The 144,179-nt window shown below is 34.5% G+C and overlaps 13 protein-coding genes across 20 annotated transcripts in view; 7 read left to right on the top strand and 6 right to left on the bottom strand.

Moving 5' to 3' along the window:
* LOC125844999 (uncharacterized) overlaps positions 1 to 4,655 on the bottom strand; it is a 19,095-nt gene extending 14,440 nt beyond the window's left edge. Inside the window, exons 1-2 of one of the 2 annotated variants that reach the window (XM_049524368.1) lie at positions 4,451 to 4,655; positions 2,877 to 2,982 (exon numbers count right to left, since the gene is read on the bottom strand). In XM_049524368.1, the coding sequence (XP_049380325.1) occupies positions 2,877 to 2,982; positions 4,451 to 4,639 (295 nt within the window). In that variant the 5' untranslated portion in view covers positions 4,640 to 4,655. The remainder of the gene's footprint in view (positions 1 to 2,876; positions 2,983 to 4,450) is intronic. The other variant, XM_049524369.1, reaches the window with a different exon arrangement.
* A 1,852-nt stretch (positions 4,656 to 6,507) lies between these two features.
* Positions 6,508 to 13,504, bottom strand: LOC125844997 (mitogen-activated protein kinase kinase kinase 3). Its single transcript, XM_049524367.1, has 11 exons — positions 12,911 to 13,504; positions 11,579 to 11,893; positions 11,303 to 11,390; positions 11,080 to 11,142; positions 10,740 to 10,900; positions 10,580 to 10,655; positions 10,109 to 10,168; positions 9,908 to 10,015; positions 9,566 to 9,802; positions 7,119 to 7,240; positions 6,508 to 7,018 (listed from the first exon to the last, which is right to left on the bottom strand). Exons 1-11 carry the CDS (start codon positions 13,258 to 13,260, stop codon positions 6,754 to 6,756), a joined length of 1,845 nt encoding a protein of 614 aa, XP_049380324.1. The 5' UTR covers positions 13,261 to 13,504; the 3' UTR covers positions 6,508 to 6,753.
* Positions 13,505 to 24,271: 10,767 nt separating this feature from the next.
* LOC125844996 (transcriptional corepressor SEUSS-like) lies at positions 24,272 to 29,499 on the top strand. Its single transcript, XM_049524366.1, has 9 exons — positions 24,272 to 25,201; positions 25,306 to 25,425; positions 25,819 to 25,867; positions 26,503 to 26,717; positions 26,828 to 26,896; positions 27,373 to 27,467; positions 27,733 to 27,826; positions 28,032 to 28,101; positions 28,539 to 29,499. Exons 1-9 carry the CDS (start codon positions 24,272 to 24,274, stop codon positions 29,312 to 29,314), a joined length of 2,418 nt encoding a protein of 805 aa, XP_049380323.1. The 3' UTR covers positions 29,315 to 29,499.
* Positions 29,500 to 30,037: 538 nt separating this feature from the next.
* Positions 30,038 to 45,226, bottom strand: LOC125844992 (callose synthase 5). The gene is made up of 44 exons (XM_049524364.1): positions 45,156 to 45,226; positions 44,970 to 45,014; positions 43,808 to 44,168; positions 43,601 to 43,701; positions 43,019 to 43,140; positions 42,822 to 42,918; positions 42,589 to 42,699; positions 42,357 to 42,485; positions 42,163 to 42,255; positions 41,764 to 41,855; positions 41,510 to 41,636; positions 41,237 to 41,374; positions 41,077 to 41,153; positions 40,895 to 40,973; positions 40,693 to 40,818; positions 40,476 to 40,590; positions 40,009 to 40,346; positions 39,312 to 39,364; positions 39,167 to 39,227; positions 38,996 to 39,077; positions 38,865 to 38,914; positions 38,697 to 38,783; positions 37,778 to 37,900; positions 37,559 to 37,650; positions 37,390 to 37,477; positions 37,156 to 37,316; positions 36,346 to 36,469; positions 36,178 to 36,272; positions 35,945 to 36,062; positions 35,707 to 35,858; positions 35,262 to 35,371; positions 35,043 to 35,168; positions 34,886 to 34,954; positions 34,061 to 34,250; positions 33,836 to 33,947; positions 33,628 to 33,747; positions 33,439 to 33,554; positions 33,264 to 33,347; positions 32,314 to 32,426; positions 32,011 to 32,240; positions 31,021 to 31,818; positions 30,874 to 30,924; positions 30,562 to 30,747; positions 30,038 to 30,488 (listed from the first exon to the last, which is right to left on the bottom strand). The coding sequence occupies exons 3-44, from the start codon at positions 44,034 to 44,036 to the stop codon at positions 30,258 to 30,260; spliced, it is 5,796 nt and encodes a 1,931-aa protein (XP_049380321.1). The 5' UTR covers positions 44,037 to 44,168; positions 44,970 to 45,014; positions 45,156 to 45,226; the 3' UTR covers positions 30,038 to 30,257.
* A 3,480-nt stretch (positions 45,227 to 48,706) lies between these two features.
* LOC125845456 (pentatricopeptide repeat-containing protein At3g24000, mitochondrial) lies at positions 48,707 to 52,682 on the top strand. Its single transcript, XM_049524970.1, has 3 exons — positions 48,707 to 51,192; positions 51,695 to 52,073; positions 52,294 to 52,682. Exon 1 carries the CDS (start codon positions 48,764 to 48,766, stop codon positions 50,735 to 50,737), a length of 1,974 nt encoding a protein of 657 aa, XP_049380927.1. The 5' UTR covers positions 48,707 to 48,763; the 3' UTR covers positions 50,738 to 51,192; positions 51,695 to 52,073; positions 52,294 to 52,682.
* A 288-nt stretch (positions 52,683 to 52,970) lies between these two features.
* On the top strand, positions 52,971 to 55,509 carry LOC125845514 (pentatricopeptide repeat-containing protein At1g20230). Its single transcript, XM_049525030.1, has one exon. The coding sequence runs from the start codon at positions 53,001 to 53,003 to the stop codon at positions 55,278 to 55,280; it is 2,280 nt and encodes a 759-aa protein (XP_049380987.1). The 5' UTR covers positions 52,971 to 53,000; the 3' UTR covers positions 55,281 to 55,509.
* Positions 55,510 to 57,022: 1,513 nt separating this feature from the next.
* Positions 57,023 to 61,842, bottom strand: LOC125844302 (BTB/POZ domain-containing protein At2g13690). The gene is made up of 2 exons (XM_049523590.1): positions 60,878 to 61,842; positions 57,023 to 58,075 (listed from the first exon to the last, which is right to left on the bottom strand). Exons 1-2 carry the CDS (start codon positions 61,580 to 61,582, stop codon positions 57,140 to 57,142), a joined length of 1,641 nt encoding a protein of 546 aa, XP_049379547.1. The 5' UTR covers positions 61,583 to 61,842; the 3' UTR covers positions 57,023 to 57,139.
* An 8,971-nt stretch (positions 61,843 to 70,813) lies between these two features.
* On the top strand, positions 70,814 to 77,933 carry LOC125844176 (pentatricopeptide repeat-containing protein At4g19440, chloroplastic). 2 transcript variants are annotated; one of them, XM_049523441.1, is made up of 4 exons: positions 70,814 to 73,670; positions 74,441 to 74,543; positions 76,968 to 77,326; positions 77,516 to 77,933. In XM_049523441.1, the coding sequence occupies exon 1, from the start codon at positions 70,982 to 70,984 to the stop codon at positions 73,499 to 73,501; it is 2,520 nt and encodes an 839-aa protein (XP_049379398.1). In that variant the 5' UTR covers positions 70,814 to 70,981; the 3' UTR covers positions 73,502 to 73,670; positions 74,441 to 74,543; positions 76,968 to 77,326; positions 77,516 to 77,933. The 2 variants fall into 2 exon arrangements, with proteins under 2 accessions (XP_049379398.1, XP_049379399.1); XM_049523442.1 differs by having other exon boundaries at positions 76,913 to 77,326.
* A 6,616-nt stretch (positions 77,934 to 84,549) lies between these two features.
* LOC125843990 (NAC domain-containing protein 82-like) lies at positions 84,550 to 90,972 on the bottom strand. Of its 6 annotated transcripts, none has more exons than XM_049523204.1 (8): positions 90,822 to 90,964; positions 89,005 to 89,438; positions 88,475 to 88,752; positions 86,824 to 87,405; positions 85,850 to 86,275; positions 85,648 to 85,762; positions 85,060 to 85,256; positions 84,550 to 84,936 (listed from the first exon to the last, which is right to left on the bottom strand). In XM_049523204.1, exons 2-8 carry the CDS (start codon positions 89,153 to 89,155, stop codon positions 84,565 to 84,567), a joined length of 2,121 nt encoding a protein of 706 aa, XP_049379161.1. In that variant the 5' UTR covers positions 89,156 to 89,438; positions 90,822 to 90,964; the 3' UTR covers positions 84,550 to 84,564. The 6 variants fall into 6 exon arrangements, with proteins under 6 accessions (XP_049379161.1, XP_049379160.1, XP_049379162.1 ...); XM_049523203.1 differs by having other exon boundaries at positions 84,550 to 85,059; positions 85,183 to 85,256; XM_049523205.1 differs by having other exon boundaries at positions 85,183 to 85,256.
* A 1,758-nt stretch (positions 90,973 to 92,730) lies between these two features.
* On the bottom strand, positions 92,731 to 116,057 carry LOC125843536 (phosphatidylinositol 4-kinase beta 1-like). The gene is made up of 16 exons (XM_049522646.1): positions 113,946 to 116,057; positions 110,462 to 110,650; positions 110,318 to 110,366; positions 107,025 to 107,157; positions 106,451 to 106,913; positions 105,429 to 105,509; positions 105,227 to 105,349; positions 103,143 to 103,212; positions 101,147 to 101,244; positions 100,955 to 101,059; positions 99,502 to 99,555; positions 97,483 to 97,626; positions 97,317 to 97,370; positions 97,157 to 97,231; positions 93,593 to 93,676; positions 92,731 to 93,511 (listed from the first exon to the last, which is right to left on the bottom strand). The coding sequence occupies exons 1-16, from the start codon at positions 115,524 to 115,526 to the stop codon at positions 93,410 to 93,412; spliced, it is 3,405 nt and encodes a 1,134-aa protein (XP_049378603.1). The 5' UTR covers positions 115,527 to 116,057; the 3' UTR covers positions 92,731 to 93,409.
* Positions 116,058 to 119,059: 3,002 nt separating this feature from the next.
* LOC125845166 (guanylate kinase 2, chloroplastic/mitochondrial) lies at positions 119,060 to 120,391 on the top strand. The gene has a single exon (XM_049524610.1). It carries the CDS (start codon positions 119,289 to 119,291, stop codon positions 120,201 to 120,203), a length of 915 nt encoding a protein of 304 aa, XP_049380567.1. The 5' UTR covers positions 119,060 to 119,288; the 3' UTR covers positions 120,204 to 120,391.
* Positions 120,392 to 123,971: 3,580 nt separating this feature from the next.
* Positions 123,972 to 125,048, top strand: LOC125846013 (chitinase 2-like). Its single transcript, XM_049525480.1, has 2 exons — positions 123,972 to 124,240; positions 124,499 to 125,048. Exons 1-2 carry the CDS (start codon positions 123,981 to 123,983, stop codon positions 125,046 to 125,048), a joined length of 810 nt encoding a protein of 269 aa, XP_049381437.1. The 5' UTR covers positions 123,972 to 123,980.
* A 2,254-nt stretch (positions 125,049 to 127,302) lies between these two features.
* LOC125845490 (NADH dehydrogenase [ubiquinone] iron-sulfur protein 5-B) lies at positions 127,303 to 132,570 on the top strand. Its single transcript, XM_049525003.1, has 2 exons — positions 127,303 to 127,553; positions 132,318 to 132,570. Exons 1-2 carry the CDS (start codon positions 127,404 to 127,406, stop codon positions 132,420 to 132,422), a joined length of 255 nt encoding a protein of 84 aa, XP_049380960.1. The 5' UTR covers positions 127,303 to 127,403; the 3' UTR covers positions 132,423 to 132,570.
* The last annotated feature ends 11,609 nt before the right edge of the window (positions 132,571 to 144,179 follow it).

The raw sequence follows: 144,179 nt of genomic DNA, 5'->3' as shown, positions 1-144,179 counted from the left end.
TTCAACTTCAATATGATATTGTCTAGACGTTTCTATTGCTCCATCCTTACCATTCAGCAAATAGATATAGTCGTTTCTAATGCAATTGTCAATAAAAGTTACGAAATACTTTTTTCCACCACGAGATGGTGTTGACTTCATATCGCAAATGTCAGTGTAAATCAATTCTAAGGGATTAGAATTCCTTTCAACAGATTTATAAGAATGCTCAGCATACTTAGATTTCACACAAACTTGACATTTTGTATTTATTGCACTCAAAGTTAGACAAAACTTCTAAGTTGATCAATTTTCCTTACAAGGTTTTGTAATTGACATGTCCCAAGTGTTCATGTCACAAACAGTTTGACTCAAACAAGTTAGAACAAATAAAAATATTGAGTTTGAAAAGCTCTCCGCGAGGTAGCTTTTTCTCACAGATATTTGTTCCTATTTCTTACAATTTTGTATGACACAAACATTGTTTAGAGTCATCACCTTGTCAAATTCCCTTTTCAGCAGGACCTTTCCATAACTTTCAATTTGATTGTTATAGAACTACCCATGAACAAAGTTTCATTAAGTCCAATAAAGGCAATATAGTCCAAATGTTTCTTTTACAAAACATAACGAATAACTATTCACCAATATTCATGTCTATGCAAATACTTTTATTATAATAGACATATCTTTTCATAAAAAATCACAATATTTTAAGTGACACTTTTTCATAAAAGAACACAATTATTTTGAACAAGTATATATATAATTTGGCAGTTTCATACTAGTTACATCATATCATATACTAGTAATAGAGAAACTAAACAACCACAATACCGAATATACTCCAAGAATTTTGTGGGTCTAACATAATACAAAAGTATCATTGAGTTTCATATCTTTTGCTCCAAAATTAAATTAGACACCAAGTCTAATTTTATCTTTATCATAAGCAAAGAACCCCCACATTTTAAATGTGATCTCAAAAATATTTTCAAGTATTTGAAAATAGTTTTTCCACATATTTTCCCAAACTATCAAAATGTCATTGGCAGTATGAAACCTCTTTTGGAAATATTATTCTACAAAAGAATTATATTGCTTCAATTCTTTTTGACAATCTTTACATAGTGCCAAAGTTCATTCCATAGAGGCACGAAATCACAAACTCTAAGTCACTGATATTTTTCCCTCTATCACAAATAGACATACCACTTCGTATTTAGAATACTAACAATAAAGACAAATTTTTCTTGTACAATTTGTTTCTATATAACAGTGAAGTTTATAGAAAGTCAAAAGTACAACATTGACTTATTATGTGAAGTTTTCATATTTTTCAAACCAATTGCATAGTCTGATTTATCCAGAGTAGAAACTACAAAAGTTTTTAATCTACAAAAATCAGACACAATCAAATTTCACATAACAACAAAAGTTTTTTTTTCGTCTCCAAGCAGAAATAAACATATTCTTTATCACATAGAAATGTTTTTATTTTCAATAGCCTTCCAACTATAACATTTTGACATACTATTTTATCAAATAAAAATATGCATCTCTCATTTTGCAAACTAAAGAATTTTAAAGGCAACACTATTTGCCAAGCAAAATTCATTCCACAATATATGGTTTGCATATCATTTTCCAAAGATACACATGATAAAAAATCAAAGTTGTTAACTCTTAGAAACTATTTTCCTCCTTAGACAAAATAATAAGAAGGTTACTTGGTGTAATCTTTAACCGGAATACCACTACTTTTTCTGTACATTCTCACTTCGACCTTGCTAAACAAAGCACCGAATTCTGGAGTAGTAATGCATTAATCTTCTACTTCCATGATCTATTATTCTCAATCAGTAGATTACAAGAAATACCAACAGTATAGTAATTTTCTTAAGATTGTTGTTCATCCTGTATTCCTAAGATACTTAGAACAAAACTTTGAAGAACTTGGTAAGACACAATAAAATTTTAAGAACATTTTCACAACTAGAAAATTAAAACTAGTAGAGAAACTAGAATCAGAAACAGATTAGAAAAAATATACGAAATATTTTTTCTTAAAGAAGAATTGTTGCCAATCTGTATTTAAAGAATCTTACTGATTCCAACAAACTTTGCAGAAACACAAAGTTACCAAAGTTTAATGAACCAGTGAAGAACAGAAGAACATAAATTAATTCACAAATCTAAAATCTGTAACACATACCAGAATCTGGAAAAACAAAAAGAAGATCAAGCCCACTGAATGCACAGTGTCCCCTTAAGGAAATTATTCCCCTCTAGTAACCGAGGTTTGATTTGGAATATGTCCTCCCAGGATAGAATGATCTCAATCACCAGTGTATTGATACCCAAAACGCTGGTGTCAGTGAGCCACTCAACGGCAGTAAAGTACACTTAGAATACTAGATTTAATAGTAGAAGAAGAAGTCCATAAATTGGTTATATTAAAATGAGAGGAAATTCCTCAATTTATAGAAAACAGAGGGTAGTGTGAAACGGTTCTTATTTTGCCTTACCGAAAAGGTCACAAACCTTTAAAAAGTCACAATCTTTCGAAAAGGTCACCACCTTTCATAAAAGTCACAACTTTTCATAAAAGTCGCAACTTTTGATAAAAGTCGCAACTTTTGATAAAAGTCACAACTCTTCATAATAGTCGCAACTTTTCATCAAAGTCACAACTCTTCATAAAAGTCGCAACTCTTCATTTTCCATTCACACCTTTTAAAACCCAACAAATATGAATAGAACAGAACTTCCGAGAAAAAAATATAACTAGAAAGAATTGTCTGAGCTCAAAAAGATACTGGAAAACAGAAATAAGAAAAACGGAAAAAGGTGAAAAAGGAAAGATTTAAGTCCTCACTGCAAATTCATAAACACACCTGGGCAATGATTGGCATCAAGGGCAGTAACCGTGAAATCACCATCAGGGTCCTTGATCACTATACATTGCCCAACCTCAATACCCACAAAAAATGATCCATCAAGCTGTCCAAAACAAGTGACATTTCAACATTTCCAAACCACATTGAGAAAACAAAAAATAACAAGTAACAGACAAAAGAACCAAACTCAAATTCCATCAACAACATACAGGTCATCTCCAATACTCCCTCTAATACAAGATTACAAGCTATTGAGTCATCACAGGTATGCAAATGATAAGGAACATTTGTATTCTAAAATCGTGTAAATTTATGTTTTGAACTACTAGTTTTATACGTCGCACGTCTTGTAGAAAATGCATGTGGCTCGTAAGAGCTTCCATATTCTTCCTTCAATTTGGCTTGATTCAAGTCTCACCACTAGGTAGTACAATTATTACTACTCCCTCCGTGACCTAAATTTATGTGGTACTTTTAGCTTTTCGAGAGTCAAGTTGATTAATCTTTAAAACTAAATTGGATTAGATGAACTTGATATTTTAAAATTAAAATTTAGATATTCAAACACTATACGAAAGGTAATGTAATTGTAATTCTTCTCATGTCAATATTGTTAAATGAACCTTGAGCCTAACTCAACCGCAAAAGTTAGTTCAAGAGGGAGGATTTTCCAAACCATATAAGGAGTCCCAGGATTTATCCCTACTCATCAAACCCACATGACCGAACATGGTCCGGTCCCAGGGCACGGCGTGCCCGCCAGGCAGGGCGTGAACAATCTATCCGGGGGCCAAATCAGATGCCTGGCTTTAATACCATGTTAAATGGACCTTGAGCGTAACTCACCCAAAAGATTGTCCAAGTCATATAAGTAGTTCAAGGATTATCACTTTTCATGAATCTAACGGCTAACTCAACTCCAAAAGCTAATTTAAGGGAAGGATATTAAGAATTCATCACCAACTTAATTAATATTTAAGATATTTCAAAAAGAATCAACAATATTTAAGAGTTATAGAGAATTAAAGGAATATCTCCGGAATGAGTGTTCTACATAGAAAAGTCTGAAAGAGTAGTTCTAAAAATAAGTAGTTTGAGGAACATTCTAGAATAGAGAAGTAATTAATCTTATAGTCAGATTCTTCCATCACCACCTATAAATAGAAGTGGTCATTTGAGTTATAAGCAAGCAACTAAGAAAACAAAAAGTGACTGATCAAGTGAGAACTAAGAGATAGCAAAAAATTGTGTGTAAGAATTGTAAGACCGAAGCAGATTTTACTTTGTAATAATAAAATTCAAGTTGCGAACAAGCAATTGTGCCAACAAATATCCAACAAATGATTGCCAAAGCCATATTACGAGTCCAGTGATTTTATCCTATCTCATCAAATATGATGAAAATTTACATTTTAAAATATTGATCAAAATTCACATAGTTCCAATCTCGAAAAAACTAAAAGCACCACATTAAATTGAGATAGAAATAGTAACAAATAGTACTTATTACTTTTCAGGCGATTGATTGCAGAAATCTGATCGAAAATCCAAAAAAAAAAAAAAAAGAGTACCTGAGGAAAATGCTGTAAAACAAGAGTTCTGGTAAGACGGGAACAATAAATTGGATATGAACCATAAATACAAATCCCTTGAGTGTGATCCTTATGAGCATGTGTTAAGAAATGATGCCTCTTGGTGCTCGACTTCGAACTCCATGTATCTACTGAAAATGGCAGCCCTTTTAGCATCTCAATCGGCATTTTCGCTCAAGGTTGAAGATGGAGATTTGAGAGGGAAATTGTTCAATTCAACATCTAAAATAGAGGTCGAAATGGGTGGGAAAATTGCGAAACACGATTCGTACGGAGGAATGATCCTGTGTGGTGAGGTTTATTTTATGGTATTGTAGACCGCCAATTTGATTTGATGCAACCGTCTCTTTTGACGGAGTCGTTTAAATAATATGAAATTTTAATTCAGTCCTCAAAGTTTGAGATAATTACAAAATTTCCCTCAAAACTTTTAAAATTAACGAGTTTGATCTCTTCCTTGTGCAGTAAGATGAAGGTTAATATTAATTATGAATCGTTAAACAAGGTCTAAAAATAGCAAAATAAAGGGGCAATGTAATGTGTGAATTTTTTAATGAATAAAAGGTCACATGAAGAAAATTTGCTTATATGAAAAGATACATTCAAGAAAGTGAAGTTTATTCTCCCAGCAAATTTAAGTCATATAGCTTAGGAAAGAAATTAAATTTTTTTAAAAAAAAATTATTTTGGTATACCCAAAAAGGGAAAAAAAGGAGATGATAACTTCGAGGCGAGTTCTTTTGAAAAAAGTAGAAGAGAGACTCACAGTTTAGATTTAGATAAATATTATGGAAGGTGGAAGTGAGAGTAGGGGTGTGATGGGAGCAACGATGATGAGGTGAAAATGATGTGTATTAGAGGATAAAGAGGAAAGGACATATCAGTGTAAAGAGTTCACGAGATCCAATTGAGCCAAGAATAAGTGTATCTACTTAGTCACTAAATAATTTAAGTATCAATTTGAAATTAAGATTAAATTTGAGTATCGGTCTGTGTATATACACACATTATTGTGTATCAATTGATTCACCAAGGGTTACCCCACTATCACCAGCTCTTTAATATGACATAATAAAATTTAAACACAACACATGCATTTATAAATTAGAAAAGCATAATTTGTAAAGGAATATAATTACATACACAAACAAATTAACACCTAATCCATGAACAATATATAACGTTTAATCTCAACTAGATCTTTAATTTTTTTTAAATACAAATTAAAGAATTGATGTACAGTTTAGCCATGATTGGAACAACTATACAAAAAAAATATATAAAAAAAATATATATACACACTTAAAAATGATATACAACCAAACAGAGACAACTATACAAAAAGTATATTAATCAACTAGTAGGCCAATTGGGGAATGGGATTATTACATATATAAAAAAAAAATAGTAAGACAGGAACCACAATGTGGCCCCCTTAATTTTCTTATCATTAATAATTCCATCTAGAAATAGTTTTCAAAATTCAAGAACAAAATTTGAAGAAAAAAAATGGCAATTAAAGATGGAGCTAATGAAGGGTCAACCCCACCGCCAACAACCTTATACTTTAATGAGAAAAACTAATCCGTAGTTCGTTTCGAATATGAATCATAAAAAATTTCTAATAGAAAATACTTACCCCTTGAAGAGTCTTACGTGTCACAAGTTCAAATTAATCGAAAATTTAATGTGAATATCAGATAGAGGATAAGAAACCAAAAAGGAAAAGGAAACACATTATTTTCCTTTCTTTCATGTTCCCTTAAATCCAAAAAAGTCGAGCTTTTTCCCAAGTCTTACCAAATAGAAGACGATAGAAGGCCAACTATGGTTGCCTTGCACAAGACGGTGCCAATACACTTCGATTTCCTTCCTTTTAAGTCAATTCCAATGATATGCTTTGGCAATTTTACCTACCAAATGGAAGGCTTGCTAGGTGATTGATAATGCAAGAGAAACCCAGTATTCATTTCTTCGTGAATATTCATAGCTAAGTCTACTATAAGAGCGCTATGAAATGACTTAATCAAGTGATCATCTTGCATTTACATTGAGAATGAAATACATTTTACAGATCTTATATTCAAGAAAATGCAATTCCCTCCATCATGCAACCAAACCCCTGGTCACCTAAAATTTCTCTTGATGATGATGCACCCATCAAACAGAAACGAATCGCTTAGAAGGAGACATAGTTTCTGCAATTCTTTTCCTAGAAGGGGACCGACCACGCGTGGTGCAATGCAAGAAAAGAAAACTTTCACCTCATACATCACATGTTACTAAAGAATGGGTCTTGTTCTGGGGGATCTAGATGGTGTCTGAGCTCTAAACTGAGGGATTTCAAGCCATGGCTCAAGTGTGGTTCTTGTGCTGGGCCTTGCTTGAAACATTGAGTAATCATTTGCCTCGTATCCACTCTGGCCCCCGATGCCATAAGATGGGTGAGGAGGAGAAAGATAACAGCTTTTACGGGCAGGTTCATACTGTCTTAATGGGCTAGACGTAGGGGATACTGGTAAAGATGTTATGGCTTTTACACTTTCCCTGTGGATGTCAAGAAAAGAACAGTTAGATACATCTGTCCTCCGGCATGAGTAGAAAACAGACTAAAAAGTAGATACATTAAGGTACAAATGGTTATCACCTTGTGCAGATCAATGGTCTAGAGACTGTGATCACCGGATGGGATGCATAGTTTCCTTCAGCAGGGGAAATATTCCTTCCAGGAGAAATATTTCTTCCACCGGGATGCAGCTCCAACACTGGCTGTAAAAAAGCAAATTGAAAAGACACTTTCAGAGGGATATATACCAAAACCACCTAAAGGCAAATGGAAAGCATAAATGATCAGTTTCAAAAATCTTTATCCCAAGTGCCTCCACGTCCTTCGTGGTGTTACAACATGGATGCGTGAACTACCCAAGTATTGTTGCCAAGTTTTTCTACCCGTCCCATTCTCATAAAAGTTGTTTTTAATAATTTTTGCTGATGTTGGATTTGATTGGGCAAAGGTTCAGATGAGTATTTGGTTTGATCAGCTAATTTGCACATTTTCGTGTTTGTCCATGTTAAGTCAAGTAAACAAAACCATGTGCTGTTGCATTAAACATCTTCAAGAGCTATTTCTGTATAATGGGGGCGTGATTCTATTACCTAGGCGAGTTCCTTTGCACAAAATGTTGCTCAGGAGAACTACTCCTTCATGAACTGTGGCTATAAGCCTATAACGTCTGAAGATATTCAGTTGGCAATACTAGGGGTCAGCAAGTGGTTAGACAAGCTGCGAACTGGAATAGAAAATGGCCTACCAGCATCCGGTAGGGTGTATGTTAACCCAATAGTGATTAGGCTGGTAGTTGATTTAACATTGAAGAGTGAAACACACAAACTAGAGCACACGGTCCAAGGGTAGAAGGCTAGATTGATTGGATAAACCGTCAATTAGCTCATACTAATATTTAAGACATACTCCCTCTGTCCCTAATTACTCGTCTATTTTTTAATTGGCACACCTATTAAGAAAACAATAATTGATATAGTAAGTTTACCATTTTACCCCTATTAATTATGAAGTGGAAGAATTAAAAACTTAAAATTTTCAAAAAGTTCTACCTTTTCAAGTAATTAATTGAGGGTATAATGGGTAAAAAAATTGTCCTTTCTTGATTTGTCAAAATGGACAAGTAATTAGGGACAACTAAAAAGGAAATGTGGACAAGTAATTAGGGACAGAGGGAGTATTACACATAATTATTGGGTAAAAGTTGTAAACATAGCTCACAAGGTTATATTCCATCTCTTCTTATAATTGCTCTAAGTTAGAAACTTACAAGGAACATGTAATACGGTTTTGATTACCAAGTAACATCAGTTAGTCATATATTAGGACTTGTGTTTGTAAAACCATTGTTTCATGTATATACGGTTTTGATTCCTTACGGTTCTCCTTATCAAGGGTGGATAAGGTTTAAAATTTTGGGAATTAATGTGACAGGGTATGAAATAGGGTACAACAACAACATACCCAGGGTAATCCCACAAGTGGGATCTAGGGAGGGTGGAGTGTAAGGTAGTAGAGAGGTCGTTTCCGATAAACCCTCGGCTCAAGGAAAAATAGATCGAAAAATAAATAATCGGAAGTGAAGAAATCATGACAAAATACTACAAACGCATGGCAAAACATTCCCAAAAAAGAACAATAACTACAACAAAATCGTGTGATAATCGATGTACAAGAGACAGTAGATAGTAACAAAAATCTAAGGATAAGAAACTACAGAAAAAATTCTACAACGGCTAGTATGGATACGGCACGGAATAGAGTAAGATTGCGAAAAGGCCATATACCCCATTAAGACTCAGCTGGTATCTTCTACTAGGAGATCATTTCTGTTATAATTTCTACAACTTTTTAATTGCTAATCATGATCTAGCTTAATTTACAAAATTCACTGAGAAAGTCCTCCTTGATGTCAGTTGACTATTTAACTACGACAACACCAACTACATCTCAGTCCCGAACACGTTGGGGTCAGTTATATGAATCCTCATTGACCATGTTACATGAACCACCAGATCGTAATTTCAGAGAGCTACATTCTCTAAACACAAAAGCTACAAACTAATGGTCCTTTGGAAGGCCCACTTTGAACTTTTACAAGATGGATCTGATTTGACTTGCGCATTCGGGATGGACACAAGTATGCAGCTTTATTAAGATCAAATTGCAGATACTGATCCACAAAAATGACTTGAAATCAGAAAGCAATTAGCTATAGTTTAATGAATTCCTAATCAACATTTAATCCGATTTCACGGTTATTAATAAGAATTGGTAGGTCCCTAGTGACAGACAAGTGGAAGAAAGGTGCCACATCTCTCTAGAAAGGATAACTTCCACTTAAGCACTTCTCCATCTCTTGCTATTTATTAAGTTCCTTTCTTGAAGTTTACTCAAATTTCGAACTCAGTGATTTTTAGTTTGTTCAGAGAGTAATTTCACTTTTTCCAAGACTATTCATTATAAATTTTGCCAAAGGAAAAAGAAGTAAAAGACTCCACCAGACAAATGAAAAATCTCAAAATCTTTACCGGTGTCCGGCTTCCATCAAAGGAACGAGGATATGATTCTTTGGTTACACCGACATGAGCAACTTTTGCTGTACTTTGGTTTTTAACAAAAGGGTGCTCTAGTAGTTGAGAAGCTGTAGGTCGTGTGGACGGCTCCCGCTGCAAGCATGACCTTATAAAGCTTTTTGCATCATTAGAAAGGTGTTCTGGAATTTCAGGAAAGTCTTTGCTGTTTCCAATTTTAAATATGGCGGCAACCTGTTGCATAGAGGGCAATCAAAGACACTTAGGTTTGAGTTCTTTGATGATGGCCTCAGTAGAGATGATCGGTAAATCCATTTATCAAATATTCCAACATCTTACCCCTTCATACTGGCTCCAAGGTGGCTTTGAAGTTGCCATTTCAAGAATTGTACATCCCAAACTCCAAATATCCACTGCAAGGCCATAGCTGCTTGTATTCATCACCACCTGATAATATCAGAGATATGGAATACCGATAAGTCTTTGCTAAAAGTGTCGGACAGTGACGAGAGGGTATGCAGAAACGGGAGGGAGGCATACCTCAGGAGCCATCCAATAAGGACTTCCTTTGAAAGAGAGCACTGACGCGGACGAAGTTATCTGCTCCAAGGTAATATAAATGTTAATGCATGGATCAATTGCTGAAAGAAACTGTTCTAAAGAATTCATACGCCTTTTCTTTTAACAGCATTTTAAGAGAAACAAAACACAAAAACAAAAACAGAAATGAGAACTTCATCTTTTGCTTGGCTACCACATCTGTTGGTTCTATAAGAAGGCTAAATTCATTCATCCAAATAACTAAAATAGAATCCACAAACAAAAGTACCAAATGATAAGTTTAGAGTTTTTCAACTTTATTAGCAAGTATAACGTACAACAACAGTCAATCAGATTCTCGCTATTCTTGTGTGCAAATAAAGTCAAAGGCAAAGTTTTGGAATTAGTTCTATGACACCTTTCATTAAAAAGTGGTAAATAAATAACTTTAATGATTGTGCTGCTACTTACATGTTTTGCCATGCCAAAATCAGCTAGCTTGATTTCACCATTAGGATCTACTAGTATATTGGCTCCTTTTATATCCCTGAAAAGAAATAATTGGCATTTGAATCTAGCAGTGTCAACAGAATAGCTGAGTCACAAGTACTCGAATCATAAAGACACACACCTGTGAACTGTATTCCTAGCATGTAAAAAGGAAAGGCCAGAAAGGATCTGTCTTGTGTAGTTTTGTATAACTGGCTCCCTAAAAGGCCCATACTCCTGCAACAGTTTATGTATAGAACCCCCAGAAACGTACTCCAAGTAAACTGATAGAGTTTCTTCATCCTGAGGAATAATTAAAAGGCAACAGTTGTGAACCAAATGGGAAGATTATATTTCTGTTCTACAAAGCAACTAGGTTACAGAAGAACAAATTAATATAATCAACATATTTGCCTAAGTTGTGTAAATATCAGAATGAATATATATAATTATGCACATCCAACTAAAGCATCTAGTCATACCAGTTCACTTCCATGATATCGAACAATATTTGGATGTGTCAAGTTACTGAGTAAAATGATTTCCTGTACATGAGATGAAATCAGTCAGGTATCGAATGCAAAATTGAAAAGGGGAGATATCAAACGAAAGACCCAAGATTACAGAACGAAGTTTATCACAGACTTTGAAAGGAGATAAATTAATAATGAACAGAAATGTACTGAAAGAGTAAATAAAAGAGACCTGATTCAGTTGCTTAAGACACTCTTTGGATGTTTGATCATCTGAAACCACCTTGACTTCTTTTATCGCACACATTTGTCCATTCTCCCTGTTCATATTGAAAACCACCACCTAATCAATATGTAACTATGTCCACCGTGAACTATTAGCCGCACGGTCTTCCATAAACCAATTCAAAATGAGCATATGATGTCCTATACTAAAGACATGATGCTCCTGAACCTAGTTAGAACCCAAATGTCATTGATTGAAAAAAGAGCTGGAAGGCTCACAAACCTGTTGAATCCAAGATACACATGACCAAACGTGCCTCTTCCTAGGAGCCTGCCTTTCTTCCATTTTGACATATTAATGGTTGCGCCTTCAGCCACAACACAAGGTCTTGGGTTTGGCAAAGTAGAAGGACTGGGTGGAGAACCGGGTGGAAGGGGCAGCTGATGACATTCACTCCTTACATCATCCAACTTGCCTGTTGGAGAGTCCAGATTTAAACTCGAAAACCGAGGATGTAAAGGTGATGACGTGGTAGTTGTCCCTCTGGAACGAACTGGGCTTCGTGACAGTGGGCTCAACCTATTATCTCCAAGTCCTCTGGCAACAAGCAGAAGTGTCCCCACAGTTAGGATAGTACAATGGATGAATTACATTTAAAAGAAGTACTTGTAACTCATGCATCTTGTGTATTCCGTGAAGAAAAAAAAAGGAAGGTAACACTATGTACCGTGCAATTCTACCATGTATAAAGAATTTTCTCTGAGTTTCCTAATTGAGCCTCCTGAAAGATCAGTAATTGAACTAGAGCACACAGAACAATAGAAACAAGTTCAAAATCAAGAAATTAACATAAATCTTTCAGGTTTAGCATTTCGGGTAAACCGAAATGCGAAGTAAAAAGAAACAGAACAGGTGATTCACAGACTCATTAATCAGATGTTCGATTCAATATGTATAATCCACCAAGAGCTACTTGGAGAAACAAAACTATAAACTAATTGAAGGAATAAAACAAAAGTTGGAACTTCTTCTTCTTTTTTTATAACCATGATGTACCGACCAGCTTGTGCGCACAAACCCTAATTCCACGGGATACCAGCCACCTTCCACCGGCAACAAGTGCCATGTAACAACTTTTTAACACAAAAAAAAAACCCTTTAATCCAGGTGCAATAGCTGCACCAATAAAGCCTCTCTAGCTTATCAATACACATTCAATTTGTGGATCACAATCCAATCCAATCAACAAAAAATATAATTTTGAATAACAACCCACAACAAGTGTGGTGTCCGGGGCTCACAAATTCCACGAGATACCTGCCGCCTTCCACCTGTAAAAACTTTTTTTAACCCAAAAAAGTTCCTTTTATCCAGGTGCAACAACTGAACCATATAGCCTTTCTAGCTAATCAACATACATTCAACTTATGGATCACAATCCAATCCAATCAACAAAAGATCTAATTTTTACAACAACCCAAAACAAGTCAATTCAAAGTCAACCAACACCAATAACCATAACAAAACCTCACAAATCCCAAAAAAATGAACAAAATCAAACATCAAATCCTACAAACAAAGAAACTTTATAATCAGAAATCAAACAACACCAACCTGAAAGTATCCAACTGAGCTTGATCAGTATTCACAGCACCACCACCATCAGATGACCCAGATGAGCTAGTACTCGAAACTGAAACCGACCCACATCCCAAAACAACCCCATGATCATTTCCCAGTGAAGAAACAGAAGGCATAGGTAAAGGATGAGCTTTCTCCAAAGAAGAACCTGAATCAAACCCAGAAAACCCAGAACCAGAACCACTAAAATCTTTACTGGTTCTTGGTGAATTTCTACTAAGTAACTCATCAAAACTTCTGGGTTTCACATACTTTTCCCTTTCTTTCTCTTTAACTTGTGGGTCTTTGTTCTTGGTGGATTTTTTCCCCCACCAAGCAGGCATTTTTTTTTCTCTGAGCTAATTCAGTGATCAACCCAACTAAGTCAATAATGAGTGAAATCTGTAGATTCTTGGTATGCTGCAGTCACAAAAAAGAGAATTAATTTGGGTTTTTCAAGATTATTTTTTTCTTTTAGGTGAAAGGGGAGATGTATCGATGTAGCTGACGAAGAAAACTTTGAGAAGGAAATAGGAAGGTAGATAGATAGAAGGGAGCAGGGGCCTGCCAAGTTGGTTGTACGTGTTTTGCGCTTTGCACCCCCTAATGTATCTACTATATCTCTTTTGTTCCTTTCTCTACAAATTTGTTTTTTGCTATGCTTCGATGAACAAAGTATCTCATGTTTATACATAAGAAGATTACCTTTTACGAAGAATTTTGTATTATGGATATATCAGTTATTCTTTCTTGAATTATAGTATAAGTTTTGGCATTCGAATGATATGAAAGATGATATAGGATGGTGCAGAGAATTTGATCTAATGAACGATTTTGTTCTGCTAATGTTAAATGAGGAAGATACTCGTTATAAATAGTCCTTACTTATTTGAAAATTTGATAGATATTTACTAGATTACTGGTATTAACTTGATTACCAAAGTATATTCCCAATTTGATATTTAAAATTATGGAAATAATCACTTAATCTTGTTATTCACCGATAAAAACGAACATTGAATATGACTATTACGTAATCTGATATAAAGTATCTAACAAAAAAGATAAAAGTTCATAAGAGGATCACATTTCAAGTGATGAAGATATAATTTTGCTTGAACAAATACTTTAGTGTGATATAATAATGAAAGAAAGTGAAAATTCTGTAAATTTTACATTGCTACAATGAATATATCAACTACCCGTTCTCAAATTATGGTATAGGTTTCAACATTAGAATGATATGAAAGATAATACCTACTTAACATATGATAGTGCAAAGAATTCAATTTGATCTAATAAACAGTTTTGTTTTGATAACGTTAATATTGACTTATTTGTTAAATGAGGAAGGTACTTGTTATTAATATTTCTTACTTCTTTGAAATTTTGATATTTATTTATAGATTACTAGAATTAACTTGATTACCAAATTACTCTATTCCTAATTTAGTATTAAAAGTGATGGAAATAATCTCTTAATCCTGTTTAAATTGATAAATGTATTCACCCACAAAAACGTACATTGGATATGACTATCATGTAATCTAACGTAAAGTATCGAACAATGTAAAAAATAAAAGTTCAGAAGAGGATCACACTTCAAGTGATGAAGCTATAATTTTGCTTAAACAAATACTACTTAGTGTGATATAATAATGAAAGAAAGTAAGAATTCTGTAAGTTTTGCATTAATACAATGAATATATCAACTATTCGTTCTCAAATTATGATATAGGTTCTAACATTAGAATGATATGGAAGATAATACATACTTAATATATGATAGTGCATAAAATTTGATCTAATGAACAATTTTGTTTTGATAATGTTAATATTGACTTATTTGTTAAATGAGGAAGGTACTTGTTATAAATATCTCTTACTTATTTACTAGAACTAACTTGATTACCAAAGTACTCTATTCCTAATTTGGCATTAAAAGTGATGAAAATAATGTTTTAATCCTGTTAAAATCAACAAATTTATTCACAGACAAAAACGAACACTGAATATGACTATCACGTAATTTGACGTAAAGTATCGAACAACGTAAAAGATAAAGTTCAGAAGAGAAACACACTTTAAGTGGTGAAGATAGAATTTTGCTTAAACAAATACTACTTAGTGTGATATAATAATGAAAGAAAGTAAGAATTATGTAATTTTTGCATTGATACAATGAATATATCAGCTATCCGTTCTCAAATTACAGCGAAAGATAATACATACTTAATATATGATAGTTCAAAGAATTTGATCTAATGAACAATTTTGTTTTGATGACGTTAATATTGATTTATTTGTTAACTGAGGAAGGTACTTGTTATAAACTCTTTACTTATTTGAAATCTGGTAGTTATTTATTAGATTACTAGAACTAACTTGATTACCAAAGTATTTTATTCCTAATTGATATTAAAAGTGATGGAAGTAATCTCTTAATTCAACTGAAATTGATAAATTTATTCACCGACAAAAACGAACACTGGATTAGACTCTCACGTATCTGACGTAAAGTGTCGAACAACGTAAACGATAAAAGAACAAAACTCACTAAAAATATGATTCAGATACGTAAACAAAAGTATAACGACGACTTTAAAGGCAGTTGTTTCTTTCTGCATTGCCACAACAAACATCTAATCGCTCTTCATTTACAACTGTCTGTATTTGTTTTCTTACAGGATCAATCAAAGAGTGATGAACTCTTCTTCGTCTTCACGGATGAACTACATTTTTCGCCTCTTAAATGATCACATCTTGTCAACACGAAAAAATCAGAGACCACCGAGATGTGTGACTTGATGAATAACGACACTTATAACTCATCCTTTACCTTTATTTCTGGATTCAAACTCTAAAAATGGAGAAATCCATTATACGCAATGTGAAATCTGAGTTCAAAATACAAAGTCTTATGTATTAGAAAGTGATTTACTCTAAACTTAATCAGATTATAATATGAATACGTAACGAACTGTATGGATGTAAAGTGAAAAGAAAGAAGGTAAATGAGGGAGCAAAATGGAAAGAAAAGAGAAAGTAGGGAAATATGGTCCCAAAACAAATAGAAAAAGCAAACAGTGAGTGACAGCTCAGGAATTTTGGAGACGGCAGTCAGTGGTTGGATTAAAACGAGTGGATGACGTGGCTTTTTATATTTTTTATTTTATTTTATTTTATTTTTAAATATTTAATTTTGTTTTATTATATTTTATTTTTTAATTTATTTTTGTGTTTACAATAAAGACGGCTTTTTGGAAGTATAATTGACTCATCACTCACGTCTTAAATGTGAGCGCGTTTGATTTTAAGAGGAAAATATAATTAGAATAAAAGCATATTATCTTAAATATTATTTATTAAGGAAAATGTTTTCGAGAAAATAACTAAGTTTTTGGTTATATATTTTATTGTGTTCGATATATAAGTAAAACAATATTAGTGTATAATTTAAATAAATGTCTTGGGCGGAGCTAGGTAGAGCGAATTCTCTAAGGAAAATTATATTATTTATACATGAAAGAAAATAAGTTATCTAAATCGTTGTGTGTATATATATATATAGATAGTGAATCGTCTTTTTACTTCTTTATGTGTTTACTATTTCATATTTTAAACTTTTTTAGTGAAAATCATACTCTATCACTCGTATAGGTAGGAGTAGGAGTGTGTGTTTGTGGGCGAAGGGGAGGCGGGGGGGGGGGGGGGGGNGGACTACGGAGATGGAAGTGAAGAAGAGTGTATTGAAAGATGAAAGTACATAATTAATGTGGATAGTCATTTTCTTATTATTATTTTTTGTTTTTTTTCATAAAATATTTTTCCAAATTTTTAATTAATCAAATATAAGAAAATTGAAAAGTGAACTTGTGGGGATTAGAAGTTATCATATACTACTTTTTAAGATCAAATTAAAATAATCAAATAACATTTTTTAAGATAAAAATAAAAGTTAGGATAATAGAGTTGATCAAATTAATTGATAATTACTGTTAAAATAAATAAATATATGAGACTTTTTATTTATTTTTTCAATATATGAGACTCAATATACCAATTTCCCTTTTTAAAAGTTATTTTTCTTATTACCATCAATTATAAAGAAAGAAAATAAGAATTTGTTTACCCTACATATTTTAACGTTCTTTTTTCAACAAAAAAGAATTGAGCCATAAAATTACACTAATAAAAATTTGTAGGCCTCCATATTTATGGGACCTAAAGCCAAAGATTTATTTGCCTTGCCTTTAAGACGGCCCTGAATTTGATCCAAAAAATCAATCGTCAACTTTTTTTAATTCTTTATAATAATATTGATAAAGTATTGTCAATTTTTAGTGCCAAAATTGGAAAAGTGTAAAACTAAATTTTACGTAGCTCATTATCACAATTCACATGTTAATTTTTGAAATTCTTTGTATGATAATCATATGATCAGATATTTATGACCATTGAAATTATGAGATGAAATCAGTGTTTTGGACATGCAATTTCTTCTCATGATTTCAAATCATGAGATGACATTTCAAATTCTCCAAAAAACTTGATTTGAAAAATTCATATTATATTTCTAAATTTTTTAAATATAAAAATTGACTCACAAATTTATATTTATAAAAAACAAACAACCAACTATTTTATATATACAAACCATTTGTTTCATATGCAAGCAAAATTTATAGTTGATAGTATTATTCTTACTAATCTTTAAATTATTTATATAGAATATAACCATTATTCTCACCAATTAAATTTATTATTACTTCAAACCAACACCTACTTTATTTATTACTTACCAACCAAATTTATTTATGAACGTGATGATATAGTTACTAATGATGTTGACCAACAAACGGTTCTAAGTAACAATGTTGGTTTATTTTATCGATCATCTGATCGAAAGATGCACTCAACGCGAGGAGATTGATCGTACTATGTAAGAGAATTATATTAAAGAGTAGTACACTACAACTCATGTTCAATTTTATTTTTTTATTGAACTAAAGTTTAGTTATATAATAAATGTTGTATTATTTTTAGAATAGCTTTGTGATAGTGTATTACACTTTTGTTATTAATTTTTGCTTATTTAGTAATATTGTAGAAAGAATTGAGTCAATTTTGATAGTTTTCATTAGTTATGAGAATTTTATGTTGATTAGCAAAAAAATACAACTAAAAAATCCAAATTGCATGTCCAAACAAAACCTCAAGTTTATCTCATATTATTTATAACGTAATTTCAATGGATAGTTTCAAATATATACAATAAAGTAATTATTTTACAATAAATATAACGTGTTTCTTTTTGCATTAAAAATAGCCAAAAGTCATAGCAAGTATACACTAACTATACAATATAGCTTGCCAAAAGTTGTAGTAATTAGTATACATTGACTATTTAATATAACTTACTTATACACTGACTATTATGATACACTCAAAAAGCTGAATATAACTTAACTAAACATGAAGTATACACTGATTATACGTGAAGTACATACTGACTATTCAACCTCGATCAACTCAAAATCACCTCTAAATAGTCCCAAATTTTAGAATATTTTGAGTCTTTTGATTTATAATTCACGAAATGATTCACATTTGCGATATGTCATATTCTTAAATCAAGCAAGCGTTGAAACTTTAATGGTTGATTGATCGTGGAAGAAGAAGGAAGGAAGTCTGAAAGCAACAAAGAGAAAAGGAAGAAGGAGGAGGAGGAAGAGGAGGAAGAGGAAGAGGAAGGAAGGAAGAAAAAGCCATTAATGGTGAAAGTGGAAGGAAGAAGAAAAAGCAGATTCGGCCAATCTCAATAATTTTTAAATTGGGCTAATTTTCACGTAAAGCAAATGGTCTAATGACCACTTTGTCTAATTTCTCCTAATTTCAAATCATGATTTCATTTCATCACATGGCAAAACGGTTCCTTAAAAAAGTGTGATATTATCCACTTAGGATAAAACTTTTAAGTTTTTTTTTTCTTATACCTCACATCATTAAGAGTATTCATATATACCTTATATGTATTCTTAATCTTTTCAAATTTCAACTATCAATTGAGACTTTTTTTATTTTGTATACCTAACCATCTCCCCATATAATTAAGTTCCACGAGCCCATCATGGTGATTCACATATCTCCCCTCAAACTAAATTTCATGTAGCCCGTTACCACGATTCACATGTCAATTTTTTGAGATTCTTAGTATGCTACTCATATGATCAAATTTTTATGGCCATCGAAGCCTAGAACTAGCTTCTTCTAATTGTGCCCATGGTTTCTAAGCTACCTTTAATATGATAAATCATTTTTATTACCCCAAAGGAAACTAAAATAATGAGGTAAGTGAAATATCTCAAACAAAAAAGGGGAGGAACCTTTTTTTCACCATTAAAAAAATGATTGTTTTATTTCGAATCGATTCAAATAGCAAACACGATAACTGAATTTTGGAGTGTTGAGGAACACTTTTGCCCTTTGTTAGAAATTGGGGATTTAATAAGATTTATAAATTTGGGGTTTGAATATGTTTGCGCCGCAAACTAATAGGATTGGACTCATGTGTTTAAGAGGGACTAATGTAAAATATTGGCCCTTTCCTATATTTCAAATCACAAAAATAATAAGTGTTATGAAACGCACAATAATTTCTCAAAATATGTGACTATATACATAATATATACATTAGTTAGAGATATCAAATACATATACGGAGGAAAGGTTCATATAAATTATAATCTTGTATTGGACTTTGATATTGTGTTAAATTTGTCTATTGTTTGCAATATTCTCTCTCTCTATATAAAAATTGTAATCACAAAAATAAAATAAACAGTAATTTTATTGATAAATACTTATGAGCATGATTTTTTTTGTTTTATTGATTTTTTTCTCCTAAGATTTTTCGTGATTCGAGTGCCTTCAGTAGCACATTTTTCAAATGTAGGATAATTTGGACCTCCCTGAAATGTGTGTGATCTCTAGAAACGTCATGCAACACTTTGTTGATTCACATTATTCTATGGGAAGAACTCGGTTGACCAATCCTTCAAAAGAACTATATATGTAGTTGATGTTGGATCTCTCCGCTTGTGGATGCTATGCTTCTCCAATTCTATTTGACTATCCTCCTTTCAGAAAGTTATGTACTCCTCCATTTATAGTTGTACAGAGTACTCCATTCAAGTATAAATTAAATAAACTCTCTTATACTTAACTATATATTTCACGTTGGAGATTAAATACAAGACAATTTATTAACGACAAATATATATATATATATATATATATATATATATTGTGCTAATCATAAAATATAATTATGAAACATTTTCAAAGTAGATTAAGACTAAATATAAATTTGTGAATAAATCCACCAAGGATTATAAATGCCACAACTGAATCAATAAAGCAAACACTTTGCTTTTGGCTTTACTCTCCAAAAAAGTCAAAATTGCAAGTGTGAAACGTAACGCTCTAATATATGGATGTCCACGTTGCAAACAAAAAAAATATTACTAGTAAAAAATACAAAAAAAAAACTCTATATATAGTCTAATTTTTCTCTACTTCAATTGTATAAATCCTAGTAACCAAAGAGTTGTTACATGCAAAGTCATTGTTATTTTTATTAGAGAGTTCAATTTTATTTTCTGGTAAAGTTTTCTTTCTCTTTATTTTGTTACGAATTCATGTTTGAAAAACATAATAATCTTATATATGCATGATTTTTATTGTTACTTGAAATTGGTGAAGTATATGTATCTATTTTTATATACATTTTTATGTTAATCTTGTTTATAAGTTCCTTTTTGTTTAATAGCTTCGTTTGAAAAGAAGAGACTGGAGTTTTTGGTCAGAAAGTCACTTTCTTTCGTTGAAGAAAATTGGAATCAACAAGAATGATGAATCAATCCGAGGTACATCATTTTGGTGTTACTTGAAAATGGTGGTATATATATATATATATATATGTTTATATAAATTTTTGTTTCCTCTCAAAATTTGCTGAAATTAATCTTGTTTATAAGTGTTCCACTTTTGTATAATAGCTTTGTTTGAAAGGAAGAGAATGTAGTTGATTACTCAGAAAGTCACTTTCTTTCGTTGAAGAAAATTGGAATCAGAAAGAAAGACAAATCGATCTGAGGTACATGATTTTGGTGTTACTTGAAATTGGTGAAGTATATATAAATCTATGTTTATATACATTTTTTCCTCTCAAAATTTGGTGAAATTAATCTTGTTTATAGGTGTTTCGTTTTGTTTAATAGCTTTGGTTGAAAAGAAGAGATGGAGTTGATTACTCGGAAAGTCACTTTCGTTCATTGAAGAAAATTGGAATCAGAAAGAAAGACAAATCAATCTGAGGTATATGATTTTGGTGTTACTTGAAATTGGTGAAGTGTATATATATATGTATATGTTCATATACATTTTTGTTTCCTCTCAAAATTTGCTGAAATCAATCTTGTTTATAAGTCTTCCTTTTTGCCTTTGTTTGAAAAGAAGAGATTGAAGTTGATTACTCATAAAATCACTTTTTTTTTTGAAGAAAATTGGAATCAAGAAGAAAGACGACTTTCTGAGACAATAACTATTTGTAGAGTGATCAGCTTAGAAATCAATCTGAGGTACATGATCTTGGTGTTACTTGAAATTGGTGAAGTATATATATCTATGTTCATATACATTTTTGTTTTCCTCTCAATTTTATTTTGTTTGAAATTAATCTAGTTTAGAAGTTCCTTTCTGTCTAATAGCTTTGTTTGAAAATAAGAGATTGAAGTCGATTTCTCTCACTTTCTTTATTGAAGAAATTTGGAATCAAGAAGAAAGATGATTTCATGAGATAATAACTATTAGTCAAGTGACCGTCCAAGAAATCAATCCGAAGAGATTGAGTTTTTGGTACATGATTTTGATGTTCATTACTTGAAATTTGCAGCATTTGAAGGCGGTGAATTCTGTGTTTAAATACATTATTTTTTCTTTTCACACTTTTTAGTCGGTTCGATCAAATCTAGACCCTTTGTATTTTCCTTTTTTAAAACTTAGCTTTTGCTTTAACTTTTGGCGTTGAAAATAGAAAATAAGAGTTAATCTTTGTTGTCGTTATTGACTAACCGACGTTTTATCATCGAGGAGTGTGGTGAGATAGTTGGGACCTATCAATTCATAACTAGTGGTCTCGGGTTCTTGCACATTGAGAATGGAGAACCTTCAACTATGAAGGATTTACCTCCTTAATGGGCCGCCCTACAAGGTGCGAGTCTGAATTAGTCTGACTAGTAGGTTTTGGATAACGTAAGTCAAAGAAAAAATAGATGAGGAGTTAGTCCCCCTTTTCTCTTTCTTTTGTCCTTTGGTTTTTGTTTCTTCCCCTGCGGTGAAAATGACTCACCCTATCATTTATGGGAATAAAAATCGATATCTGAAATTTACACGCCTACAATTTAGTTCGATTCAATCCAAGTTTGATCATTTGTTTGGTAACCTATACTACCTTTAGGGATTCAACATCCTTGCTAAGGTTTGTCCCACCACCATATCGAGGGAGGGTTCAGCTCTGATACCGTATTGCATTTGGAGTTAATTATGATTTTGTTGAATTCATGTTTGGAAATGTGGTAAAATCTTATCCGCACCAGATGTTTACACAGGCCTATATCAACATTCATCCTTAGAAGTAGACTTTGAACTTAGGATTACCAATTTGGATTAAGGGTTTGTTTGGCTTAGCTTAAAAATAGTTTTTAAAAAGTCAAACTTCAGTAACCTGTAGGTTAAAAATGAAAAGTAGGGGGGGGGGGTACTTACTTCTAACTCTTAACTTTTTTAAGTCGTTTTAAAAATATCCACACTCTTAAGGGCTGAAAACTACTTAAAAGTTGGTCAAACAAACGCCCTCTAAGTTTGTTCGCATTAAATTCTATCCAAATTCACAAATAGGTATTTTGACTCTGCGGTTATATCAAAGTTGACTTCTTATTTTAAGGCGTTGATGCCTAAACTTCATTTAACAAAGGTAAATAATCTTATAAATTCTAATGGTAGTAAATTTTTTTCACACCACCTTTTACTTTGAATTTGCTTACAAAGTTCCCCAAATCATATTTGTCTTTAATAGTATCTAGGACTTTTATATAACTCATATTGGCTACTTTGAAGGTTAAGAGCCTATTTGGACGGACTTTTATCTTATAAGTTATGTTATTTTGGCTTAAAAATAAGTGCTTAACAATACTTCTTTAATTTATCCAAACACTACAAAACTGCTTAAAACCTATTTTGACTTAAAAACACCTAAAATTAGTCAATCCAAACAAGCTCTAAATGTATTGAATGTGATATATAAAGACCATACAAAGAATAGATCAATAAACATTGACTGAAAATCACAAAAATACCTAAAACATTTAACAATTGAAGTAGGGCATAATACAAGTATAAGCACCTTAACTTGGACTCTAAACACGTCAACTTGTTTTCACCGTTTCAAATGAACACTCCAGCTTACAAAATGATCTTCTAGACACCTCCAAAATTTGTGTCACATCAGCGTCAAACGAGACACAATAGGAATGAGTTGAGGTGTCTAGATGCATTCTCAAAGTTAGAGTGTTTAGTTTTCAGTTGAGGGCAAGTTAATGTGTCTATCTATGTATTATGCCATTGAAATGTGGTGAAAGATGTTAGAAATGTAAACTTCTTTCTGTTGTAGTTTAAATGCTTTCTATCTTGAGAGATCATTGCTAGATAAATGACTTTGTTATTTGAACTTTGTTAGATGAAGTAGGGATGGTTCATTGAAGAAGGTTGTTAATACTAGTAATCGACGTACATGAAAAATTCTTATGATGATTCTAAAAAACGCCTCTCACCATTAAGAGTATTCAACACCTTATAAATAACATCTTTTTTCTTTCCTACTTTCCACGTGAGACTTTGTTCATAGACATCCAATATAAGTTTCATAAAATCAGTGCATGATTATGGAGCTCAAGTTTAGCTAATACTAAAATCGATGAGTATAAACGTTGAATTCGGGTTACAAAGTGTTGGGCTAAGTCTGCCTAAAGAAACTCTTAACATGATGTGATACTGTCCGCTTTGGGCCAAGCCTACAACATTTTTCCTGGAAGGCCTCACACCACCTTATACATTAGATTAGTTTCCTTATCAAGTTTCAATATGAGATTTCTGTTTAAGCTCAACATTTTTTTTCCATATATTGCTTGTTACTTAATACTCTAACCATAACATTTATGGTAAAACTATTATTTGCCAATGATTTACTAAATACTACTTTTCTAGCATCCTCAGTGGTAATTGGAAGGAATCAAAATGGCAAATGATAACATCTTACTTTCTCCTTCGGCCCCGTTGCCCGAGGATCAGAACGTTGTAGCTCAGCCGCAGCACGTGCCAAGGCTGCGGCACAGACCGCTGAAATTCAAACAGATTCAGGACAGCTCTGTGAGTGAAAAGCCATTTCATTCTGGCAATATAATTAGCTTTGGTCATAGTGATCCACAAGGATTGTTTGGTTCATCTGGAGTCAGACTTCAAGATAATCCAAAATCATTGGAAAACTTGGATAAGGAGACAACCATGTCTCGTCCGGCCCCCAATCATCATATCACAACGAATAAGGAAGCCAGTGCTGTAATAATAAAACAGGAATCTTTCGTTGCACCTTTGATTCCGGAGTATACCTTTAGAAATGAGAAAAAGAAGCTACTCGAAGATGCATTTGCACCGACTTTTTCCCTGATGAAGTTAGCATATCAGCAAGGTATGCTCAGTTCATCCAGACTCCGCTTTCAGGAGAATGCAAAAATATTGGAGGCTTTGGACAAGGAGAGGAGCATGTATCGTCCTGGACAGACTGTGCTTCAGTCACTTGAGCATCATATTGCAAAGAACAAGGAAGATGGTGCGGTCGAAACTAACTGTGAATGTTTAGTTCCACCTACGATTTTGGAAGAGTCATTGAGGAAGGGGAAACAGAAGCTAATCGAAGAGTCTTTTCCACCGACTTTTCCTCAAATGAATGTAGCATCTCAGCTTCCAAGTGCATCGTTGACGAATGGACCGTGTCTATCAAGAGCTTCTCAGCTTAACTTGCTGTGGCTGTTACAGAAGCAAATGCAACTATCGAGGACTTATGAGAAACTTCCAGCAGCTGTACCTGATGTAAGATCAATCTATACACCAGAAATGTGCGCTCAACGTTTGAAGCTGTACATGTATCGTAAGCAACAAAGACCAAAAGTAAGATATTACTAGTAAAAGAAACACTATGAGTTTTTTATTTAATACGTAAGATGTATTTTTGACAATTCATATGGACAATCTTATGGTACTTGATAATACAGGACAACAATATCGAGTTTTGGATGAATTTAGTTGCAGAATTCTTTGCTCCTAATGCCAAGAAGAGATTGTGCCTCTCATCGAATGAACGTAGACAACTGATAGGTTGTATTTTCCCTAAGGTATGTAGCCTTATATTTCGTCCTCCGTGAGAAATTCTTCTTCAAGATGGAAGAAAATACTTTTGCCAACATGTTTTTCCTTAAGTATGTTTTTTGATGTGATGGAATTCAAATTTTTTCAGTTTAACATATTTGACATTTAGTTTTTTTCATTAGTTGGAAAAAATTGGTTATGTAAGATTGATCATCTTGTTATCTACAATTGTTCAACTTGCCTTTCTAAAACCAAAAAAATGGATAAATGTTTTTACACTGAGTTTTGTGATCTCAACATATGACATTATTTCGATACGTTTTATTTTCTGCCCGGTGTGAAAGACATCTAGCATGAGTAGCCTCTCTGCAATGCTGGTTTTCCTTTAGGATTTTAATTTTAATTTAAATTAACTGCAGGATGCATGGTGCTGTGAGATCTGCAATGTGAGGCCTACTGCTGGTTTTGGTATGTCCTCGACGTCACATATTTTGGTTTATGATTGTATTGATGTGGTAATACTCCCATACACAAGCTGTATACGATGATTAAAGAACCTATATATACACTAACATAGTTCTCTACAAACGACATCCAATCTTCTATACAGGTCCTTTTTGTCACTTATTAAATTGGTGATGATTGGATAATTTTGAGTCCTACAAGTTGTTAGCTAACATAGACTCCTTTAGTTTTCTTGCTCTGGTATCTTTATATTTACTTTTAGAATATACTATGTTTAAGGCGGCAAAAACTAGTTTTGTTGAATTATTTTGATTTGGAGGTATACATTATGTCATAGTACTAAATAGTGAGAACGAAGGGGAGCCTCGGAACAATGGTAAAATTGTCTTATAGGTTATCAGTTCGAGCTGTGGAATTAAGCCACTCATGCTTGCGAGTTGCGTCAAGGTAGGTTTTCTACATCACACCCCCTTGAGTGAACGCAAGATTCTTCTTGCACCGGAGCTGCCCTTTTATTTAATAGTGAGAACTGTCACAAAGTATATAGAAAAACTATATAGAAAGGACAGTGTTGTTACTTTGAAAATTTACTGCTTAATTTCTGAATTACTGACTTGTCACTTTTTTGTGAATTTTAGAGATAAGTGCAGAAGTTTTACCTAGGCTATGCAAACTTAAGTACGAGACGGGTATGTTGGACGAGCTTCTTTATATGGATATACCAGAAGAAAGTTATACACCATCCGGTCACATTGTTCTGAACTACCCAAAAGTAACAGAACAAACTGTATATGAGGCAGGACGAGTGGTCCGTGAAGGCCGGCTGAGAATTGTGTTCTCTGCAGATCTAAAGGTTAAATGTTGTTAAGTTAATCCTTAGGTCCTCTTTTTTCTAAAGTTCTTGAACTTGCCCAAAATTCTTGATGACTGAACATCCTTTTTTCGCCTTTTTTAATGTGATAGATTCGTGTGTGGGAATTCTGCTGTTCATTTCACGAGGTTTATATTGGTCGAAAATCAGTTATTCCCCAGGTATATAAACATTACACCAGCTTTCCTTCGTATTGATCAGCTTGTGATTTCGACTACTTTCTGACCTTAATCTTAATGTCTTGTCACTTTGAAGTTGATAGTGAAAACTGATTATTAGACGGAGGATTTTTTAAGTAGGTGTTTGGATATAGATTTGGTTGAGACTCAGAAAAAAAAGAGTTTTTGAAGTTGAAGCTGAAAAATGGCATTTGTAAGTTGAAGTTGTGTTTGGACATGCATTTCACTTAAAAGTTGAAGTCGCAGTCGCGTTTAGACCAGTTTTGAAAACTCATCTTCAAAAACTAACCAAAAATCAGTCCAATTACAAATGTATAACCAAACAATGTTTTGAAAAAAGGAAAAAACCTCCATGTCCAAACGGTTTGTTAAATCTCTTATAGGGAAAATAAGTTCTTTCTGTGAGTTTGAAAAGAAGCACAAACTTCTCATTGAGGTGTAAAACATTGTTTATCCAGGTTAATCAACTCAAGGAAGCAATCCAAAAATACCAAGTTTTTGCTGAAAGTAGTTCAAGGATTTCTCCCGAAGAGTTTCAAAGAACCTCCAACAAGTAAGTTATTTATCCAACTGTTTTACGTTCACATCGACTAGTACAGTTCATGACATGTTAATTCCATTTTGAACATGTATATGTTTAATGGTCAATAATTTTTGCCTGTAATAAACTGGTCCTGTATGAATATTTAACATTTTGCCTGTAATATTTCATATTTGTGATCTTTTGCTATATGAGGTTATTGTCCTTGTCATTTTAGTGAAACCATGTTATAATAGTTTTGACATTTCATGAACTGTATCTTCATGAATTGCTGCAGGTTTGCCCCAACAATACGTGAATTAGCAAGAACTTTGGACAAGTCATTGATCAATGACCTTGGTTATCCCAAACGCTATGTCCGATGTCTCCAGGTATTTGGCATTTTTTTCAGTCTAATCATCCTTTCAGTGGATTATGTGTACATTAGAATGCCTTGTGTTATCTAATTTGAGGGACTGCACTCGTTTGTGCATGTCTGCTATCAAAGCATGAGTTAGAGATACATTAAACATCCTATATTCTATGAACTTCTTGACAGTTTTGAATTGAAAAATTACTCTTTTTGATGAATTATAGATATCAGAAATAGTCAGCAGCATGAAAGATCTAATGGACTACAGCAAGAAATACGGGATCGGACCTAGAGGTATACTGAAATAACTCAAACATATTGTTTCAATGAAATCCTATCTATTCATTTCTACCCTTAAAAAGTCACAATGACAATCTTTTTGTTGTTGATATCCTTCATTAATTCCACGTGACACTGATATGGTTTGTTTGATACTCATTCTACTCCTAAAATTAGTCTCCGTATCTGTCTGCAACTATGGTGTATAGCTTACCGAAGCGAGTCTTGATCTTAATGGACTGTTGTTGTGTGTTTAGTGAGTAGAAAATTTCTGCATAAAGATAAGGCCAACCTTTTAAACATTTTCGTGAAGAGTGCAAAAATGAGCCTAAACTAAAAAAAAAATCATGTCTTTGACATCGGACAGCATCCTGTTTGTTTTTGTACCATGTTATGATGCAAAATGCAAACTGTTAAGATATGATTGTAGCTAACTCTTTCTAATTTTTCAGAGGCCATGGCCATGATTCATCGTGAATCAGCTGCAGTACGTGTGACACAGAATTCAGTTGCAGAGAGAGTGCCTCAACAACATATTGATGATGTAATAAGTCAGCACTCTTCAGTAATAAGTTTTGCTCCTTATCCATCTACTGATGAAGGCACAAGAAGTTTGAATTGTAGTTCCCCTCATGCTACATCGCCAACTTCCTCTACTGCATCGTCCAAAAGGCTAGTAGTTCACCAAGCAGACCTCGTCGAACCTAAAAGAATGAAACAAATGACAAACTCAGGGGAGAAATCTGTTCTTCGTGCTCCTACCGAGCCTGTGTTGAATCAGTCAATCTCCACAACTCATCCTTCTTCTTTCATTAGGCCACCGATAGTTCAACCATCTGTTATTGTTCCCTCTAGTACAACGTCCATTGAACCTAACGAGTATCTTAGCTCAACGGTGAAGGTTGAACAAGATCTTGTCACTTCCCAAAGCTTTGCCGTTGTTGCAGCTGATGCTACGATTGATACTAAGTTAGTTCTGGACCAGAATGAGAACATTGGTAAGTACTTATATGGTTTTGAAACAGACGGGAGGGTTGGCAAAGGCTATTACATGGATCAGTTGGAGAATTTGAATGGGGCAAGTCTTTTCCCTGGCATTCACATTGAACCTCCTTTATCTGGGACGTTAATGGTGAATGATACTCGTAGCAACAACCAGCAAATCAATGATCAATTGCCTTACTTGAACGGCAAAATGGATCCTATCGATGACATTCAGTTCGAGTGAAAACTTCATGGCTTCCTTTGGGATCAATATCAGTTGTTGCATGTTTAGAAACTTTAGTAATGCAAGTTCTCCTTTCTTGCTAGTATAGCTTTTAATAGTGGTTTTATATGAAATGAAGATGTTTTCTTCTTTCATTGTTGTAATAGCTATCAACTAATAACTTAATAGTTTTCCCTTTTGCACTGAGTGCATCAACTTTCTTCAAAGCTTAGGTCTTTTGGTTTTCCAGTTCTCTATTATTATAGTACTTAGTATTTCAAGTCCAAAATGTGGATATTATTAGGTCTATGATTATCACAATGTATAAATTACTATAATTACATAATTATCATATTTAACTCAAGTTGGAGCATGAGGAATACGAATGCTAACTTCAACATCTAGGAGGGTAAAGACTATCAAATAACAAGTTCAAGGGGTAATCAACACTGTTGATAGTTTTGAGGGATCTGAATGAGACACACCAAACATAAGATGATCATTAGGTATTTTACCTTAAATTTATACTTGTTTGGTTGAAGGTATATTTTATGTTACTATTTCCATTGTGCAAAAAAAAATGAATGTAAGAAATTCTGCACATTTTTCTTTCAGAAACTAATTGTGTCATGATCATATACAGAAGGAGACTTTGTTCCTAATAGTGCATTTTTTCTTTATTTCTCGCATTTACTTGATTCCTTTTTTGTCTAGAATGTTGGATCTAACCCAAAAGAAATAGAGTGGCGTCCAAGCTGGTTACATGAGCAATTATAACAAAGGAGTATACATCTTGTGCTATAGTATTCTGAAACTATAAATATACAAAGAAATTTTATATTCTACTGACCAAAGAACAGAAGGCTTGATAAGGAATCTTGAACAATGGTGTGGGAGTCATTATCTTCTGCTTTGCCAAAAAAGATACAACAGATTGTTTGTTGTGTGATGATAACAACTAAGCTCACTTGTGCTTCTTCCCACCAGCAAGAATACGTTGAATTTGAAGCCCTCTGCTGAAGGCCTGGTTGAAGAGCAGCCTTGTCTGGAACTCGGAGACAAAAGGGAACCAAGCAAGAACAGCAACCGGTGTGAAGATCACAAGCCCCATTAAATAATCATATCCTCTAGCTAGAGCCTTCACAGATCCCCACATTCCTATGCCCTTCACTACTGGCCTACATGCCTGTGCAATCTGCAGACGACAAAAGTTTACACACAATTATTTGAAGTCTAGGGATAAAATTGAAGATGTGAAAAATATTTACCGAAAGAAGAGCCCATCCAGTTGGCAAGAAGGCCAATAAGCTGGCAAAAATATCTCCAACGGTAAGGCTTAGGAATTTGAACAGCATGACAAATGTGACTATGAAGCCAATGAAAAGGAACAATTTCAGCAGCCTGAACATCAGCTGGAAATCAGCACTGAACTTCTTCCTGCCCAAGGATACAATCTGCAGATAGGAAGTACAGTTTCAAAACACTATGTATGGAAAGACAACCTTCTGCAACCAGAGTTTAAATTAATCTTTTTCTAAATAATGGTATCATGATGCAAAAGAGGTTCCACCAATACTAACCTTCAAGACGACCATGACAAACACAATGACCAACCAGGACAAACCATAAACCTGTGATCATATCAAAATGAGGATTAGCATATAAATGGGATGAAAGTTACACCTTCCATATATTGTATTGAAGCTGAAAATTCAAGATGTACTAACCATGATACTTTTATCACCATTGGACACATTTAGCTGATAAACAATTCCATACTGGAAAAGTAAGAAGCGCATAGAAAGAAGAACTTCACAGAAACGGCCAATTAGACCAGAGCACTGCAGATGTTCTTGCTCTTCATCCCACCAAGACTCCCAACTCTTGGTTGCCGGAACACCAATGCCTCCATGGTTGCTTATCCACTTGCCCCAATCTTCCCAATCATCAACTATCTTTTGCCACTCAAAGCCTGAAGGATTAAAGAGGAAGGGAGCAAACAACCATGAAACCACAAGGAACCACATTGAGCCACTGAGAAGCAAGAAAGCTACATTATCAGTAACTGCCACACCGAAAATTTGATAAGCTATGAGGCAAATCATAATTTCCAGTGCTTTGGTGAAATGGCTCCTTGAGTACATCCTGTAGTTCTCAGCAAACTTCTCATGTCTCACGACAAAACCACGCCCAGTTGCTCTGTATTTCGCGCCACCATGTAAAATTGTGCGGCCAAAGTAGTGGAGTTTTGTTCCAAGAGAGAAGGTAAAGAAAACAGCAGCCAACTGCAGGTTCATTATGATAATGTCACCTAAAGCAGTCCTGAAGCCTCTTTCGAGCCCAATCTCCATAACCATGGGAAGGGCCATCAATAAACCAAGTTGAACGACAGACTGTGAGGCCATTGCAGCTTTAAGAGCATCGTCACCCTTGGATCTTGCAACTTTGACGATGGACTGTTCCAGTCCACTCAATGCAAGGTAGAGTTTACCATATAAAAATGCATAAACTGTGAGGACTACCAGCTGCAAGGAATAAATAAAATTGTATCATAGGTATATCTTCCTTTAAATCATCTCGCAAAAGCAAAGTGATTGACGCGCATGCTTTATAATTGAATTAATTGGGATACATTGTAATTCTGAAGTAATGAAAGTCCATACCATATGAATTGAAATTTTATATATTAATGTCATCAAATGTTAAACAGGAATTACCATTGAGCTGATATAAAATCCAGTAGTTGTGAAATAACAGGACAGCATACGGAAGAAATCAAATCGATGTCCTAATCTGTATAGATCTCGGCTAAGAGTCTGCTCTCCATTACCACATGCCACTTTTGCCTCAAAGAGAGAGATTTGGTTAAGACCAACATCTCGCCCTTTTCCAACTTGAATGTATTCATGGTGAGTAATATTTCCACGTCGCAATGTTGAATTGAAACCTATAGAGCCAAACGTTATAGAACAATAAAAGTGTTCTGTCTATGCATCAATAGACATATTTCTAAAAGCTACCTGCAAATATGTCCTCACTGAGATTGATACCCCTTGAAGCTTTGCTAATTCCACCACGAGTGATGTGGAAAATTCTGTCAAATACATCTGGATGTCCATAATGGAAGCGGACCCTAAAATCATCAAGGTACAATAGAAAATAAATCTCATGGTCTCGTCCGAAATGAGAATATATCATACATGTAAATCAGTTGGATATAGCAGGTGAACACTAACTGCAAGCAAACCACCAAAAGAGGAAAACGTGTGTTTGTTCAAGAAATGGTCTTGCTCAACTTCACACTAACAATCCAGTATACTAGTTTTTCTACTCTCCATTTCCATTTTGGAGAAGGAGAGCAAGTAACTAACACTATGTTTAGTTCTTAGAAGATTTAAGGCTACGGGGAAATAATGAAACTAACTGGTTTATTTGCCCTTTTGCTTTGATATTGGTGATTACTTCCAGTTGGTAGGCCGGAATTTGAGAACGGTCCATCCCACCATAATAGATCTCTCCTACCACTACCTACGAGTGGACCGGGTCGCTTCCAATGTCAGTAATTGACGATTACACAATTCGAACAATTTCGAATTTACCTCAAATAAACAATGAATAAACCATTACAATTAGGAGGGAAGTAAAACAGATATAATCGCTCTTCCTATCAAGTTTTGGATGGATTGATAAAGCTGACCTGGAATGTTATTCAATTCGTCCATTTTTACTTGACCAATTTATTACTACTTCTTTACCAAATAAGGGAAATGACTTGTACCCCTCCACTTCTCCTTCTACTCCTCCAACCCCTTCCCCCCTCTTTTGATCCAACCACAGATAGATGAATAATGCAGGAAAAATAAAATAAAAGTTGAATAGCGCTGCAATTGTTTTGCCAAAAAATGATTGATATGGAAATACAGGACTGTCTGTTCAGTAGTTTTATGCATTAAGGAAGAAAATAAAATACCTTAAAGGCCTTGCAAGAACTCTCTGACCAATGGTGACAAAACTTGTCTCTTGATTAGACATAAACCAAGCCAATGAAGACACACTGTAATTGAAAGATGTGAGGCCTTATCAGATATGTCAAACACCTGGATTAGATGAAACTAGGCAGGCTGAAAGAGAAATTATTAGGCAACCTTCCAGTGAAGATATGCTCACGAACACCCAATATTGTAGGTGGACGCACTCCGTGATCTTCATTAAATTCCTCAAGAAGGTTACGCATTTTTAAAGCTTCTTCCAAGTAATTGTCCTGCAAGAGAAAACATTAAGTTATTATTTTCTGATTACCTATCTTTATTTATTTGAACTCCGTCTCTTTTCACCTGATTCATGTCAATGGTTTGAAGAGCTTCCCCACGAGAGAAGATAATGGCATGATTCTGATTTTCAGGCTTTCCTTCTCCTATCTTTGCTGCACCAGGCAACTTTATTCGGTATATTTCCTTCAAACGTAGATCATAGAAGAAATAAGGACTTGTAGCGCAAAGAATCAATTACAGTCAATATTTAATATAAAAGAACTGTGATAACCTGATCAAGATTATCAACTGCTTTCACCAACACTGAATAATAAACCTTCTGAGTTTTTCCACCTTCCCGTTCTTCAACTTCATCAATATATGCTACACGGAGAGAGGGGTTGCTGCACGGAAAAAGGAGAAAGAATATTTCAACAGAATTCTAAATACATTCGAGTATGGGAGAATACAACTTCTTTTGGTTTTTCCTTGTTTCTTTGGAGAAACAGAAACTTACTTGACCATCAAATTCAGAATATCAGTTGCATGCCGATCTCCATTTCGCTTTTGAATTCCATAATTCTGGCAGGTGGCGACATAGGTGAATTTCATATCAGCCACAGCTTCTAATTGAGCATACAACGATCTTTGGCTTTTCTTATCCTCCTCGGATGGTACTGTAACAGCTTTGTATCCTTCGAGAATCTCTGTGTACAAATAGTCACAATGTAGTGCTTTACCAGAAAGGAATTCAACACTTGATACCCTACTTTATGCACCTTAGCTGACATATTGGTAAAGCAGACTAAGAAGCTAAAAATTGTCGTCTGTTTAACAATTTATGTGTTCTCTTCATGTTTCTCAATATAACTCGCTATAATCTTAAACATAACAGATTAGAGTGTTAGTATAAAAAATAGTTTTCTTTCCATTCATCATTGATAGCTCCCATTACCATGCAACAGATCCAACCACCATAAAAAGTTCTGGTATGACAAATTAAGTGATACTCCTGTAAACTAGTATAGAATTCAGCTCTCACACCACACATGTATCATGATCAGAAGGAAAATACATGTACATAACACTTATGTGGGGCCTTTTGTTGGTTCATATGGCTACTTGTAGTCCATAGCATGCCTTAATAAACTTCAGCTGCCAATTATGTCGAGCACATATCATATGCAAGGGAAAATACTCAGAGCAGATAGAAATTATTTCTTACTAAAGAAAGCTCAGCAGATGTCGCTCATTATTCCTTTTATTACAAGAACTGTCAAGGTTCTTAGCCCAAAGATAAAATCTCTGAACAGGATATTGGCATTAAAATATTATGGTTTACCTCCTTCTGAAGCCATGTCAAGAAATGCTTGAAGCTTCAAAGCCCTTCTGTAGTACATCATTCCTCTTACTGAAAAGAATAAACAGTAACGATGAATAGTCTATAGGAAACTGTTATGTCCAAAAGTATATTATAAGAAAAAAGTATTTTAAGGTGCCTGTTCTGCAGAGAGTCTGTCCCCTTAATGAGGCCCAATGACGTAGCTGCAAGATGTTTTCTTCATTTTCCCAGACCTCTGGCTCCTTTTTACATCCAAGACGTTCCATGAAGTTTTTCCATTCATCTAGAAGGATATAAAGTGGTGTCAATAAAATAGGGAGAGGAACATCACACTGAAAGGAAGTTCATTTTCAAGTAGTTGATAATAGAATGAAACCTGGATAAATCTTTTCGAGATAGTAAATGATTGATATGCCGTCTTCATTTTCCATCTCAAGATCACCTTTTGAGTAGACAGTTTCCTCACTGTAGTATGGGGTCATGACACTGCATATGAAAAAATATTATTGCACAACTGAATTTGGGATAATAGTACAATGGATCCATGTGACAAATGAGATAGTTTGAAAATTAATAATAAACAAAAGCATTGGTATTTCTGCCGCTATTTACATTAATAGTGTGTTCTCATGACTATAATAATGCAATGTTACTTATTAACTTCATATAATTGATTGTTGACTGACTATAAATCTTATGCTCACTCCAATATTAGCTGCATGCCATAGGTAAGTCATATTTTCAAAGGAGAAAGCTCAAACGCATCAGATAATTCATCTATAAACTTGAGGATGTATGCTGTCGTGAATTATGAGAAGCACCTGAATGAAAGCATTTTGCGCACTCGAGGTGCACGTGGCATTTCCATGAACAATGAATTTGTGAAAAAGGAAACCCTTCTCCGTGCTTCGAGGTTAGTTGGAACTTCAACTGCTGATTCTTTCACAGTCAAGAGAAGATAAAGACGCCGAAGCTGAGAAATAAATCAACATGATGATTGTTTTTCTGTTTATCGATTAATTGAAGATAAATCGTATGATCATATATATATTAAAAGACCTGTTCTTCCCACTGTGCTGTTACTGGAGGAGGGAATGCAATAGCTGTTCTTGAGTCAGTATTAGCAAAGAGCTGTTTCCCAGAATCCCTTCCACTATGACCAAGTTCTACAAGTTCCCTGAAATAATTATACAAGACCAGAACAAATATAAAATTGAATATTTTAAATAACATCAATGCTATGCATTTATTATCTGAAAAGCTCATCCAAAAATGGCACAGAATTCACTAACCCGATTTCATTGACCATCATGTCACGGGTCACTATTTCTAACATATCCTGCAGTGCTATGACAACGTTGTTCCTTTTAGATGGATCGCCATCTCTCTGCAACAAGAAAGAAAGTGAAATATCTGACATATGAAGTTCCACTGCTACAGACATCAGCTAGTGCACTTACCAGTATCTCAAGTAGGTCTACAAATTTCTTGCAAAGGTTTTGCAAAGGTCCTGTTCTGAAACTCGAAAGGAACGTGTTCTTTGAAATGCTGTTTTCAACTTCTTTTATGATGATTCCTATGATCCTAGACACACAAATTAGACAGGATCAAGAAGATATGCATGTAATGAAGAAGTATGAAGTGTTACTTGATGCAGCAATTGGAAGGACCACATTAAACAGCTGAAATGGTGCATGAAGGTTGCAACTACTGTAGGTATGTTGAATCACCACTTTATACAAGGTCGCTGATATGAGCTTCCACAGAGGTAACAAAACAATGGTTCAACAGCAAAAATTAAATTGAAGAACAGGTAGAGGAGAAGTGAAGACTAGATAGAATGCAACTTATTTTTCAAAAGACAAAGAACACAGGTTAAATCAGACAGTTTAATGAATAAAAAGAAAACTCAAAAAATGACAAGAATTAGAAATCTGATTACCCAATTTAAGGACTTAAACGAAGCAAAAAATGTAATAAAAAGACCATTCTTATGAAACCAAAACACCAGTGATATAAACCTAAGGTGATTCAACAAACAATATCACTTTATCTGAAAACCAAGCATTACGGCGTACTACAGCTAGAAGAAGTGCTGCCTGTCTAAATGAACAAAAAAGGGGGTAGCGGAGGGGAAAGAAAAAAGTTCCAAATCATCCTGATGGGTATTCAAGAATATATTTGAATTCAGATGCATGTGTTCATGAAGTTGAATGATGATGAAGTTAATATAATGATTCATAGATCTATGAATCAGCTGAATAAGCAACCTTTTCTCAGTTTCTCCAACAACCAGGGCATTAAGAACAAGTTTAAAAGACTCATAGCATTCAATAACAGCACACTTCATGTATTCATCAGCACATATGCGCTTCCAAAGGTCAGCATCTTTGGAACGAAATTGTAAAGCCATGTCCAATGCAATTGGAATCTGCAAACGGAAGACAATCAATCAGTGTAGAAGAAGAAATTAAAACAGTGGTGCATCAGCTGACAGTCTTTACCTTGCTAGCAAGTAAAAAGGGTGGCCATTGAATAACTTTCAGACTTGGATCCGAGGAATAAGGAACAAGTAATAGGTCCATCTCCCTGAAATAATGTGCACACAGTTCAATTCTTTATGTCAGATGAACCAACTAGAAAGCAAAAAGATAAGTTAAGGGACTATTCCTGTCACTTATAAGATCCTCTTCGCGAAAACTGCATATAAATTCATTCCATAACTGAGCGAACTTTGCAGCTTCACTTCTCTTGCTGGGCGAAACCTAGACATCCAAAAATAATATGTTTTATAAGATTTTCACTTTTATAAGTCTTTGGCAATCTATTTCTCTTCATGGCCTGAAGAATGAAAAGCATATACACGACGGAATAGGTGAGGACAAAATAAACCTCATTAGAACTCTTGGAGAGTGAAAATCTTTTTTTGTCAGCTTTATCATTAGGCACCAAGTAAGTGTTGAATGCACCAGGCAGAGACTGAAATCTTGACCTTAACATTCCTAAAGTTCTTATCTGTTTGAGAAGCAACAAAAAGCGCAGAGCCATATGTTAATAAAGATTGACAAACTCTACAAATTAACAATAAAAATTTAATAAGATGAAAGCATAGTTTTCAGGAAAGCATAATTTAATTGCTTCCAACCTAAAATATCTCAATCAACTCTGATCTTAGATGTAGCAGATTCCAGTAGTGACTAATTTAGTGATGGAACCACAGCTATGCTACCAGAAAAGGAACTACCACTTATAAAAAATTTATACATGGATAATTAGTTGCAACAATAATAATAGTAATGCAGCTCACTGACTTTCTAACCAATCTTTATCACTGTCCACAAACATTAAAGTTTGGTCTAAATTTTGCTTCTGTGATTAAAAGAGGACACACTTCAGATATCCATCGGCAATCTACTTATGATCACTGCTCCTAATACTCTACAACATCCTTCTTTAAATTGGAATTTTTCCAGATCAAAAAGAAACACATTGAAGAAATAAAGTTAACTAACAACACAAAGGTTGTCTCACTTTCAACTATGCTCATTTCTGTCTCCAGCTTACCTGATGTTGGATTGAAATCAGGAAATTATAATTGTTGTACAAACACCGATTTCCATTTTTTAATATTTTCCAAGGACCATCACTACTATTGTAATGATGCTCTACCCCAGACATCATAACGAGCAGCAATAATCAAGTTCTCTCTAAACTAAATTTCAGTAAGATCTATTGACAAGTGATAAGACATCAACCATATATATTGACGGCAAAGTAAATGACAATCAAGATGCATTCTGAAAGTCCTTACCTCACCCAGACGATCAAAGGCACCTATAACACCACCACACAAAGTTGAGAAAATAGCATACCATATTTGAGCATCCATAAAGTAAACCTGTATAAATTTGGAATACAATATTTACAGGTAAAAGATAACCATGAAACATCTACAAATGAAAACAAAGACAAGACATACCATGACAACTGGTGCCCACAGGGCAAGCACAGCCCCATAGTTGCTCCTAGCTGCACAGATAGGATAGATTCATTAGCATCAATTCGCAGATAGAGAATCTGATAAAAGAGAGCAAAATTTGGAATAAATACCATCGGGGAAAAACTCATGCCAAGCATACTGAACGTGATTGATGTCCATTATCATTTTTGTGGGTTTTATAAGAGGTTTTATCTGAAAACACAAATATACCATGATTAGAAGATAAATATAACTACCACGTCTCATTCCAAAGTAGAGCAATGGTATGTACATCCAATTACCTGAATAAAATAGCTGAATGCAAATTTTGCACAAAGAAGTAGCACCCAGAAGAGAGTATACCTGATACAAAAAGCGGCGCATGCGATAGAGCAAGTGTCGAACACAAATAAGAGAAAGTTGGAAGTAAAAGACTTGTAAACGTACTTTATAAGTGCAAATTGACTTTCATGCATTCCCCTCCCAACATATATTCTTGGCTGCAGAAAAACAAGTAGGCCCAGACAGTTAATAATGTTTGTTATAGAAAATAAAATATTGGCATATCAATACAAAGTAGACAGATGAATAGACAAAATGAGCTGTTGTCTTATGGAAACAGATAAATGGATGAACTCTATCCTATTTTTGCAAATGCTAAACCATATGATCAGAGTACACAAGCTTAGTTCACCTAAAATTCGAAAACTTATAAAGTTTCGCATAGATTCATCTTGATATCTAAACTATTTTACCTCTGTTCTTTTCCCAGGATTTTTGTTCTTTCAGCCATCGTTTTTTAAAAGTATGGGATACGTTAGTGTAAATCTTAAAATACTTTTTAAATACTGTGCATTATTTCATTTGTAGAAGATCTTCACAATTCGTAAAGGGACTCAAAACCCAAAAGTCTGATGTATTATCGGTGGTTATAACCCAAAAAAAAAAAACACAATTAAGTCCAGATTTGGTGAAAGAAGAAGCAGAAGCATAGAATATCAATAAAATATTTGCTTTCAGCTCAAGAGATTGATTAACTGAAGATAGCACGTAAGCCTTCTAGACTAACAACAATGGAAAATAAAATGTTTGTAAGAAACTAAGCGAATGCGTTTTCGTGGATCAGAAGGCTTATTGTTATTACCTGTGACCACCACAGAAGGAACCTTACAACAAGCCAATCCGAGTTCTCAATCCATCGACGGAGCATTGGGAAGATAAACAAAGCTGTAGTAAGTAAATTGGGTAGTAGATACACAGCCACGGCCATTAGGTACATAGGAGGAATGCCCTTCATCTTGTCTAGAAATGTCAGGGAACTTCGGATCTTCGTAAGTAGCTCTGAGTTGCTTTCTTGGAGATAAAATAATGGGAGGATGACACACCATGCAAGACTGACAACTACCTTCAGAACATTCCTCAGTACATCTGTGAACTTCCATCTATGATAACCCGGAAAGTTAAGAAAAAGGTCCAGGATACCTAATGTAAAAACAAGGGATGGTTATTTTTCTACTAAGCTGCTACTAATTAATATGTAAAATGGGAATAATAAGAGTAGAAAATCTTACGAGATATTAATACATCAAAGAAATTCATAGATTTACGTACTTTGGAGGAACCGAAGCATAGCTGCCGTTATGAAAATACTGGACAGGTTGTATAAAGAATCCTTCTTAAATATATCCAACACAGGAATCCCACTCCATGCAAATATGACCATGGCCTGCAAAAGTAAATTCCAAAAATGGCCCAAAACGGAACAAGTAAGCTATAAGGAGCAAAGAAACAATAGTATATCGTAATATTCACAGTTCGAAATTTCCACCTGCAAAGACAGGAGAAAAAAGGTCCAAAGACGGTCATAGCTTCGGAAGATATGCCAAAATGACCGTGTCTCAACAAAGTATGATTTTCCCATTTTTCCAGGCTTTTTATTAGCAGCTCCTTTTCCCTGTAATAGCAGTCATTAGGTAAACAACTCTTCTGCTGATAGAAGCAGAAACTTTCGATGAAAGTACAAGTCATACTTGTGTGGTGTCACGTGTTGATTTAAAGAAGTCACCATCATCGCGCATTGGCCAACCTAAAGAAAAGCAATCTTGCGACCTGTCAACGTATGTCAAATTCAAAGATTACATATGAAACCATTTGTTATGTTGTTATTTCTCTTATCACAGCACTGAAGTTATTGTTCTAATTAAACAAGTACCAGAAATATTCATTCAGATCATCATAATTGCACCAATTTGAGTACGGTGCTTTTCCATTTTTGCTTTTTTTGGCTTCCTGGAAGAGCAAATCATCGTTACAAACATTCATAAAAAGGAAAATTGAAGTGGAAGAAAATGCAGATATATGAGACATATTACCTTATCAATCACACGGTAAATGGGAGTAATGACCTTTCGCAGGAATGATTCGTCATCCCCACCATAAGAAGGCTTGATATTTTCTCCAGTGACAATGCTCACATTTCCTGCTAAGAGGCCATGGAGTTCATATGCCATCTGCATCAACAATGTAGAAGTTACTTTCGCATTGAAGAAAGGATTCCTCAGCAAATGTGTGTTATTGGAGGAGTACAATTTTGACATCTATAGACTAGAAGTGGTGATATAAAAGAAGATTAATGAACCACTCACATTATGGAAGATGTAACATAGACACTCTGGCATGAAGCGGAGATTAGCTGCTTCACCCCATATTAGAAGGTAAAGGCCCATGTAAAGTATCTTTCTTTGTTGTGCTTCTTGTTGGGCTTGAGGGAGCCTAAATGCAATAAGTTTGTTGCGTGAAAATGTTACTCAATATTTATGGTTTATACACTTCTAAAAGCCAAAAGAGCAAAAGCATAATGTCCGCTTGAAAGAAAGTATATGTATTGCCAATATCTTACCGCAAACTGTGTTTTTTTCCCAAGTACTTACACCATGTTTTGTAGTTTTTGAACAACTTGTTCATTAGAGCATCCACAGCTCGATCGTCAAGCTACATTGGAAACAATGGTTTATAAGAACAGATTTTTATTTTGTCACTGTCTTGTATAGCCTTGCTTTCTCGCTATTAATACATCCAGACAAATAAAAAAATGCATTTACTCAAGATTCTGGAGTAATCAATTCAGAAGAGATTGATAAGAAAATTAAGTAATACAAAGCATGCGGTAGAGGACTAAACTAAAAGGTCTATTTTAAACCAAGGTAAAATGAATAAGAAAGCCTAGGAGCATCAGATATTAGATATTGAGTATAATGGGGAATAGAGAACACATAGCCTAGCTATATGTGATACATGCCTTGTTAAGTGGCTCAGCCTTGGGGATTAGCCTTATATGAATATTCGCAAGGAGCAAACTCAGATTCTCCCGCTGGTTTCTTACGTTGTCCCTCTGCAGAGAGCACACAGAGGTTAACAAATTCTCATTCTGACCAAAGACCTGAGTAGAGTTCAAGCAATTATAATCTCATTCTTTGAAGTAGGAACTGTTACCTGAAACCCAAACATTGCCCTTAACCAATCCAGCACATCCAGTTCCCCTGTTTTCTGCCTCTGCTGTTCAAATGAAGCTGGCCAATTCAACCCACGTGTATTTGAGAGAGCAGAAACGGCTGCTTTAACCTGGTGAGGAGTTTCAAAGGAAAAGCTAAAGATCTTGACATAATGACATACTATTTCAAACTACATGTGCCTATATTTCCGTATGTATGAGTTTATGTAGTACCTCCTCAAGTTGCATAATGGACTGAGATGCTCCAGCCGAATCCAGGGGAAGAATATTATAGGGGGCATATATTTCCTTTTTGGCCTGAACATCATTTGCTGCAGCAATGATCTGTTCAATAATTCATGCCATTAAGTTCTTGCATAGAATCCTCCAGTGAATGCTAGAAAAATTGAGGACATTTAAGTGGAAGATTCGTAATTGTGAACCTAAGTTTTAATATAAGTACTGACCTCAGGAGCAACTTCTTCAACTTTTTCAGACTTATTAACGGCACAAAGAACTTCAAAAAGCACCCCAGCAGTCTGATATGCTTTACCGAGCTGAGCTCTGTTTTCAAAAGATTCAAAAACCTTGCACCAATTAGTACCAAACCACGGTAACGAATTTATAAAGAGGATATTTATGATACCACGAGAGTTACAGTTACCTGTCTGCTTGTTCTCCCTTGTTAAGAGACACGACATACTGCTCATAGTATTGCTTGTAAAAGCTCTCAATTTCCCGTGCATCAGTCTTTTTCACACGAGAAGCAAGACTCGACGCATTGTCCTAAATGAAAGCAATTCGTTTAGCTAACCCCTATATTTAACGATCGGGCACAAAGGAACTTTGTTGGGAATATTGAGGACCTCCTAAGCAATTGACTCAACCGTACTCTACCGGAAATTGATGGTTATAAAACACCCGAGAAATTCTGGAAAAATAATACCACAATGCTTTGAATCTGAAAAAATATGCTTTGTTGCATACTTTAACTGACAAAGTCCATTGAAAATTATCTGTCCTAAGTAAAAATTTCCCCATCAAACTGAGGAACTTATTAAAAACTGAACTGAACCGGTTTAATCTCTCTCTTTCCCAATAATAGTGAAGTAATCCTATTAGATTTCCCAATGTCTAACGCTTGATCTCGAGTTTAAATAATTCTAATTTAAAAACAAATACAAGTAATAAGGGGAAAACAATATATAAAGAGAAAAATAAAAAAATCAAATCAAATCATACGTACACGCTCTAAACGTTGGAAGAGATTGGTTTTGAATTGCCGAACACCACGTCCACCTGAGGTGGGGTCCAATCTATGCGCCTTCTCAAACGCATAGAACCGACCTGTAACAACGACACCAAATAGGAAAAAGAGGGGAAAATAAGAAATTGCAGAGATGAATGTGTATGTAGAGGTTGAATGTAATGGTAGGAGGAGACAAAGACATACAAAGATAAGCAACGCGAGGGCGTTCATTTTGGATCTCTCTGGCGACGCGAAGGATTGGTGCAATGGACTGGAGAGAAGAGGGAACAACCTCGTTGTCAAACACCTCCATAGAGAAGGTAGTGGTGGCGGCACTTCGTGACGGTCGCCGAGTCAGTGACGAGGGCCCTGCGCCACCGACCGGTGTTTGGGGGGGGTCCATTCCCTCCGCCGGTCTCGCCGGATTCGTCATCCTATTTTTTGTCCTCTCCTAATCAGTGCTGTCGGTAGCTTAGCTAACTAAATGTAGCTCTGGCTTCGACACCACCGCTCTCTTCCAGCTCCTCCAGCTCCTTTCCGTTTCTCCCTCTCTTCCGTTCAATTTCTGTTCAAAAATATCTCCAATTATACATCCATAAGGGCCATAATCATCATCAGAATATACTTCACGATCAAACACGCACCATATAAATCCACATACATACATAATTATCATACATTCACAATCACCATTAAACACATAACACAGGTTATGCAGATGCATACACATGTAGATTCAAGTATTACTAGTCTTAACATTTACAATTGAACCTGTATAATGAAGATCTTCTCTGGTATATAATGCTACATCTATCTATATCATGCTAATCAAACATATGCATAAAGCTTCTCCTAAATCCATAATCAAAATCACTCGAATAAACATGCTAGTTCGTTCCTCTCCAGAAAATAACATACATATACATCCAAATTCATAATTACACACATGCACACTCACTCTACCACACATTCATTATATACATTATCATGTACAAAAACTCATGCATACATTCATACAATTCCGAAAGACTAGAAAACTTACAGCCTAGCATCTTAATTAACCGATTGAAACTTCATCTTTTGTGTACGTATAGTTCTACAGCTATACACATAAATCTTCAAACAGGCTTGTTTCCGATTGACATACATATTACTATACAAGCAAAAACGGATCTATTAATTCATTCCACAATCTGAAAGCTTCTACATAAACTACAGCTATACACATAAACCTTCTCATAAATCCAAAATCATAATCAAACAACGCATAAATGAGCTCACATTTCGGAAATTAACACATCTATATACACGAATCAATTACGTAATTGATACAATATGAAAAAGTGAAAGCTAAGTACGTACTTACGGTTGAAACTTGGCAATGATGAAGAAGAGAATGAGCTTGTGCTGCCTGAAAATAACCAGCAAGTAGGCAGGGAGGAGGAAAAAAAACAAACCGATCAATTAAACTACAAGAGAAATGAAACTAGTTTTAGCTGAGAGAAGAGAAAAACTGATTGTTATGAAAAATGTAATGTAAAGGAAAACGTACCAAGCGGAGACCCAAAAAAGAAGAAAGAGAGAGGAGAAGTGAACGGATAGTGGGAGAGGAGGGAATGGAGGGAAGGATTTAAAACGGAGGGAGAAAGACAGTTGATAGGTTCAGAGCCAACGGACACGTGGAAGGTAGACCGTCATTTACGCTAATTCTGTTACAATTCTCAAACCGGTGGTCCCCATAATTTTCACCTCTCTTTCTTATTCTTCTTGTTGCATGGTTCACCAAATTCTAAAATCCGATAATACATCATATTTATACATAAATATTCCAAAATATTTATTATATTTATACGTTAAAGATCAAGTGAAACCAAAGCTTATACATTAAGAATCATTTAAATAATTATTAATAGAAGTACATAAGGAAAGTTCAATGTTTAATCTTTTTGGAAACGGTCTATCCACCTACATGCATGATGTATTGATAAAGTTTGCATACATTTTACTTTTTTCAGGTCCCTTTTAGTAGGGTTTCACTGACTATGCTGTTTGATAAATCTAATTGTTTCTAGATGTTTTGATGATCCTCACAAATGTAGGGGCCCGGTCCTCTGCAGAGTGTTCTCGTCCAAGGCAATGTGTTATACAACTAGAAAGTTGTCTTGTCAGAGGTTGGTGAGGTCGTCAACGTACTACACCAATCAGAATGGATGAGGTTGTTTGTCCAACAGTTAATAATTCTTTATGGTTGATATATTCAACAAGACAAACAACACGTCACTCATTCATTCAAAGAAAGAAAATTCAAGCTTCGAAAAACAGCAAGGGACCTCATTGACTGAAGATTGCTTCATGAACATGTTGTTATTTTGATTGCTTGTATTTGTGCTTACATTGTAGGATTCGTTTCACTTGTGTTAGAAACGTATCAAAACCTTGTGTGAATCACTGTAAGAACATAGTTGAGTGCAACTTTGTGTCTTACGTTAAAAGTCTATATAAATAAGCGAGGGTTAGTATAGTGGGCAATGCAGGCATTGCTTTGGCTCATTAAGTAATAGGTTGTATTACTTAGAATAGAGATTAGGAGGTTAATCTCGTGTGTGGTTTGTGTTTTACTTTTGCTTGAGAAGATTAGTAAAAATAGTTTGGAAATCTTGTGAGACAGATCGTGGTTTTACTCCCTTGAGCAAGGAGGTTTCCACGTAAAGTTGCGTGTGCTATCTTTACTTTCAGCATTTTCTTTTGTGTATCATAACTGTGCTAAGGACCTGGTCCTATCGTAGTTAGTGGATGCATACATTCCAACATTGTTGTTGAGGTATGTTCAATAGTTACTACTTTTATATTTAGGTCTTATTTGTTTTTATCAAGATTAAGATGTTTGAATCCTAATATTAAGATTAAGATATTTGAATTGAAATATTAAAATGTGTGTTAGGACTTAATGTTGTAATAAATTAAGATGGTTGTTTACTTGTTTTTAGTATTTGATGGTATATAATTTTTTTATTTATGAACTTCATATAAATCACTAATATTAACATAATAATTATTTTCAATAAATATGATGGGTGGTGGCTGTGATGATGGCTAACGGTGATGGAGTTGGTTGATGGTGATTGTTGAGGGTGGTAGCTAGTAGTTATGGTGGCGATAATGATGGCTAGTGTTGATGGATGATGGTGGTAATCAAGTTTGATAACTAATAATTGTGGTAGATGATAGTGATAACTAAAGTTGATAGTAACTTCATGTCAATATGCAAAAATGTTCCATTTATTTCGGAGGAGTCACTTGGCTTATTCAATAACAGATTGTTGCACATCTTGGGATGCCTATAGGAGAATTACCTATTAGATACCTAGGTGTTCCTCTTAGCACCAAAAAGTTATCTATTATGTGATGTTAGACCCTATTGGACAAAATGCTAGTCAAAGTGACCTCCTCACATCAAAGTTTATTTCTTAGGTTGGCCGGTTGCAACTTTTAAAATCAATATTATTCTTAATTTAGATTTATTGGTCGAGTTTATTTTGTTATCCGGAAAAATCATTAAGCTGATAGAATATGTATGTCAGAATTTATTGTGGATGGATGGAGTAGACATATCCATAAAGGCACTCATTGCTTGGGAGAAATTGTGTTTACCAAAAACCGCATGGGGGTTACACTTGTTGAACGTGGCAATCTGAAATAAAGCAGCATTTTATAAACTTCTTTGGAACCTATGTAGAAAAAAAATGTGTTGTGGATATAATGGGTTCAATATACTATGGGAGAAGTGAACCACTAAGGAGTGCAAGGCCAAAGCAAGAATGTTGGATAGTTCAAAAGATATTGAAGTCACAAAAATACATTGAGGAGGTAAGTATGATTGAAATTGATTTGCTACAGATACGTACACACATTCTCAATCAAAGTGATGTACCATAAGTTGATATGTGTCCATCCTAGTGTGCCATGGAGGAGAATAATGTGCAACAATCCAGGCTTACAAAAGTGGTTATTTATCTTATACGTGACTATTCATGGTAGAGCATATACTAAAGATAAGATGTTAAAATGGGGAAGACAAGTTTGTCATCTATGTCCTCTTTGTGATATCGAATCGGAAAATATAGAACACTTATTTTTTGAGTGCTCTATAGCTTCTTACATGTGGAGAAGAGTATTGCATTGGCAAGGAATCTGTCGACAAGCTATGAATTGAACTAGAGAAATACAGTGGTATGAAACTATGTGCAAAGGCAATGACACTATTGCTACTATTTTCAGAATGATATTTGCAACATATGTCTATGAATTGTGGCAGAAAAAAATGATCGAATTTTTCAAAATACACGTTGTCGCAAGGATATCAATGTGAAAAAGATTATTCAATTGGTTTATGCTTGAGCAAGCATGAATGAAGAGATAACTAGGTGTTTGAATCAGCTAAATTACTATCCAGTCCAGCAAATTGTGTTTAGGATATAGGGAAATATTACATAGTGATTTACTAGGCCTGTCCAAAGAGTTGGAGTAAAGCTTGTAGCTATTTTCCTTTTTTTTGAGTTATACATTGCCACTTTAGTAATAAAATGTGTTTAGTTACAATTTTTTTTTATATGATTAGCGATATATAAGTTGTAACCGTAGTTGGTATATCACACTGGTTGAGAATGGTAATTGGTGGTACATAATATTTGATGATAGTATGGTAATGATAATTATAGTGTGTCAAAGTTAAATTATTTTTAATTATAGTAAGTTAACATTTGTTTTAGGACAAATCATATATACCCTTTCCGTTTACTTTTACTTGTCACTTATCCCTAAATAGATTTTCATTTTTACTTTTCATTTTTGACATATCAAGAAAATACAATAATTATTTTTCATGTTTTACCATCAATATTAATTACTTATTCTTCGAATCATTTTCTAAAACATCATTTAGAAGGATAATCATTTTCTTAATGAATATATTAAGTCAAACTATGACAAGTAAAAGTGAAATGAGCGGAGTAAAATGGGACAGGGTTAGTAATTACAAATGTTCTTTTGGTACTTAAAAAAAAAATAATTTTGAAACTATTACTTCCCTAAAGCTTATAGTATGTCATTTTCCCATTTGCAACTCAGACGCACTAAAGCTAATAGCTGCAGGTGAGAGAGATGACAAAGGCTATACACGTGAAAAATTGCGCGACAAATCCATCAATTTTCAATTCAATCATCTCCATAGCTCGGCAATTTTTCTCTACAACATGTGCAGTATCAGGCTTAGAATCAGAACCAGAAGGAGTACGCAAACTATTTGGTTCACCTATTGGTGTTTTACAAGATAAAGATCTTCTCAAGAAGGCTCCAAATGGGGAGCTTTTAGTACTATATCTTATTGATAATGGGGCAATGGACGCAGATGCTAGTTTATACAATCAGCTTCTGAAGAAATGTACGGAATGGAAGCGACTGAAAGAAGGCAGAGTGGTTCATGAACACTTCTTGAGGTCGAGGTTTAGTCATTATACTGTTCCGAATAACACGTTGATTAATATGTATGCGAAGTGTGAGAGTATGGGTGATGCTCGCAAGGTGTTTGATGAAATGCCTAAAAGAGATATGGTTTCTTGGACTGCGTTGATTACTGGGTATTCGCAGAATGAGGATGCTAAGGAGGGGTTGGTTTTGTTTACTGAGATGTTGAGGTTTGGGTTTATGCCGAATCAGTTTACGTTTGGGAGTGTTCTCAAGGCTGCTGGAGCGTTGGAGAGTGGCGGTACGGGTAGGCAATTACATGGGGGATGTGTGAAGTGTGGATATGAAGAGAATGTTTATGTTGGGAGTGCTCTTGTGGATATGTATACAAGGTGTGGACTAATGGATGAAGGGAAGATTGTGTTTGACAAGTTAAGTTGCAAGAATGAGGTTTCGTGGAATGGTTTGATTGCTGGGCATGCGAGGAAAGGTGAAGGAGAAATTGCTCTGAAGCTTTTCTGTGAGATGAAAAGAGGCGGTTTTCAGCCGACCCACTTTACATTTTCTAGTGTTTATGCAGCCTGTGCAAACATTGGAGCTCTAGAGCCCGGGAAATGGGTGCATGTTCATATGATCAAATCAGGGTTGGAACTTATTGCTTTTATTGGTAATACTCTGCTTGATATGTATGCTAAGTCTGGTAGCATTGATGATGCCCGAAAGGTTTTTGATCGGTTAGTGAAAAAGGATGTGGTCTCTTGGAACTCGATGCTTACCGCCTATGCTCAGCATGGACTTGGAAAAGAAACCGTAGAGTGCTTTGAGGAAATGCGTAGAATAGGACCTGAACCTAATGAAGTGACTTTTCTTTGTGCTCTTACAGCTTGCAGTCATGCTGGGCTTCTAGACAATGGAATGCATTATTTTGAATTGATGAAGAAATTTAAAATAGAACCTAATATTTCACATTATGTGACCATTGTTGATCTACTTGGTCGATCAGGTCAACTTGACCGTGCTGAAAAGTTCATTAATGAAATGCCAATTGAACCAACTGCAGCCGTTTGGAAAGCTTTGCTTGGAGCTTGTAGGATGCATAAAAATTTGGAGTTGGGTGTTTATGCAGCTGAACGTGTGTTTGAACTTGATCCACATGATTCAGGGCCACATATTTTGCTGTCCAACATCTATGCCTCTGCTGGTAGGAGAAGTGATGCTGCAAGAGTTAGAAAAATGATGAACCAGAGTGGAGTTAAGAAAGAACCTGCTTGTAGTTGGGTGGAGATTGAGAATGCTGTTCATATGTTTGTAGCAAATGACGATGCCCATCCACAGAGAGAGGAGATCCGTAACATGTGGGAGAACATAACTGATAAAATTAAGGAAATTGGCTATGTTCCAGACACTAGCCACGTGCTTTGGTTTATGGATCAGCAGGAGAGGGAAGAGAGATTGCAATACCATAGTGAACGACTTGCTTTAGCATTTGCACTTCTCAATTCTCCACCTGGGTCCCCAATCCGCATTAAGAAGAATATCAGAGTTTGTGGTGATTGCCATACTGCATTTAAGTTTGTTTCAAAGGTGGTAGACAGGGAAATCATCTTGAGAGACACAAATCGGTTCCATCATTTTCGCAATGGTTCTTGTTCCTGTGGAGACTACTGGTAGTGCAAAAATATTTTCCCATATATGCAATGGTTAACTATCAAAGACTCGTTTAAATTATCTGTGGTAACGTGAAATCATTCTGGACTTGACTATCATGTTGGACATTGTTGCGATTGGATGATGCATGTTTTCCTACCAAAATTGGTTGTTGGCTTATACACAAGCATCTCCTATATATGCAGTCATCCATCTAATGGATTAGAAGGCTTCTTTGGTCTTAGAAGGCTGGTTTTGACTACTTTATTGCTTTCTAGCACATAGTTAGAACCAGGTTACTCACATGGTCTCTGCCTCTCTGAATAGCACAGGAATGATAGCATAATGGCAAGAGGTTCTGGAAAATACTGGTGCCAATTGCCAATGATTTTTGCACTTGTAGAGAATCAAGACCACCTTGCAGATTCTCTAGGGAAGCATCTAGGTATGAACTGAAGGGACCTTTATGCAGAAAGACAGTAAGTCTTCGATATTTTATCTACATTTCATGTTCTGAAACTGCAAATATTCATGTACTGACTGTGTGCGTAGTTCCTACCATATGAAAGAAAATTTGTATTTTGTCCCTAAATTTTAAGTACCTTGAGTTCTACCTTCTGTGTTTTAAGAGCTTGTTACATTTTCTACTCCACATTTTCTCTTCATGCTCAGGACAGCTACACCTGTCTTGTTATGTACAATCTTTTATGTTAGCGGATATGATTGCTTCATGTTCGAATTTCTAATAACATGGGTCGAACAACAGTTCTTAAAAAGCGTACATTTGCTCAGAGATCAATCAGAAACTTAAAGTGAAAAGGCCACTTCATTTTTCTGTCTTATGTATATCTGGGTTTTATGCTGAGTTGGTTCCTCATTAATGACGTAAAAGTAATGTTACTTGATGCCGCATACTGACATTTATGGTTTTACCTGTCAAAATAAACAGAAATGAGTTAATGCTTCTCTCTTGAACTTCAGGAACAATACAGTTGAAGTAGACCTTGATAATGGGGTAGCAGTGTAGCAATGCAACTCAGAAATGCTGAAAACCTTCTCAAATTCCTGTGGGATGTGTAGGTAGTCAAAGCCTTGAGAATGGTACAAGAGTATGGATCCATGAAGAAACTATGGCAAAGGCCAAAAGATTCTGGAAATAATTCCATAGCACATGGTGAAGCAGACGAAAGTTGAGAATCTTGATTGAAAATGTGAGACTGCAGTGTAATGAGGGTAAGACAATCATCTTGGACCCCGAACTTTGAATTAGGTCAAAGATTTCTGGTTCATTTAACCCTTGTTACTGGGCTGAATGTCACAGAGAACTTAAGATTCTAATGTCAGCAAGTAGAAAGCACCAGTAAGTTCTCGATTCTCTGTCTTTAATCATTGAACTTTCCAATTACTTTCCCTCAAAAGAAAACAAAAACATCGAGATCTATTCTGTGAGAACTTTTTTTATATATTCCTTCTCCTTCCACCTCTCCGTTTCCTTCACATTCAATTAGTTTACTCTGCTCGATAAGTTCCAGATCATCTTTATTAGTCATTATAATAGCATTTGTATCAAATGAAAACAGGACAGCTTGGATTCAGAGAACTATAGTTACAGGTGTAGGCTAATGCGACTATGATTTGATCATCTCAATTATGCTTTCCTGGATTATATCATATGCATTTTGAACGGGGACTGTGTTTTGTTGATCGAGATGCAGACCAGATTGAAGGATGTGGCGAAGAAGATAAGATCTTTCACCAGATCGTGTCAAAGAAGCTTTTAACTGAAGTACTTGCAGTGAGAAAGCAAGAAATGTTGTAGACTAACTCAGTCAAGGGATGTCCTTCTTCGCTCCAGCCAGAAATTGCTGAAACCTAGCATGCTCCTGTGAAGCTTTCCAATAAGAACCTTTATTGTTGCTTGAATTCGACGTGGTAGCCAGGGGCAAAGCAATCCTTACCCCAGGGGTTTCACGCGACACTCGTTCACTGGAAAATTATATTATATAGATAGGTCAATTTTTTGTTCGTAGTTCTGATAACATGATGATTTAGTATAATTTGTGGGTACAACATGACAAATTTGTTAATGTAGCATGAAGTCATACAAATCTATAATGACGTTTCTAAAATACAATTCTTCCTTTTATAGCTTTAAATAATAAAAAAAGGTTTCATTAGTGAATGAAATGAAATAAATATATTTGATATAACATAAAGTTTGATTAAACTCAAACACAACACCATTAAGGGACCTGTTCTGTTCTCTACAGAGAACTCCTAAAACTCCATGAATGCAAGACAAGCTCAAACTCTGCGTGTATTCGATAGCCTTACGCCCAACACCATTTTAAGTCTCATTTCAAGATCAACATCGCTCTCTCAAACGCAGCAAGTTCATGCTCATATCCTCAAAACTGGCCATTCCAATGATACCCATTTCACCAACAAGCTCCTTTCCCTCTACGCCAACTTCAACTGCTTTGCTAATGCAGAATCTCTTCTTCACTCGCTTCCCAACCCCAATATCTTCTCTTTCAAATCTCTCATTCACGCTTCTTCAAAATCTAATCTTTTTAGTTACACCCTTGTTTTATTTTCTCGGTTACTATCAACGTGTATTTTACCTGATGTACATGTACTTCCTAGTGCTATTAAAGCGTGTGCTGGGTTATCGGCGTCGGAAGTTGGGAAACAAGTTCATGGGTATGGTTTAACAACTGGATTGGCGTTGGATTCTTTTGTTGAAGCTTCCTTAGTTCATATGTATGTGAAATGTGATCAGTTGAAATGTGCACGTAAGGTGTTTGTTAAAATGCGTGAGCCGGATGTGGTGTCGTGGAGTGCTTTAACTGGTGGTTATGCGAAGAAAGGGGATGTTGTTAATGCTAAAATGGTGTTTGATGAAGGTGGGAAATTGGGTATTGAGCCGAATCTTGTTTCGTGGAATGGGATGATTGCGGGGTTTAATCAGAGTGGATGTTATTCGGAGGCAGTTTTGATGTTTCAGAGGATGAATTCGGACGGGTTTAGGAGTGATGGGACGAGTATATCGAGTGTTCTTCCTGCAATTAGTGATTTGGAGGATCTCAAGATGGGTGTTCAAGTTCATAGTCATGTGATTAAAATGGGTTTTGAGTCTGATAACTGTATTATCAGCGCGTTAATTGATATGTATGGGAAGTGTAGGTGTACTTCGGAGATGTCACGAGTGTTTGAAGGGGCGGAGGAAATAGATTTGGGTGGTTTTAATGCTTTGGTTGCTGGGCTATCGCGGAATGGTCTTGTTGATGAGGCTTTTAAAGTTTTCAAAAAGTTTAAGCTCAAAGTGAAGGAATTGAATGTGGTCTCGTGGACTTCGATGATTTCTTCCTGCTCACAACATGGCAAAGATCTTGAAGCGCTAGAGATTTTTAGAGAAATGCAGTTGGCTAGGGTGAGGCCTAACTCTGTAACTATTTCTTGTTTGCTTCCCGCTTGTGGCAATATTGCAGCACTAGTACATGGAAAGGCAACACATTGCTTCTCTTTGAGAAATTGGTTTTCAGATGATGTCTATGTCAGTAGTGCATTAATTGATATGTATGCCAATTGTGGAAGGATTCAGTTGGCTCGCATCATTTTTGACAGGATGCCAGTACGTAATTTGGTTTGTTGGAATGCAATGACCAGTGGATACGCGATGCATGGAAAGGCTAAGGAAGCTATTGAAATCTTTGACTTAATGCAAAGAAGTGGGCAGAAACCTGACTTCATTAGTTTCACGAGCGTTTTATCTGCTTGCAGTCAAGCAGGCCTTACAGAACAAGGGCAACATTACTTCGATTCTATGTCTAGAATTCATGGACTTGAGGCCAGAGTGGAGCACTATGCTTGTATGGTCAGCCTTCTTGGTCGCACAGGAAAGCTTAAAGAAGCCTATGATTTGATTTCCACAATGCCAATTGAACCAGATGCATGTGTCTGGGGTGCTTTACTGAGTTCTTGTAGAACACATCGTAATATGAGTTTGGGTGAGATTGCTGCTAATAAACTATTTGAACTTGAACCCAAGAATCCTGGAAACTACATTTTACTATCCAATATTTATGCTTCTAACAACAGATGGAATGAAGTAGACAACGTAAGGGACATGATGAAACATGTGGGCTTGAGTAAAAATCCTGGATGTAGTTGGATTGAAATTAAAAACAAAGTGCACATGCTATTAGCAGGAGATGATTTACATCCTCAGATGCCACAGATTATGGAAAAGTTGCGAAAATTTAGCATGGACATGAAGAATTCAGGTGTTTCACATGATACAGAATTTGTTTTGCAAGATGTTGAAGAACAGGACAAGGAGTTGATCTTGTGTGGGCATAGTGAGAAGTTGGCTGTAGTTTTAGGAATTTTGAACACTAACCCAGGGACTCCTCTAAGAGTCATTAAGAACCTTAGAATTTGTGGGGACTGCCATACCTTTATCAAATTCATCTCCAGCTTTGAAGGGAGAGAAATTTATGTTAGAGACGCAAACCGTTATCATCATTTCAATGAAGGTGTCTGCTCATGTGGAGATTATTGGTGATTGAGATTTGTAATCTTGAGAAGTTCCTCAAGCACTGAGAGTACCCGAAGCAGGTTAGTGAATCCAGTTGCGGCAGGATGCAACAGAACCAGTTGCATTTGTACAAAAATGGAACTGAGCAGCCAAGTTCAACCCTGGTATCTAAATCTAACAATCCAAGCAGTTGTAATCAACTCTACTTTCATAATCTCATCCAAATTGGCTTGGTTAATCTCTGATGCCCAGAGTCCTTTCCTTTCATAGCAATTGTCGCCTTGGTGTTGTCCCATAAAATGTGGTCTGAGAAGGGTAGCGTGACAGTAATTTGAGCATTTGACAGAACCTGGAAGCTGGATCTGTGAATCCAAAATGTGGGGTGGATACACCAGGACTGTCGCGTTTATGAGAGATTGGAACTCATCAGCCAAGTCTTATTCCAAATGCGAAAATCTAACATCCAAGCACTTGTAACCAGCCTACTTTTAATGATATTATTTGTAAGTTCTTATCAGCCATTTTTAATAACATCAAGCACTTCTAATGCCATTTTTCTTATAAAAACAAGAAATTTACTTGTTTAACCCCTGATGCATAAAGTTTAATGACCTTCATTCTTCTGAATTGTTTGTTGAGAAAGTTGACAGCTTAAATATTCTTCTTATTAATCTAGTCTTCTGTGCTTCTTAGGGATGATTTACAGGGTTGCAAGTCATTTCTCCCTCTGTGTAGATTCTTTGCAAGGTGCAACACACTCCCTCCTTTTTCTTTTTGATTTTTAACAAGGACTGGCTTTAAAAGAATACAAGTCATTAAAGATTACATAAATGGGAAGGCTTTTAAAAGCTAAACCATTCAGTTAGTAAAGTAGTCAAAAGTCTCAAAATCAAACAATGAAGGGCTTTATCTGCAAATAATCAGAAGAAAAAAAACTAACAAGTGTACTCATGAAGAATTTTAGGCATCTAAGGGTAGTGATCAATAAAGCGGGCAAGAATTATAAGATCGTTAGGCAAAAAAATACTTAGTGATTTATTCTCATAGATAGCATGTACCACATAGAATTAGTCAATGTTGGTGGGAGATAACAAAGTACTTGTAAATAAGTCGAGATGCGTGCAAGCTAGCTTGACCACTACAATTATTAAAAAAGAAGATGGTGAGCTTTTTGCACGAGTAAATGCACGGAAACTTTAACTTGATACTGTTGGTCGAATAACTTCCACTGTATGGTAGATTGGATTTGAAGTAAAGAAACAATGTGTCATGAGAATCTTTCAAAGTAAAATCGACATAACGTCTCAAATAAAACACATCACACGTGATTCACAGCAATGATAAGAGAAACAAAAACTAGCCAGTATTTCAATTTTTAGTTTTGTCTAAATTCTCAAAGATATCTACCTATCTATCCAATTCAACTTTTTAAGTTCCGGTCCCAAGCCCGCACGTGCAATTTTATCTCGTGATTGAAATCATGAGATAAAATCAGCATTTGACTATGAAATCCATTACAAAAGTACTGTTTAAATGTTAGATCAATACAAACTTAGCTAAGAAGAAACAATATAGAACAAAAGGGAACCATAGACAATACCAATATTGAGACTAAGATTTAGGCATTGGTGTTACACTTGCATTAAGTTTTGATAGATGTCCTTAAACTTGTCCATGATTATATGTATATATACAATACTCTTATGTATTTATGCTTGAAGGAAGTAGATACTCTATTATGGTAAAAACATCATATATACTGAATTGGATTCCATTTCCTCTCACAACAATTAGTAAATCTACATTATTGACTTCCCAAGTGTTTCAGATTGCCCAAGTTACAGCATTCCCACTAGAAAGAAAACAGGACTAAAAATACAAACATTCTACCTAGATTCACTAGCATGAGTTTCAGAGCCTCTCAAGAACGATCGTCGCCACCATATCTGGAATGATTTGCTAAGGTTAGGGCATTCAGTACCATGCTTTGAGAAACACTTGAACCAATCCATAAACAGAATATATTGTTCCTTCAAAGGAAGAGTAAGGAGTGCTTGACCCATCGCTTCCTCCAGTGCCTTCATGTCTAGGCCTTTTTTACATCTCTGTAACCATCCAAAGTCCAATAGCATCGGTCTAAACCATGTCTGAAGAAGCCCCGACCTTGCTTCAGAGCGGCAATGCATTTTCCCAGTGCCCATTGCTATGAATAGCATAGCTGTCACCCGGCTAAGCTCGTATCTGACCAATGGAGATGCGCATTTATGCATTGCAAGCAACTGACTTTGTTTGGTCCATATATCCACCAAGTCCTCCGCCATCTGGTGATCGAGCAAAATTTCAAGCAGCCATATGATGTTGTCAACCTGCTTAGATATGCGGTCAATCAGGGTCCGGTCTTCTTTCTTAGCCAATTTTACAGATGGACTCGTAGCAGTTGCCTCCTCAAGCAAACTAACAAGTGAACTTATACAAGATAGGCATATTGCAAATATATCCACCTTGTTCAGATCAGAGCAGTCCTTTTCATAGACTGAGCTTTTGCACAGGAGACCCTTGACTAAGGATTTTAGCTCGTTTCTTGAATTGGCATCAACGCAGGTGGTCACAGACCAAACAAGCTGCTTAGACAAAGTCTGTTGGGAATCTGTCATATCTAGAGCATAGAGTCTGGCCGAAATGTCTCTAGCTGTTTCATGATCAAACTTCATTTTATTAAACAATCTTCTCAATTTCTCTTCCTCTTCCTCAGTCCAAGGAACAGCTTCAAGGTACTTCAAACACGATAAAACACTCCGGTTGAATTTGATTCCAGCTGATACCTAAACATTAACCAGGGATAGCATGAAACCACCAAGACAAGTTGAAGATAGGGGAGAGAGAGAAGTCAAATACTAGCCAAACAACAAGGGGTGTATTTTATTGGTAGTGTGCATAAGAATTGGGCTGAATAGGCCAATAGGGTGTATTAGTAATACTAGAATTTTCTTATCCACTGTTTGGTTTCGTGTATTACGAGTAGTTCTGTCTTTACCCATGTTTATCCATGTATTAATAATAGCCCATGTATTGCTAGTACCATGGTTTGCTATGTATTAGTTATACACCCTATAATACTGAATAGTGTGTATACCTAATATATATATTAGTTATACATATGCTCAAAATCGTACCAAACAAAAGATCAAATAATACCATAACTAATACATATGGTTAGACTCTCTAATGCATCCTGCCAATTGATCCCATAGAGTTCATCACACAGTGAACATTTTTCCTTTCATGGAAGATGTAAGGTCAAATTTCTCGATTAAATAAAAGAGGATCTTCAATATATGCACAACAATTCAGTACCCTTAGAAGATGGGGACGAAAAAGCTTAAACTGGCAACCCAGCCGCCGTGTAAAACCAATGGTGGAACAAGGAAAAAGAGACCCGAAACTCCATGCAGATAAGAACAATTACAAAACAAAGACACTCAGTAGAAGTGGACCCTCTTTCACATTAAATTCAGTAACAGAAATAGCAACCTGCAGCAGTTTTTAATACTTAAAACTAATTCAGCAGAAAATTAGTAGAATGCAAAACTTGACCAGAGGACTGATTTGATAGGCATTTAGAAGACTAAAGAAACAAAAGGATGCACATGCATTCTGGGAAAACATACCAACCAAAAGTGTTTACAGGTTTTACTGGCCACAAGGCAAAGCTTTTTCCTACATGACATAACTTAGCAGTTCCATTATAACTAATACTTAGAAATTAGAGAAAATATTACAATTTTTTTCTCCAAGTTAGAGAAAAGTTGAATAAGTTTTTGCTTCCACAATTAGGAAAACGGAGATTCACTCACTTCCAATCCTTTTCTTTATTTTTCATTCCTAGATGAACAACATTACCAGATTTTGCATAACTAAAACAGAAAATAATGCTAATTTCTATTTCATTGCAGTTAATCTTTTCTGAATTTATTCGATAATTAATCTTCCTTTGTCCATTTATTCTTTATTTCCTTGTGGGGGATGGATGGGAGGTTTTGGTGTTTATCCTTTGACCAATTTGTATAATATTTGGTCTACTCCATTTCTTGGTAAATTTAAGTGAATGAACAGTACACAGACACAATTGAGACTGCATTTAACACGACATAAATCAGAATCCAATAGCATCATTCTCTTTGTACAATAATGGTCCCTATATCAGATAAATTTCACCTCTTGCAAAGATAATAGAGGTCCATTATAGCTCTCTCTAAGTTGTACCAAGAAAGTCAACAGTGCAAGTCGGTTTGAAGCAACTTGATAAAAAACTTGGAGATGGATAAGAAGATAAGGAAATATGGGTAGTAACCAAGCCACAGCAAAGAAAAAAGAGTCATCCAAGAAATGAAGTGAAACTTTTATACTTGTATACCAGGGCATAATAGAAAAGTAACATTGGGAAGAGCAGGAGGTTCTTGGAGTTCTGGGAGTAGAAAGTTAGAAAGATCCACATCAAATACAAAAGTTAAGGGTTTTTTTTGCAGGCATCAATTACGGAGAACAAACTTGTTCCACTGTTTGGTAAAGCTCTGGCCATTTCAGGCACCTTTGTATGCATCCTGAAAGCTACAGAACTATAGAGCTTCATGAGATTTTGAAAGGTTGGAGATATCAGGAAGAATTTAACTGGATGATGAAAAGAATACAGCAAAGCAGACATGTTAGACGGCAGCATTATATCACACTGAGTAACTGAGGTTGCACCACCTTAAGAGCTTTGCAACTTTCATTGGGCAATTAGAAATTTGTTCAAGAATAAAGAAGAGGAAGTTCACTATAGAACTTTCCCTATAAGAGAATGGTCCCAGCCAAACACTAGACTTAAGGAAATAGTCAGACCTCTATTAAGAACACTGAATTAGCCTTGTACCATAAATACGCCGGAAAGAACCTTTGGGGTTTCAAGGGACCAGCAGTGCAAGAATTAATCTCGGTAAACTGAACCAACCATGCAGTTTCTAATGAGTCTATGTGGTTGTTCCAACCTTAGTAGCTTATATAATAAGCTTCAAGCATGGAATATAAGATGCCAACTTCTTCAAGTTCTCTACATATTCTTCTATATTTGATAAAACATATGGGATGTTCCATATTCTTAGATGAAAAAGTAATTATTTAAGAATAACCGTGCTATTTCCAATTGTTCTGCTAAGGTCTGTGTGCCTAATTAGTGTTCAAACATGGAATATATGTCGCCAATTTCATCACGAGTTCTCTACATACTATTCACATTGCTTAAAAACATGTGAGAAGTTCCACAGTCTCAAATAAACAAGTACTAATTCATTCAGGAATCACCATCAATGCACCCCAATACCTAATAGTCAATTGACAAATTTTCAGTTTTTTAAGTAACTCAACTACCTCCTCTGTCCCAAATTAACTAACCTATATTGACTTGCCAAATTTGATAACCAAATTATCCATATTCTATTTCACCTTTTCGGAAACAAAGCTTAATTAATTCACAGCATTTTCATCTTAGTGTAATAAGTACCTATTAATGCTTTCCAAATAAAAAAAGTTGGGACACTTGAAATGATTGATGAAGTAGTAAAAATTATAGATCTTCAGAAGATTACCTCGAGAACATCAATGGCGCGATAAGCACCGACCCTGAGAAGTTTCCGAGGAATATCATCCTCAAACATAAGCTCAATTGTATCGCGAAAAACACCTAAATTCTCCACATCAGGCACCTCTATCCTACACAAACCCCTCGAATTTTTCCGATAGTCAGCAATCAAATCAGCAAAAACAGAACTATTGGTACTAAGAACCTCAGAGCTAAGCTCCAACACTAAACCACCACCATTCTTTCCCTTCAGATTCAACCTCACATCAAAGATCCCCAAACTACAATCATCCCTAACCCCAACCCCAACCCCACCACTAGCTTGCTGCTCACAATCAACCGGAGTCGGCGACTTGGGTATCTCAGGGAAACTAACCGGGCCGGTCGGGTTTAGGGTTTCGTCGATAGAATCAATCGGAGAGACCCGACCCGGTGAGAGGATCCGACGTGGGTCAATTCGGGTCAGTCTGGAGGGGTTTTGAGGAGAATTAGGGAAAGAAGATAAGGAATTGGAAGAAGACTTCGTGGGTACTTCCGGTTTTAGAAAAGATTGGGTCTTCTTGGGATTTTGAGCCGGAACTACAGCTGGGTTCTCCGGACTGTGTGGTGGCACAGTAAATGAGCAACACCAAGCCCGGCGATGATGTGACGGCGGTTCACGGCGGCGATTGTGGTGGTGAGGTTGAGATTTCAGGCGCGTTGGGTCGTGCATTTCGAGGCTAAAAAGGTTAAAAGATACAGAAGTACAGTATGTATGTTTGAAACTTTGAATGGTTCAAGAACTACACAGTCTACAGAGTACTCAGTTTGATCCGATATGTAGAAATGTGGAAACTTTACATTTCTTGGGAAATGGGCGTAACCATGTTCTTCTCTAGGGCGAAGAATTGGTGGAGAAGAGATTCTGATGCTTTGTGAAGCTGACGGCAAAAGCAACAGTATAGATACGGGCAAAGTGAGCTGTGAAATTGAATTTACTTTTTTCCTTTTTTTAATGCACTAAGCTGTCACTATGCGCAGAATTATCCGAAGAAGAATCAAATCAACAACAAATTATTGTATATCATTTTATCTTGTATTTACAAGAGCTATTTTTATATTTCAAATATCTTGATTACGTGATAATAACTTTACAGTTAAAAAATTTCCTTCCAGCTTATTCAAAATAAGTTGGAAGAGATGTTTAAGCCGTACGGAGTTCGAAAAAATCCAAATTATTAAAAAATTATTGTATACTATCTTATCTTGCATTTACGAGAGATGTTTTTATAACTTAAGTGCATGACCTCTTAATTAGATGATAATAATTTTACCGCTAAAAGTCTCCTTCCAACTTGGCAATAAAGTTTAAAAGTAAAATGAAAATTTTGATCTTAAATATTTTTTAATCATTTATGTAATTATAAATCATATTATTAAAGATATAAAAAAAAATTCATGTTAAGTCATTTGAAAAATAATATTTTTTTTAAAAATGAACTAAAAAAGAAGAAGTGCAAAAAAATTGAGATAAAAGGAAGTAAGTATTTATTTCTTTCATCTTCTAATGGAAAAAAAAGGGAAAAGAAGATTTTGAATATTTATTTAATAAAGTAATTGACAGATCCACTTGTTGCCTTTTTTATTTTAAAGCCTAGTGGGTGCATAATGAGTGGGAAGAAGACTATATTCTATTTTAGATTGGATGACAAATGAAATATTTCTAAGAAATAAATTAACAAAATACAATGAATAATATTTAAATAAATTAAAAAGAAAATTGTGTTTTCTTAATAATTATGATGTTTAAATTAATTTACGTACATCTTAATTAATTTGATAAGATATTTGTTATCTACTCCAACAAAATGTTAGCTTATATGTCTAAAGGGAAACATTCTCTTCAAAAAAGGATGGCTTGGATGAATTTTCGATAAAATAAATGTTCCATACATTTGGATTATAATAAACTTTTGGTAAGTATAACCTTCATAAATAGTGGTTTAACTTATTCACATAATCACGTTAGTATTTGGTCCTTTTGGAAGTAACTTTCATAAGTAGTGGTTTAACTTATTCACACCAGTATTTGATCCTTTTGAAGAGACATTCCATGTCTCTTCAAGGGCTTGGAGAGAACAAGCAAAATTCAACATGTATTCCTTGAAAGGATCAAGGAAGAGACTAATGATTCATGATGTTATGTCATTGTTAAATGTTATGGATTTGATTCCTTTAAAAATGTGATCGATCACTCTTTTCGATTGTGATAAGTCAATTTTGACCTATCCTATCGTTCACATATCATTTTCTGATTCGCTCATTTATCTAATTCGATTTTTAGCTCATAAAATTCATCAAACTCCTTTTTTTAGTTTTTTAGTTTTTTAGTTTTTTATTGTTTTGCTTTTGTCATTATATGTTAATTAAAGAAGAAAAAGAAGCCGTGGGATCTTTATAGTTATTCAAAGTCGATTAAATTTTTAAGGGATAATTATCTAACGAGACAAGATTATATATCATACTTATCTTTTTTTATCAAACAAAGATATTATATAGATTACATAATATTAAGGAGATATTACATTAGTAGTAGATGCACCTGATCCTACAAGGTATGGGGACATAGGATCTCCTTGACATTATACTTATCGTTATAAATATAACTTTTTAAAATTACCAAACATAATTATTTTATGGATTTTCTAGCAAATACTCAATACTCACATTTAATTCATCCTCAACTGGTCTCATATGTTCCTCTCTCTCATTTTCTTCTAACTACAACTTAAGCCCTTATTCAAACGAGTGACAACTGACAATATATTTGATGAGACTTCAAGAAGAAACTTAGGAGTCGTTTGGTAGAGTGTATAAAAATAATGCAAATATAGTGTATTAGTTATGTTGAGATTTTTCTTATGTAGTGTTTGGTCTGATGTACTAAAAATATCATACATTGCATAATTATTTCTTAAAAAATATTTGTTTACGAAAATACCCTCCACAAATATAGTGGAAAGGGCGTGAAAAAGTTTTTGAGGGACAATTGTGTCTTTAATTATGCTAATGCATAATGTCACCCCCTGAGCCTGCACCATGGACGTGGCCGGCACTCGAAGACCATTGTTGGCCTCAAGCGAACCCTTGGCCTGGCTTATTAACTCAGGGGAAGACTATATGCATATTTATAAAGATCAATAGCACACTACTCAACTTAACTAATGAAATAACTTAGAATGTTTAATAGTCAACATTCAACTTGGCCAAAATGGCAACTTAAGTCTTAACATATGAATGAAAAGTAAAGACAATTGAATTGACTGTCTGACTGTCTATGAAGCCTCTAAATAACTGAGATAGATGTCGGGACAGGCCCGCGACATCCTAATGAGCTAATACTAAAACTGAAAACAATGTGAATGAGTCATCTGGAATGCAAAGAGGCTCACCAACAAACTCTGAACTGCTCACTGGATCAACGAATGGGTCGGATGTCGATCCTAGTTACATGTGTCTGCATCATAAAACGATGCAGGTCAACTGACATCAGTACATTGAATGTACGAGTATGTGAGTTGGAATGCTAAAATAACATAGGCTCAAAAGAGATTATGAAAGAAATACCTACCTTGGCTCTTCTTAACTCTTGAATACTTAAATAAACTAATTTCATTATAAAGCAATTTAAAACAAATGCAATATAAAGAAAAACTGTTGAAAACATGTTGTCAATTCATAATCATAATATCATAAAAAGACAAACTATGCTCCCTCTTAAAGTCTACTTGTGCAATGCATGAATGAAGTCTCATACCCCCATTCACACTAAGCAGAACCCCTTGAGAAACCATGATACTATTGATGTGGGAGTTTCTTTAATCGACAACCATCACTTAAGAACTATAGTGATGATACAACGCTTTACCTCACACTGCCGAGGCCATCCTATACCTTGTCGTGATATAGGAAGCTAACTCACTAAGTGGATCCACTAGTCTATGCCAAAGGATTCATATAAAAGGTATGACCCTTTTATACCCATGATGACTACATGGTTTATGGGGGNNAATCGACAACCATCACTTAAGAACTATAGTGATGATACTGTTACGACCCGATTTCGAAAACTAAGGTTTCGGAACCAATTTCGCAACTTTGGCAATTTTTGTTGAGTTTTGAAAAATTTTATAATTTGGAAGTCGCCACTTAATTCTTTAGGAAAAATTAAGAAAACCATTTAAAAGGAAATATTTTGAAAGAAGATATTCTAAATAAAACCAGAGTCGGATAAGGGTTCGAATAATTCTCTAAGGAAGGGTTTATGCATCTTAGAGAATCCGCTAACACGCGGTTGACCGGCGGATTTAAAAGTTTGGCTAATTTTATAAAATAAAAGAATTACTTATAAAAATCTTGTTTGAAACAGATAAGAAAAAAAAAAAAATCTTCTGATTTTTGTAAAACCTCAAAATAATCCTAACTTGAAACTTTCATCCATAGTCAAGTTTTGAACCATACAATTAATTCAAACTTACCAACATGGATCGAGACACCTTGTTTAACAACTATGAAAGGATATAGAAAATCTTTAAATCATTCATACAAAGTCTTAAATTATTTTAAAAGAGAACTAATTTTAGTTTAAGAAACTTAACAACTCTATCCTAGTCAAAATTCAGACTAAAATAGTTAATTCAAAACTCATAAACATAGATTCAAAGCTAATTACTAACTATGAAAGAATATGAATAATTCTCAAGTTAGTCTAAGAGCTTAAGTTGCCTAACTTGAAAGAGTTTTAAATACTTAAAATAAACGACTAACGAAATAGAAGAGCTACTTAAAAACTTCCAAGGATTCGTCTAAGTTAGATAAAAGAAAGATCAACAACCACAAAAATAACAAGGTAAATAAATATAAACAATATATAAGATAACTAAGAACTTTCAGCCCATAAGCTATCATTTCAGGGCTGAAAGTAATGTCTTTTCCCGTTTAGATTTTGGGTTTTTGACCCCAAAATGTTTCTGTTCCTGCTGTGCTATTCTCAAACTTTGGAAATCCAAGAAATGCTGCACTTCCAGCCCTTTGAGGCTGCTGCAAATTTGCTGCGCTTTTCGATTGGATACTCAAATCCAAATTTCAATTTTTAGCTCTTTTAGGACTGTCACTGCTGCTGCCTTCTTGGGATTTTAACCCAATAACATGGATTTCTATTCACAACTCGGATGAGGTCGACTCGAAGAGGTGTATATGCAAGAGAGGGGAGTCCATTGGACTCGAACGAGAGTTCATGCGAAATAGAGAAAAGTAAGAAGAATTAGCACATGTAGCGAGAAAATGACACTAAGTTTTAAACATTCAAACACTAGTATGCAACCACAAAAATAAAAAAATAATAAAAAATAATAATAAAGCTATTGCTAAGTTCATAAATCCACAAAATGATTAATTAATCACCGGACCTTTTGATCTATACAACCAGCAAAAGGAATACTTGTAAAGGCCAAAATTGTACTAAACAATGCAAAACAATAATTAATCATTGACTAGTGACTTCTTTCACTCAATGCGCACATCTATAATAAAACTACATAAGCAGACCTTTCAAGCCGCAACTCTCGTGAAATCGAATAACACAACTTATATAATTTAGATAGGAGAAAATAAATTCCAGATTTAAACCAGTTAAAATCAAACATACTAGAGCTAATGGAGTCGAACAATATTAAGAAAGATGAGAACTGGACAGGTTTTAAAACAAAGAAAACTAATTAAATATCTCAAACTCAAACTAATCTTTAAAGCAGGGGATTTTATTTTTTTAAAAAAAAAAGATAGCTAGAGCAGAAGATTACTACAAGAAGCTTTACGAGGAGACAAACAGAGGACATTCAATACTAGATGACACGTCTCAAATGATCAGTTTAAGGCACGAAATAGAAAGAAACTGCTAAACGAGCTCACATTTAAAAATCAAAACGACACCGCTATTTAATTTGAGAAACAAAGAAACCTTGAAATAATCCACATGATACGGAGGAATTAAAAGGAGATTTAACCATCTAAACTAAAAAAAAATGCCTAACATAAGACAAACAAAATCCGTTTCCGATACAACTAAGAAAAAGAAAAAAAAACTAAAACTATTAAGAGCGGATTGCGGGTATTTAGAAGTTGTTAACACAAGCTATAAAATACTAAGACTTTAGTTTTAAATCTAATTAACCAATTTACATATTCAAGTTTTTTCAAATCAGTGAACTGTTAGCCATAACACATAGCAAAATTTAGCTTCTACAATAGAAATCAACATATAGAGTAGAAACTACACCAAGCAAGAATAAATAATATAGAACAGGAAACTTAACATAAAAATGAAGAAAATTAGGAGACTAAACCCATATAAACAACAAAGATATCATACTATCCAAATGCTCGAACCAACTTAAGGAGAGAACAAAAAATTTTACCTTTTGCCGAGCAGCGAACCAAGACTACGAGCTTGAGAATGATACCACCTTCAACTCGACAATCAAGACAAGAGAAAATTTTGAACTATGAACTAAAAGCTCCCAAAACCTTTTCGAGGGTGCTCTTCAGTCTCCAAAAACCGTCCCCTTGAACAATGAAGTGAGGGGTATTTATAGGAGAGACTCTGGGTCGAAACTGGGAGATAGAATTCGATGTGGGAATTCAGAAATTTCAAAAATAAACCCTTGAGCAGATAAGGTCGAGACTGGTAATAGTACGAATTCGTACTATTTCGCAACGGATTTGGGAAAGAGAATTTGATAAATCGAGATGAATACGAGCCGCGTGGCTCATACGAGAACTCATGCTAGGCACGTTGATAGCACGACTGATTGCGAAAGAAGGGATGAGTTCATTCTTGTTGGAGTTGTGCGCGTATGTGGGTTGTTCTTTGTCGAAGAAGAAGAATGGAAAAGAGGGGCGCGTAAAACTGAGTTGTTGCGTTCTTTTAGGCAAAAAATAAGGAGAGTGGACGCGTGGGGTAGAAATTTAGGAAAATAGGGAAATAAGTAAGGGTGTGGGCTGGTTTATTGAGAAATTAGGCTTAAAATGGACCCAAATAAATGTATTTCATCGAGAAATTGAATTCGAAGAATGCAGTTCAATGCAAATTAAAATTAGTTAATCGAGCTTCTTAATTTAACAAGATAAAATAATTATTTTGAAATAAAGATAGACTATATCAATTAACTCAAGAATTAGTTATAAATATATATATATATATATATTAAAACATACTCAATTAAAACACTGTCTTTCGGTAAACTGATTTTCTCAAATATTCAATTAAGATGAAAAAATATATAAACATACAAATATATATATTATCAATATAAAAATATATAATCTATATGAAAAATTGCAAAAAGTCTTGAAAATGATTTTTTAAAGTATTTTGATTTACGAAAATAATTATTTCAAATTATTTGAAATTGAAGAAGCTTGAAAATTAATTCAATTGTGGAGGGTCAAAATTGTGTGTCAACAGATACAACGCTTTACCTCACACTGCCGAGGCCATCCTATACCTTGCCGTGATATAGGAAGCTAACTCACTAAGTGGATCCACTAGTCTATGCCAAAGGATTCATATAAAAGGTATGACCCTTTTATACCCATGATGACTACATGGTTTATGGGGGCTGTGAGTTATCTGAACTCTCCCGTATATCGTTGCTCAATACTATTCCCAAAATATACTAGCTCTTTATGTTTTAAAAACATATTTCTTCTGTGATTTGAGATTAGTGCTCAAAAACTTAGCTCAAAGTTCATCTCGGAAATCTCAATTTCCATGCTTGCTTCATTTAGAAACCTATTTCTCTTTTCTAAAAACTAGCCCGAAGGCTCTTTGAAAATTTCAGTTTCCGTTCTTATTTAAATGCGGAAACATTTTAAATCTTTTTGGAATACTTAGTCCCCATATACTTTTGAAGAAATGAACTTCAATCTTTACTCTTTACTCATTACTCAACTTGAACTGTAAGTCTTAAAACAAAGTTAAAAGCATTTGCAAAAGACTTCTTAAAAAGACTCGAAGAACTTCCTAAACTTGGCTCTTAACTTTCCTTGAATTTGAATTTATGGATTCAAGGTTATGATTCATGTTTTTGGATGATTTCTAGATGTTTAGAAGTCATTTAGAGTAGTTAGAATCAATAAGAAGTGTTAATATACTTTAGAAGGACTTAAATAGGCTAAACGACGAAAACTGGTGAAAAACAATGATTTGGGCACATCCCGGGCGCGCCGCGCCAGCCCCAACTTACTGGGGCTCAAATTTGGCGCACTGTTGGCGCGCCGCCCCTGCCTACCTGGCGTTATGGGGGCGCGTCGCGCCAGCCTCCCTTCAGGCAAAATTCTAACGAGCTATGATCTCGTTTTCTCAAATTCACTTTAGATTCATGTATCCAAATCATATACACAAAATCTAACCCAACAACTTAAAGAAACAACACTTAATCATCAAGAAATTCCTTAATCCCAACTCATGTTCAAGAACGAAATCAATTCAAGAACAACTATCAAGAACATCAAATTCTCAATCTTTTTAGGACGAAAATACGTTGAATTAAACATGCTTGGCGCGTGGGTGAACTAACCCAACGCTATGTGATCTCACATACCTCTTAGGGATCAAACCCATGGCAAAAATCCGCTACAACACGCAAGGATCTCGACGGACACTTAATCCTCTCCTCTTTTCTCTTATTTTCTCTTCTTGAACTCTCAACTAAAACCCTAGGCTAATTTTAGGACTACAAAACTGAATCGAATAGGATTAAACCCTAAAATATTACTAAAAGCGAATTAAATTTGATTGGATAAGGAAAAGACCAAAATACCCCTCACTATTTTCGGTTAACTTTTCTTAACTTGACAGCCTAACTTCAAAAGGTCATATCTCACTCATCCGAACTTGAAACTTAGCAAACTCGGTGGCGTTGGAAAGATAATTCAAAGATCTTTCCTAAGGTACTTAGTAGCGCACGTAACACATCATGAGATAGGAGTTATGATCGTTTGAAGTTGACCCAAAACTCATACTTAGCTTAACTTGCAAAATTTCAGATTTTGCTATTTCTAATTTAGTTCTTTTTCGAACTCAAGGTGCTACATCTAGTGAACTTAACACTTAAGAAATTTTAATTCCTCGGTAAAATCCTACTCACAACAAAGGATGGTTCAAGTCTTAGCTCAAAAATTTTCTGGGGTATTACACATACATTATAACTCATTGCATTGCTAATTAATGCGTAGAAATATATGGTATTGCGTATTAATACACTCCTCAATACACAATATATATAGTGTATTACTAATGCAAACATTAGTTTAGCATAAGTTGAAGAAGTGTGCCGAACAAGGTAAGTATTAGTAATACATAAAGCTAATGTATGCATTATTTTTTTCAATACACTATACCAAATGATCTCTTAATGTCATAGGAGAATCTTTGAAGCATAAGTTCAAATAACAAATTTTCGAAATTGTTACTAGTTTTAATGAGTGATGTTTTAAAAAAAATTAGTATATCGTTGAGAAGTTCATATCTTGAATTTGAGGATATATTTGTGCCGATTTGAAGTGAATTTGATGGATTTTTCAAAAAAAATTTAAAAGCGAAAGTTGAACAATTTATTGAAACTGCCTAGTGACGGTATGTGTTGATACAATTAGGTTGAGCAAATAGATACAATTGATATAAAGTGAAAAGATACAAAACAAACAGATACAACACTATGAATCGTAATTACACAAACTATCACTATATCTGATAATTAGACCTCAAACTATCATTGTTACTAACTTTTAAATATTTTCAAGACTACAATATTTCTTGGCCCAATTTATATTCTTAGCCCAAAACAACCTCAACATTGGGCCTAGTTTGACTTTTCTTTCATCAGCCCAAAAGCTCCCCAATTGTCTGCGGTCTCCGATCAAACTACCAAGGCAAAAACCCTGTGAGTTAAACTCCCTCTTCGTGGCCTTTCTTCTTCCCTACACACATGGCTTCATCGCCACCATTTCTACTTCCATCTCTGTCATAAACCCATTTTTCTTCTCTTACACATGCGTACAATATTGATAGATGGACGTAAGAAGATTGAAAATTCCCAAAACCATTGCTATATTTTCACATATCAAACGCCCTTTAACTTGTGTGATTTATACTGCTTCTTCAGATCAAATCAGTGAACCATTACAGAAAGCGCAGTCAAATAAGCCTAACCCCAGCTCAGAAAAGAAACAGAAAAACGGATTAGATTTGAATTTGCGGAAGTGGGTTGTTTCAGTTCTTTCAAACCCACCTGTAGATTCGTTAAAGATTAAAGATTTACTGACCCTTTTGACTCCTCAGCAGTTTGATGCTATTTTCTTGGAAATTTATTCGTCTTTGAAACCATTGAATGTTTTGAAATTCTTCCACGTAGCGTCTGGTACTTGTGGTTTTAGTTTTAGTGTTAGATCTTATTGTACTCTGCTTCGTTTGCTTGTTGCTTCGAATCATGATGTTCCAGCTAGGTTGCTTTTGATTAGGTTAATTGATGGGAAACTACCTGCATTGTTTGATACTTCACAACAAAAGCATGTTGAGGTTGCTGTTTCGTTGGCGGAGTTGAGTGGTGTGTCGGATTTTGGTGTTGCTGTTAGGACTTTTGATCTTTTGCTTCATTTGTGTTGTACTCAATTCAAAAATGTTGGTTTTGATGCTGCATTGGATGTGTTCAGGTCGTTGGCAAGTAGGGGGGTGTATCCTTCTTTGAAAACTTGCAACTTTCTGTTGAGTTCTCTTGTGAAAGAGAATGAGCTTTGGAAGAGTTATGAGGTTTTTGGGATTCTGAAGGATGGTGTTGAACCAGATGTTTACTTGTTTAGCACCGCGATCAATGCTTTCTGTAAAGGGGGGAAGGTGGAGGAGGCAAAGGAGTTATTTCGGAAGATGGAAAACATGGGTATTGTGCCAAATGTTGTCACTTATAATAACCTTATTCACGGGCTTTGCAAGAATTGTAATTTAGAAGATGCATTCCTTCTGAAGGAAGAAATGATATTAAATGGTGTAAACCCAAGTATTGTCACGTATAGCATGCTTATTAATTGTCTGATGAAACTTGAGAAATTTGATGAAGCTGATTGTGTGTTGAAAGAAATGTCAAACAAGGGGATTGTTCCGAACGATGTGTTGTATAATACCATCATTAATGGTTATTGCTCAGCAGGAGATATTCAGCAAGCTCTAAAGGTAAGGAATGAAATGCTAACAAAAGGAATTTTCCCCAACTCAGTTACTTACAATTCACTGATCAAAGGTTTCTGCAAGGTAAATCAAGCTAGTCAAGCTGAAGAATTCTTAGAAGAGATGTTATTACATGGATTGGGTGTAAATCCTGGTTCATTCAGTAATGTTATCCTTGTACTGTGTATGAATTCTAGGTTTGTTGCTGCACTACGGTTTGTTAAGGAAATGATATTAAGGCGTTTGAGGCCAAATGATGGGTTGCTGACCACATTAATTAGTGGGCTTTGCAAGGAAGGAAAGCATTCAGAGGCAGTTGAGCTCTGGACTATGCTACTAATGAAAGGGCTCACTGCCAATACAGTGACCTCAAATGCTCTAATTTACGGTCTTTGTGAAGCTGGTAACATACAAGAGGCTGTTCGGCTGTTGAAAACAATGCTAGGAAGTGGTGTTCAAATAGATAGCATGACTTATAATACTCTTATATGTGCATTTTGCAAAGAGGGAAACTTGGATGGCGCCTTTATGTTGAGAGAAGAAATGGTGAAGCAAGGAATTGCACCTGATGTTTCAACTTACAATGTGCTGCTGCATGGGCTTGGTGAGAAGGGTAAAATAGATGAAGCTCTGTTGCTCTGGGATGAATGTCGAAGCAAGGAACTTGTCTGTGATATATATACCTATGGGGCCTTAATTAATGGTTTGTGCAAAGCTGACCAACTTGAAAAGGGCAGGGACCTTTTCCATGAAATGCTCAGACAAGGCTTAGCCCCAAATTTAATTATTTATAACACTCTTATTGGAGCTTTTTGTAGAAATGGAAATGTGAAAGAAGCCCTTAAACTTCGTGATGACTTTAGAAGCAGAGGCATTCTACCAAATGTTGTCACTTATTCCTCTCTTATACATGGCATGAGCAATATCGGGCTTATTGAAGATGCTGAGAACCTTATTGATGGGATGCATAAGGAGGGAGTTCTACCTGATGTTGTTTGTTATACTGCATTGATAGGTGGATATTGTAAGTTAGGTCAGATGGATAAAGTGAGGAGCATTTTGCAGGAAATGTCATCACACAATATACAACCTAATAAAATAACTTATACAGTCATTATTGATGGGTATTGTCAAGCTGGTAAAGTTAAAGAAGCTAAGGAGTATTTCACCGAGATGGTACAGACGGGAAATACTCCTGATTCGGTCACCTATAACGTTTTGACGAAGGGGCTTTTAAAGGAAGGGGAAATAGAAGAAGCCTTTTCACTTTTAGATCATATTTCCCATACAGGAGTTGGTTTAGATGAAGTTGCATATACTTCTTTAGTGAATTTACTTCCCCAGAGATCAGCAAGTGTAAACCAAGAATGAACTGACCTGGCACAAAGTTCACACTCATCTGGTTGGACCTTCGCTACCTCACGTTTTTAACGCAACACAACTATATACTTGCTTGAGCACAGTTGGACATTTGAAAAGCACGTATATCTGCCTGATTTTCTAAAGACACAATGGAGTCAAGGCAAAGTCTGCACATTGGGTTAGATTATCATCTTTGAAACTTAATGATTCTTCTCAATTATAGCCCGTTTTTGCTGATTCCTTCTTGCTTTTGGAAAATTAAGGAGTTGCGTCAAAATGCTAAAACTCTTATATGTGATTTCTAAGAGGTAGGGGCGTCATCCTAGTATTGGAGATTGAAATAATAGGTGCTTGCATTATCATCTTCAACCAGTTTCAGCATGTTGCCACAACCATCTGTTGTTACCTTTTTGAACTTCTTGTGTCATCTTCTTGCATTGCCTTCAGTATTTATCTTTGATCGTATGATTTTACTTTTTCAATATACATTAGACAACCATGTCTCCTTTTATCTTTTTCCTGTTTTCTTTCTGATCCATTTATCAGGGTAGTGATTTAGTGCTCTTGCATTGTCCTCAATATTAAGCAGTTGTCTTGGAACTTCAGTGCTGATAGATTTGTGTCACACCTCAAACCAGCATATACATATAATATCATGCCATGCAATATTTTCCTCGTCCATGGTCAGCCTTGACATGTAAAACGATGGCCAAGTTAATAATTTGTGCACCATATAGTCTTTAAAAAGTCATATGAGTTTTGACAGGACTTTACAATTTGTTTCACAGTTCCAGTACCTGTCCTAAAAAGATCCATTGTTTCATGTTTTCGTGACTTATCTGTATTATACTTTCTCTTGAAATTTCTCATTGTCTATATCACTCTCATTCCCTCTTGGTGCTAACATATACTGAATTTTCTTTTTTTGCCTTTTCTTTTGATTTCTAGGCACTGGTTCGTTATTGTGGGTTCAGATTTCTTCCTTGTGCTTTGAGTTAGTTGCAAATGCTGGGAAGATCAAGGATCCAAGCAGCTGGTGGATGGTTTTATGGTAATGTTTGTATGGTTGTCTAATACATGTAATGTATTTTTTTCTGTGGCACCTTCTTAATTTTGTGTTTGTTTCTGCCATATTTTTTAGCTTTTCCTAATTTAGCTCATTTCCTTACTGTTCTAGGAAAAGAATGACTTTCTAATTGAACCGATTTTCTAACGGTTCCTCCTCATTAATGGAGCCAGTTTAACCCATCAAGAATTAAGCTAAATAAACAGGAAACGTTCCATGTTTTATATTCTTAAATTATTTGTAGCTTGGACAAATTTCTGCTAGATTGGAAATTCCTGATAGATTATGTGCAATAGATCATGTTCCTTTTGGTTTTTTATTGGAAAGAAAGAAGATGTCCTTAAATTATTGAAATTCTGCTTCTTCACTTTGAGAAATTGACCAAAAACCAAATTGCTTAGAGAAAAGTTGGTTTTCTTAGATATGCAAACAAATTAGATGAAGGATGTGATAGGAAAGCACACCTCGACTAATTCCACAGGATACTTGCCACCTCCCACCAGCAACAAGTACCTGGTAACTCTGTCCACCAAGGCTAGGACAAATGGGAAGAATCACCTATTTATTTTTTTGTCTCCGCTGAGAATTGAACTTGAGACCACATGGTTTTCAACCACTTCATTGACCACTAGGCCACAACCTTGGGATTTGGGTGCTCTTAATTAATATAAGGAGTTTTAGGAGTTGGGAACTTATTTTGCAGCTCCATAAATGGAAGCATATAGCTTGAAACAGGGGTGAAGATGGTATATATTAGGTTTTGAAAGGAAGGTAGTGTCAGCTTATAGGTTCTGTTCCAGATGCTGTGAATACCCAAGATGGATAAGGATTCTTGAGCTCTTTTCATCTATCATTTATATACTGGTATGGAAAAGGTCAACTTATTAAGGACAAATTGAATGTGGCGGCATATAATTTTCAAAATATAGGACATTCTAAAATTGCAGCCAACTATATTTTGCTTTCAATTATTTCCATATAGTTGATTTGCAAGGGATCGCAAGTCTTTTTTCGTTTAACTGTAAATCCTTGGTTTTTTTAAAAAACATCACTAAGATTCATAAGGGGTTTAAAATTGAAAGCTACTCGTGCTGGTGGAAGGTAGCAGATACCCTGTGGAATTAGTTGAAGTGCGTGGAAGCAGATCTGAACACCACGGTTATCAAAAAAAATTGAGAGCTACAGATTCCATATAAAGAACAGCAAAGAATTTGAAAGCTACAGTATCGTCCCTTATAGATGACAACTTTTTTCAGCAGAACTCCTTTATTTTCAAATATTGAATTTTAGTTAAATTACTTGGACTAAGTAGTTCTTAAGGACCACTACTGGACATCTAGAGCACTACACAAGATAGCCGTCTTCACTTGGTGTGTTTGCAAGGGGAATTATCTTGATAACAGATAACTTAAGAAGGAGAAGATGCATTGCTGTGTGTTAGTGGTGCATGTGCAAGAAGCACGGAGAGGATGAGGACCACCTTTTATTGCATGGTAATTTTGCATTAGAACTATTTATTGATGTATGCAACATTCTGCATCTTATGGGCGCTTCCTAGAACAGTAGCCAAGATAATGGTGAGGCAGAGATTAACAGAGTGGAAGTCAGCCCCTTTCTGTTTTCTTGTCTCAGGAAGCAAGAAAGCGCAGAACCTTTATAGGGATCAAGAACCGATGTTGAGTGTCAAATGTTCTCTTTGTGATTTTCTTACCAGGATCTATATACAATACACATCAAAGGATTTCTCTCCAAAAAAGAGAAGACTGCCCCTTGCTTTCTTTTGCTTTTTGGCGTAAAATGGAAATGCCAACTTGCTGAGGGTTGGCTAGATTTTTGGGAGTCCTAGTATTATGATACCTTTATAAACTTATCATACTATCATGGTGCAGTATCAATGAATTCTCTAATTATCAGGAAAAAAAAGATATAAAGGTTATGCAATTGAATGAAAGACTTCTGTGTATCCACTTTGACTAAAAGTGATATTTGATTTTGATTTGTAGACTAATAAAAATTTAGAAGTAGTGCAACCATGATCTCATGGTCTGAAAGTAAAGATAGGTCTATTAAATTGAAACTCAATGGAGATTTGCACTCAAAATTTCATTGAAAAACATAACCCACAATTTTCTCTTGATAATTGTTTTTCGTGTGTTGTCTTCACATCCTTGTTGATTGGTATTGGAAGGAAAATAACTAGTTTTTTTTTTCTTTTTTCCATAGGTTTGTATATTCCTCAAGCACTGCTTCTGATATACTTTTGTTTGTAGTGGAAGTTATTTTTTAAAATAATTTTTCTTACTTAGACAAGCAACTACCTAAATCTCTAGATGTCCTGTTGTCAATTGTCATAGGTTGAAAACACATTGTGTGATCTGATCCTAATGCCTCAAACTTCTCCTGCCACAGGATAGCAGATAAGTCCAAGATTGCGCTGGCCCCCTAACAGTCACCTTTGGTTGCTCTAACCAACTCCATGCCCTTGTATGATGGAGCAGACTGTACTTGGAACTGCACTTGAAAAGCCAAAACCTACTTCAGCCACGGGGAGTGTTCGTGCAGATAAGACAATAATGGCAGGGCCACCTTGGCCTAGGACCATCTTGTGGAGAGCATCAAATGGTACTATAAATTCGTTCAATTAAATCAAAGAAGTGTGCTGTTTTAGTCACCTAAGGGATTGCTTCGTGTATGTTCTGCACATCATCTGCTATAGATGTCTGCTTCTGTTCATTCACAATTGCTTCTCTGTTCTTCCGCAGCTATAGGTAATGCATTTCCTATGTAGGTGTCCATTAGTTCCTCGCTTTGTATTTTCGTGTTTTCTGTTGACCAACCATCCCATCTTGCTGCTCTTGTGGTTCTTTTCAATTACATTAAGAATAATTTCTTAGATATAAGCTTGAGGAAGTTTAAATATTTGTCCTGATACCATGAGAGGATGTCACTTTTTTCAGGCTCTCAACACATGATGCATCAGTAGTATAATCACTGAAGCAATTTAGTCAGGATTGCCATGTTACTTATGTGTTGAAGGGAGCATGACATGAACCGGGGTAGTCGCAGCAGGAGAAGTACCCCTAAACCCCTGAGATCACTCAACCCCGACCTGTCAATCTCTTGTCATTACTATCTGGTGCGCGAAGGGCTACTCATGCTTCCCAGACATCACACATTCGCAGATTGAGTCAACAGCTCCCTAGAAAGTGAAATAGGTTCAAGGGAGGGTTGTAAATAGGCTGAAGTGGGAGCGCAGAACAGTTTCATTGATGATCTTGATTTTCGTGGTTTTAGTTGAAGGTGTACAAAAACTGGCTCGAACACCACTAATAAAAAAAAATGTTTACATTTCAATGATAATACTTCTATTTTCTAGGAACTGTTTATCCCTTTAAAATTTTTATATGCTCAAAAAATATTTTTTTTAAAATGTATTTTTTTAATGTCACATGATTGGACATTAGATGAGTTCATCTTGGATGTTCAATGCCTATGGCTCAAACAGGTCAAAATCAGACATCATTTATACCTTATTACGCAAGTAGAATACATCTCAAGTTCGTTTATATCAAATATATATTTTATATAAATACAAGTTCAATGTCACATATAAATATATATATAACCCTCAAATTAAAATTTTATAATTATAATCCCAACATAACTAATTTCAACCAAACGACCTCTAACATATTCTGTATAAAGCATTAAATATGTACTTTGTAAAACACAAAAAAAGAGTTACAAAGAATGAAAGAACTCCCAAAGCCTCTTAAGAACAAAAAGCCCTTATTACACAACTTTCTTGTGATACATATCACAAAATCTAAAATAAAATTTTAATTTATACAATCGAACGTAGCATAACAGAAGTTTTAAAACAACGATAAAAAACACCCTATAGATTATAGTTTCAAACTTTTGAAACTAATGCTCCCGTCTTCATGTACAATTTTTTCATCCAGAATGCTTTATATACCGAACTGTTTAAACTAAAACGGAGCAGTAGCAATGTCTCTAATTTCTGGATTAATCCTTAAAGGATTTGATAAACTCTCTAATTCCTCAGCATATTCCATCATAACATCATCTTCTTTGTCATGTACACATTGAGAAACTGGTTCTAATCCCTATTAAACACAAAATTAAAATAAAAGGTTAGACAATTATACAAAAATGACATGATAATATAAAATTATTTATATTTCACCAATGCATACGAAGCTAAGCTAAACTCATACTTTCTGTCTCAGTTAATGTAACACACTTTAATTTTTAATAATATGTCCAAACACAAAATATCACCATCCTAAAATTAAAACAACCCTTAAAAAAACATTTCACACATAAATTCCAAAAAATTATTTAAGACAAAAATTTCAAGACATTTCTTCTTTCTTACGACTCTACACCTAATAAAAAAAATTCACATAAATTTACTGTTCACCAACTTTATATCAACCAATAGATACAATCAGATTTAGAATTTAAATTTTATAAATTTAATTTTTTTAAATGTTAAATTTCATTATATCTTAAAAATCTGAATTCATATCTATTATTTATCATACTTTTACTGAATTTTTAAACATAAATTATATTTAAAAAATTATGACTTTAATTAAATCCGTATTTATAATGATTGGTCCAACACAGTTACACAAAGGTGGTACAGCTAATTAATTAATTTCACCGGGGCAATTCAATTGCGCCATGCAACTATACACTACGTAAAATAAATAAAGACCCTTAATTAATTTGCATAATCGACTACCACTAATTATGGGAAAATAAAAATAGTACACGTAAACCAAAGTTAGGTATTCATGAATATTATAATTCTTTCACTTTTTTAATAAATAAATTTATTAATTACATTTTCATCACGTAACCAACTAATATACTTCTTGTTATTATTTTTTTTACACGTAGTTAGTTTTAAAAAGAGTTATTTTGAAACATCTTTTTGTGAGTAATTAAAGGCTTGAGATTTTAGAAAATAATTACCTCAGTGAAAATTCTCATAGCTTCTTCTAAACCTCTTGTATTAATTACGTAAAGTGCTGCATCCTGCAATTCAAAAAAAAAAAAAAAACCATTAATTAAGACTTAATTTAAAATAAATTATATATATATATATATAGTAGAATTTATCAATTTTGTATGAAAAGAAGAAAATGAAACTATATAAGTCGAAGGGTGATTAGTTGAACGTAAGAAAAATTAAATTCGGGGGGGGGGGACTATGTTAGGCCGATCAAAGGGTGATCGATTCAACATCCTTTCCTTTATAATATACTTATATTTGATCAAATATTACAATACATATATTAATAATTCTTTAAAAAAATTCTTAATTTGTCCGCTATTATATTAAAGAAAAACGAAAATTAACATATAATTAACACCCTTAGGCAAAAACATATTAAATTAAATATTTCTATTAAATCTTGAATATCGTTAACGAAATAAATAGAAGGAAAGAGAATAACTTACTCTAGCAAACTGAATTTGGTTGAGATTAAGAGTTCTAGGTTCATTCTCAATTGATGATGTTCTGTTTAATGGAACCATTGATGAACCTCCCATTTTGTAATATTTGCTCTATTTGATTTGTTTCCAAACAGAAATATATATAATATGGTTGAATAATATTGTTTGTCCACAAAAAATAATATTCCAAACTTTATTTTTTTTCGAAAGATTTGATATTCTTATAGCTTTTCATGGTATCCATAGACACCTTTATATAGTACTAGTAAGTTTTCATACAAGCCGCCAAAGGGGGTGGGGTGGTGGGTTGGTGAGGGGCGGTGGAATAATTATAGTTAAGAAAAAGAAAACACATTGATTCGTAAAATCTATAGAAAATGATGTTTTTATATTAATGAGGCTTCTAGTTTGTCATTGTTACATAAGTTCCCCCTATACAATCTTAAATTACAACAACTTCCAGTATTATATATATATATATATATATATATAGTATTCTTTTCATTTTAATTTTGTCTGTTTTATTTTACACAGTTTAAAAAAGTAAAAAAAGATATTTAGAATGTGTCCAAATTATCCTTTAATTTTGTGGTCTTAAGCATTTCATGTGAAAAGTTAAAACTAAAGAGCTGACAAAAAAGAAAAGAGACAGTCTTTTTAAAATGAACTGAAACAGAAAAAATATGAACTATAAAATGATAGATGCGTGAGAGTGGGGGTTGGATGGGTTGGGAGGGTGAAGAGGCAAAGGAGGGGAAGAAGATAATTAATGTGAAATGCTAACGTGAATCTTACTTAGTTACGTGCATATTGAACATCCTAATTAATATATTTTGACACAAATTTAAAATGAGACATGGAGAATCATTCTAATTGAGTTGCTTCAATTTATGTAGCATTATTTTTCATTATTTCAAAAATGAATTATTTATTATTTATTAAAAAATATTTTTTCATTCGACATACTTAAAGCCACATAAATCTCTCTATGTTTTAATTTTTATGTTCAATCAAATACCAAATTAAAATAAAAAAGTAACTTTTTAGGTAAAATCCACTTGGAAGTGGTAGTGCATATCTACGTAAAAACATGGGACGNCCTAATTAATATATTTTGCACAAATTTAAAATGAGACATGGAGAATCATTCTAATTGAGTTGCTTCAATTTATTTTTCATTATTTCAAAAATGAATTATTTATTATTTATTAAAAAATAATTTTTCATTCGACATACTTAAAGCCACATAAATCTCTCTATGTTTTAATTTTTATGTTCAATCAAATACCAAATTAAAATAAAAAAGTATCTTTTTAGGTAAAATCCACTTCGAAGTGGTAGTGCATATCTACGTAAAAACATGGGACGTTAGCATAATTTCTGAAACAAGAAGGTAAAATTTGAAGTTCTACAAACTAAGAGGGATCACCTATAAAAAAAAAATTAAAAATTTTAAAAATAAAAATAAATGAATCATATTTTTTTATTAATATTTTTATAATAAAAAAAATATGAGGCTTGGATAAATTAGAACACCACAAAGTGCAACGTGGCAAAACAAATCTTCCACATTTTAGGCTACGTGGAATTTCATGACGGATAATATTGGACACGTGTATGCTATATTTATTCACCTAATCATATGTTCAGTTATAGAAAGTTCTATAAATAAAATCAAATTGTTATTCAGGTCTCAGTTTATATTACTTATTTTTCTTTTCAGTCCGTCTCAAAAACAAAATAAAATGACTTATAATCATATAATCATAAAAATATCTAACACTTATTTTAAATCATAAATTTCAAAAGACTTCATTTTTTTCTTATTCTGTATAAAGTCAAACTAACTCGTATAAAACGAGACAAAAAAATATTATTTTCTAGAAAGTAGAAATATAAGAAGTGCTTACGTGTCAATTGCAATTTACAACCAATAACATAACTACACGAATGTTAAACCTTAATTGGACAACATTGACGGACAAGATCTGATAGTGGACACGTGTTAGATGTGTAATAAAGTTTGTTTTAATTTTTTTGAGATTGATTTTTATGTTTGTAAAATATTAGTACAAGGTTGGTAGATTTCATAATTATGTAGCGTCACGATTGACAATTAGGTTAGACAAAAGACTTAGAAAAATTAGTTGAATCGTTATCGATATCACACCAGCTCACATGCATTTAGATTAGATTGACTTAAGAAAGATGATTTAAATCGTTATCGATATTATATGCGACTGTTGATAAGGATGTATTTCATCTGTCTCCGTTTATGAAATATTTTTTTCTTTTTTAAATTTCGTATTAAAGTTAAACTAAGATGAGACGAAAGGAATAATAAAAGGAGAATATCGGTTAATTTGGTGGAAGGAAGAAATTTTAGTTCTATTGTTTGGTGGAATTTTAGTTTGACCCTATTCGATGTGACAATTGACAAACAATTATTGGCAGTGATTAATTTTCTTTTTTCAAAACCTATTTATTATATTATAGAATAACAAGGAAGACGTATGATTTTTCAGACCTAACATGTTTACGTGACATGTTTTAGTACTAAAACTTGTAATATTTTTATTTCATATGTTTGGTTATTTTGGGTTGTTATTAAGGTTTCATATAGATGGCTAGTGCACGCAAACAAATTCAATGTTTAAAATTTATGAATTTTAATATTTGATATTGACGAACATGTTTTTCAAAAAATATATAGTTTCCTTGATGAGCTGAGATTAACAATGAGAAGTTCAAATAAATCCAACCCTAGATCTCAAACAATCATTTTTTATGGTGGATAGTATGACAACGATGACGACAACAACATAAGTCATAATATCCACTATGATCCGGCTAGTGACCAAAGCCGAGTCAATTCATATTAAAACCAGAAGAGGGAATTCAATGTCAATTGCCATCTCCTTGGCACACGTGACATTTATCACCTCTACCACGTCCTCCTTAACGTCCCTTGTTATCTCGTGGGGTCTAGAAAAAGTGGGGTATATGCAGACCTAACCCTGCCTTGTTGTGATAGAGAAGTTCCCGATAGACCCTCATGAAATACAAATCTAGAGTTAAATGGATGCAACTAGGTGACTCAAATACTGAATATTTTTCTGTTGTGACGAAAGAAAGCAAACTGTAGAGCTTTACCTAAATGGAGTTCAGTTGACTGATCCTAGAGTTATTAGAGAAGAGATTCTACAATTCTATAAAATTTTGAAGGCCCAATATATTATATTACAACTTGTGGGGGGGTTTGGGGAGGGTGAGGTTTACGCACTAACACAGACCTTACTCCTACTTCATGTCGTAGAGAAAATATCTCCGATAAAACCTCGGCTCAAGATATGCTATGCAATGGAAACCACTTATAGAGAAAATTATAGCTAGAATATACAGACAGAATACAACTGGTGCAAAATGTATAGTTATGTATCTAGGATTATTACAACATCATACCAAGTGAGGTCTGGAGAAGGTAGAATGTACACAACCTTACCACTACCTCATGGAGGTAGAGAGGCTGTTTCTGAAAGACGCTCAGCTCAAGTGCCGGATCTAGAGCACACAAATCTAAAAATCACAGATTACAGAAACTGATTGCAGTCTGCATACACTTAATCAGCCTCTACTGATCTCAATTATTTGGCATACCTGCTAAAACCTTCCCAAGCTAAGGATGTGTAGAAGTTACATATATCCTTGAAGTGATTGTTATCAAGAAAGATATAGTGGCTTGGGATAGAATGTGTTCTCTCAAGTCCATAGGAAGATTAAACCTAAGCAATTTGAAGTTATGGATCAGGTGGACAACAATTTTGAAAAAACTTTGGTTCAATCACAGGCCAACTGGTAGGAACACACTTAGAAGTGGAAGAGTTCTGGTGCAGATACAATACATTACCAGAGTTCGGAAACATGATGATTTTCCTAGCCTTAGGCGAAATTCACAATATGGCAGCATCTTCATAGAAGTATAGACTGCAAATGAACTTATCAAGAGATGTATGAATACAGGTTAGCTCATGTCAAACTCATGACGAGTCAGAAGAGCATCCATTTGTGGAATGTGCATCTGCTAAAGGCCTAAGGACTACGATACTTACAAAGACAACTTAACACAACAAACTACCTGGGAGGCTGGCACATGGAGTGGTCTATCAAGGACTACAAAGAAAACTCAAATGGCACTCAGATGTCAGATCCTTAGAATCTTAGCATTATATGTGTCCATGTAGATCAGAGATTTCACAACCATATGACATAACCCACCCAAATATGTGGGGTGAGAATCAAGTCTATCAGAATCAAACAGAATTCAAAACCAAGAGAAAAGTTGTACCTTCGTATTCTTTCTTGTTACAAAAGATTAAAATCATGCATGGATAAATGGAGATAGAAGCACCTTAGGTTCAGGGATAGAGATTTTGTTGACGAATCAAGTTCCAACAATGTTTTTGGTTAAAAGAAAGATGACAAACTTACCTGAACACCTGAAAGGAAAATTGGATTAAACATCATGACTGTAATGCATTTTTGACCATTCAAGGAAGGTGTTAGTTACTAAACTCAGAGCACTAGTTAGCTTTATAGCTGAGATGAAATGAAGATGAAAAGGTGTTCCACTTGAATTAAATTGAAGTTGGTTTAGCAATATCTTAAAGACAATAAATTGATACAATTCCCATAATGAATTGAACCATAACATCTCCACATGTGAAAAGCAAATGAAAGCCAAACTAAACCCAGAACAGAAGGCTTCATGCGTTTTCTTAGAAAAATCTAACTTATCAACATTTGACATACGGGTAAAAGAAAAAGAGGGGTTTCCCAGTATAACTGACAAGGCGTCGTTAGTGCATCCATCAACCCCAAGAGTCACCTCAGCCTTGACAAGTATGAAGGAGCCACCACAAAGAGCAAATATGCTCAAATACAGCTTTCTTTGCTCTCCCAGTATAACTGACAAGGCGTCGTTAGTGCATCCATCAACCCCAAGAGTCACCTCAGCCTTGACAAGTATGAAGGAGCCACCACAAAGAGCAAATATGCTCAAATACAACTTTCTTTGCTCTCCCAGTACAACTGACAAGGCGTCGTCAGTGCATCCATCAACCCCAAAGGTCACCTCAGCCTTGACAAGTAAGAAGGAACCATCACAAAGAGCAAATATGCTCAAATAAAACTTTCGTTGCTGCACCCCTGAAGACAAGTTAACAAAACAAACAAGAAAATGAGACACCATGTCAAACAATCAAGAACACATCAAAGACTGCAGCGAGTACCTGCAGCCCCACTGACCATAAATTAGAGGTTTATGTAACCTCGTCATAGATGCTGCACAGTGTCTACATTGTAAGAAGATCAAATCACCTAAAATAGAAAATACAGAGAAAGGGAATCTTTTCCCCTACCCTCTAACAGCCAAGACAGGCCACATGGCTACATAAGATTACATGGTCTGACGACCAGTCACAATATTTATATCCTATATCTCATTTTTGTTGTCCACAATCGCATTTGTGTAGACAATCAGATCTAACATGAATGCTTTACCACCAAGCAGAATTGTCATCAGAAAAATGAGATCTACCTCTTTCCAGGTTTTGGGTATCGAGTCGACTCTCCTCTGGTTGCTTGTAAGAGCTAACACTGAAATTAGTCGCAGCATTATAACCCTGATTTGCGTTATTCTGAAAATTGTAAGCCTGCAGTTGACATCAATTAGTAAAGATATGAGAAACCAAAGAAAAGATAAGTTCCATTCCACACAAAAAAGAAGAACAAGGTCTCACCATGTCAGGATGATTCACTTGTTGAGTGTAACTTTCAGGGAGCGTCGGGAGATGATGTTCACTAAAATCTTGAACTATGCCCAAGGAATTGCTTCCAAAACAAAGCTGCTGCGTGCCAATATTGGAGTTATATGGCGTACAGAAATGGCCCGGCACCAATTGTCCAGTACCAATGGTTTCAGCAGGGTGATTTAAAGGGATATCAAGATCATTGAGCTCCATATAGGCAGCGTCTTGTGGAGCTTCTTGTGGCAGGATCACGGGGTTAAGACTATAATTAGCTCCACTACTTGCAGTGAGATCAGGTTCCAGCTGCCCTACTCTTGCCCAGAATTCGATGTCTCCAAGGCCGTCAAATATATCATTCCCATCAGTAAAAGCAGCAGGTGGAGCATTTACATCTTGGAGAAAGTTCTCTAGCTTCTGCTAAAGGAGGAATCTTAATCAATAACCATATAATTAAACAAGTTCCAAACATACAATAAATGTCATACGATTAGCTATGGTATAATATCTTGAAGTAAAAAGCAAGCAACTGAAACAAAACAGGCAATAAAACTATAGTTCCTGAACCCTCTGATAAAGCCATTTAATAGATGAGTTTTGACTACAGGCAGAACCTTGTTGAAAACCCTTAACCTCTTGTCATTTAACTTAAAAGCAGCCATACCAAGAATAGTCCAAACAGTATCAAGCTGTTGATATTGTCACAAACCAATCATTAACAACAAGCAAACTTCCATTAACTGCACTTAGTCAAGCTCTGATTTAAAGCAAAACGGAGAGAAGAAACTAATGAAAACAGTAGAATAGACAACAAGGGAAGACTTAGCAAAATATTAGGAGGCGTATGTCCATGAAATTTTCACCTTTTTCCGGAGTTAAACTCCCACTAAAATGACATTCTATGACAAACATGCATTTGAATGTTAAAGCTCATCTCAATAGATTTATAAACACTACAGCATACGCACCTGATTAGTCTCATTACCACCAGAAAGCAAGGAAGTATCATCTGTGAATTGGGTAAATAGACCAATCATCTCGTCATCTAGCTCATCAAGAGCCATCTCATTAGTACACATCTGATCATTAGATGGACCTGGACCAGGGTTGACGAGGCTGGTATCTACTGAACAACTCTGTTTCTTAGGCAGTATAGGCAGAGCAGAAAAAATATTGGACGATATCACTTTTAGCTGATCTGAAGGCATCCAATTGATAGAAGATGCATTGGACAGCTTCGGTTCACCAGGTAACTCCTCATCATCTGGCTCATCCGAAGGCAGTTTTTGAACAGACGGCTGAATAGGAGATGGACTCCGTTCACTTGAAGGCCAGACAGATGAGCTTCCTGGGTCAACCACTCTGGTTGCATTTGAGTCGCTGGGTTTATCAGGCCTACCAGGTGGAGCTGGAAAAACATCTGAAGTACAAGGTTCAGCAGGAATCTTGTCATCTTCCCAATCTTCCTCCTTAAAAGGTGCTCCGTACTGTGCACCATTTTTTGGACCTGGCCCACTCTTCTGGAATACTTTACAAAGCACATATGAATCCTACAAAAACAGGTATTTTGATGAATGATGAGACAACACAACTAAGATTGGCTAACAATAAAACCATAGAATTTAAGGAACAAGAGATATCAATGTCTTTTTTTATGAAGGTCATTTCTGGTCCTGCTTGCATGCACCTCTACTTATTTTATGTCTCCTTTGGAATTAAAAACTGAGAAAGCAAGTTTATCCACCGATTTCATTAAACACTAGGCCACACCCTTAGGTACAATTATAGTCGGTCTTTCTTACCAGAAGTTGAAAAATTGATGACGAAAACAAAATGCTTGATGTAGGGACAATCTACAAACAAGGAACACAATATGCAATAGTTTTTCTGTTTATTAGATGTTTTCACCTGAGTTACATTAACTTTTCCCAAAGCCAAATATATTGCTCAAGCATAGGCACCATGTGACATGACAAAACTTGAGAAAGCATCAAGTAAAAAGAAACAAAAGGTTCAAAAAAAATATGAGAATGACTTGGTAATGCTGAACTACGGACCTACTACCAATTCATTGCTTTTTCTAATCCAAATCAATCCTGCAAGCACAGTACCATAGACATTGCAAGTCATGATCACCAAGAGAAGGATTAGATGCAATCTTTAGGAAGCTAAAGCTCTCTAAACAATTTAGGAGAGTTTGTCTCAGTACACTTCCATTCAAGGAAAATCAAAGATCTAGACTCACCAAGAAGAATTCAAAATTAAGAAACGCCAGAAGAGATAGTAGGGGACCACATATTAGGGAATGTCTCATCTTAATATTATCCCCACAATATTAAATTCCAAGAATGAGAAAACGACACACTTAACACGATGGTCCAGTCAAAATTCTTCACATATGGAAACTACGATAGCGCCATAAAGTTCTAATCAGGTTCTCGCGGATGGAAACTAACTAAATCCCATTTCGGTAAACCAAGTGCAAACAGAAAAAAGGGGAGAGAGAATACTCCCAAGGAACTATCATTGGCTATGTGTACCTACTATTACAAGAAAAAAGAACATAAAAAATGATAATAAGAATTAGGTAGTAATTTAGCCAAGGTAGGATAAAAGTACCTGAGCAAATCCTGCATCAATTGATTCTTTATCTTCAAACTTGTATTCGTGAATTACCCAATCAGTTCTCTGCCCTCGCGGGGGATGACCTAGGTGAAAAACAAGTGTTTTAACAGATCCAACAATCTTTTCATCATAAGTAACAGGCCTATCTTTCCCAGTAGTTTTCCAGTATCCAGTATCAGTAGCGCGATTCATTCTGCCTCCACTTGCATACTTTCTCTCCCTTGGGCAAAAGAAGTACCACTCTAGATCTTTACTTTTATAGCAACATTTGTCTGGCAGAAGATATTAAAACATTACACAAAGTTGAATAAAAACAAGTAGAATCCTCCCAACTTGAAAAGAAGGGTAAGCTTTTGGTGAAGTTTGTTAAAAAAATTGATTTTGCTAAGCTTGGTTTTCCTAACAATATAGAAATTTGAAGGAAATGTGTGCCAGAGGTAAGGGGTTCCTATATTGTTAGAAAAACCAAGCTTAGCAAAATGAAATTTTTAACAACCTTCCCCATATAAACTATAGACTGATACCTGGAAGGTCCCATGGGGAGAACTTGTAGATGTTTAGTTCTGTTATGCCTTCAAAATGAAGTTTTTTTCCCGTGATCTTTCGTTTGAGATAGTACATAATCAGCTCAACATCAGTAGGGTGAAAACGAAACCCAGGCGGAAGCCTAGCCATTGAAATGATCCAAAAAAAAAAGAAAAAAAAGAACTAAATTCAAAGCAGCCCAAAAGGGCACGTAGGCGAAATCTAGACTAAAAGAGCTATCTGCACAAAACACCAGAGCCTCCAAACCCACCCCTAAAACAATAAAAATCTCAACAGCCGTCAAGTCCAATGCCGAAACAATATCTTCCCTGAGCACCACAACCTTCTGCGGTTCATGAAAAGGAATGCGCTCCAAACAAAGAAATGATGCTTCTTGCTGGAGCCAACAGACATCTGGTGCACAATCAAAAACCTGTTATTCATGAAATCATCAGCCTCAGGTATCAAGACCTAATTATAAGAATTCAAAAGAAGCTCCACTAGATCACTGCGTGCAAAGTAGACATCTCCATAACCAACACAAATAACAAAACAATCCCAGATTGACAAACACCAAATTGACAATAAAACAAATGAACAAACTTTATCTAGGAATAACTTAAGCCCTAATCGCTAAATTTGAACACCGATTCACCTGGATGAGCACAACTAAAATCAATTATAGACACATTCTCCCCATTTAAACTTCACATGGTAAAAATAGGAAGAGCCCAAAAGGCAAAGAAAAGAATCGGTAGTGAGGGAAAAAAGCAGAAGAACTACACCACAGGAGATAAGAAAATAACCACTGTGATCAAACCCTTAAAAAGCCCCATATACAAATTTTGAAAAAAAAGAGAATAAAATTTGACAAAACAATCATCAAAAGAGAACAAAATCAAATCAAGAATTGCTGAAGAGTAACTTACCCAGATAGGAACCAAATCGGAGAAAGCAAAAAAACAGCCTAAGGGAACAGAATCGGAAGGCAGAGGAGATATATAACACAACAAAAAGGCAAAAAAGATCAAAAAATTGACTAAATTAAAATAGCAATAATCAACTTCCAATAGAATCAAATATCCTAAATATTAGACCTTGATAATAAAGCAATAGAAGTACAAAATATATCAGTTCAAGGTAACAACAAAATACACAGAAATGGGCAACACAAGAACCAACCCACCTCCCCCTATACTACCCATCAATACAAGTTCTAAAAAATACAATAAAAAGGGAAAAAAATAAAAACTTTACAAAATAACCATCAAAAGAGAACAGAATCAATTGACTAAATTACCATCACAGTAATCAACCAGTAGAATCAAAAACCCCTAAATACAGATTTCAACAATAAAAACAGTTCAAATGCAACAACAGAAACACAGAAATGCGCAAAACAATAAAGAATCGCAGTGATCAATCAAACCCTCAAACCCCACATACAAATTTCAAAAACAAAACACAATAAAAAGGAAAAAGATCATTTTTTGACTAAATAACAATCAATGGAGAACAGAATCAGTTGCCTAAATTACAATCGCAGTGATCAACAAGTAAAACCCAAAAAAAAACCTAAATACACATTCCAACAATAACGCCATATAGAGAAGAAAACTAAACCAGTTCAATATATCAACAAAAACACAGCAATGAGCAACACAATAAAGAATCGCAGTAATCAATCAAACCCTTAAACCCCAAATACAAATTCCCAAAAAAAAAAACACAATAAAAAGGAAAAAGATCAAATTTTTACTACATAATCATCAAAACAGAACTGAGGCAAATCAAGAAAAGTCGAAAAGTAGCTTACCCAGATACGGACCAAACCGGAGAAGGCGAAAAAACGATGGTGTGGTGGTGGAGGAAGTGAAGGGGAAGGCGGAGGAGAGCTACAAGTGAATCAAAATTGCAGTGTTAGTAGGGTTTATATAGGCAGAGGGTTTTTTAAGCAAAGAGCCTTCTATGGTAATCTACAGCTTTTGATTGGTTCACTACATTCATACTATATTGAGGGCATTTTGGGGAAAAAGAATAAACTTAATCAACATTAACATTTCTATAATTATTAAGTTTAATTATGTAATTTGCTCCGTTCATTTTTATTCGTTCAATATTTGATTTGACACCCTTTCTTTAAAAATTATATAATTATATCCTATTAACATTTGAATATTATAAATTTTAATATTTCGAAAAATTACTATAGTAGGTAATAATAAAAATAAATTAGAAACTAAATGATAAAGTTTTCTTAATTTTTTAAAGTGGGCATGAGTTTTTAGTTTGTTAAATAAGTACAAGTGAACAAATCGAGTAATTGTGTAGGTTGCGTTTCTTAAATATGTGTTATTATCTTTTGTTATTATGTTTCTTTATTTGCTTTGTATCTTGCAATTTTGTTATCATATTTTTTTACTATCATTCTTTAAATTATGATAAAATATACTTATGAAATTATATTATATATATTACTCCTTGTAAGTTGTTTGTATTTTGCTTAAATAATTGACCTTTCCACGAGTGAATTCTGATAAATGTAGAAATTATCTCTAGATTTTATTAAACCACTACAGCTCATTACTTTCACTANTATGTATATTTTATTCTTTTGTTACTCACTTACGAAATTATATTATATATATTACTCCTTGTAAGTTGTTTGTATTTTGCTTAAATAATTGACCTTTCCACGAGTGAATTCTGATAAATGTAGAAATTATCTCTAGATTTTATTAAACCACTACAGCTCATTACTTTCACTAGATTTTTTATATTATTTTACGAAACTATAAGTATTATTTTTATTTTTTATCGTATATACTTATTGACCTGGTCAAAGACACATAAGCAATGACATAGTTGCGATACTTCATCAACTCATCATCATCTCTCATTATGTCACCAATCCACCATACTATAATCTTTTATTTTCTCTAGTCAATTGTATGAATTATATGTATTAATTGAAAAAAGAGAGTTGCTCGAATGGTAAGCACTTTTTACTTTCAACTTTAAAGTTGTGAGTTCGAGTCACCAAGGAACTAAAAAGATGAAAGCTTTTGAAAGGAGTTAAAAGAAAAGGTTATATATACTAAGATTTGTAAAGTATTCTTAAAAAAAGGTTTTAGTCCGATAAGTAAAAGAACATGACAAAATTGTTGTAACTACATAGCCATGACAATGTATTTTCGAACTGCTTTTCAACCATAAAGATATTTTGGTACCAAAACTTGAACATATGATAAAGTCCTTCCATTTCAAATAGTTCAGAAGCAAAAATTAGCCATTTATCCTTCTTTTTTAAAAAAATATATAAAGGAATTCAAATGCCAAAATGAAAATGAAACAAATTATTCTATCATTCACATTGAAATGAAAATACATTAACAATTTTTATCATCGGTATTTGATGATATTAGTACTAGAGTGCATTAAATCAAAATTCTATATTGCTTCTTTAGTTCTCGATCATACTCCTATCCTTGTGAGACCAAAAAATTATTTTCGATAGACCCTAAGCTCAATCAGGACAATTTGAGCATTTAGTAACCTATCGTAATTCTATATTGCTTCTTTAGTTCTAGATCATACTCCTATCCTTGTGAGACCAAAAAATTATTTTCGATAAACCCTAAGCTCAATCAGGACAATTTGAGCATTTAGTAACCCACCTATCGTGAGAATTCGTCGATCAAAGATTGCAGTAAAAAAAGGTGTGGTGGACAAATTGCACTATGAAGAGGTGTGGTGGACAAAAAATATTATACATTACAACTCTGCTGTTTCAGATATCTCCTGGTGAACACAAAGAATCAAAGACTTGAAAATCAAGAAATAGCCGGCTGCAATTTTCCTACTGCTAATCTAAATAATGCTTTTGACACAATAAAAGGAAAAATGAAGAACAAAATTAAAGCAAAGAAGCTATTGTACAAACCAAATATCATGTTGCACCAGCAAACTCATGATTCAATTCAAACAGCCGTCTCTCGCATTCTGTCAGCTAGCCACCACTGTTGCATTCTCTTACACACAGCTCTGTACAGTATGTACCCACGGGTGGGTATACTCGACAAATCTCTTCACTGAATCTTGAGACAACCCATGCCTTTTGTCCAATAATCTTGAAAATTGAGTGAAACTAGAAATTAAAGCTCTTCTTGAAGAGAGCTTGCACCTGGTACATTTCAATACAACATTCGCAGGTACAACTACAAATTCCTCAGAAAGAGAAGCAAACTGCAAGGACAAGCAATCCTTTAACCTCGATTGAATCAGACGAACACATCCATATAATGAATTGCTCTTTCCCAACCAAGCCCCTCTCAGCAAACTAGTTAAAGATCGGTTCTCTTCACACGTATAGTCAGATTTCGGTGTGGATAACTCACTTTGACCTCATAATATCCCATTTAAGACCCTCTGATAATAATCATATTGACGAGTACGCCACGCATCCAAGCTACTGCTAATCAAAGAAAGTACCAAGGAAACACATTGCTGGCAAAGACAAACAGAGCATAATGATCAGGTAGATGATAAAAATAAGGAATTAATTAAGTTCAGGACCAGTAAACAAACCTCTTCTGTTAAACTAAGATGAAATCTCTTTCTTAGGTTCTGAATTGTTCGGGGACCACCCTTGAAACAAGGGTAACCAGAATCCTGATATAAAGATCAAAGTGAAACAAATTATGTGTTATTAGGAGATCAATGTATAAATTCAATAAAGACGAAACAGTGTTTGACGAAACAAGTATGCTTAGTAACTCAATCACATGATACAACAGTCCAGCTAAATAGGATTGAGAACAGGAATACAAATTGTGTAAGCCAATCCAGGGAAACAACATGGCCCATATGCCAATCAAGGGAAATAACATGACCGTGCCCAGATAGTAAACAAGAAAATAGCTCATCTCAGAAGTGCCCTTAGACTATCGCTCATCCAACCTTCACAAACAACATCCAAATTGTCATTTCCAGTACTAACCCTGAAGACAAAGATTGGGAAGAAGCTACAGATTCATTAAGACATGCAAGATCAATCATAGAGTTTCTTCTTTCATTCTATATAGCCTGTTTAACTCTAAAGTAAGCACTTCTTAAATAATAAGTTTTTGGCTTCCTAGAAGTTTGGCTAAACAAACTATTAATCTCACTTGTGGATGTATGATGTTTAAGAGGTTCTGAGATTCTCTGTGATGATTTTGCTTTCTCTTATGATGGATCATTCTGTTTAACTTTGGATTAAATTGTGTTCCTTTCTGATACTTCACAATTAAAAAAAAAAAAAAAGATAAAGAAAAGGTTAAGAAAAAGATGAGATGAAATGAACTGAAAGGGAACCTCCTCAACCCATTTGTAAGCCCAACCGAGTTACACACCCAAGAGGATTTTAAAGTATCCCCTTTTCTTTTTCTGAAATAGGTAACTTAGGATTTTAAAGTATTCCTTGTCTGTCATCGGCTGTGCAAGGTTTCTAATGAAGCTTATAATGGTCCTGAACTACTTATTACCCAAAAATTTATAATGATACTGAACAAGTTTCAAGGTTTAGATGCTCGGGTTACTTCATAGTACCGTTCCATACAACTTACCTTCCACTTCGTTTGGCATCACTTAGCCTATAATGACACTCCTCCAATTCAACCATCTTATTTTGTTTATGATACTCTTCTTCTAGAGGACTAATCTAGATATATGATTCTTCCGTGTTTTGACACCAAAATCTCCTCCAATATGACTTCGCCGTTTTCTTATAATTGCAACTACACTTGCAGTGCTTATATTGTCTTAATTAATGAAACCATCCTAAAGCCGAACATACTTTTTTCTGCAAATAGAATGCCATGAAACGTCATCCTAAATACTATTGGTTAGCTCATTCATAAACAAGCACAAGTTTAGGCAGATACTTCATCTAAAGCAACAGTTACAGGAACTGCCTCTAAATCTCCTCCCTGTGTTGTCACGCTTGTGAATAATCCCTCATGCATATCCTATACTACACTTAAATGAATTTCTTTCTTTTCAAGCACCATCAAAAGGCTTCTCTGCACTCCATCATATCCTTTCTCTTAAGTTAATGAATACTATATGGAGATCCTTCTTCCTTCCCAGTAAATTTCAATCAATTTTCCTTAGGAAAATATACATTCTTTGTTGTAAATCCTTGGTCTTCTCCAAATAGATCAACTCTACCAGTATAAAGGAATTTGAAGATTCAGAACCAAAGCCTTATGATGAAATGGCTATGGAGACTAGCATCCAGTGAACAAGCACTATGGAAAGAACTTATCAAGCAGAAGTATGAAATGGAGGATCACTGGTCTACCAAAATGGTCACTAGTACTCATGGAACTAGCATCTGGATGGCCATCAGAAACTTTTGGCCAAAATTAAGAGAAAATTGCAGCATTAGAATAGGAAATGGCATGAAGGTCTCCTTCTGGAGGACAGCTGGTTAGAACAAGGCTCCCTAAAAACCCTCTTCCCAGATATCTACATTCTGAACCAACAACAAAAAGACACTGTGGCAGAAGTTTGGTCAAATCAGGGATGGAATTTGAGTTTTAGAAGGCCCCTAAATGATTGGGAGATCCAAAGACTAGTAGATTTCTTTGGAATCCTTGAACAATTCAAAGGAACCTCTACCTCCCAAGATGGATTGTTTTGGAATCATAACTGCAACGGAAATTTTAGTGTGAAGGAAGCTTGGAAAAAGTTCAACTCTTTCACCCATCAGATTACTGGCTGGCCATGGAAACTAATCTGGAAAGTTAAAATACCTCCTAAAGTGTCCTGCTTCACTTGGCTACTAGCAAAGCAGGCTGTTTTGACTCAGGAGAACCTCATGAAAAGGGGTATCCAACTGAGTCCTAGGTGTTTCCTGTGTGGAGAAGAGGCTGAAACAGTCAAATCACCTCTTTCTTCACTGTAGGATCACTAATATTTTGTGGAGCATTTTCATCAATTCGAAGGGCCTACTTTGGGTGATGCCAAGAAATATTGTCCAGGCCCTGAAGATATGGAGTAGCTTTGCCTACATTTCTGGTCATAAAGAAAGGTGGAAGATCATCCCCACCTGTATCTGGTGGTCTGTGTAGAAAGAGAGGAACCTCAGATGCTTCCAGAACAAAAGTAACAGCATCCAGAAGATGAAGATGAATTGCTTGGTTTTATTTCATTTTTGGTGTAAACTGGAGTATATGGAAGATCTAGAATCAGTAATGAATGCTTTAGGCACCTTGTAATTTTTGTTATTTAGGATTGAAGATCTTCCTGATACTCTCCTTTTATTTGTAATTAGTAAANAGCATCCAGAAGATGAAGATGAATTGCTTGGTTTTATTTCATTTTTGGTGTAAGCAGGAGTATATGGAAGATCTAGAATCAGTAATGAATGCTTTAGGCACCTTGTAATTTTTGTTATTTAGGATTGAAGATCTTCCTGATACTCTCCTTTTATTTGTAATTAGTAAATCTGTAACAAATTGTGGCAGGCTTGATTTTTTGGAATATAATACAAGACTGTTACCTTCTCAAAAAGAAAAATTCTCTATGGGTAGAAAATACAAAATGAATATGAGGTAAATTTTTCTCCTCTACTGCCAATTTATGAGACATAAATGGTAGATTCTTGGTTCTGTTTATGACAGCTATATGATCTTTATAAATTCAGAAGAAGACAAAAGTGATGCTCCCAAATACATACCCCCTTAAATAAGAAGTAACTAACATCTTCAGATCTTCTCTTGATACCGTGACAAGTCAAAGAAGTATATTTTAATTTGGGATATCGAGGAGCAGTACCGTAATTTTGTACTGCATCTTTGACAGTTCTTTTTCTTGATAGGTGCATCTTTGATGGTATTTTAGAGATTAAAAAGATTAAAGTTGGAGAAAAGTCTTCCTTTGTAAAGGCTTAGCCTGCCAAATATGGAAGTCTAAGATACTGAAAAATGGGAAGTTTGCAGCATTAGAACTACAGGACATTTCTAATCCTTTCCCAGTTTTACAAAATTCCCCCAGTCCCCATTCCACCCTCCATGGTAAGTGAGATTCATATATCAGAAACCAAGGTTTTACATAGTATTAAATATATAATGAAATTATCAATGGGAACTGTGTATCAGGGTCTACCTGTAGCATCTCGACAAGAAGAATTATACGCTCTGCGTGCTTCCGACATGTGAGAAACCCTTGGATGCATAGAACCTGAAGACAGGAAAAAAGGCTTAAAGCACAAAAAATACAAAAAGAAGTCCAGATACAAAATACATCTCAGTAAACAATAAATTACTTTGAAATAATCAAAGAACTCGCTTGGAACTCCTTCAGCATCAGAATCCATGATCTAGCACAAATCAACCACAACATATGCTGAGAAACTGTATCAAACACCTCCAGAAGATAAAATAACGGGTAGAACTAAAAAGTTAGACACGAGATTCTTCAGCAGCACATACCTCAAGAAGTTCACGTGTCAATTTAAATGGTGCACTTTCAAAATTTACACCTCCAGGTGAATTAGATAGCATGAAACCAAAGTCAATGTGTATGATATGTCCTTCTTCATCCAATAGAAGATTTCCGTTGTGTCGATCCTTTATCTAGCAACAGAAGCAAAAAGACTGGTAATCATTGCAATACCTACTGTACTAGAAAAGTTAATTTTGCAGAGATTCATAGTAGCCACATTAAGAAAAATCAAAGAAAAAAAGGACAGATTTCAATCATGCAAAAACATTTCTGGAACCCTTGACACAACAAACATTTGACACTGAGAAGCAAGTGAACATTTGAGTGAGTGTGTCAAACGGGAGTACAAAATAACTCACTACACAAACTCATGCTGTTACATCACAAATAGCACACAGCCATTACTTTTCTTTATAGCTAAGTGAACAGCGTATTAAAACAAAAAAAGCACAACAATTGTGTTGTGACTTGTCAGTAACATTATGATATCCTTACATGTGTATCTATTTCCATATCCAGGAACCTTAGAAACAACTAGTTCCGACTAATCAAATGTGAGAGGAAACTGAGGAAGTCTAAAAGCTGGATATCCACACCATATACAGAGGTAACTGAGGAAATCTAAAAGCTGGATATCCACACCATATGCATTCTTCATGCTGCACCTGATGCTAAGAGGGATAAGACAATGGACTTCAGTTTGTGAATTCTCTCTTTTGCCTTCGAAACATCTGAGATCCCTTTCTTTTCAAATGGCTCACCAATAGCATGCAACCATTATGATTGTCATAAATCACAATTACTTGATTAATTGAATCTGTACTAGAGACGGAATCCATGAAGACTTTTCCTAAGGAAACAGGAAAACCAACTTTTGGGCGACCCACCCATGGAAAACAAACATTTAGCATTTCTCTACACATCGCGACATGTCATACTCTTTATCCTTGAATAACAACAGCACCACTTTTTCTACCATTGTGACACATACTACCATGAAACATTCTCATTTCTTAATAGAGAGTCTGGTGTAGTATAATTGTAAATGTGACAGATAAGTCTTTGTGACAAATATACAACTTGAAGAAGAAACCTAATTGTTTCTGGCTTTGCAAGGCCATATCTCCCTGCTTGTCCATTTTCTGCTATTTGATTGTGTTCTAGCTCTTCCATTCCAGCCCTTTAGAATTAAATTTTGCCCAATGCTTTTTAGCTCTATTTCTTGCATTCAGTGCAAAGTGCAAATTTTATTGTCTAATCAGCAGTTCCATTTTCATCTTTGAATTACAATGGAAGTTGCAGACAATGACAGCTGTCGTCAAAGATATGATGGACTGTACAGAACCTGTTTAGTTGAGCTACGCCTTCAAGGGAGGGAGAAGAAGCAAAGAAAGGAATGTAGCTCCTTTGCACTACTGTGGTAGTGCAGAGAGGGAAACAAGAGAGCCTTGGGGAGGAGAGCAGTAGAAATTACTATTGTATAGATGGAGGGGGTAGTCTATGTTTCTTCGTAATATTCAGTGCCACGTAATCCCTGCTAGCTTAGATGTCTGGTAAAATGTAAAAATCATAGTTTCGAATAGGTTCTCAACTTCTTGTTTACTACTTGAATACCAGGTGTTCCCATTTGATCAATACAAGTGTTACTTCATCAGAAAAATCCAATCACTTTTAAGACGAGCGCTGGCATACAGATTTAGTTGTTTTTTACCTTTCAAACACATCTTTTTCCAATTTTCTTTTTTTTTGAAACTGGTAATATAAAAATCTTTTTCCAATTTTCATCCCTTCTTTTCAATTTTATGGGTATTGGGGCGCAAGAAGAGACTAAGATGTGCAATAAATAATCAAAGGATATGGCTAGCATGTAGCCCATGTAAAATGGATATATTTTGGTGAAACATATTAGAGAAAAAAGAAACTGCTGACAACAGAAATATATGATCTGTGTTTAATGCTTCTTTATGCAATCATAAAATTATACAGAGATAAGTCATTTAATTCACCTGCAAAAGGTAGCAAACCAGAGAATATCCAGCCATGCTTTCAACGAAATTTCTCTGCATGTAGAAAAATAAAGGAGGACAAAAATGAGTTTTTTTATTTTACAAGTCCCAAGCCCAAGTGAAATTACCAAAAGGAAATTGAAATGAGAGCTAAGCAAACCATAAGAGAGAAACCCTTAACTATTCAACTAGAATTATACAATGAAACAGGTTAAAATTGTTGGAAGCATTAACTTATCATCCAAACAATCTCCCAAGAGAAAATCCCTTTGAAAATGAAAGGCTCAACAACAAAGATACAACTTAATTTAGTAAAACTAATTGCAGTCATTGACTAGAGCACATCAGTCCATAATTTTCTTCTCTACACTTATTACCCAAAAAATAAGGAACATAAATGACAACTAGTCGATAAGGAGTGCTTCCCTCATCATATACGCACTTTTATTATGTTTCAAAGTGAAGCGCACAGGAGTCCCCAAACTTCCGACATTTCTGGCATTCCAAATATATTTTAAAGCGAGAAGCAAGAAAGTAATACGCCTCCCGGAGAACAAGAAATGAGAAACAAAGCACACCCTTGTTTGAAGTAATGTGCACAATTCTCATATACAAAATTACAAATGTTAATTTTGTAATAAACATAATTAAATTCAATATTCAATATCCAATATCCCAAAATGACTACACTAGACCCAACCCAAACCAAAAGTAGGGCCGTCTGCTATTGAGTAGCAGTACCTGAATATTCCTACATGAGGGGGGTGACAATGCAAGGTAGGGGAAAGAGGAGTGGCCCAATACCAAGGTCAGCAAGAAGGCCAATATATATGGTAGAGGAAGGTGGTAGAAATTAAACAGAGAGGGTTGTAAGGACTGCCCTGGGGGGTAGGGGGTAGGTGGAGAAAGTGATGAGTTAATAAAACATAAGAGGCTAAAAGTGGAGAAGATCAAGAAAGAGGATAAGCAAGGACTATAATGGTTTCCTCCATCTCCAATATGACAAGGCACAATGTGAGAAAAGACTCATCAGAGTGGGAACTTCAACAATTGCAAAGGCTAGTGTAGGGTGAAAAAACACTTTAACCAAAACAGAGCCAACAAAATGTTCAGCCTTGGTGGCCAGGGTTACTCAGTACAAGTGCTGGTAGGAGGTAGCATGCACCTGGTGGAAGCGCAATCTGGCCCAAACACTACCATCACTACAAAAATATTTTTTTCCCTTTTTCCTTGGTTCAGTAAGGCTTCCATTCCAACAAGCTCTATCATGCTTCAACTAGACACAGAAGATAATTATCTAAAAGATCAACACAGAACATAAGCACTTAGTGGGTTGCTTTACTACAATTACCTCCAATAGAAACAGGGGAAGTATAAAACAAAGGCACCCTTGAGAAATTCAAGACAGTAGTAAATCACAAAGGCTACAAACTTTTCTCATTACGACGTTTACCTGAGCAAGCTTAAAGGTAGGAGAATTCTCCTGATACTTGGCAACATAAAATTCCCGTAGACTTGTGATGTTAGGAAATCTACTTTTGATAGAATGAATTGAGGCCTGCAGAACAATGATTAAAACCGCTGTCACGAATATTCACAACAAATAAAGAACACTCAGGTTATCAAGAAAAAAGCAACAATTTACCGTATCTGGAATTGTTTCAATTAGAGCAGTATAAGAGGATGTAACTAAGACTTCATAAGGACGCAACCAAAGCGGCAGACCAGCTTCCTGGAAGATATCTACCATTTCAAAATACTCAAACAATATGAGAGAGTAACTTGAGAGCATAAAACATAATTCAAGGTCAACAGTAAAAACATGAATCTCCACTGACATTGGCATATCTAGGAATGAAACCCTAGCAATAGACCTAGCAAATGCAGGAGGATGGAGAGAAAAGGTCAATCTTTCGGTAGAAAATACTGTTCTTTTTCGCAAGTATATCGGGAAAGAACAGAAGCCTTCTTGTGAGCTAGTAAAGATGTAAAAATACCGAAGAAATGACTCCCATAATGAATTAAGGTAATTGACAAATAAGCATAGTATTTACCAAAATCATTTCCTGAATTTTATTCATTAATGATGACAATCATTGTCTTATTTCATTTTTATCTTTACATGTGCTCAATACTATTCTTCACTTTATACAACTCTGTTGTCACATTAGTTCAAGGTGAGTTAAATATGATTTTCACTAGAATATTAAGAGTTCTAATTGCTTTTGTAATTCACCGAGTATTTTAAACATTTTTCAAATTACGAAAGACGGTGATCACAAAGACAGGAATACACAGAAGAGGACTGTGTGCCTTATACCAATAAAAAGCTCAAAACAAATAAATGTGAGTCCCAAATCAACTTGTTGGATATCATAAAGCCAACTATTTTACATATTTTACACCAGACAAGAAAATATGTACATGATGATTATCTATGTGAATAATACCAATTAAGTAATATATCCCTGATCAAGGAACCAACCTTGCAACCCAAATCCCAATTCAACCTGTGAGGCCTATAAACAAGGTTGAATATCTACTAAAAATAGGCTAACTTATAACGGTGGTGTTCGGACCAACTTGTGCACACCCTCAACTATTCCATGCGGATATGTACTACTTATCACCAATATAAGTATTGGGTAATTTTTCTCCAAACAGAGAAAGATCGACAGAACTCATCCAGCAATTTTTTTCTGTTGGGATTGAAACTCTTGAGTTCACAATCATCATGTTGAAGAAAATAGAGAAAACCTCAATATGATAAAAGATCGCCTAGCTAGATAAGCCCTCATATAATTTGACCTCCTCTTTCAAAAATCACTTGCTTAAGGAACAAATGTTACTCGCACATATGGCTCTGCTAACCAAATGTTTCAGTACTTCGTATCATAGTACTATATATGTGTGATGAGCAAGATTTGACTTACTTGAATTCTTCATTCATTTCTCTAGGCAAAGTTTGTAGTCATCAAATTTTTCAGAATATTTCCTTTCCTAAGCTTCTTACGAATTACTAGATTACCATATTTATTATGCCCTGTTCTACATCTGTTTCGTGACCATGTGCAAGAACTTCGCCTATATTACCTTGAGTGCTAGTTTTTATCAAATTGATTTCTTTTTAAAAATTTCCCGCATCCAAATGCATTTCAACCTTCTAATTTTAAGGTCTTCGTACTGAATATATTTTAGAGCAAAAGCAAAAAGATATTACCACAAAAAATATTCTGCAGAAGGCACAAAAAAAGATTAAGAAAGCAGATATGAGTTACATGACAACTGGTCCCATGCTCTCTTATTTATAACAGTTCATGTTAAGGGAAGAGTTCTAGACCTCTACTAAACTCAATTCAATAACTCAGTAATAACTCGGGGTCAGGGAACATTTATAATGAGCTACCCCCACCCCACCCCTACCCCCTCCCACCCCACAGTAATATAATATCAGATCCTCCTTACATATCCCCTCATCCAAAAGTTGCATTGGCTTCGTTAAGACAAAAAATTGAAGCAAACAAAGCCAAAGCTATCTAAAAGCAAAAAGGTACCGCAAAATAAAATAGCAAAAAACATAACCTATAAAGAATACCAATAATTACACAACAATGGAAGATCTTTGAATCCAAGATACTTACCGTAGAAGTGGGAGATAAGTTGTACAGCAAGATGCTCCTGTCTGCAATCATCACCACTCTTCACGATGAACTATATGAATGCCAGAAATTAAGCATGTTAGCTGCTATTCAAAGAACAACATAATATGATATTGAGAAACAATTATATATACCCCAAAGTATAGAATAAAAGGAAGCAGCAAAGATAATGGAGAAAATTTTGTGGACTCAGAAAATTCTTTAAACAATCAATTATCAACTTAATTTTGTCTCACTTCATCCCTGTTTTTCTGGTGACAAAAGGAATGAAAAAATAACAAAGATAAAAAGGCACAAGGGAAAACAAAAAACTTGTGGGAGAAATGCTTGAAATTTTTGAGGTTCTCATGGGAGTTTGACAAGAATACTCAGCCTAATTATGTGGGTTCTCTCCCTTACACCTGAGTGAAAATCCAAATGTGTATTCTACCTGACTTGAAAGAATTATATAAAGATAGAGCACAAGTATTTTTGGACTGGGAACATGCTTCAGGTTTTATGATTTAGCTAGGCTAAGATCTTACTGGACTTCTTTGTAATTATAAGAAATCTATCCTTTGGACGTAGGTTAGTACTAACCAACAGTGTGCTAGACCCTTAACCCCCCGCCCCCCTTTTACCATGTCTTTGTTCCCTCTGCTGACTCAGGTGGCAAAAGGATGAATAGATTCCTATGACAAGGCAAGAGGGAAAACAAGACATTTAATTTGGTAGAACAGGAACCGTCTCAACTGAAAAGAGCACAGGAAGTCTGAATATCAAAGACTTGAGAGCTCAAAGTACCAGTTTGCAGCATAAATGGCTTTGGAGATTTAACAATGAGGAGGGGGCTTTGTGGAGGAAGGTTATTGTAACCAAATATGGCTCAACTCTTGAATTAAGGAGCAATCATAATACATGTGGCATCTGGAGACATAAGAGCACACTGGGATTCCTTCCAATCCAAGACCTCAATAGTATTTGGAGACGGCAGGAAAATGCAAATTCTGGCAAGACACTTGGCTTGACCAGTAACCCCTAAAGGAATAGTACCATCTTTGTACACTGTGGCACGAAATTCTGAAGCTCTCTAGTCAGATTACTGGATTGAACAAGGCTGAAACATCAAGTCTACGAACAATACCAATGACTGCGAAATGGACAGCTTATGTCCTGATGTCCATCGCTTCTCAGATGTCATAAGATCCCTCTCAGTTTGCGGACAGATACTATACAGTGGAAATCCAATGCTAAAGAAATGTTTACTGTCAAATCTTGCAACCAGCAGCCAAAGCCCGCTGTTGCTGATAACTGGCCTTCGAAATGCATCAGTAGAAACAGAGCACCACTGGAAGTTGAATGATGTGCCTGGTTGTTAGCCAAGGAAGCCAACCTTACGCAAAAGAATCTACAGAAAAATGGGAATAAACATCTGCAGTAGGTGCTGCCTTTGTCAGAAACAAAATGAGGATGACATGCTTTTTTTTCTCTTCATTGCTCTTTCACCTCCCAGATCTGGATCTTCTTTTTTAACATTCTGAGTGTTGCTTGGACCATGCCAAAGACCACAAAGGAGCTATTACAATGCTAGCACTTGAAAGGATTCCAAAAAAGGGGAGAACATGGATGGTCAGTAATAGGTGGACTGTTTGGAAGGAAAGAACACGAGTTTTCGAGGCAAATGGAATCTGTAATTAGCATTAAGCATAGATATACATCTTCACTGTTTTTGGTGCAACCTAGCTATTTCAAATTATGTAATATGTGTAACTGAATATCAATGAGTTACATTTACCAATGAAAAGATCGCTAGAAAAAGCTGAAACCCATTATGTGTACATTATGTCTATTATTTTTAACAGGGAATATGTATATGATACATATCATAAGTAGATTTATATATGTATGTCTGCATGTCCTAATCATTAGCAGCTAATTACGAGCATTAAGTAGAGAAACAAACAATTTTACCAAGGATCAACCTTTCTCTTTATACATAAGGCAAGCACACATGTCATACTAACTTATCAAAAATTACGACGAAAATATTAAGGAGACAACAACAAAAATCAGATGGTGGGACTCACAGATCTCAAGTCCCACCCAGGTAATTTCCCATAACCAGAGCATTTGCGTATTCTTTCCTTCTTGACTTCCCAGAGTTCTCCAGAAAGTGCATCACTAACCTTGGGAAGACCACCATTTGTGACCTGTTTTCAATGAGATTATCATGCACATGGAATAATAGGTTCTATTTAGAAGAGGAACAACATCTGACAACGTCTCTACCTTAGGTTGTGCATCAGATGAATCCTGACCAGCACCTTTCAAAGGGAGTCCAGGAGGTGCTTCGCCTTTTAATGCAGCTAACTGTAAAGAGAACCATGTTTGTGATTTCTTCATGTATGGAGAAGTATCAAAAGGAACAAGTAGGACACATGAACAAAATTATCATGAATGGTGATATTTATAGAGCACCATCTCTCCCAAAAGATGAAAATATCAAAGAAACAACGGTAATCATCTTTCAAAAGAAAATCCTAGGAAGGAGTTAGAACTTAGAAGACATCACATGATATCTCAGACTCAACGAGCAACAAGATGCCTATCATGACAGAAGATTATGACCTGTCTTTTGCTTGACAAAGAATAACAGTGCATCAACACCTACTCATCCAGCACTCAGTGACATTAATGTCTCCACTAGAAAACAGCATAGAAGAAGATAATGTTGAACTAATACATTCAACATAAAAAGCTCCTCAATTTCATAAAAAAATCCAGTTTCAGTTCTCACCAGAGCAGTTAAAACTAACACAAATTTGCAATGATGGATCAGAACTCCAAGCTCTGTGATTTTGGGGGCGTGGTTTATCCTTATCTAATGGCTCCCAACAAGCACCATATTATCCATTATCTTTCTCCACTAACCCTAGATTTCTAAGAAAATGCAACTGCTAAGCAGTGTGATCCTACTACTAAAACTGATGGGGGTGGATGTCCACCTGATCCCCTCTTAATAGTTCAAAACAGCAGCATATCTAGCTATAACGTCCCGGTGACTTAAACATACTTCTTTGATGTCTTGATGCATAATTATGAAGGACAATTGATCATATAGAGGCTAGACCAGAAGCATTGATGAAAAGACAAATAAAGAAAGGCATTCACGTAATTCACGAAGATCAGATATTACACATGATCTTATTCAAAAGGCAGTACTGCATCTCATGAAGATCCAATAAGTATACAGAAACTTCACGCAAGGAGTGTAAAAGAATGTTCACATATGCAGCAGAGATGAAGGTTACCTTAACTTCCTCGATGGCTACTGTACTGGGAACCCTTCGATGCTCTTTCTTTCTTGGTGGTTCTTGGTCCACTATATCCTCCATCCTAACACCAGGATCTACAGTCAAGACAACCCGTACCCATTCTGAATCAATAGCATCTGACTTCAATGGAAGAGATGGGACCTCTCTGCATTTACTATAACTTTCTGAAGCAGAACCAAGGCTGCAATGATCTATTGCAGACTCTGATTGCATCTCTACCGAAAAATTCACTCGCACAAATTTCACTTTAGCATCCCATAATTGAGCCATTGCTTGGTCTATGGCCTGAGATGCAGACCTTGACATTCTGTCATTGTGGTTATCCTGTCCTATCCAAAGAGGATAAGCCCAAGGAGGAGGCTTTGGCAATAGAACATCTCCATTTGCCAGAGGGATCCCTCCCTTAGATAGCTTTTGAGAGTTGGATGTGTCTTTTAAACTGTCATTTGCATGAAAGTGAAAAGGAAGGAACAAAAATGAGGCAGTGGTAAACAGAAACAAGCCTGTTAAAAGTAAGTCTGTCTTTGGGTCATAAACGTTATCAACTTACTTGGGGCTTTCACATTTTAAAACTTCAACACATATCAAATAAGGAGCCTTTTCTCTTGAATTCAAGAGAACAGCTTCATCTTCAGGAATATGAAGAACACGATGCATCCCCTTTCCCATCGGAAAGCACACTCCTGTAGCATATCCAAGAAATTAAGACAACAGAATTGAAACTAAAGCTGCAAAGGAGATATATCTTGATTGAACTGAGAGTGGCAAAGGGGATATATTTTGGCCAAATTTGCGTCCACGTGAACTGAAATATAAAAGTAGGACAACTATCATAGCCCACATTACATTATATCGTACAATCTTAATATACGAGACTCGCTGCCAAATCGAAAACTCTGCCTATCTGTTAAATGTCTTCAGAACCTGATTTTTGTATAACCTGCTTTTACAGGTAGATCCTCCATTTCATTAATACTTGATCAGCCTTCACACTCAATCTGCCTGAATTCACGCGACCAATTTAAATGGTAAGACATTCTATCTTCAAATATTAAGACTAATACTCCTGATTTCCCACTTTTTTTTGACCCACCAGCAATACACAAGGTGAATAAAACTGTTTTGACCTCATACAACAACAACGATGCCTCAATCTAAACTAGCTAGGGTTGACTTAGGCTATATGAGTTCTCCATATCTATACCATTCCATTTCGACAATCTTCATTCTGACACTCAATAGTATATATTAGATCTCTCAGACACTAGTAAGTTTTTTAATTTTCAGTTGACGTGCAATTCTCTAAAAAACTCTGGACAAATAATAAACCTAACGCAAGTGGCTCAAAAGGTTTAAGTCTTAATCCCAACAAATTGACTATGTAGATCTTTCACTTTCATTGTGTTCTATTCTTCGCTAACTCAATACGAATTCCAAGAGGCTGCGTATGTGAGTCTATAGACAAGTTCCCTCCACGTGCGTTGACCTCATGAGCTAATTATTTTTTAGGTGAAGGATTGGTGGTCAAAAATAAAGTTCTCTATAGTTTCTAAATGTATAATGTTTATATCCAGAAGACATATATATCAATCTGAAGCTCAACAGAAAGTTGATCAAATAAACAACAACAACTACATACCCAGTGAAATCCCACAAGTGGGGCCTGGGGAGGGTAGAGTGTACGCAAACCTTACCACTACCTCGTGAAGGTAGAGAGATTATTTCCGGAAGACCTTCCGTTCGAGTACAACTAATCAAAGTATGAATGAAAAGGGAAAATGACAGTGAAGAAAATATAGCAACTAATGCAGAAACAGTAACAACACAATAGTGCAATAATTGAAACACCATAAAAAACACATGGTGGTAGAAAGAAAAAACACGACTCTACAAAAATAAAGTTAATACTGATCTTTATCATTTTCAAAAAGAAGGTTAATACTATGACAAACACCACTAAGCCTAAACCCTTCAGGAAGCAAGACAACACTCCACTACCCACTAACCTTCTACCCTACGCCAACCTCCACACCCTCCTATCTAAGGTCATATCCTCAGTAAGCTGAAGTTGCATCAAGTCTTGTCTAATAACCTCCCCTGTACTTTTTCGGCCTACCTCTACCTCTACTTCTCTTCGCACCCACTATATCCAACCTCTATGCTTTTTTGATCAAATCAGCCTTTTTTAAACGAATTTGCAGTTTCTTATTGCTAAAAGGTGACCTCATCTGAACTAACAGCCCTGTAAGCACACGTTTTGAGAATTTGAGCTTGTCTACCAAACTTTTTTTTATATAGAACCATTTAACCTACATTTCATTGACCTCCACACAATTCAAAGGGGTGAACCATTAAGGGAAGGATGATGTTTCAGACAAGGAATGCATTTTCTAGTAGAACAGTAGAAAGAAAGCGGACATGACAGGAAACAAGATCCTCAAATAGGAAAGTTCTTAAGTGAATAAAAATGTTGGTCTAACTGATTTACACAAACAGAAGCAATTATAGCCAAATAACTGCTTTGCACCAAATAATAACTTTACACACCAATGGATGCTTCACATTTAACAAAGGGAGCGTAGGAAAAGGAGAGGACAGGGGTGAGGAACAGGCAGAGACAGTCAACCATCTCTTTTTGCATTGCAAATGGACAGATCAATTATGGAGAATATTCAGCAGCCTTAGGAAGATCATTTGGGTGAAACCAAGAAACATAATACAACTTCTAAATTGTTGGATCAATGTGGGCAATACTACAATCAAGGAGGAGAGATGGAAGATTGTCCCAGCTTGTATATGGTGGACAGTGTGGAAAGAAAGGAATCAAAGATGTTTTGAGGGCAAGAAGAACAATTTGCAGAATTTCAAGATGAATTGTATAGCTCTTTATTATTTTTGGTGTAAACAGAAAGTTTTAGTACAGGCAGAAGAACTTCTTGATGTTTTAGACTATTTGTGACAAACAGCACAGATGGAGTCTGTTTAGTTTGTAATTCTTTTGGAAGGGGGGCTACTTTGATGTAGTATACCTGTGGATAAATAGAAGAAAAAGTTACCATTCTCAAAAAAAAATAAAAGGAGAGGACAGGGGCAAGTTCAATAATTTTTACGAAAGGAACATGTAGTCCCCCTCTTACGACTTAATCATCACTTGAGTGGAGTGGGACCACTGTTCAGAGAAACCGCCTACCTGCCTTTGCAGGGAAGGAAGTAGGATGCACCAATGGTCAAAAAGACATCTCTTGTTTTCCCAAAGAGTAGGAATTAATTCAAGGTGAAAAAGTTAAATAGAAAATAAAAAGAGATTAAAAGAGAAAAAGAAACTGAGAAATTATGAAAGTTAATTTTCTTATTTCAAACTAAGTTTCTTGAAGCATTAGTGATGCCAAAGAAGAGGCTTGTTAACAAGATAAATACTTCCACTGTGGTAGCAGATCACACTTGCAATGACTTTAATCCCTCAAACCTCTCTTTAGACCAAACAGAAATGATTGTGCAATAAGGAAATGCACCTTATTGACACACTAACCATTCTCAACACATAACAAAGGATTGAAGCAAGACAATGGCATGGAAGCTACAAGACGACAAATCCCAACAGTTGCATAAAAGAACCATGTTAAAAGCGACTGCTCTTCCAATATATGATATAATTACATCTGCAGGAAGTATTCCTCAAAAAATTTTATGCCTTTAGGTGGAAATCCATCTCAAAAACCTCTCAAGACCAAAAGGGCAACTGAGATAATAGATAGAAGAAATCAACACTAAAACATTTGTATTGTAACCTATAAGGAAATGCAAACAGTTGACTCATGCATTAATTTCTCAGTACACGTGTACCTCCACTGTTTTGAGCATCTGCTAGATGTGCATTGATCTCCACTAATGACTGGAAGCAGAAAAGCGAATGTCAGTGAGGGGAAGTGTTAACAAAGGTACCATACCAAAGGAAATGTGAATATAACAAGTTAAAAGTAGAGCCACCTCACAAAGAGCACTTTTGCGATCCTCGACTGGAAACACATCTACTAATCCATAAGAAGTATCACACAGTGACTGCACAAAATCAAGTGATTGGTGATAGGCCCCTTTCCGAAATTGTGACAACCCATTATCTGGAAGTGGAGGTTTTGCATTTAACCTCTCGTGCTGCTTTGGGGAGCCAGGACGTTTCTGCGGAATAAACATTACTTGAGATTTAAGTTACAATTACCAGCATACTATATATGTCTTTTTTTATGATAAGGTACCATCATACTAAATATATCAACTCCTCAATTACAACTAGATTCTGCATGATTGCAGAGGAGGCTGGTGTAAAGAGCCTCACATGAAATATATGTGCATCCATAATTTAACAAACACTGCTTCATCAAAAAAAAAAAAAAAACAACTAACAAACACTGCATCACATTTCCATCATGTCATCACAACTCAAAGCACTGTAGATTATTGCAACTAAAGAACCATGGCATTCAAATGACTTTCTACAAAGCTTAACAGTACTGATAATTTAGCCAATATTGAGGTGTTACGGTCATGAAAGAAAAACTAAATGGAATGTCTATATCTGGTAGCAGTATCACAGTAAGGTCATGAGAGAAAAATTATAATGGAATGTCGATACCTGGCAGCACTATCACACAGTGGCCTAGGAAGATTCAGTTAAAAGCAAAACTCGCAATGTTACTTCCGCTGTTGGATTGAAACATATGAAACCTATCTGGCTTGGTTTAGCCCACAGAGGAGGGGTACGGTTAATTGCAACAGGTGTTATACGTGTGAAATGGATATTGAAGACACAATCACCAGTTTATGCCGTCGTCTTCTGTTAGCAGTTGTAAAGCTTGTTTTAATACATTTTGGTCTGTTAAGTAGGCAATGCCTGTTACACTCAACGATATTCTTTTGCATGGGAAAGCAAGGAAGATGATCACAGAAAGCAGTAGATTGTGTGGGCGCATAATACCTCCGGACACCCCTGTACTTGACACCATTTACTCAGTGCACACCTGAACTATTTTTTGACAAATTACCCCNCCCCCCCCCCCCCCCCTCTATGCGGGGCTAGTTGATAGCCTCAACCTCCCTAACCAATCTCACCTGTGGTTAGTGAGAGTCACGGGCTGCCACGTGGAATTTTTGAGTTGTAGCCAAATCAAAAAGTTTTTAGCCTTAATAATGGGAGTTGTAGCCATGTTTAAACTCATTAATTTTTGGAATCATCTAATTTCGGCCAACTTTGTATTTAAACATGGCTACAACTCCCATTATTAAGGCTAAAAACTTTTTGATTTGGCTATAAATAGTGGAGCTTTAGCCGAGTTTTTTAATAGATTTGGCCCCAACAAAAGAAGAAAAATATAGTCATTGCATCTAAGGAAGTAATAAAAAGGAATACACAATTGGGGTAAAACATAAATTGTATATTAAGAAGCAAGAAGAAATACACAATTATAACAAAAAACATTTGTATATGAAAATTCACTTGGAAGCTGATTTTTTTTCTTTTTCTTCTCCCACACGCCTGAAACAGAGTGTATCCATGCTCTTTTCCACAACAACATCCAGCGATTAAGTCTATTAAAGTTTTCAACTACAGTTCTTGGGTATTCATGACTAATAAATAGTCCAGGGGCGCACTGAATAAACATTGAGGGGTCCCGTTGCATTATGCCATTATGGAGGAGGCTGGAAGGGCAGGAACCTAAGATGATGATTTGAAGACAAAATTGAAGCTAAACATAGACTAAAATTTAGGTACTTCTATCTTATTTACTTTTTGGTTTTACATGCAAAATGTGTATGAACAGTACATGTACTTGACTTTTTACGCTTCCTCTTGGTTAAAAGGGAACTATATTTATTTATTTTTGAAATAATTAAAAGGGAACTATATTTTTAACCACTTTTTCGATAAATCAAATTTCATTAATATCAACAAGTCTGTATTATAAAATATCTAGCTTATCCGTCCTCACAAAACTATCCTGGTCATTATATCAATTAAAAAACTAGGGTATTTTCACGTTAATCCAAAAGAATCCATGAAATAGCAAGATTCTTTCTCATATTCTGGAACATTCTCTTATTTCTGCCATTCCAAATTAGCAAGAAGATACACAACGGTATAATTCTCCATACTAACTCCCTTTTCTACCCACCCTCTGAAATCACCAACTGTGATTTCCTCCTCCACAGTTCTTAGTAACTTCCATGAGATATTAAAGAAAACCAGCAATTCTTCATGCTAACTCCCTCTGTCTTTCCCCGGTTCTTGATTGACCAAAACCATGGTGTTTAGCTAACAAGTTATGACAAGGAACATCTCTCCAATCATAAAAAACATCAACAGAGATCTGCAGTTTGCGAGTAATGGTCTACATGTTGAAACTAATAGCAGGAGCATACAAGGCATAATAACATAACCAATAATTTGTCTATCACACTAACAAATTCTACTTCAGGGCAGCAGGGACAACTACACTTTGCAGGTGCGCAACACCATTTATCATGTCAAGGCAGAATTATGATTTGTTTTTTAAGGTGATAAAATGATTATAGTACAGCCAGGCATAGATTCTCAAGATAGAAAATTAGTATATGCGGCCGGGTCAAGGGGACAGGTAAAATTAGTTTCATCCTTCTTTTATGATGTATTATCACTAAATTTTTGAAACTCAACATACCCAGAGTAATCCCACAAGTGGGTTCTGGGAAGGGTAGGATGTACGTAGGCCTTAACCCTACCTTTGTGGGGGTCGGGAGGTTGTCTCTAATAGACCCTCGGCTCCAAAGAGATGTAAAGTTGAAGAACGGATGCAAGAAAATACGACAGCAAAATAGCACAATTGAATAATATAGAAAGCATAATTGAATTTTGGGAAACATGCAAATGAACACCATACTCCCTGGAGAAATATCCAAAACAAGAACCTTTATACAAGACTTATGTCTGTTGTTATATCCTTAAAACCACCAACAATCTGGTGTGTTGATGGTGGAACGGATTCTATATAGTCTAACATCAAGTGCCATAAAGTTAGTGAGGTGATCAAGTCCAATGAAACTTTAGCCTGTAACACTACCACGCTAAGACTTGGAGCCAAAATCAAGGACAGAATTTTCCTATGAAATACATTTTTTTAAAAAATAAAAATGCATTTCGAAATACATTTAAGAGACGCATTTAGTTTAAAGAGAGAGAGAGAGACGAATTTAGTCTTTACTGATAAAATTCACAAGAAACACGAGGGAGGGCACGGATATACCAGACTTGAAATAATTCTATTCGTGAGGATACATGAGGGGGGTGACAACTGAGATGCCAAGCCTCGTGAAAGTGAGTAGACACTAGACAGATTTACATATGGCATTATAAATATACAGACTTGGTCCTTTCCTTGATTTAGTTACTGAGGGAGTTATCAGCAACTGACAAAAGTGCAAGCGATTTTAGTGTACTTACCTCTTTGTTCCCCTTTGAAGCAAAGAGGTCTGAATCTTCAACTGAACGGTCACGATCCTTAAACAGCTTGCGGAAAAAGTTCTCAGTTCCAGGACTGCTCTCAAGAAAACTGCCACCATTACTGCTTTCATTTGATGCTGACAGTTTTGAATCCTCTGGATGCACTCGAAAGAGTCGACGAAACAATGGAAAATCTGAAGGCTCTTCTTCCTCACCATTTGCATGCCTCCTAAGATCGTCATCAGCTCTGTCATTACCATCTTTCTTATCCTCAAATTTTTCCTTAAAAAACTTTTTGAAGAACCCTTCCTTTTCATCATCTTCAGAACTCCTTGTTGATTTTTCAGCTGTTTCGTTCCTTTCTCTTACGTCCTTCTTCTCCTCAAATTTTTTGTCCTTCAAAAACTTCCGGAAAAACCCGTCTTTTTCATCATCTTCAACAGGTTTGGAACCTACTTTATCCTCCAAATCATTTTTATTATCACGAAACATACGTTTGAAAAATCCATCTGTACTTGAGTGCACATCCTCATCATCATCCTTGTTGGTACTCAAAAGCCTCTTGAAGAAACCATCCTTCTCTGATTCCTCTGCATCCTTATCCACAGATTTCCTAGCATAATCATCTTTACTATTACTAAGAAGTCTGCGAAAAAATCCATCTTTTTCTGACTCCTCTTCATCTTTGTCCACTGATTTCCTACTATCATCATCCCGACTCTCTCTTAAAAACCTCTTAAAAAAACCATCCCTCTCCGGTTCTGCATCATCCTTTTCCGCTGATTTCCTCACGTCGTCATCCCTACTATCCCTCAAAAGTCTCTTCAAAAAACTATCTTTTTCTGGTTCTTCATCATCCTTCTCCACGGATTTCCTGAATAGCAATGCATCTCTTACTTTTGGACCCGGAATCAACTTCTTAAAAATCTTATTTTCCTCAGGCGACGATATTTTACTTCCAAGACCATCATCCTGTGGCAATGAACTCCCTGAGGGTGAAAATGACAGAGACCGCTGTACAGCTGGTGGTGAAGATGTCAAGGATAATAGCTTCTGTTTTGAAGACAATAACTTATTAAGCATCTGATTCTTTCCCAAGAGATTAGATGAAGTGTTTGGGGGTTTTATCAAAGGTGGCCACTCACCCATCAAAGTAGCAGCAATCTGACACTTCTCCTGAAGCCTACTTATCCCCTCATTATCATCTGTATCCTCCAACTCCGCCATCAAAAACCAGTGCACTTTTAGGGCAATATGTAATGACTTCGAACACACATCGATCACAAACTTATCCAACGAGGGGCTCGGTTTATGAACCATCATATACGATATCTGAAACAAGTAACTCTCAATGCCAGAAAGTGGAAGTGTGTACATTCTATTACACAAATAGTCCCTAACACCAGGATGATCATGCTTATAAAGGTAGCTGACAGCGATCCACTCACAGAAGAACGCAGAATCAAAGAATCTAATAAGCCAACCACTCTCTCCAATATCCTCACTTGTTGGGATTATCCGAGTTACCTCCCGAGGTGACTCGGCCGGCTCTCCTCTCGTCAATCCCAATAACCTCACCATTGTCAAATCATCATAACAATCATAAAACCCTAAAACTCAAACCCTAACCCTAGATATTTCTTTCCAATTAACAGCTCCTTTAAATCATATGCACTTACTATATACAGTAACCAATTCAAAATTCGAAATCGTAGCAACTTCAATCAGTGGAAATTCAAAGACCTTCAAGCTACTGAATTAACTAAATTCCGATCAAATCACTAAGGAGAAAATCAACGGAACTTCTTTAAGAAGAAGCAGAGAGAGATATTTTGAATTTTTTTCTTAATAAATGTAGGGATCCGACGAAGATATCCAAATATATACCATCCGACGACGGTGGAACTACGTCGTATCACCTCGATGAAGCTCTGCGGTCGTCGGCGAAACCAACCCAAGGGCGGAGGTTGGGGGTGGGGGGGAGCGAGGTAGCGGAGGTGATCAGAGGCGTATTATAAAAATTAGGTGTGGAAGAATGCAGGGTTGGTGCTAACGTGCACTGAGGGTGTTGGGTGAAGTTTCAACCTTCAACCTCTAGTGAATAGAGAGTGAGAGGGTACGTAATTGACGGGAAAAGAGAGCAATATAGCAAAAGCGAAATTCAAAATACTAATTTATTAATTAGCGGGTGTTTGCACGTAAAAATTGTGAAATTACAAAAATAATAGTATTTATTTTAAGTTGACAATAATATTTAAAATTTGAAATTGTATTTTTATATCATAAATTGGTGTTGTTTTTGTATTTTTGTGAATAATTTAGAGTGAAATTTGGGAATGGGGTTCTCCAGTTTGGAAATTCAACTTCAAGTTGAATTTTGAAAAATTGTACTATGTTTAAATAGTTTTTCAAAAAAAATTGAAAAATACAACAAGTAATATTTTTAATGAAATCTCACAAAGTGATTTGAAGAGGGTATAGAGTGTACGTACATCTACCACTACCTCTTCGACGTATAAAGGTTGTTTCTGAAAGATCATGGGCTTAATCAAATCAAAACAATAATTGAAGAAAAATAATTGTGGAGAGAAACATGATGACTAATAACAAAACAGTGCAGAGTATATATGCAAGGAACCGTAACAAGTGTAATCACCTAGACACATGAATAGGTGGTATCAGATACCAAAAGCCCAAAACTACATGAATGGGTTGATACTACAATCGACATGGTGTTATATACTACCACCAAGTCAATTATATGAATAGGCTAGTAATAAGACAAACTCTTAATTGTCTATTAATCTTATACCCTTATTAGTGACCTGCGTATCCTTCTATCTAAAGTCATGCTATCTAAAGTCATGTGCACAGTAAGCTCAAGATGTGTCATATCATGTCTAATCACCTCTCCCCAATACTTCTTCGGCCTACTTTTGTGTGTCATCGGCTCCACTATAACATCTCACCTCTACGATATTCACACATTTCATTTGCACATGTCCAAATCATCTCAATTTTTTTTGCCTTGCCTTGTCTACTGTGGAGGTCACTTCTACTTTGTTCCGGATCCTCATTCCTAATCTTATCGTTTCTAGTATGCTCACACATTCATCTAATCATCCTCATTTCAACCACTTGCATTTTCTAAACTTTAAAATCCTTGGCTGGTCAATACCCTGCCTCGTACAACAAGTTGGTTTAATCGCAATTCTATATAACTTACCTTTTAAGTTTTGGTAGTATCTTCTTGTCACACAAAAAACTCTGACCGCAAGCAAACCTTCACTTCATCTATGTCGCGCCAATACGATGTATGACATTTTCGTCATTCTCTTATTTTCTTGGATAAAAACCCCAAATACTTATTTTTTTCTCTCTTGAGACAACTTTTGTATCAAATCTCACCTATATGCTTGCTTCATGCGCCAAATTACTGTATTTACAATTCAAATATTATATCTTGATTCTGCTTGACCTGAACCTTTTAGACTCCATATTTTGTTCCATACCTCCAACCTATCGTTAACTCCATCTCGAATCTCTTCAATCTAAACAATTTCATGTGCAAATACCATATATCAGAGCACCTTTCTCTGAATATGTCGTGTCAATTCATTCATCACCAAGTTAAATAAAAATAGACTAAGCATTGATCCCTTGTGTAATTCCATCTCAAATTATCCATGATTATAAATACTTAATTTTTTTATATGAAATGAAAAATAAAATAAGTAGAAAATGAATCAATGCAGCTTTTAGCAATTTGAATTAAAGAAATGCGAGTGCAAACTAAAAAGTTATATTATTATCTAAGGTGAAAAAGCTTAAAACTAAAAATAACTTTGTGAAAAAAGGGTTCTTTTACCTTACAATTATATAAGGTGCAACCCCAATGATGCAAAGAAAAAAAAAATAATAAACCTTTCCGGGTGTATAATTATACTAGCTAAATTGTATAATTTGTGTTCTGTTTTTGATTAATTAAAAAAAACGTCATTCATGAAGAATCTTTTAAAATTCGTGTAAGTTCATATATATATAATATTAACTTTTAATATGAAATAATTTTTATTTTTAAAAACTAAATAATTTATCTTATGTTAGAAATAATATATATTTTTGTTCAAATTATCAATAGAATTATGCTTATAACTTTTATAATCGTTGAATTTTAGCAAACAATTGTCATGCAACATATTGCATTAGGTCACTATGCATAGAATACCCAAAACAATCAAACTTCAATTGATATAACGTTAACTTGTTGACTTTATTCCATAATTGATATCAAAATTAGTTATAAAAACAAATAAGCCTAATAATATTGACTAATACTAATAGGTTCGTTGTATCCTCCTTGAGATGATGAAACTATAAGCCAAATCATGCAAATAAATAAATACAAAAAATTAAGAAAAAGAGGGTGTTCTTTCATATTATATCAATTTTTTTCATGACATTTGAAAATAAACAAGAAATCTTATACGTGTCTAAAATATAAATGGCCGGTCAAAATTACTTTTTTTTTTAGTCAAAAGTTGGGTCAAAACATAAAAATTAAAAGTGATTGTAATGACATGATTAATAAAATTGACATATATTAACAATTAAGAGCATATGACCTGCATAGATGATTCCATTATTAATAACAGTGACAAATATCAATAACAAAGGATAAATATATCTCCGAACTATTATAAATGATATGCAGATATCTTTCGTTATATTTTTGGGATATTGATGCTTGTGCAATTCAAAAACTAGAGCATATACACCCTTTATACTAATGGATATACACAAGTCATAATTTTATCTACTGATCCGACATTTATTAAATATGAAATCGACAGATAAGATTGCGCCACGTGTCCCTATGTAGTTTTCTGTTAGAGTGAAGGACATATATGCTCTAGTTTTTGGATGACAGGGGCACCAATGTCCCAAAAATATGACATAGGATATCTGCATACCATTTACGATAGTTCGAGATATATTTATCCTTTTTTCCTTTTATAAATGAGAGCATATCCGTTCTAAATCGCAATATTGAAGGGTATATTCGTCCTTTGCCCTAATTTTTCGAAAATATAAGAGACATAATTTAAGAAGTGGCCTGAAAAATGCTTGAGAAAACCGGCGAAGCTCACATGCCCCGACGGCTGACCCGAAACAAGGCCATTCAAAGATTGCAATATAAGACTGAAATTTGGGAATTGTGATTTTGGATAAACCCTAGACTGGAATCGAAAGATTCTCTGTCCATTTACGTAAAATTCAAGCTCAATTTCTACAGTAACGCCCAAATTCACTGCATTTTCTCTCTCATCCCCTATAAACTCGATGCAATTTCGCAGGTTCTACACCTCTCTAGCAATTTCTAATCGCAACCCATTTCTCCTTTATCGAAATATCACAAACCCTTTTGCTGTTTTCGACCCCAACCTACAATTTCTCTCTACACAAAGAATCTTGAAAAACCGGGTTCAAAGGCCAATTTGTGTGTCCAAACGTTTTGTCTCATCATTTCCTGCTATGGCAGAAGGAAGAAGACCTACCCATGTGCCTATACCACCCCCAGAAACTGCTGATAAGGCGGAATTGTATCGAGCCCTTGAGGCTGCGGTGGGGTCGCAGTTTAGTTCAGAGCCATTGGCACCGGAGCCTCATCCTTTGATTATTGTGGTTAGTGGTCCAAGTGGGGTTGGTAAAGATGCTGTGATCAAAAGGCTTAGAGAAGTTAGGGAGAATATTCATTTTGTTGTGACTGCGACGACTAGGGGGAAAAGGCCGGGTGAGGTTGATGGAAAAGATTACTTTTTTACGAGTAAAGAAGAGTTTTTATCAATGATTGAGAGACATGAGTTGTTGGAGTATGCATTGGTGTATGGGGATTATAAGGGTATACCAAAGCAACAAATTAGGGATCATATGGCTAAAGGATTGGATATAGTGTTGAGAGTTGATATACAAGGTGCAGCAACACTGAGGAGGATTTTGAGAAATTCTGCAGTGTTTGTGTTTTTGGTGGCGGAGAGTGAAGATGCACTGGTTAAGAGGTTGATTGATAGGAAGACTGAGACTAAAGAGACTTTGCTAGTGAGAATTGCCACTTCCCGAGAGGAAGTTAGGCATATGGGGGAGTTTGATTATGTGGTAGTGAATAGAGAAGGGGAGTTAGAGAATTCTGTTAAGTTGATGGAGTCTATTATTGATGCTGAGAAAGCTAAAGTGAGGCAAAGAACAGTGACGATTTAGTCCGTTTTCGAGTTTTTTGATCTCTTTTTGATTAAGTTGAGCTAATACTCTAATGTTTTCTTGTATTCTATTTATGCAAAATTGTTTTTCCTACTTGTGTTAACCGTGTCAATCTCTTGGTTGGTTAAAGTAGATGAAATGTTACTTCTTGCCTTTGATCGATGACATAGTTGTTTTGTTATGGTTTACTTTTGCGTTCTAATTTGATACTTGCTGGAAATTTGTTGTGCTTGTTCTTTGGAGGCACTAGTCAGATTTTGTCCTGAAGGAGAAAGGGAAATACTTTTCTTAAAACAAGCTTTCTTGATTGGCGTAGTGAACCCACATAAGTTTAGGCTCAACATGGGTGGTACTCTATACCTAATTCTCGTCATACTACTGATGTCGTCCTTCAGATCAGAGGGTAACTACTTGTTTTTTCTTTTGACATCATCAGTTTTTCCTATGATTACTGTACTGACTGCCTCATCATAAACCAGTAATGGAGTGTTGAAGGTGCAATTTGTTAGCGTCAAGAGGTGGTTTTTCTTTTGTCTTATTAAGCAAAGCATATTACCATCTCGATTGAGATGTTGTGTGAAACGAAAGGCAATTCTTGCCTATGTTAATAGTTTCATCAGTTTGCATCTCTATTCCATTGTGCTCCGTCTGGAACTTGATGTATCTGTTTATGTTCATTTTGAGTAGTATGTTATGTGTTGCCAATTCTGTTAAACCCCATGTTGATCATTGTTCTGTATAAAGATAGAGGATGATCCTCTTTCTGTCTATTCATCTGAACCAGAACAACTCAATTAAGATTTAATCTACTCTTTTCATTCAATTGTTGGAAAAGAAAGATAATTCATATTATCATTCAATGTATGTATGAGACTCTCTTTCAGTAGTCTTCTCAGCATGGCTTGAAATCTTGGTTGTATTCGATAAAAAGTGCACCATTTAACTTTCTTGTAGCATGAGTGCCAGCAGATAATATTATACAAATTTTAGAAAATATATACATAAAATATCTAGTTTGCTGCTACTAGAGTAGCCTGCAGAGTTTATTAGAACTACTATAGGATCAGAAGAAATCTTGCTATCATCCTGTAGTTGCTGAATGATTCTAGCTATATATGGGCTTATGAACCTTTAAATATGCATATTTTTTACTCAACAGGGTGTTATTGAGGCATTAGAAGATCTGTGATTGCTTTCCAATTTGTCTGTGAGACAATAATACCTTGGAAGATTGGGATTTGTTCTAATTTGCTAGCATTCTAATTTTGTTTGCTCCATGCTACTCTAATAATGGTCAATGATTTGGATTGAGAATTACGACTCAGATTTCCATTTGTTCTAATTTTGGTGAACAGAGTTACCTGATATTTATTGTTGGTGGGAGGTGACATGTATACCGTAATCTTAATTCAGATGCGTAAAAGTTGACTCAGACACATGGTGATGAAAATAAAAATAAAAGAATATTTTCAAATTCATGCATAGCATAACCTTTATCTTTATGATAATTTATTTATGATATTACACTATCTTTGAGCAAGAATCATATTCTTCTAGCTAGGGAGAATAAAGAAAGAATATTTCAGATATTGGATAGGAACCTTCGTTAGATGTTTGATGGGAACCTTCGTTATGAAGGAAGGTCAACTCTGTTATTATGAATTAGATGTGCATGTGCGGGGAAGCTTCGTTGTGGATACAAAGCATTCAAGGACGTGGCTTAGTAGCGCATCAACACCAGTGGCGGATCTATGAAGGGCTGTGGGGGTGCCACGCCACCTCCGAACTTCGACGGAAACTCTATATATACATAGGTATATATATATATAATATTTATATAAATATAAAGTGTGCCACCCACAGAACAAAATTGGCTTGTGGTGCCACGGTAGGAGGACAACTTTAGAATGTTGATGTTGCGGGTTCGAATCCCATTTGGCACCCACGGACTCTAAATCCTGGATCCGCCACTGAATTCAACACGCTAAAGTTGTTAAAAAAAATTAAAATTATGATATGAAATCCCAAATCATTTTTATTTTTGGAGAATTTAAGATTTATTTCAACTTATGAATCTAAATCATATATATATATATATATATATAAACGCGATTTTATATTGCAGGTTCAAACGCAAGCTAAAGGCAAACAACTAATAACTAATGCCATTGTGTTACTTTGTTTTTAAATCTAATATTAATTATACACATTAAACTTGATAATCAATTAAACCATTTTACCAAGCTTTCTTGTGATTTCCAAAACCGGCAATTGGCATAGTTGTCTTGTAACAAAGAAATTTTTTAGCATCATATTGTTAGCCTTAAACTATTTTAATTTTTTTGGTAAGCAAATTTTATTAAAAATATGTAGAAAGATCTTAGCCGGCTTTTATTTTTATTATTAAAAAATTTAGTTTAAGAGTCTATAATATTATAAGAGGAAGGGGTTTCTTAATTTTTTTTATATGAATGAACAACAAGACAATTATGGCTAAAATTCTCTTCATTTTCCTTCATCTCTTTGCTTTATTATTCAGCTTTCAACAATTCTGTGGTAAGCCATAGATTGCCTTCTTTCTTCTTTAATTTTATTTTTTTTTTCTCAAGCAAAATTTATGTCAAATTCACAAAAAATAAAATAAAAAAGTTATATGTTGGATTTGGTGTTCTAGGATAAATTTTACATACCTCATAATTTTTATATTCATAGTAACTTACATCTCATATTAATGTATAACTTTTGTAATTTTTTATTCTAAGTTTTGTGCTTCNTATCCAAATGTGATTTCATATTGCATGTTCAAACGCAGGCAAACGGCCAATTACTTGTTGTTAATCTAATTATTATATCCATTAAACTTGACTATCAGTTAAACCTTTTTACCAAAGCTTTCTTGTGATTTCCAAAACCGGCAATTAGCATAGTACCCTTGTAACAAGGAAAATTTTTAGCCTCACATTGTTAGCCTTAAACTATTTTATTTTTTTTGGTAGTAAAATTTTATTTATAATATGTTGAAAGATCTTAGCCGGCTTTTATTTTTATTATTATTAATAATTTTAGTTTAGGAGTCTATAATATTGAAAGAGGAGGGGTTATCTTAATATGTTTTTTTTATGAAAGAACCACAAGACAATTATGGCTAAAATTCTCTTCATTTTCCTTCATCTCTTTGCTTTATTATTCAGCTTTCAACAATTCTGTGGTAAGCCATAGATTGCCTTCTTTCTTCTTTAATTTTATTTTTTTTTTCTCAAGCAAAATTTATGTCAAATTCACAAAAAATAAAATAAAAAAGTTATATGTTGGATTTGGTGTTCTAGGATAAATTTTACATACCTCATAATTTTTATATTCATAGTAACTTACATCTCATATTAATGTATAACTTTTGTAATTTTTTATTCTAAGTTTTGTGCTTCTTTATATATAATATGCTTAAACCAAAAACAACATATGCTACCTAATGATCACTAATTAATATATGTATATTATACATATTAATATACAATACATATATATTTTTGGGCTAATAATTCGGTAAGCTATTGCCTCACCAACTAGCTAATTAGACGCGAGCCCTTCGTGAGCCAGATTCCTCCTTTTGCTCCTCGCCTAGGAGTTATTAATAAGTGTTATTATCTACATGTTATTCACTCGTATGCTATTTTTATCTTTTAAATAACCTGATAATATAAAAAAAAAACTTTTTTGGAACCTCTTCTCATATTTTAGCTTATGTCCTATTTTTATTTTATTTCAGATGGGAAGGTAATGATGGAGTATATTGGAGCAACAGGCAAACCAATAACATTTGATGATGTTCCAATTGATGAGGGAATTGACTTTAATTTCATTCTTAGTTTTGCTATTGATGCTGACTCTTTAGGGAACCCACAAAATGGCAAATTCTCACCTTATTGGGCATCAACATTAACCCCAGAATCAGTTGCATCAATTAAATCCAAATACCCTAATGTCAAAGTCTTGGCTAGCCTGTCTGGTTGGAGTATAGGTTCAAAAGTCCTTAACTGGTATTGTTGAATTATGTGACCGTCTCATCTTATTTAAATCAATAGTTATTGCATGTTTGACTAATTTTATACATGGTTCAAACTAACTTATAAGTACCTCATAATTTATCTACACGTCTGATAAACACTAAAATTACTTGGATAGTGGATACTATTTTTGTCATTAGAAAAAAAAAGTATTTCTAAGATCTTGATGCTTATCAACTATTTTTAATCAACTAACTCAAACGGACTCTTAATTATATTATGTCTAAACAGGTACAAGCCTATTGACACTCAACAATGGATATCAAATGCATTCACTTCCCTCAAATCAATTGTCAACACATATCACCTTGATGGCATTGACATTGATTATGAGAGATTCCCAAAACACTATGAAACTTTCTCTTATTGCATAGGAGAATTAATAACTCTCTTGAAGAACCAAAGTGTTATATCTATAGCAACAATTGCACCATATTATAGAACAATTTTACCATACATAGAGTTATACAAGAACTATGGAGATTCAATTGACTATGTAAATCATCAATTTTATACAGATAAAGTTACTACACCAAAAGGTTATTTGAAGGCTTTTGTTCTAAGGAGTGAACAATTTGATAAAGAGAAAGTAATTCCTAGCTATGAAGTGGATGGAAGAGGAATTCAAGGTGATGCATTTTTTGATGCTTTGAAATTATTGGAAAGTAATGGATTTCATGTTAATGGTGCAATGATATACTCTGCTGATGCTTCCTCTGAGGATAATTACATTTACGAGAGAAAAATTCAAGCATTCTTGTTAAATTCTACTAGTGTATGAAGTATATTAGCGCAATTTGTTATTTTGTAATTTGTAATATTGAAGCGAAAATAATAAGGAGATTTCAAGAGCCCCACCCTAGAAATGTGGGGCTTGTATTTATATGGATTTTCATGTTACATTTTAGTTAGAGCCGGCAATATGGGCTAGGCCTGTTGGGCGGGCCTGGCCCAACTCGAAATTTAATAGGGTTGGGCTAAAATTTTTGAAGCCCATTTAAGAAAAGGGCTTTTTAGTTCGGCCTGAATAAGACTGCTGATTTGTGGGGCTTGAGAAATATAGGTAGGGCCGGCCCGTGGGCCTATAAAAATTAATTAAAAAATATAATATAATATTAAAATTTAAAATTAAAGAGATCCAAACTCAAAATCTATTTAAAGTTTTTTAGAAAATCACTAAGTATAGAAGTTGCATCCACCATGAAAATGTCCAAACACTTGTTGCTAGTCAAAACTGGTTACATGGTTTTTCTCAAACTGGTAATATATTTTTGTGTACATTTAAATATTATAATTCTCAATTTAGTTATTTTTTAATATTTAACTAATTGAAACTGCATATAAATTGCAGATGAAAATGAAGATGTTAAGACAACCTTCCCACAAGTTGATTCAGATATGCTTGATGAAGATGATCATGAAGTGTTAGATACGCCATAGGTTTCATGAAGTGTTAGATATGCCATAGGATTCATGAAGTGTTAATATGCCATAAGTTTCATGATTTTGTAAAGAGTTTATTTTTTACTTTTTTATGGTTGGAATATTGTCATATTTTTTGTGTTTTATTGTGATCATTGCAAAACAATTAGATTAATATTTATATTTAGATATTTATACTTTTACTTGAAAAAAAACTTAATAAATATTATAAAGATAATTTTATTTGTAGATTTAATTAACAAGTAGTAACATTAACACCATGTAATATTGTTTTGTCGATATTTATGATAATATTTTTAAATTATAATTTATAATTTAATTTAATAATTATAAAAATATATATAACTTTTTAAAAAGTGGGTTGGCCCGACAAGCTTGTAGCCCACGTACTTGTGGGTTGGGCCGACCGTTTTCTAGCCCACACCAAAAATAGGCTAGCCTGGCCTGACCCGTAAAATGTCAAAGCCTGTATGGGTTAGCCCGGATGGAGTGGGCTAGCCCATATTGACGGCTCTAATTTTATTAGATATAAATATACTATTGTTAAATTAGTACTTTAGATTATAGTCTACATTAGTTATGTATGTCTCTAGAAGTATCATTGTTTGACATTACATGAGAAGACCATATGTCTTTCTTCGTGAAGGAGTGATTCGAAATTATGTTAGGTAATGATACCTTTGCGCGGGGGGTGGGGGGGGGGGTGGGGACTGAAGGCCTAGCATGTTCAATTCTTCCTTTCCATCAAAGGCGGTCCTTTTCTTTCCTCAAAGAAGTTCCACGAGTTATGAAAGAAACTTTGAACTCATATTGATTATGAATTGGGGAACGAAAATTGAATTTTATTAGATGGGCTTCTTGTCACGCCATCTATCAACTTTTTTGTAGATGTTCACTTACATCATATTCACAATAGGCCTAGTCAGTGAAAAAGCCTACAAGTGATAATCGTTCTATATCCAATCCACCTATGAACAATTATCGCTTACATAACCTACCTCAGGGCCAAGAAAATAATCAAAACAACTTCAATATTTGCACAAAGAAACCAGAAGAAGAAAAGAAAATAAAAGATTATATATATTTAACTTTCACTTTGAATTTAAAATTTAAAAGTAGTACTTTATACTGAAATTTCAATTGTAGAAACTTTATACAAATATTTTTGTTTTAAAAGTGATTATTTTTCAATTAATTTCAAATAATGGATAAATATTAACAAGCGGCCTAAAACATCCAAATTATTTTTTACGTTTAATAGTGAGGGTTAGAGTCACGTCATTATCTCAGAGCTTCAATTTCTATAAGTAAAACTCCATGATAACATCAAAAATTTATAATTACAACATGACAATAACTATTTATCATTTTTTTTCAATTTTAATAAGGATTTGTTACATTACATATCCACCACCAGGATAATAACCGAAAAATGATAATTTGGTATATTATTTTATAGTTTACACATAATAACGTAGGTTTATTTTCTTAAATATATTTGATCAACGAATGTAATTATTTTTGGCCAATGGTCAAGACAAGTGAAACTTGCCTTGTGTACAAATATTGGGCCTGAATTTGTAGAAGATGTTGGGTCTTGGCCCAAATGTGGATCCGCTTTAGCCCTTAACATCCGATTCTGATCGCAATTCACCAATTTCCATAGCAGAGGAAGAAGAAAGAGTTTTCTCCAATGGCGTCTGGATGGGGAATTACAGGGAACAAAGGACGATGTTATGATTTCTGGATGGATTTCAGTGAGTGTATGTCTCGATGCAGGGAGCCCAAGGACTGTGTCCTTCTTAGAGAAGACTACTTCGAGTGTCTTCATCATTCCAAAGAGGTAAGCATTTCGATTCATTTGAATCCGATCTTTTGAATATTTTCACCTTTGCTTAAATTGCCCTTATCCTGAAGATCTAAACAAGTCAGCATTTCGTTTAGGCAACTTGTCCTCAGCTGTATTTAGGATAGTTAGGGTTTTTTTGAGATTTGATACCGGTGTGTAAATATTTCAAGTGATTGAACATCCTATTCTGTGGAGTTTCCAATAAAAGCTTCTCAGATTTAAATTCCCTCAAAAGTATGGATTTTTTCATTCCCTCCAACTTTAAATATATGTGATTCTAAGCTGAATTTGGTGTGCTTACAAGTGTGGGAGCTGTAGGAGGAGATAAAGAGGGCTTATGCATTACACCAGAAAGCTGTCTTGATATCTTACTAGTCACTATAGTTATTGATGAATTACCACATTTTGTAAATTGACAATGTAAGTGACAGTGTTCATGATTAGCTGGAACTACAAAGAAACAATTTTGGAATGCAAGGTTTGTTGAAGTAATATAGTATACATGCTGACAATACTGTAAGTTTTGTCCTCATAAGAAGAACAAAAGTAAAGTGGGATTGGGCAAGATTATATTTCCTAAATGCAAATAATTTAGATATTTGAGTCTATTCTTACATGAGAACGACATGATAGATGAAGATATATCACATATGATGAAACTAGGATGGTTGAAGTGGAGGAGGTGCTACATGATTACAATGTGATAGAAAGATACCTAATAAAGTCAAGGTAACTTCTGTGGAATGGTTGAGACTAACAATTTATATCATATATGGTAGTGAATATTGGTCCTTGAAGTGTCAACATATCAATAAAACAAGTAACATAGAAGTGTTCATGTTAAGATGGATATGGAGTCAGCAAGATCATACAAGATTTCATCAAAAAGATCATACAAGATTAGAAACAACACACCAGAAAGATAGTTCAAGTAGCACACATGGACATAAAATAAGAAAGATTGCTGAGATTGCTTGGCCATGTATAGTGAAGGACCTCCAGATATAGTATTCATTTATACTTGTACTGCATATCTTGGAATACCAAGGAATAGATATATTTATAAAGATTATGTTTTTATGTCAAGAAAAATCCTACATCTGATTTTTGGTGTAAAGAAGATGGTATCGAAGAAGTAGAACAGTTGGTAGATTCCCTAGGATCTATGTAATTATGGTTTCAGCTTGTAACTTTTTGGAGGTAACCAGCATACCCTTAATGCTGAAGAATACAACTTTAACTTTTATCAAAAAAATCCTACATCTGATGAATCATATGGGAAATGGAGAAAGTGGGTATTTGTTAGTCAACCTATTGGAAAATTGAGCAAATATGCATATGGCTGATGTCAAGTGGCCAGGCATCATGACTGATATACCAAGTATGCATGGATATGATTTCAAATGTTTAAATTTTAATTACAAATAAAGGTCTGTTTATCAGTCTGCTTCATTATTTCAAACTTGAAATAGAGATCTCGAAGTTTGAGGAGAGTATTCACTTACAAAATATCAACTTTTTTCCAAGTGAATTTCATGTCCAAACACTACTTCAACTTCCAAATATCCTTTTTCAATTTCAACTTACTCTTCTTTCCCTTTCAAATTTCAACCAAATCATGTCCAAATGCCAATTGATCTTGTACTTGGTTTATATCAGTATAGCTGTTACTTTGAACTAGTTATAATGGAGTAGTTTCACTGGTTCCCTTTAAGCTTTATTTGGGGGAAATTGATGGTTACCGTCGATGATAAAATTTGGCCTACCAGCATGCCACATTATATATCTGCTAGATCTTTACATTTTTTGGATCATATCAAACGCATTATGCAGCTAAGCAGCTGAGCAGGACTTAAATGCAAGTAGGTGCTCTGAAGTCTTGTCATGTGATAAGAGATCTATAAATGATATACTGTGCTGATTGAAGGTCTTAAAATAAGACGAGATAGACCTAAATTAATGGAGGGAAATTGTCTCAAAAGACCTTTAGATTCTTTAGATTACAGATATTTTCTCATTCTTTGTAGAACAGATGTGGATTTCCATCCTTTGTCCATTTTAGAGTTATACCTGGACTTATTAATTTGAATAAAAAGTTATACCTGGACAGACCTCTTTGATTTGTCTTATTTAGGGTCTCTCATTCTTATAGAAAATAAAAATAAAAATTTAGGGTCTTTCAAGTGATTTGTTAGAGAAGCCATGAAAGCAAAGACATTGCTGTAAGTAGGAAATGAGAGCATTCATTTTTCAAGGATTGAACTGGAACAGCTGTAGTTAAGCGCCTTGTGTTCATTGACTCTTGTCCTATATCAGTAGAAAACATCACAACAGCTAATTTTTTATGGAGTCTTAGAAAGAGCCGAATCTTGATTTATACTGCTATTTTCTCCTCTTGTTTGATTTTGGCTCTTTCATTAATTGATCTCCTTGTCACTATCAGCATTACTATCTACTCTTCTTAGAAGCATTATTATTTTTTCTCTTGGGAGTGCCTCAAGCTGCTGCTGAGATTTTTCTCATAAGTTGGGGGCTTGAGGCTAGGTGTTTTATGGTCCTGAGGAGATGTATAAACCTCATTAGTTGATGGAGGAATTATATTATAAATTGATGAAGTAGTAGGACAGAAGCTGCAATAGCTGTTTATAGATGTCACCCAGTGAAGTAGCAAACCCTCTTTCCATTTTCCGTGTAGGGAGTACACATTTCAGTTTGTGTAGCTCATATACTACTTGTTGTATTAATAGATGCTTAATTATCTAATATGTTGATAAGTGAAGTAAATGATGGAAGCCTTTTCCAAGTTTAGCTACTGCAAGAATTTACCTACATCTAGGAAACTGTGCTTTCTTAGACTTAATTGCATTAGTTGAGTGAGGAAGGTACCTTCTACTGTGATGTTGCCAAATTAATTATAATCTCTGTTCTCAAAGTCAGGATTTGCTAATCCCTGATCTTGAGCAATCACATATTTGTATATAGAAAAACTCTGGCATTTAATTCGACCCCCCCCCCCCCTCAAAAAAAAAACAAAGAAAAGAATGTGATTGAAGTATTTAATAATCTCAATGGGCAGTACTTCTCTCTGCTCAACTAAAAGTGATATCTTTCCTCCCTGTTTATACAATCATCCTCTGCTCATCTTAATCATTAATTTCAATGGGCAATACTTCTCTCTGCTCAACTGAAAGTGACATCTTTCCTCCCTGTTTATAAAATCCTCATCTGCTCGTCTTTGTCATATAGATACATGAATATTGTAGAATCCTCTTCATTTGACTAGTTATGATGTTTTAGGGACTAATGTATTTCCATTTATAATCAGATGATGCAATTAGAAAATGCTCCAGTATATGGGCTTGCAAGTTGCATGTCGTAACATTTTGTGAAATTATATTTGGGGAAAATCGAGTGTTGCTATCTGTCTAGTGTCTATGTTCCTTCCAATTAGGTTGAGTTTGGAGCAAAGTCCCATTGATAACCAAGAATAGGCTTTGCCTGTTGAAAGAATAAACTATAAAAAAGAAACATCTATGTCAGACATTTTCCAGGGTGTGTGAGTGTCTTCTGACTTCAATATGTTAAATTAGGTATTATGTCTATGTTACCAATTCTCAAAGAAATAATAATTAGGTATTTTGTCTCTGCTTCCTAGTCCTCTTCGTTTCATCTTATTCGGACACTTTAGAGCTCTACCCTAGATTCTTGGACTACTAATCTACTGATACATTTCAAACTCTGTATGTTACTTTGGTTTTCAGTCTTCACAATTTGTAGATCAAGCTTGTTTGGATCCTTTGCACCTCTTAATTCTACTTAGATTCTACCTAGACTACCAATATACATTTTTTCTTTATGACCACGGTGTCTGGGCCAGCTTTCGCACTTCGACTAATTATACGGGATACCTGTCACCTCCCACTAGCAACATGTATCACGTAACTCTGACCACCCCACCAAGGCTAGGACAGATGAGAAGAATCACCTAGTGTTTTTTTGGTCTTAACTGAGTTTTGAACCCTAGACCGTAGGGTTCTCAACTACTTCATTGACCAGCAGGCCACACCCTTGGGTACACCAATATACTGTCCTACTTATTCTGCTTGTGTTAATGTTATTGATCATGTCCAGGACAATGCTTTTTGATTGATTAGAACTCATTAAATTTGATTGATATCCCCTCTGATTTAACAACAAAATATGCCCAAATTGGCCAATAATCTTTGTTGTAGAATCAGGAAATCCCTAAATTTTCTTAACTTTTAGGGAAATTTTTTATATTAAGTTTGTCTAACGATAGATCAAACCACCAAAAAACTGCAGAGCTTAGACCTTTATATATGTAACAACTGAAGATTATTAAGAGATATTGAAACCTTGAGATGCATGAACTTATAGGGCTCATGTGGTGTACCGGTGCCCTTAAGCTCATTATTTTCCTCGGACAGAGGGACAGACTGTATAGAATTCCTCTACTGTTGATGTTGATATCTTGTACTGTTGATAGTTCTTTCTCTACTCTGTTCCTCTACTGTTGGCTTCTGTCGATGGTCCTTTCCCTCTTCGCTTTTCCTCTTGTTTGAGCAGTCAATCATTGACTTATTCAATCCATGTTGTCATTTCTGATGTGGTAAAATTCTGTGGAATTCTCTTTTCTCAAAAACATTTAGAAAATGATTGCTCAAATATATTCATAAATCGTTCTGGTACTTTTCATTGTACTCTTTAGTTACACGGTTGTTGTTTCCTTCACTGCAGTATCAACGTAGGAACCGAATCTACAAAGAGGAGCAGCGCCAATTGAGAGCTGCTTCACAAAAGAAAAAGGAAGGTGTAGACGGTGGTGGTGGTGGTCATCACTGACCTTTATTCTTGATCAATCATGGTTTTATCAACCAAAAGACATTGAAGTAAACTGTATGTCGTTTTGAATTTTTGAAATAAAGAATTAAATCAGTTGCATTTGATGTGAGCTGCATCATTGAAATGACTCAGTTCAGTTTCTTTCTCATATGGCCTTCGTTTTGTTGGTGATATGCAACATATGTTTTAAGGGCACATTTACTTCTCACCGTTGGCACTGGACTTATGTTATCAGTTCTTTCTTTGAAATCTGTGACTCTTAAATGGAACAATCATTTTCCTCAAGTATATTATGTATAATATGAAATTCGCGGTGATCCAATCTGGAAGCCTGCATCGTAGAATGAAAAGAGCTAGGATTTTGCTAAATGATATGTAACATCCTCAGTTTTTTTACCTATTTTGATAAATCCATAACTTGTTATATGTAGATAACCTGATACAATATTGAGTGATGTACTTCAGTCTCATAAAAATATAGAGTGATGTACCCTTTTACCTAAAGATAATGAATATTGACTCTGAAGTTCAATATAGTAAGTGGTTATTCATTAGTCTAAACTCCAAGACCCCAAGTTATTGGTGGAAAATTAATGGGTGCAACAAAAGCTACCAAACCTAGTATACAGCAACTACCTTAGTTGAACTACTCAGGAAACTCTAACATGATGTTGTAATCATTTTCTTATATACAAACTATAAATACAAACAAATTAAACACACAGTGTACTCCTTTCCATGCATGAACAATATGGCTAATTGGATGAGCACTTGCAATTCAATTCATAGTACAAGAGTCTCCCCAATTTTCCCTTCTGATTTTGTGAAGAGTGAAAGCTTTAGATCAATCAATGGAGTTTACTATAATATCGGAGATTATGAATATTCACAGTCTAGAAGGGTATTTCTCAATAGCTACCATTTTACCAGAAGGAACATGAGTTTCAAGGATTTGTTGAAGAAGTTTTTTAAAAAAATTAGTAAGATGGCCATGTCTGTATCTCTTGGAGTTGGTGAGGGATTTTCAAAGAGGAAGATTAATGTTAAGGTTTACAAGTTGACATTGGTTTGGTCAAGATTTTTTGTTGCTAAATGCTATGTACCTTGTCCCTATAAATACTAAATACTCATCACTTGATCTTATTCAAAAGGATCACAAAGGTATCTATATAGACATTGTATACATTTGTTATACAATATAATATTATATGTTTAATATGTTATTCCTTTTTTACTTCTGGTGTTGGGTGAAATTTTTATATATATCCTTTTACATATAACTTGATTTTTCAACTTGTATTATTGTGCTCGATACATTTTATATTTAACTTGTCCTAAAACATGTAGATAAAAATTTTCTCTCTCTGTGATATCAGAAGGTTGTATATGAGATAGAACAGTAATTTTAGATGGCTGTATTAGAGGTAAAAACGCGAATTTTAGAACTGTTGTAACATATCGTAACTATGAAAAGTATCATTGTATATATATATTAGGTATAATACATATATAAGCCCTTTAACTTTGCTTCAACATGTATTTATGCCCTTCAACTTTGAGTATGCACCAGTAGACACTTAAACTTATATAAAATTGAACAAGTAAACGCATACGTCCTACGTGGCATAATACATGTAGGATGTCACAGAGGACACAAAATTGCCATGTAGGACAACACGTAGGATGAATTGTCTATTTTTCAATTTTATACTAGTTTAAATGCCTACTTGTGCACACTCAAAGTTGGAGGGCAAAGATGTCAACCGAAGCCAAGTTAAATAACATATTTATATATTATGCATATATATTAAATAGGCTCCAAAATCTTACTAATTATGGAAATTTCTCTTTATATTTACTTTAAACAGGATTGAAAATTGTAAAAAGAGGTACACAAAATTGTAAATTGTATATATATATATATATATATATATATATATATATATATATATATTAAATAGGCTCCAAAATCTTGCTAATATATAACTTTTATCAAAATATTTTAGAACTTTAAATTAAACAACTCAAATTTTCATATATTAATAAATAAAACTTTACAACAACATCCAGGACAATATATTACAAACACATGTCTAACATCTTGTTGACTAGAACTAATTCTATGTTTTATAAATGATAATATTACTGTGTGAGGTTAATATATGTCACTTCAGAATATTAAATAATTATTTTTCCCTATGGATTTGTATATACTAAAGATCTCTTTATAAAAAAATTGCATTATTGAAACATCTTGGATAAATATTTATTTTTAAAATGAAGACGTTGATTGTAGTTAAATATATTTTTTCAATATGTTCTTTCCTTCAAATTCTAAAAGAAATTGATACTGTTTTTTTCTTTTGGTTCATTATTTTTGTTTTTCTTTTGTTTATTATATTTGTTTCTCCAGATTAGTGTGATATCGTTATCGAGATGGATATTTTGACGGGAGCTATTTTATTATAAAGAAGTGATGGAATATTTGTGTAGGTGTATAGACCATGTTGCAACACCATTGTTTTTGGTATTTGATTTTTAATATTTAGTGTAACACTATATATTGCTTAAAGTTTAAGTCGTAGATTTTCATTTTAAAAACTTGGTGAATCTATTCATGATATTAAAATCATAAAATATTCTATTTGATTCACTTGTTGTATTTTTATAGACTTTTCCTCTATTATGTAAGTTATTTGAAAATTTCTTATAGTTTTATTGGATTTAGTGTTATTGCAATTTGTAATTTGTAATTTATTGGTTATGCCTTAAATTTTCTTCAAAGAAAATTATTATTTTTTATTTTTTCATCATTTAGAAATGATAGTTCGAGACGACGGGGGTACGAAAGCTTCCCCTTTAGTTGTACAAAAGGCATAGTGAATTGTACGCCTATTTTATTGGTGAATTAACACGCATACTACACTTTTGGTTTGATGTTTACTTCACTATTTTAGATACATAGTTAACTCTACATATTTTTTTTTCGTGAAAAAATGTCACTTTTAGTTAGTGAGTTGTCACTTTATTCATATTTTAGTTTTTGTGATATCCGATTGAATACTTTTGATCTTCAATTTATGAAGCTTCAAATTACAAATTGAGAATTAGGGATGGCAATAGGGCAGTGCGGGTAGGGACATAGCGGGTTGAGTTTAATCCATAAATTTTTAATTCGCCCGTTCCACCCCTCATAACCCTTTTTTTCATTTCAACCCGTCCCGCTTCGCATAGACCCACTCCTTATAATTTTTTAAATATTTTTTCTAGTTAAGTTTGCTAAAAAATAAAATTCATAAAAATAAATTTATTTTTTCATTAAGTTGTATTAATTTAATAAGATAATGACTTCAAATTCTATTTTTTATAGATCAATTGGGAAACATGTAAGAAATTGAATTATTTTTTATTGAACCATTTTCATTTACTATCTTGAATATTTTAGTAGCATTAAAGAAATTGTCTTAATAAATAATGCTCTATCACTCTTATAACATGTAAAAAATTTACAATTAAATATAAACCTACATAAAATCACATATACCCGCAACCCGCCCCGTCCCGCATAGATCCACTCCGCATGAATTCGCTCCGCATAATTTTTTTAATATTTTTTTTCTAGTTAAGTTTGATGCTAAAAATAAAATTCATAAAAATAAATTCATTTTTTCATTAAGTTGTATCAATTTAATAAGATAATGACTTAATTTTTTTTTAGAGGCCGCGGTAAATTGAAGAACATGTAAGAAATTGAATTATTTTTTATTGAACCATTTTCATTACTATCTTAAATATTTTAGTAGCATTGAAGAAATTATCTTAATAAATAATGTTTTATCACTCTTATAATTAGAGCTGTCAATATGGGTTGGCCCACCCTATCCGGGCAAACCCATACATGCTTTGAAATTTGACGGGTTAGGCCGGGCTAGCCCATTTTTGGTGTGGGCCAAAAAATGGCCGGCCCAGCCCACAAGTACGTGGGCTACGGGTTTTGCCGTGCCTACCCCCTTTTCTTAAAATTATATTTTTATAATTTTTTAATTACAATTTAAAATATTATCATAAATATCGACAAGATAATATTACACGATGTTAGTGTTACTACTTGTTAATCAAATCCACAAATAAAATTATCTTTATAATATTTATTAAGTTTGATTTCAAGTAAAAGCATAAATAGCTAAATAAAAATATTAACCTAATTATTTTCCAATGATCATAATAAAATACAAAAACTATGACAATATTCCATAGGCTACGACATATGTAGTGATTCCCTAGAAAATTTAGGGAATTTTTATTTTATGTAGTTCATATTTTATAAACATAATTTGTATTTAAATTGTAATGTTTCAAACTTTAAACATATTTTGAGTTTAGACTTTTGTTATTTTTAAAACTCCAATTTATTTTTATTTAGCCCATGAGCCAGCCCTATCCATATTTCTCAAGCCCCACAAATTGACAGACTTATTCAGACTGGGCTAAATAGCCCTTTTCTTAAAGGAAAAATCACCTCATATACACATTTAAGAGTAAATATTACAGTTTTAAATCTACTTTTAAAAAATTCTTACTTATAACAGATTATTTACGGGTTATGACATACCAATTAAATTTAATTTTATTTAAAAATCAAATTATATTTATTAAATAAATTATTAATCTATTTAAAGGTTTTTATTATTAATTAAGAATAGGTAATTAATTTGATTTCACTTCCTTTTTTTAGAACTAAAATTTTAAGTTTCCCAATTTTAAGGATTTTCTCCATACACATTTTCTTAACTTGTTTACCGTTACCATCCCCATTTGTCAATCCCACCCCCTCCCCCACGTTTATTCACTCCTACACGCTACAACCCACTATCTCACTCTCACCATTGTTTCTCATCAAGTCTAACTTCAAAATAGTACACCCCCTCTCCCACGATTATTCATCATCATGTTTAAGAAACCCATTGAAACTCCTCGAAAGAGTCCAGATTTGATGGAACTTCAATTGATGATGTTCATGCTCCATCGTTCAAAATATTATCCCAAACACCCCCGTCTAAAATTGTTGAAATTCCAGCGACCGGTGGTTCCTCTCGATCGAAGAATCAAAAAGATAAAAATAATGAAGCAAAGGAAAGTGCGGTTCCGGCAAATCAAAAGGGAAAGAAGAGGAAGGGGAAAACACTTGTTGAAACCCCTCCTGATTTTGATTCCGATTCCGATTCGAATTTTGTTAGTTAACAAATATTGAAGTTGCTCAAACATCAAAACCATCTACAAGAAAAAAAACAAAGAAGAAGGAATCGGAATACCAAAATACAAAAACCCCAAAAAAGTTGTAAGGGTAAGTACTTCATTTAATTTATTTTCACATTACTCAAAATAATTATTTTTTTATACCACATTATTCTTATTATTGTTTTCAAAACAGTTGTTTGTGTGAAATTTGTTCCAAATCTGAAAAAAATGTTTATGGATTTGGCTATAAAATTTGGGTGATGTATTTTGTATGAATTATGAAAAAAATGTTTATGGATTTGACTATAAAATGGTATGAATTATGTATTAACATTAATGTTATTGTATCTTAATTGTGTATAAACATATGAATTATCAACAATGTTGTTTTTGACATGGGAGCTGTTGAAATCGATGCAAAGTACCATCGTGAAAGGTATGCCACAATCCTGTGGCATTATGGAAAAACAAAGAATGAGGATGGCACGATCACTATTGGTACAGTTGCTAGCAAATTTGATGGACCTCGCATAGCAAAAGAACATGTTCCGAATACTACCAATTATCCTACACCATGACCACCGACAAGAAATTTGAAATAGTTCATTACAACTTCTACTTTTTAAGAATTACATATTATTATTTTTAACTTTTGGATAAATGTTTTCTATTTAACTTTTGGATATTTTTTTTTCTGTTTAAGTATTTGATGATATATAATACCATATGTTATCTTCTATTCATATACCATCTACCCATGAATTAATATTTGGCTATTATAATTTCAGAACACTGGTATTATACAGATTTCATACAATTGGATTCACTATTATAAAGTATCATTGTGTTTCTAAGTAGTAAACTCATTGGATGAAACGTGTATGAAAACTGATTTTTACGTATATGACTATGATTTTAATATAAGGGGTTGGATATTGTATGAATCGTGATATGATTTTTATGTACAAATGTTATAAATTGTGTTTTCACATTTGCCTGATTTTCTTTTGAATCTTCATATGGTATGAATGATTAAATTGGTATGAAAATGATATCAATTGTCAAACTAGTGATTTTTTCTAAAAATGATATCATGCAGTTTGTTATAATGTTTGACTATTATAATTTCAGGACACCATTATTATACAAACTTCGTACATTTCGGATACACTATTTTAAAGTATTAGTGTGTTTCTAAGTTGTACACTCATTGGATGAAACGTGTATGAAATCTAATTTATATGTATATGACTATGACTTTAATATTAAATCTTGAATATTGTATGAATCGTGATATGATTTTTATATACAAATGATATGAATTGTGTTTTCACATTTGATTATTTTCTATTCTACACATGTTGTTTGAATGAAAACTGAATTAAATTTAATTAATATGTGTATGATCATAACTTAAGCTAGAGTTGGAATGAAACATGAATATAATTGGCATGTAGTTTGTTATGATTTTATTTATAATATGACACTAGTTGGAAACCAAATTAATATTCATGATAACTTACATTAAATACTCGGGATACCAAATGAACTCCATAATTACCTTCTTATAATTATCACTAATATATACAATATCTTTAAACTAGAATAAATTTTATTTGTAACAGTATGCATTCTGTATGATTACTGAATGAACAGTGTATAAAGAATGAACAATATATTAAACACTAAGCTATAATGCACTTCAAACCAATTATGTTTCATATCAAAACAAAACATTAATATAACCAACAAAATAAACAGTCATTAGTTTTGCACAGGATAATTTGAACATGTCTTCTTGTTGTGGCCAACTTGACGACATCTACTGCAGATAACTTTAGACCTTTTGAATTTCACTCAGCAAATCGCTTCCAGCGTTCAAATTGCGGTCTTCCTACCGTTCTCTTTGGACTCTCGCAAGGGATAGGTTCATATATAAAAATCATTATAATAACAACAAATTTATACCCACTTGTCTTTATTTTTTTTATACAAATATCATTCAGACAGTACATTACAAAACACTTTTCATACTCATTAAATACACATTTCAAACTCACTTAATACACATTTCATACAACAATCATCATTCATTCAAAAATATATACATTTCGCTCGTACCAAATACTTCATTACTATCAAACAACTTTATACAAAAATGACAAAACTAATATAAACACTAAAATTACAAATTTAATACCAACTTAAAGCACTTGTCATATAATTCGTCAAAATTTCAAATAACTTTTTTTACAGATTACTGAACACACTTTCATACAAATTTCAATTCATTAATTCTATCAAATTCATTATCAACTTAAATCACTTTTCATACAATTCGTCAAAATTCTAAATAACTTTTTTTATAGATTACTGAACACACTTTCATACAAATTTCTTTCCATTTATTCTATCAAATTTATTCAAACATATACATTTAATTTATACTTTAAGAAGAAAAAAAACAGTATTCAAAACAACCACAAAAACAAAAAATCACTAATACTATATATTTCACAATAGCTAACAAAAAGTGATATCACCTTAAATATATTGACGATTTACAATTTTATCATTTTTTTTTTCATTTCACTGTAATTTAAAAACAAACAATAAACAATAATAAATACTAACATGAAGGATCACATCTTCCACCATGTTTAATTAATATTGATACGTTGTTGTCCATCACAACAAAATCAATTTTTTTCAAATATATAAAAAAAAACTTCAATTATTTGATACTGGGAATTTTTTCTGGCAAAACAATGAAGAGAGTGAAACGTTGAAAAAAAGAGAGATAAAATATGATTTTTATTTGATTTTAACTAATTTGAGTGAATTAAGGATACTAAATAATCTTAATTAGTTTGGATCCCTTATTTCGTGCCAATTATTAATTATCTACACTAAATTCAAATTAAATTAACACCACAATTTCAATTTTTTTACGTTTTTACCATCAATTCCGTTTTTTTTAATTCTTCTTTTATTTTTTTATTTTTTTAAACAACTTTTTTCAATTATTAATTTTTTTTTTTATAATTTGTTAGAACCTGAAATTTTTAATGTTATAACTTGAAAGTCTAAATCTACTGCGAAAATATTAATATAATATATGTCATTTATGAAATTTACACTTTCTTAAATGAGCTTTAAAAATCGTAGCCCAACCCTATCAAATTACAGGTTAGGCCAAGCATGCCCAACATGCCTAGCCCATATTGAGGACTCTACTTATAACACGTAAAAAAAATTAAAATTAAATTTAAACCCACATAAAATTACATATACCCGCAACCCGCCTCGCATCCCACCTGCGCCGTACAACCTTAATCCGTCCCGCCCCGCATAGCCTTAAATCCACACCACTCCACATTCGCCCCGCCCCGCCCCTTTGCCATCCCTATAGAGAATGTTAGAAACTATAACTCCTATAAATATGGTTGTCGTTGGGTTTCTTTAACGGTAAGCCTTGCGAGAAGAGGGTGTAATGTGAATTAGAAAATGGAGAAAAATAAGATGTGAGAAAATAAAGTTACTTCCCTCGTGTCTTCCAACTATTAAAGAACTTCGAATGGGTCTTCCCTCGTGTCGTCGTCATCATGACTTATGTGAATTGGAAAATGGAGGGAAATAAGTGCATTTCTCGTCTTTTGCAATTATCATCTTCTCATCCATACATGTTCATACCTCTTTAACCCAAATCGTGGCTATAAATAGTGAGTTTTTTCCTTCATTTGTTACATCGAACCGCTACTTCATTAACATGTATATACGTTTTTATCTTGGGAGAAAGTAATTCATAACCTCGTGTATAGTGAGGGGAATAAATTCCTAAAGGACACACATTAAATTTTGTGGTATCGAATATATTTTTATTTGTTATTTTCTAGTTTACTTCGATTTTCTGATTTACTATTTTGAACACAGACTGGCGACATCAGCTGCAATCAGTTTTAGGCCGTGTATTACAACGATAGGTAGATGCAAAAATGACCCTAGGAGTAATAGTATCCATGGTATCAAATGTAACTTCTATTAATATCAAAATAAACATTAACGTCTATTATAGCATTTATCGAGTTAAATATGTCAAACATAATCATTGATGGTAATTAATTGACGACAATAGCTTAGATATATATATACGTCAAACATAAACATTTCTTTTTTTTTTTTTGGGAATAGGGTCAAAAATACCCCTCAACTTTGATTTATTGTTTGACCTTACCCTCGCCGTTAAAATGAAGTTAAATTTACCGTCACCGTTACTAATTTCACCAAAATTACCCCTCAAATGGACGGAATCCCCAAAATTGACCCAAATTAACCCGAATTTTAAAAAAAGACCCATTCCCCATTTTAAACCCAATGCCCCGACCCCTCTAACCTAAAACCCAATCTCTTTTACCCATTACACTAAGAGAGCATAAGATTGCATTCCTTTAATCAACTGTCGGAATAAGCCTCGAAGCTCTAACGTCGGTGCAAAATCACCAAAATCATCCACCACACCATCGCTCAACTTCTGCAAAACAGCACACCTTGGCCCTTACCATCAATCTCAATATGGCCATCTTCGTCCCTGCACAGCCTCTCACCCATCGGATAAAACAGCAGTAGAGCTTTGCTTAATACCTCCTTAAGCACCTTTCGGTCAAAAAAATTTAGGAATCTTGTTGGCCTATAGAAACAAACACTGGTGTGTGGAAATTAGGCACCACCAAATCCACATTAGAGTTCCACAACCTCAGTTGCGGAGTCTCCGTCACCGGCTACACCATCATTGATTTTCCCACAGAGTTCCACAGCCTCAGTTGCGGCGTCTCAGTCACTGGCTACACCATAGTCGATTTTCCCACCTTGATCTTCATCATTGATCAATCAACTCTATTTCTGAAATGAAAAAAACACAAAAGTTTCTCTAAAATTACCGATCGAAATTACAAATTATTTATTTTCAATTACCCGCTAATGTGATATGCTAGCAGCTTTCATTGTTAAATATCCATTAGCATAATAAAATGAAATTAACTCAATAGAAAATAACTTACGTTGTGAGGAGAAGGAGAATGATATTGTAGTTGAGCTTTTTTGCCTCTATAATAGGGTATTTCAACTGAGGAAGGAGAGGAAGATTAGAGAAATGGATTTAGGGTTTTAATTTGGTATGAATTCGTGGGTCGGGTTCAAGATTAAAAGAGAAATCGGGTCATTTTAATCAAAATTGGGTAATTTTAGTTGATTTGGGGCTTTCCATCCATTTGAGGGGTAATTTTGGTGAAATTAGTAACGGTGAGGGTAAATTTAACTTCATTTTAACGGCGAGGGTAAAGTCAAACAATAAACCAAAGTTGAAGGGTATTTTTGACCCTTTTCCCTTTTTTTTTTTTGAAAGAAGGGTAGGCTAATATTCCATTCAAAGTAACAATTGTTGTTGCACCATCTTCCATTCTTATCGAAATCCGGAGAAAGGGAACTTCAACTAAAAAATAACCATATGCTATCTTACGTAATAAATATGAAATCGGGAAACTTACATAAATATACTATAAATAAAAAATATTTACCAATTATAGCAATAACATTTTTTTTTCACTTGATCACTTTTAATACATTTATAATACATATTACAAAGAATAATTTATTATTCACATAATTTAAGTTTTATTGATGGATAATACATTATCACACATTTTAATACATTTATACTACAATGTGTCAACTTTTTACCAAACAAGCATAATATATTTTTAAAAACAGTTATAATACATATATATTGTATACTTAATTCATTTTTAATACATATTGCAGATTAACATAGTATTGCTATATATTGCTATAAATGTAGTAATAAATAAAAAATATGGCTAAAATCAGTAATTAATATTTATTAAAAGACACTCATCCAAGTAATTTTTCCATCTTTAGGTATTAGTCTAAACTCTTCCTCATAATTTTCTCCCTTCCATAGGACTTGTGTGAACATGATTCCCGAATTATTGTTTGTAATGAGATCATATCAAAATATATTTTTTCTTTCATTCTTGTTTTTTTTTCCAGCAGAAAACTTCTTTCCGTTATGTCCGATTGGTTTGCTATCGTCTCCTTCCATTGTTTCTCCAAAAAAATTATTTCTCCCTTACCGTGACTTTAACTCTGATATCATATTAAAATAAAGAACAAGAAATGAACTTTTGGGAGAAATTTCGTCTTTTTTTTTCTTTTCTTTTCTGTATTCAATATATTCACAATATCACAGTTGTATATGTAATTCATAGCCACCCTAGGGCTTTCCTTTTCCCAGTCGGAATAGGACTACAATAATTTCTTTCTTTAATTAGATTACAATTAAAAAATTATCAATTTATTATAAATATAATTTTTCATATTTACTTCATTAAAAATTACCTAATCAGGCAAAAGTCAGCTCTCTAGTTATCCTTTATAGTGATACTGTGATAGTTTAAAAGAAAGGAAAAAGTATATTTAATTGAGTTTTGAGAAAAGACTCAT

This window comes from Solanum stenotomum, chromosome 11 (assembly GCF_019186545.1).
Source record: "Solanum stenotomum isolate F172 chromosome 11, ASM1918654v1, whole genome shotgun sequence".
Lineage (NCBI taxonomy): Eukaryota > Viridiplantae > Streptophyta > Magnoliopsida > Solanales > Solanaceae > Solanum > Solanum stenotomum.
Note: the sequence above shows the minus strand (reverse complement) of the source record. Positions and strands in the feature narration are given on the sequence as shown.

Bases quoted from the DNA above. Each gene is read 5' to 3' on its own strand.
- LOC125844997 (XM_049524367.1), bottom strand. From the start codon at position 13,260: ATGCCTGCTTGGTGGGGGAAAAAATCCACCAAGAACAAAGACCCACAA. The intron at 11,143-11,302 runs GTCTCTTTTATT...TCTCATGTACAG, and splicing joins GTCTTAAGCAACTGAATCAG to GAAATCATTTTACTCAGTAA. The intron at 7,241-9,565 runs GTAAAGATTTTG...GCTTTTTTACAG, and splicing joins TTGATGGAAGCCGGACACCG to CCAGTGTTGGAGCTGCATCC.
- LOC125844996 (XM_049524366.1), top strand. From the start codon at position 24,272: ATGGCAAATGATAACATCTTACTTTCTCCTTCGGCCCCGTTGCCCGAG. The intron at 26,897-27,372 runs GTATATAAACAT...TTGTTTATCCAG, and splicing joins GAAAATCAGTTATTCCCCAG to GTTAATCAACTCAAGGAAGC. The intron at 27,827-28,031 runs GTATTTGGCATT...GATGAATTATAG, and splicing joins GCTATGTCCGATGTCTCCAG to ATATCAGAAATAGTCAGCAG.
- LOC125844992 (XM_049524364.1), bottom strand. From the start codon at position 44,036: ATGACGAATCCGGCGAGACCGGCGGAGGGAATGGACCCCCCCCAAACA. The intron at 42,256-42,356 runs GTAACAGTTCCT...TGCTCTCTGCAG, and splicing joins GGGCAATGTTTGGGTTTCAG to AGGGACAACGTAAGAAACCA. The intron at 34,251-34,885 runs GTAAACCATAAT...ATTTGTACACAG, and splicing joins TGACATGGCTTCAGAAGGAG to AGATTCTCGAAGGATACAAA.
- LOC125845456 (XM_049524970.1), top strand. From the start codon at position 48,764: ATGACAAAGGCTATACACGTGAAAAATTGCGCGACAAATCCATCAATT.
- LOC125845514 (XM_049525030.1), top strand. From the start codon at position 53,001: ATGAATGCAAGACAAGCTCAAACTCTGCGTGTATTCGATAGCCTTACG.
- LOC125844302 (XM_049523590.1), bottom strand. From the start codon at position 61,582: ATGCACGACCCAACGCGCCTGAAATCTCAACCTCACCACCACAATCGC. The intron at 58,076-60,877 runs GTAATCTTCTGA...GTTAATGTTTAG, and splicing joins GCGCCATTGATGTTCTCGAG to GTATCAGCTGGAATCAAATT.
- LOC125844176 (XM_049523441.1), top strand. From the start codon at position 70,982: ATGGACGTAAGAAGATTGAAAATTCCCAAAACCATTGCTATATTTTCA.
- LOC125843990 (XM_049523201.1), bottom strand. From the start codon at position 89,155: ATGGCTAGGCTTCCGCCTGGGTTTCGTTTTCACCCTACTGATGTTGAG. The intron at 87,406-88,474 runs GTACTTTTATCC...CTGTTTTTGTAG, and splicing joins TTGATGCAGGATTTGCTCAG to GATTCATATGTGCTTTGTAA. The intron at 85,763-85,849 runs GTGAGACCTTGT...TGTCAACTGCAG, and splicing joins AAGTGAATCATCCTGACATG to GCTTACAATTTTCAGAATAA.
- LOC125843536 (XM_049522646.1), bottom strand. From the start codon at position 115,526: ATGGTGAGGTTATTGGGATTGACGAGAGGAGAGCCGGCCGAGTCACCT. The intron at 110,651-113,945 runs GTAAGTACACTA...TTTATTCCGCAG, and splicing joins CTTCAAAGGGGAACAAAGAG to AAACGTCCTGGCTCCCCAAA. The intron at 106,914-107,024 runs GTAAGTTGATAA...TGCAAATGACAG, and splicing joins TTAAAATGTGAAAGCCCCAA to TTTAAAAGACACATCCAACT.
- LOC125845166 (XM_049524610.1), top strand. From the start codon at position 119,289: ATGCAATTTCGCAGGTTCTACACCTCTCTAGCAATTTCTAATCGCAAC.
- LOC125846013 (XM_049525480.1), top strand. From the start codon at position 123,981: ATGATGGAGTATATTGGAGCAACAGGCAAACCAATAACATTTGATGAT. The intron at 124,241-124,498 runs GTATTGTTGAAT...ATGTCTAAACAG, and splicing joins GGTTCAAAAGTCCTTAACTG to GTACAAGCCTATTGACACTC.
- LOC125845490 (XM_049525003.1), top strand. From the start codon at position 127,404: ATGGCGTCTGGATGGGGAATTACAGGGAACAAAGGACGATGTTATGAT. The intron at 127,554-132,317 runs GTAAGCATTTCG...CCTTCACTGCAG, and splicing joins GTCTTCATCATTCCAAAGAG to TATCAACGTAGGAACCGAAT.